This window comes from Odontesthes bonariensis, chromosome 3 (assembly GCF_027942865.1).
Source record: "Odontesthes bonariensis isolate fOdoBon6 chromosome 3, fOdoBon6.hap1, whole genome shotgun sequence".
Classification (NCBI taxonomy): domain Eukaryota; kingdom Metazoa; phylum Chordata; class Actinopteri; order Atheriniformes; family Atherinopsidae; genus Odontesthes; species Odontesthes bonariensis.
In genome coordinates, this window is record NC_134508.1 from 15862036 (window position 1) to 15983931 (window position 121896).

Genomic DNA, 121896 nt, shown 5'->3' on the forward strand with positions numbered 1-121896 from the left:
CATGTTAGCCTCCGGAGTTCCAAACATCACAGCGCTGTCAGTCAGTTTGAACGGGTTTTAGCGGGACGGAGCACAAAAACGATAACTTTAATATTTACGACGCAATTTTCGGTAAATATTGACCCATAATGTGCATTGATCACTTCACCGACGATGTATTTTATCAACGTTTTTCTTTTTTGGAGCGCAGAGACACATTTATCACCATTTTAAATCGTAGAGGGTACCCCTGCATGCTAGCAGGGGGCAGCTAATCATGCCAGTGGTCCAGCTTACCTTCAGATCTACATCCTTCAACAGAGCCTGATGTTACTGTCTGTTGCAGGATCTACTCCTGTTGTCCCAAACACTCCATCTGTAGAAGATGTCATTCAGTCTGTCTGTTCTCTCTGGTGTCGGATGGACAATGAGCCCCCCCACCCCCGCGACCCGATCGACGGATTCAGCGGCTATAATGGATGGATTAAAATATGAATTTAACTTTTTTTCTGGTTAAAACCATATTAACGACAAAATAAATGTGTCAGTTGTGAAAAAAAATAAACAAAACAGATTTAAACCAAACATTTTATTATAAAATGTCATCATGGAAAATGTAAAACAAGCCTTCATAAAGAAGTTATTTTACTGCTATTTATACTGTTGGGTAGATTAATCTGCAACAATGAACTGTATTTGATCAAATTCAAGGGTTTGGACATTGTAGAAAAGTTCTGAAGTCCTAATGAGGGTTGATCCATGACAGCAGCGAGCACCACATCTGCTGACCTCCCTGACAACAACAACAAAGAAATTGATAAATTCATTATCACAGCTGCAAAGTCATGCTGAAATAAACTTACTTAATTAAAGACCAGTCAGCTAATGCCTCACTATGCCAAAAATGTTGTAATTTAATCAATTTACCGGAGAAAATACGTCAGAAATACCAAAAATGTATTAAATGTATTATTACTATAGGCCTATATAGTATTTTGGTAATGTTTTAAAACCTAACAATCAAAACAACTTTACACAATGTCACCTGACAATAAAAAGTTAACGGACTTTAGTGAAATGATCACGTTAATTACCTCAGTTAGCCTCCGTTACCAAGCTTTAAGCTAAATCCATTCCATTTTTAACATCAACATCGACATTTCATGCTAACCAAATGTAAAAATAACGATGTCTAAGAGTATACTTCTGATAGATAATGCTTAAAAATGTAAAAAACGTTTAAAATGCTGTTATTTTATTAACTTACCAGTAATTGTTCTTGACGAGCAATTGAGGTTAACGGAGCTGCGTCTCTTGTTTGGAACTGTGGCGTCTCCGTGACCCACGTGACTTCCGCATTCCTTTCTTTCTATAGAAGTCTATGGGAGTGTCGCCACTCTCTTTTTACACCACTCTGCCTACGCCCCCCTCTGTCGGCTCCCTGCTCCGTGTGCGCATGCGGTTCTACCGGCTTTGGATGACGCACTGACGGAATGGGGAGGGGGGGGTGGAGCTTAGAGGAGGGGACACTTTCGAATCTTGCTAGCTCTCTTGCTAGCTCTCTAGGATTACCTACCATAGCTTTAACCCAAGTGCTGTTCTTCAGGCTCTGTGTACGCTTCCATGAAATAAAGATTTTGATGCATTCTTTGTTGCTTTTTGCACACTAAACACAGTGTTAGTTCGCCATTTTGCACATTAAGCCCTGTTTGGGGGTATTCTGGGATGAGTTAGAGATGTTCTGATCACAATTTGGACATTTGGTGCTGAACGGAGCATTTAGGTATCCACTGCTGCAGCCCCCCCACCTTTGCATTGAGTCAATGACCACTCAAGCAAACAATCATAAAACGGCATTAAACTTTCGTTTGCAGAGACATGAAACTCACCGTGTGGTCTGTGGTGGACAGCGATACGTTGGCTCGAAAATCACCGCGAAATACGCTTCCAGAGAAGTTATACTGTATTACCATTATTGTCCGTCTTCATTGATTTGTATTGGTTTGACTAGTATTTCTCCGCGCGCTGTATGTCGCTGGATGTCTTGCTGCTGCTATTCAACGGTGTCCGGAAAAATAGGTCCACCAAATGCTAAAACAACTGTTAGAAGGCACATTTCGCTGCGATTTTCGGGTCAATTTATCGCTGTCCACCACTGACCACACGGTGAGTTCCATGTCTTTTCAAACGAAAGTTTAATGCTGTTTTATGATTGTTTGCTTGAGTGGTCATTGACTCAATGCAAAGGTGGGGGGGCTGCAGCAGTGGATACCTAAATGCTCCGTTCAGCACCAAATGTCCAAATTGTGATCAGAACATCTATAATTCACCCCAGACTACCTAAAAACAGGGCTTAATGTGCAAAATGGCGAACTAACACTTTAAGGTGCGAAGACTATGAAAGAATATGATGGCAACGAGCAACACTTCCGCTGCACATAATTTAATTGATTCAATATAAATCCATCATAAATACCCCTACACCTATCAGTTTTTTTAATCTGTTGTATAAACTGTAATATCAGCGGTATAAAAGTCAACTAAAGGCAGACACTAAAAAGACTTAAGCATTTTTGGCATCACTAACTGAATGCATGAAGGTTTCCATATAAATACAAAGTAGCCTGTACAGTTTTTCTTTTTTTTTCTATATAAGCACAGCTTTATTTCTAACAAACAGCTCACAGCTCAATAGATTAGCAAATATATCTTGCAGCTGACAATCTACATTAGTTTACACTGTTAATTCAACATAGATCAAACTGAATGACTACTGATTTGCTGTCAATAAGGTTCATAGATTATTCAACATAAGTTATTAAAAGTATTTTTTTTTTGCCTTCATATTCAGAAATTTGATCAAATAAATTACTTTTGCAGAAAGATTTTTTAAAAGTTTCTGATTTTGCCATCTGGATGATGGCTCCAAGGTAGTGTGGTGGTTAGCACTGTCGCCTCACAGCAAGAAGATTCTAGTTTGAAACTGTGCTAGAGCCTTTCTGTTTGCACGATCTTCCCATAATGTGTATGCATAGATTTTCTCTCGGTACTCCAGCTTCCTTTCCCAGACCAAAAACATGCCTACTGGGTTTATTGGTAATTCTAAATTGACCATAGATCTGAGTGTCTCTGTGATGGCCCTGTGATGGACTGCTGACCTGTATTTTGTAATACAACCCTTTCATAAACTAAACATGCTCTGGGTGATCATGCTTACATGTTGAGCTAAGTGGATGTAATGCAGAGTTCAACATTTGTTCCATTTGTTAATCAGTAGAAAAACAGAAAAGTATAAAAGGCTGATCGTCATTTGAACAATTCAGAACTTTTCCAAAGGGTGAACTGACTGACATATTACCATTGACATTCTAAGAGCTAGCTAAATGTTTTTTTTTATTATTCATTTCTTTGTTAATTTATTCACACATTGTGTAACTCAATAATAATTGCTTATTACTTACTTATTGTCCCAACAGACAGCTGGATATAAATGTCACATCATAAAATATGAAATATCGACACATCTCTTTTTCATACCAGAAGCTGTGACAGTTTTGAGCTGCAGAATAAGTTATGTGGACACATGTGTCCATATGGTATTGAGCCTGACAGCAGAGTGGGACAGGTCTTAACCCAAGGCCAGTGGATAGCTCTAATGAGTATTGACAACAACCTGAGCCTCTTTGACTTTCATCCTAATTCACTCTTGGAAGAAGGAATCACTCCCTTAAGCCAACAACAAATGAATAAGGAAAAACAAAGCTTTGATTCAACATCCATGCTTCCCGTTCCAAAATCAGATTGAAAATGGCATTTTAGGTTTGTAAAAAAAAATCCTTCCTCACATCAAGTATTTTGCCCTTTGGGATTTTTGAAAATGCATGCCATGTCTTTTTGGCTGTCTACACTTCAGTAACACCTCTCTGAAAGCCCCCTGCTCTTAGGTGAATATGGACTTTGTGTTTAGACCATATTGATTCAAGAAGTACTAAGGGCAACACTTCACCATATAACAACAACAACAAAAACTTCAGTACACTTAGAAGCTAAGCGGTGAAACCAGGCAACAGCACAATAACCTCTAATAAGACTAAAATCCATCTTTTTCCCATCACAGGGAACATCTCCAGTAAATTACTCTGTTGTTGTTGAACTGTTGTTAAAGTAAAGTTTCTGACATTTCATCTACATCAAGCCATGCCACTCCTAAGCCATATCATCAAAAAGTTGGTGATTTATAGTTGCACTACATACAGCAGCTTTAAGGATGACAGTGTCAATCAGTCAGTTGGTCTCCTGCTTTGGACCAGGCTGAAACGTTACAACAACTACAGACAATAATACTTTTGAAAGGATGACTCTAATGACTTGGGTGATCTCTTGGTTTTGCTTTTTTCTAGCACCACCATCACACTGTAATTTCTAGAGATTACCATTAATTTTATCTCTCACATTCTAGATCTTCAGTGGATGGTAACCACCCTAAGTTCGGATCTGAAGTCATCACCAGGTCAAAATGACAGAAATGTTAAGACTGGTCTAATAGCTGCTAAATGAATGGCATCCCCATTAGTCAAGGATGTATGTTATGATCATCGCTAATGAGCAAATGTTGGTATGCCTAAATGTTAAAGTAAATTGGTGAGCCTGTTTGCTTTATGGCCCAGATTTTCTAAACCTGTCAAATTAGTGTGTGGTCACAAATCATTAAATAGCACCCATGGGAATGCCCCGTACTACGAGTGAGGTCCTGAGAGGTTCTAAAACTGTGTTGACCTACAAAACATAAGCACAGTCAGATAATGTCAATAATGACCACAGTAGTATACGAGGAGCAGCAAATTACCATTGAGTTGCAAACAGATATGTTGATAATCAGACAACTACTTCTCATTATCAACTTCTACCCGCGTACGCATGGGTTGTCTCCAGATTCTCTGGCCACTTCCCATCATCCAAGGATATTCATGTTAGGTTAATTAGTGATTCTAAATTGACCCCACAAGTGAGTGTGAGCGTGCATGATTCTTTGTCTCTATGTGGCCTGTGATGGACTGGCAACCTGTCCACGGTGTATCCTGCCTCTCGCCCAGTAGCAGCGAGGACTAAAGCCTCCCACATTTGAATACCTGAAAGATAATAAAGTATCTCCGTTCCCCCAACTTCCTTTGTGTTTCACTCTATCTGGAGTCTTTGGGCCAGAACATCATATGCAATAGGCAGCTGTAGCTCAGGTGGAGGAGCACCAGTCAAAGAGTAGGTGGTTCAATCCCCAACTTTCTCAGTCCATTTTCCAAAGCATCTTCTGGCAAGACAGTGATCCCCCTTTTTAACCAATGAATTCATCAGTGTGTATGGTAGAGAACAAGCATATCATGTTGGACTATATAGACTAAGAAGGGCTGTATGAATGTCTGTGTGAATGGGTGGATGTGACTTGTAGTGTAAAGGCACTTTGAATGATCAACTGGACCAGTAAAGGGCTTTATAAATGCATTCCATTTAACTGTTGTAAAAACGATGCAAAAGCTGAAAAAGATGGTTCATGTGGTGTGAGGAGCAGTGTCGGCTGGCATTAGAGGGGTGACTCTGGGATGCCAGTGGTCATTGTCTAGCCTCCTGGAGGTGTCGTGGGCCCAACTAGACGAAACACTGATGAAAGGAGGTCCCCACCTGATGACCCCAATGACATGTTGGTCAGCATTGCTCACTGATCCATATTATAGGAATTATAGGGAATTATTCACTGAGTCTGGTCCAATTTTTTTTCTTGTGTTTACCTTGAATCAACTTCCCACCATAGAACCTCAATCTTCTTTTTTAACTTTGCAGAGGAAGCAGGGTTTGTATAAGTAAATATAAAAAGGAAAAACAGAAGGGCATGCACAGCAGAGGATCTTGGTATCTTGGATAATTAGGCAGAGAAGGGAGAGTGACAGACAGACTGGGACACAGGCAGAAACCAGCTGATACACATCCTGGAGGAAAGCAGCAGCCAGCAGCTATCTCACGACAAAACATCTCAGCAGCCCTTTTCCACACAGATGAGATCAGAGTTTGGTCTCCTCTATAGCAAAGGGAGGTGGGAGCTATGTGACAGGTATAAAATTAAAGTTGCCTCACACCCAGGGTTTCTCTTATTTCCATAGTCTTTGACTGTGGTCAATTCTCTGCAGTCTTTTCTTTTTGGGCCAGCCTTTCTATGCATTGAACCTGCATTGAAAACTTTTTATTTTATCCTAATGGTCTTTACCCATAACTGATGGAGAAACAAATGCTAGTTAAAATTACTCCAAATCTGACTTGAATATTTCAATGACAATGACAGTTTCTTATTGCATAGCAGAGGTAACGCAGATTTTTCTAGATTAACTTGTGGTGTTTTCATCAGGATCATACATTTTTGTGAGTTTTAAGAGATGGGAAAAAAGACATAACAAGGATCAAAGGCACATTCAGAACGTGCATAGTGTAATGGTAAAAAAATACTCTATACACACACACACACACACACACACACATTTATATATATATATGTATTTGGGCATCATCCAATGCTGAAGAGAGAGGGGAAAAAACACCAAAAATTGAATCCTTTCACTTGGGTCTTTAATATTTTGCCCTCTGTTGTGAGTTCATATCATCATAAGCATATGGCAGCATCGGTGACATCCCCGCTTTCAGATCAGGCTCAGCAAGATCGACCATAGCTTCCTGCCAAGGAAATTCAAGGTCTGGTGCTACCAGCATTTCCTCAACCAGCAGGTGATGAGGCATCTGAAGCTGTGCGACATCACCCCATCAAAAGCATTAAGGATAGAGGCAACAGCAAACAATTAAATCCGCAAATGGCTGGGCCTCCCTCGGAAATGCGCTAATGCTTCAACTGAAATCCATCAGCCTGGGCAACAAACAGGAGAAGGTGAGACTCGTGTTCCACTGAGAGGCTCACCAGACTCACTGTCTGAAACAGCGAGGCCGAGGTCTGAAACCGGAGATAAGTGGGATGCAGTCCAAACTGTGAAGCAAGCTATCAGGAGACTGAAACACCAGGAAATCTTGTGTTGTTAGTGTTCCAACAACGCTGGTCTTGGCTGGGGGCCTGCCCCCAAGATGTGGTCTAAGGCAAACAGAACGAAGAGGAAAGAGCTGGTAATCTCAGAGGTCGAACATGGAAAAGGAATCGTATAGGATCAAATTGGTTGGCCAGCGATTCCAAGGGAGAAGGATAACCTGAGAGGCTGTGATCAACTAGACCATCACCTTGGCTGATATGTGGGGAAATACCCAAAGCTGGATGGAGGGCACTTACAATTCCGGTGGAAGTATGCTGCAGAGGCCGCACCAGAACATCCACCCAGTGTCTCCTAAAGTCCCTAAGCATCAGAGACACCCAACTGATTCAGGTAGTTAGAGACCTTGTAGAAAAGGCGGAACAGGGGAGTGTCTGGTTCTGGATCAGTGGAGGGGGGTTTATGGAGAATCCCTGGGCCAGCTGCAGGGGTTGGTAGAGAGACCTCGGTACTGCTGCCCCACCTCTCCAATGTGTTTCGGGATTAAAGGAGCAAAACACCAGTGAAAGGTGGCTCCCGGCTGATGACCCTGCAGTTGGCTCAGGGGCACCAACGGAGGTGCAGCACGCAGAGATCCCATGAATAGAATGCCTTTTATTGTCATTATACACAGTACAATGAGATTGAAAGAAACTCCTCATTCAGTGCAAACATTTAGGCAAAAAAAAAAAAAAAAAATATATATATATATATATATATATATATATATATATATATATATATATATATATATATATCAACATAAGTAGTGCAAAGATATCTGCAACATACAAACTGCTAGTGCAGAGAAATGTGCAAATATTGCGATATACAGATATTGCACAGTAAATGGGTTCACAGTATGAAGGTAGTCTTACCTGTGCTTATATACATCTCAAATGCATTGGCCTATAAAGTCTTTTGGGATAACTGCTGTTGAGGCTGCTCCACAATGACCGCTTTTAAGACAAAATTGCATATTTTGAAACAATTCATTGCATTTACAGTATTGACATTATGAAAATATCTATTAAAAAAACAGAAAGCAAAAATAATAATCATCACAAAATTTAAATGAGGTCTTGTCTTTACATCTATATATATATATATATATATATATATATATATATATATACACTTGAAACTATGTAGACATATGGATTTAGGAGAGGCCTTTGACTGCAGGATGTGGAAGGCTTTGTCATGCCAAAGAAAACAATTGTTGCGTGGAGAAACAGGGACAGGGAGGAAATAAATGCTCACTTCTGTAATTTCTCTATTACTTCAGAACAACACTCGGATGATGAAACTGCAACGGGTATGACCATTATAATTACTCAGAAATCTAGACGTTAGTAAGTCATGTAGCAATTTCTTATATTATTGCAATGCCATCTTTTTGTGTTCACATGTTTTTTGCTCAGATGTGAAAGTAATGTTCAAAATAGTGAGAAAAGAAGTTAATGGTAACTGTCAGAGAGTATATGTTTAATCTAATAGCTGTTTGATCAACAAGTTTGTTTCTGTCCTAACAATGTGTACATTACTAAGCAGAGAATGTATGTGTGTATTATTTTGTTTATTTTTTTCATCGTAGGGGGTGATGGAGGATGACACTTTCCCGTTTTTAATTGCCATGGTTCTTGTTGCCTGGTTGCCTGTGGGGCACAGGAAGGGTGCAGACACAAATATTCTCTAATGAGTATTAATCTAATCACTGTCTGATATAAACAAGGCCTCTGTAATGATGTCAGACCCCCACTGTCATCTAACTCTGGCATTTAGGTTGAGGGCATTTGCATTTTCTGAAAAAAAAAGAAAAAAGGAGAAAAAAGGAAAAAGTCTTGACAAATCGTGGGATATTGTTCAGGCAAGGAGGGCGGCAGGGGGGATAATGATGGCTAGAAAAATTACCTTTCCTACTTCCACAGTATTTGACTCGTAACAGTATTTAATCCAGCATCTTGTCCTTTATTATTAGTTATGTGTTTGTTTTCCTTTGTGAACTGAATTATCATAGCACATGGCTTTGTCAAACAATGTAGAAAAAAAAGCATATTCTTTTCAGATGGTCTGTATAAGTCATAATAAACTTACTGCACATACAGCTCAAGGCAAATGTGTAAGGGTGTGTGTTTGAAACGATATTGGCATTGAGAAGGAAGATCACTTATCTGTTGTTCTCATACACACTTGCAAGGTCTCTGTAACACCAGTGGGAAATAAAGCTTCTTGTGTACTCACCTTAACAAAGAAAACAGTGAAAACTGCACCCTTGTCTGTCTTGTTTACCTCACTTGATTGAGAGGGTTACCTCCAAGGGCAGTGGGACATGAATAATGCCTACCACCTGCACCTGTTTCCTCTGGATGCTGTGGCTTTAATTACCTCAATTAGCATTTGGGAGATTGTTTGTAAGGATCTGTATCTACAGTGATGGAGCATACGCTCAGAGGGGATGCTAAGTCGTTGGAAAACACAGACAAATTGTCTTCCACTATAACCTTCTGCAGTAGTTGTGTCTCTGAGCGTACTCAGAATGAGTTCTGTGCTTTGCTCAGATGGAGAGTTAGCAATAATGTGTTGACACATGATCAAATAAGATTCCATGCTGCAATACCTTAGCGTGACGTGTAAAAGATGACACTAAAGGAGGGAGCTGTAATCTTTGATCGTCAAAACAACAAAATGGCATCATTTGTAGATGCACAATGGCACAATTGTTAGTTAATAGAATTCTCAGGTTGTTGTCTTCCTCACTGTACGAGTTTATTAGAAGTCCTCAGAAGGAACTGTCTTCAGTCTTCTTTTGTTGAACCATCCCCTCCAAAGTGCACTGCGCCATGATTTTGTTCCCTCTTTACCCAGTGATCTGTAACATGTGATTTGTCCCCTTTCATTTCCATAATGGCTTCTTGAGCTCCTTCATGGAAACGTATGGAGAACCCTTCTCACTGTATAGGATTTGTCCTGCACTAATGGAGCTGAGATTGGATTCTGGCACTTATGTGTGCTGAGATGATTCCTTCTTTTTAGTGCCGTTCTCCTTTACCTCATACATAATACATAGGTTTAAAGCAGTATTGCTTTGCAGGAGATCTCATTTATTAACATGGAAGTCTCAGGGGGATCAAAGAACTCAGCATCAAGGTTTAGTTGAGCACTGCTCTCATCATCACCAGAGGGCACATGGGATTTCCATCAACAGGTGGATCTAGAATAATTATCAGTATTCAATCGCTATGTTTATTTAAAACTGTGTCTAAACATTTTAAATGTAAAATCTTTAAATTATAATAAATTATGTCTTTCTTTTCCGTATAAATCGCCTCCTATTTAAAATTTGACTGCTTTCCTCACATTTACGGTAGCTGTGCACTCGTACAAACTGTGGTTCCTTCAGCCAAAATTGAAATGACATGAAGCGCATCAAGTGTGAGATTTCTCAATAGATTTCAGACGGTGTAATCTAATCTATTTTTGTGGTTGTTTGACTGATCGTTTGTCAGTCTGAATCCACTGTGTGCATTCTTGTAACAATGACTGATACCCAAGTCTAATGAATTACACTAATCAATAACTTCAGGACTTATTGTAGGTGCCTGTTAGCACCACATTTATTTATTTTAAATTCAAAATCAGTCTCCCATCAGAAAAGGACTTCTGCTGCTTCATCAATTCAATCAAGTTCGTCTCATTATTTCAACTCTTTGTCAGTGCTGAAAGGGATAGATCGATGATTTACCTTTGAACACTGTAAGAATACTTTTTTACGTGTGCAGGTTCTGCAATGTGCACTGCAAACAACCACATTTTTTGTCTCAAAGGCAACTGAAAAAGTGCAACGAGTTAAATTACAAACTAATGTGTAGAATGTTCCAGTTTCAATAGGGGACTAAGCCGGGTCTTAGGGATGACAGCTGTGTCTGTTTCTCCACCATCACACCCCTCCAGGCTTGACATCACCTGTGGTCTCTGTTAAAATCAGTAATGACAGCTTTCATGAGAGCATTGAGACTGTTGTCTAATATGCATTAGTTTTTGTGTCCATTTATGAAAAAAACTTCTGTGAGAAAATCTGGTTAAGACGCACGTGTAGGCCGTATTATTTCATTTGACTCCATCACTGCATATTTTGGTACAACTTTTTTGCTATTATATCTACATTATGTTCTTTATGGTGCCATCATACACTTAGTAAATTGTCTTTTGACTGAGAACATTATACCTGGGTCAAACAGTATTGTGAGACAAAATAATTTATTTTTGTTTGTTCAAGTCTTTTAAGAGAATTGCTGATGACACGACCTGGCTCAAAGACCGCATCAAAAAGGAGAAAGCACACGGTTTACAGGTTTACAAAATAAGTATTTAATTTGAACCAAAAAGGTAATGCCAACAGAACCCAAAATACACTGCTGTCCTCAAGGAGCAAGACGGGGTAAAGACTAGAGACAGAGCTCTAATCACCGCCTCTCAGAACACTGGCCAGGTGTACCGAGTTGCACTAATCAGAGCCCAATGTTCCAGTCAGCTCAGGATCTGAGGAGAGAGCAAGAGAGAGAGATACACACTCACACAAGGCCCTGAAAGACACCTAAAGGGCCGTCACACTGACAACAGGAAAAAAACATTACCTTAAACACTCATATGATTCATTTTTGTAAAGGTCAAAAGTGGTTAGAAGGCTTTGTTGGAGATTGTGTAATTGTGAAATATCTTCAAAAATGTTCACACTCTTGATCTCTTGTGCTTTATCCAGATGGGAGGCTCCCATTAAAGGGATAATTCGCCTCTTTTGACATGAAGCTGTACGACACAAAAATAAAGCGTTTTGCTTCTCAAAACAATATGCGTTCAAAAGAGTAATACGTTTGCATCACAAAATCATTCTCCAGGAAAAAGTCAGACCTCACAATCGCTTGGCGCTATTTTCTCTCCCTTCGTGTCACTGCGCGCTGCCGCCTGCCGACAGCCGCGCCTGTTTCAAGGTGTAGACCGCGCAGACACGTGCAGACTGAGCAGTCCCCTGCTTCCGAGCAGTAAACACCATGAAACAGGCGCGGTTGTCGGCAGGCGGCAGCGTGCAGTGATACAAAAGGAGAGAAAATAGCGCCTTGACCATGCTGTTGACCATCAGAGCTTTAGGTCAACATGCCTGTGTTTAAAACTACTAACGCCTCTTACTGCTGCACTAAAACAGGGGTCAATTTTACTTTTTAAAAGCGCAAACTGACACCTTTGAGTGGACTCATTTCATCTCTTGTAGAATATCTTACTTGTAATCAGGTCAGGGCCATGACACAAACTCAATAAATCACCTGAAGCAGAAAATTCATAACTCCATCCTGAAAGTGATAATGCCTCCATCTTGTCTATATTTTCCACTAACCTGTGTCCAACAGGAAAAGGTCTTATAAAACATCCCTCTCCCCGAGTCTGATGTGAACTCAAGGAAAAGTATGTGTCCAGAGCAATCACCACTCTGTTTATATACCTTCACTCACTCTACGAGAGGGAAACGCATCTCTATAACTTATTTCATTATCTCACCAGCTTCTCTCTCCCCGTGAGTATTGCTTCTTGTGGCAGGTTAAATAAAAGGATCATCTACTAAATGGAGGGCATTCCAAAAACAATTTTTCACTCAGAATATCAAATGTGAAAATCACAGTTGCCACAGTTGTCTGCAGCATTTACTGGCTATTTGCTAATTGACTTTCTTGTCGTTACGACTCCATAACCTTACCTTTAATTTGTCCAGAGTATGTCCAGAGTCAATCAGAGCACTACATTTGCATATATGAAGTTAATTCAAGGATGCAGAGCAGGCTAATGCCTGCTAATGGAATGAATGAACACCAACTATGAAACAGTCAACAACAGAAGTTAAAATGGTCAATGACACAACTGGAGTTTCATAAGAAACATCCATTAAATCCCACCAGGGCTCTATATATTTGGCTTCTGAGTTATTTCATAGCAAAATAATCCACAGGACTCTTTGGTGGGAGATGTGTAATGGCTTTTCAATGTCGTTAGGATGCAAACAGTAGAAATTACGAGGAGCTGTTGAATGTGAGGAGCTACACAAAATTATCTTTTGATTGTCTTATAATGTTGTGTAGGCAGTTGTGTTGTAATTAGAGGTACTTAGTAATCTGTGATAGACGAAACAGTTTTTGGAAGCATCTCTTGATACTGCCTCATTGGGCATTACTTTGGTAAACAACAGTTTAGGAGGTCTTTCGCTGAAATTATTTATGCAGTTGGAGCTTACCTCTTTATCCTTCAAACAGAGATTCGGCAGAAAGTAAATTTATCATTTATCACATGGTCTTTTATCAACTGACTAATTTTCCTATGTGTTTCCTTGTTTTGTCTACATGCTTTTGTAGCTTTGATCATAACAATTAAATTATCATTTTATAGTCTGACAACAAAGCAATGGATTGTCAGCCACTATGGATTTGTTTAGTGTTTTTGAGAGTATATGTGCATACTGAATGACTACAAGTGTGTGTTCCTGCATGTCTCTGTCCCCTCCTGGTCGGACTTTGTAGTGCTTTGATTTGAGCGCGGTGATCCAGCTAAGACTCGGACCAAATACACGGATTAGGCCGCAGCAGTGCAGATAACACTCTGATCAAAGTGGCCCCGCTGCTCCGACAGGCACAGAGAGGAAAATAAGTTAAAGGAAGAGGCTCTGCACTCAACCAGCCTGAGTCACACATTTTCTATCTCTCCAAGCAGACGGACAGACAGGAGGAGATTGTCCTGTTCTATTTTCCTATTCTTGATGGCGCTGCTGTCGAAGCAGGAGGAGAAAATTCACTCCAGTCAGTCCCGATAGTGTCCATAGGGGTTGCTGAGACCAAGAACTAAATTCTCTTCCCTAATGGGGCAAAACCCACTCACTTCCTGGCTTTTCTTTTGTATTTTCTTCATTTTACGGTCCTGTTACTCTATCACTGACCGACACGCACAATGCAGAAGTAAAAAAAAAAGATTTCCTAGCACAGTGCTTATAGTACCCATAATACAGTGTGTCACTTTGTTTATCATACCTGGACCACAGCATATGATATTCACCCACAACGGAAGTGTTTTAGCATGTGTTACCTGATGGAATCTCAAATCACGATTGTGAAAAATGAAAATTGACTTTACCATGTACAGTACATAGAAACAGACTGTGTTCACCATACTTTTTGACCTATTCATTTTTATTTTTTCAAACTACATTTTTCTAAAACATTCAAGTCCACAGGAAATCAAGAGAGTTGGTCATTTCCTCCTAATGATTAAAAGTGATGACTCATTTCAATGACTCATTCGGCACACAGGGACATATACCAATTTTGAGCTAAATAAAGCACTTTCTTGAGTTTGGAATTTCAGCTGAGTTGATGCAGAATGGTGGGTGGTGTTTGCTCAGGTCACCAGACCTGTCCATGTAGATTAGACTGTCTCTGTCTGGAGGGGGACAATCTCTCTTATTTCAGTCTCTTAGGAAGCCCAGCAGGACTGTGCACAATGCTGAGAACATACTTTCTTTCAATTGTGCATTCATGAATTTATTATTGCTACCTCAGATAATAACTGTCAGAATGTCAGTTTGTACTTAAAAGTGGTATTTACCAGCAAAACAAAACTATGGAAGACACTTATCGACATTCTTTGTTAAATACGGACAGGCTCGTATTAACATCTTTTATTTAATTCATTACATTTGAAAAGAAAACTTTAAATACGAATTAAATTACTAATAGAAACCACTTCACAGCTTATGTCATTTGTAAGCAAAGTCTTTAGACAATTCAAATGTTTTTTGGGGCACACTTTCTGCTGCTTTATTCTAGTTTTTAAGAAGCTTTTTAAAGTTCATTTGAAAATATTTGGACCAAACTTTAAATGTAACTGCTGTACTGTAACTCACTTTCTGTACAAACTTAATTTCCAGAATGAAAAGTTCTTCTTCAAATTTCATCTTCTACTTCTCAGAAGTCTATTAGAAGAAATCCCAAGCTTCTTTCTGAATTTGTTGATATAGTCGGTTGCTCAGCTGCTCGTCACCGTTTTTTTCACGTGTTTTCTGTGATTTCAAGAATACACAAAAAGTTGTGTGAAACTCAAGAGCACTGAAACTGAAGCAGCTCAACAGAATTCAGCCTCCATTTTTATTATCATCAGTGTAGATTCATTTGTTATGTGACATTTCGAAAAAATAGTCCTTCCTTAGCAGGTTTTGCAGTGTATCAATGTGCATTATCCGAATATGTCTGGCTGCTGCCGTTCGAGGGTGTGCTTGGTATCCAACAGTGTCAAGTTAGGAGTTATGTGTTAGAGAAACATTTCCATGAATACCATTATCCAGCTTTGCATTATAACTAGATTATCACTGTTATTCACAAACCTGGCAGGGGTTTAATTGTTCATCTGGCTGATTAGTATTTGTTTAAGACCTGGGAGTACATTTTCTACCCGTTTCAACAGCTGATACATCTGCTTCCTCAGATTGCTGTGAAACATCATGATTGCTGTCAAAAATCCAGATGTGGTGCCGAATATGATGTTGATGTCACTGCCTTCTTATTGGTGCGCTTGTTTTACTTCAAATCGTCCACTCCAGATACTTTCTGGTTAACTGGCCTCAACTGATCACCACAACTAGCAAAGCAAGCGCATTTATTTTCTCAACTGTCATAATTAGAGGCCATTTTGCAGTTAAGGTTGGTGTCAGGATAGCTGAGCACTTATTGGCTGCTTTTTTTTTCTGTAATCTTTCCAGCACCGAGTTAAAGTGAGTCTACAACATTATAGGCACTAAATATCAGTTAATTTATTGTTTAACTTCTTACGAAAAGTTAAGATAATATAAAATACACCCATGGTTTTCTAAATCAAGAGCATAGCCAAGGTCGAACCATTTTTAGCTCAGACTAATGCTGAAGTGCGAATGCAATCTTTTATTACAGCCACTAGAAAATGACCAATGGAAAATTACAGCTAATTGCAGCAGAATACTGCAACCAGGATTTTGACACGAAAGCGCATTGCTGATTTCAAAGTAATTACTTGTTCATAAGCTTCAAAATTATTGCTTTTATGATTTTCATTATCTCGGTTTTATCATTTATGTAGCTATTAACCATTCTTTATTTTGTGACTTCATCACTTTTTACTCAAGGCTACAATTTCATGCACTCAGTGCTCACACTGTTTGTGTATCCTCCCTCAGAAACTGAGAGATTCTTTTCTTCATCCTATAAAAAAGCTGGGCCACTAAATGGCTCTGCTGTACGCCCTTCTTCTTCATGTGATATGAGAAGCATTTTCGCCAGAGAGACAATCTATTCTTCCATCCTGTTTCAAAACCAATATTGCCTGGGTAAATTTAGAGGATGGTCTCTTTTATAAATGGAAAAATCTGCCTCTGTCTATGCTGTGTATGCAGTATACAGATGATAATTAAAGTAATGATTTGTCACATAAACCATTAATGTAAGCATCCCATAACCACTTTATAGGTATGCTCGTTCAACTTCTGTATACAGATGCAATCGCCATAGAAACCCCTGTAGGAGTCTTGCTGCAGTCCAGCAGCAGAACTGAAGAGTTTAAGGGTTGAGGTGCTCTCGCTCCGTCTGCAGCAGCTCATTACTTATCCATGAAGGACTGTTAACCACACTGAAATAGAATCAGATCTATTCACAACAATGGTTTTAATTAGATCTGTTTGTGGGTGTGTGTATACTACACTGTGTGTTTCTGTGAGTTTAGGACCGCATGCTTGTCAGTGGACAGCAGCAACCTTGAAACCTGGGAGTCCCATGTGAAACGTGACGGTGTGCGTTGTGTGTTTATCACCTAAGACTAATTGATTAATGTGTTTCTGATTTCGTCTAGAAAACAAATAGCTTCACCACACACTATTAGACACACACATACACACATACACATAGCTGAACTTTATGTAATTAATGCCTGAATGGACCATGTTTTACAGATGCACCAGTGCTGATGTGGAAAATAAGAGGGGATTAATGCAGCCCTCTGTTAATTCCACAGCCTGCTTCAACACAAGAGGCTGGCCTGATATAAGCAGTGAATCCTATGTAGTTAAAAGGGTAATTAATACTTAAGTCCTCTTAACATTGTACTATTTTCTACGGTATGACACAACACCTCAAGTCCAGGAAAAGCCATCAAAGGATTTTGGCACAAATCTCCTCTTCACCATCCAGTTTAAGAGCTCATCAACACTTTAATACGCTGTGTTTTCTCTGCTTAGTGTAGCAACATGTTGATCTGTTATTCAAAATATTCACCGTGCAGTAAATGCGTCTGGGAAAAAGAAACTTTATCAAATCAATCAGAGCTTGAAAAGTTTTTGCATTATTTCTGTCTCATCATATTTCATAGTGTGATGTCCAGTTGCTATGAATATAGCATATCTGACATGTCGAGAACTCGCATGAGGGAGAAAGAAGCTAAAAGTCTCCCTGATCAGAGGGATGGGTGACAAAAGAAAAGGGGAGTGGAGAAGAGAAGAGAAGAGAAGAGAGACGAAGAGTGTGAAGAAGACAAGGTGAGAGGCAAAGAGAGAGAGGGCAGGGTGTTATTTGCTGTGCGACAGAGCCCCACAGCAGACACAGAGGGAATAGCAGGTAACCAACAATGTGAAGACAAGTGCTGTTACTGTATTTTCACATCTCTTCACCTTATCAGGCTGCCTTTGTGGAAAATTCACTGTTTGTACAAAGAAAATTGGTCAAAAAATAACCGAGGTAAACTTCTCTCTGGTGTCTTTTTTTACATGGGAACATACAGATCACAGAAAAGAATGACTTTGGCATCAGTGGCATTCATCAGAGGGTATTTGGGCAGTAGCAGGTTAGCTAGGCCACGACACCTCCTAAAAATGTCTCAGTATGTTTAGAGCTGATACATCATGTCTTAGATAGAAATAAAGCCACTGGGAAGGGAAGTAAGAAAAATACATCACGGTTGTCTACCAAAGAAGAATGCTACTAAGTAATTCAACTTTTTGGGTTTTATTCTCTTTATAGTGGAAACTGAAAGTTTGTGCTCATAATATGTCTGCACACTTCCTGAATTGTCTATTAAAAATTATTGCTGAATATTCTGTGGGATGTTTTTTCTTTTGTTTATAATTTCGACAGGTAAATGGGTAAATGTTATATGCTGCATACTCTGCATTCCATAACCTCGTGGACATATCCTGAGCCAATAGATACGATGACTTTAACTGTATGTTTGTTTTTGGTGTAAGAAGGCATGTCGTGCAATTCGAAAATGCTTGGTACTAATTTAAGATTATGAAGGCATCTGTTCTGTAACTCCAATTATTAGATAAGAGTACAAATCTGTCTATATAAATTGATCTTTAGAACAGTCTTTCTTGAAGTCCTGCTTCTGTGAATAGAATAGTAAATGCAAATAGTTCTGGTAGTGACTGCATCATGAAGACAATTTCATTGCTGGCAGCAGGTGAAGGATGGACTGCAGGGTTAACAGACAGTTGAAGTTTCAAGGTGAGGATCATATGTCCAATTGGTACAAACAAAAGCATCAATAGACCAATTATTAAAATTCATTGTTTTTCATCAAGCTATGTCAAGCATAGTCTGTGACTTATATTCAGGATGAATGCTATTAGTGTTAGTTTTGTGTTGTGCTTGTTTTAGATAGAATAAGACACTTGTACTTTTGTTCAGTTTTGACAAATTTGGATTTTCTAGCTTTTCTAAGGTAGAAAACACAAACTAAACTTTGTATCAAGCAAAGATCTGCCCAAAATATGAACTTATTGCAACTATCTTGAAAAGCACAGCATATTTTGATTTTATGTGTGCCGGAAAAACAGCTCTGATCTGTTGGGTGAATGGACCCAGAACATCAGGCGGTGATTGGGGGTGGAGCATTGGTAGTGTGTCCTTTAACTTCTATGGATTGCAAGTGTCGGCTCCAGTGGATCTGGTTTGCTCTGGCACATTCCACAGATGCTCGATTGGTTTGGGATCTTGGGAGTTTTGAGGTAAGGTTAAAGCCTTGGGCTCTTGGACATTTTCCTTTCCTGAGTAGTTTGGTGGCCCATATTGTCCTACTGGGGAAGATTGCTGCCATTAGAGAGGGTCAATCCCATGAGGGTTTGTTGCTGATCTGCAACAATGTGCATGTAGGTGGTATATAACAAAACTATATTACTTTAAGGACCAGCAGTATGTCATATTGTACCATTATTATCAGTGAACTCTAATTTGAGCTTATAAAGTCGTAATGTCATGAAATGTATCCACATATTCTTTTGGTAAGTGGGTATGAGTCACCCAGAAAAACACATCCAACGACTCTTTTATGATTTTTTTCTCCCTAAGAAACATAGGACATCACAAAGCAATAGACAACAAGCTTCAATCTCAACAGTCATTACCAACTGAAAAATGTCATATAAACATGAAACATGTAACTGGGCTTCAGTTTTACAACCACATGGGTCGCCCACTGCTGGCCATTCCTGGTAAGACAGGTTTAAGCCTTCTCCACACTGATTTTACTCCCTAATACAGATCAATTACATCTATCTCTTAATAAGTACTTGTCAAAAGTTTGTAAACACTACCTCATTCAATTAAGATAAGGTGTGTCCAAATCTTTGGGCATATACTATTTATAAACTATTTTCTATACTTTCTTCATTTGTTTTCTGTGTAGTCAAAAATACTACATTATGCTGATTCATGAAGAAACCATGGAATATTTGAAAACATCTGAATAGTTGTGCTTTAATTTAAGCTTTTTGAAATAGAAAATCCAGCATTTAAAAGACAGGTGCTATACAGATTTCCTATTTTAGACACCGGATGATTTTATGCTTTTTTTTTTTTTTGGCTTCAGGTGTTACAATTTACATGCCTCTTTAATTTGTCAGAAACCTGTCAGAAACTTACAGCCTGAATCAGAATGTACTGTTAATTGAAAGTCACACTCTTGTTTGGGGGAACTCAGGATAGAAATAATCTCAGAAATGTGCCTCCCAATCAGGGTCCTTGGGAATCAACTCCCTGCACATTTTAGATGTTTCCCTGCTTCAACACACCTAGCTAGAATTCATGGGTCATTAACGGGCTTTTTCAAAATTTGATGACAAGCTGTCGAGATGTATCTGGTGTGCCGAAGCAGGGAAACATTTAAAACATGCAGGGCAGTAAATCTTAAGAACTTGGAAACACTCTCTTAGATGACTACAGATGCCAGTGACACAATGAGTCATATGTTTAATCTGAGACAAAAAAGGAGCTGAAAGTCCAGAGTGGTCCACAAAATTGGCAAATTTGTCTATTCAACATTGGCTACAATGTGTCTAGGGAACAAGAACATTTTCAACCTTTAAATATGACACATCTGAGGATTAGCCTATGAGACAAGTGTGACCACTCTCAGTTGTGTGTTTCCTCTAAATGTGATGACTACACACAACAATTCGACACAATAGTAAGTGGCATAGCTGGGTCCAAATAATGAATGCATTTTTCAGACCCCATTATTCGGATTTGGCGATGCACACACAACAAACGTACCCCACAACAACTGAGGCATCTGGAGGAGGGGAAAAAAAGTTCTTTTCACTGAGCTGGCATGATAAGAGCGTCTGTATTTCCACTCCCTTTATCACTTCCCGTCCCAGACAATGAATTGAATTTCAAAAGCCAATAAACAAGGGAGATGTCCATTCTGCATGGCAGTTATCACAAGCCAGCGTCCCACTCTCATTTGCTCACCCTCCCCTCTTCTTTTCCTTCCTCTTTTTCTGAAATGAGCAGGAAAAGAGAGATGAAAATTAAAAGTGGGGAGGGAGAGCTGTGAAAGAAGAAAAGAAGCCGAGGAGATGAGACGCCTTCATGCTCCGGCTCTTCTTTCACTGGACTGATAAAGGAAAGCATCAAGGCCAGGGGTGGATGTGTTTTTTTTTTTTCTGTTAACCGAATGAGGCTTTTGAGGGTGATAGCGAGAAGCCGCTCCCCTGAGAGATGTTTGGAGGAACGGGGAGTGGTGAGCCAACATAATAAATATTCTTATCTGTTATTGTCATTGTAATGGGACGGGGCAGAGGAAGGGAGGGTGCGACAGCGGATAGCTCTGTCGGTGCCAAGGGACCTGACAGTGTTGACATGCAGAGCTGAGAAAATCAAAGGAGAGATGGAAAGTGAGAGGGGAAGGAGAGAGCAAAAAAGATTTTGAGCCAGAGGGAATTTGTGTGTAATTATCGATGGGTCGTCCTGGTAGTGAAAGAAGATATAAACAAGAAAAGGTGAAAGTGAGGCTATTCTCCTCCTGCCTATTGCTGTACTGTATCACTCACAGCCAGGTGTTCTCAGCGGGCATTAGGGAGTGTCATTAACTTCTAAGACATGTCAAAAATGGGCAATCATGTCAGCCCTCCCATAGCATCACTTTGAGGAAACTTCAGCTGTAAAACTGTGTGTGAATGCCTGAAAAATTAGCTCACCTATAATTACAGTATAATGGCAAAATTTTACACCATAAATACCATTTTGTCAGTTCCTTCGGTAAGATCATTAACACGCTCATTTTGATTTATCTTAACGGGAAAAAATAGTTCTGACACTACTGTGCTCAGAGGATAATAAGATCCAGAGAGGACGCTATAAACTGAGTCACGCCACCCATTTTTAGTCACTTAATTCCTGATCTCAGACAATGGTAAGAGTTTTAAGGTTTAATAGCAATTTCATGAGTAAAGGTTAGGTGACCTTTATCACGATGCTCAAAGTAGTGATAACTTAACAAAGGTGAATAAATAATTATGGCCATGGTTGACCCATTTAGACTGAAGGCAAAAAAACACTAAATGTTCTAGAAACCTGAACAATATTTGAAAACAGCCTCCTAAAACCTGAGGTTATTTCTGGAAAATTGTCCCTTGAAATGTTGTATGTCTTGAAATTTACAACAAATTTACATCATTAAGCAAACATCACCCCAGCGGAAAGACTACAAAGCAGGTTCAACATATCCAGGCTATCTATAGGTAACTTCATGCTGAATTAGATTTCTGACCTACCAATTGTTAGTGTTAGTTGTCTAGCTTGACTAAACAATACGATTTTTCAAAGTCATCCAGGCTCCATGATGCTAAATTAAGAGGTTTTAGTTGCTGAGTTTTGATTATAGTTGTCAAGTGACTTAAATCAATCTTAACATAACATTTTTAAGATGGAAGTAGGTATGAATATGAATGTAGAGATCATGTTAGAAAATTAATGAGTTTGATCAAATGCGAACACTCAAAAGGAAAGGAAATCTATTATAGTTTAGTGGGGATTTTAATGAAGAAAATGAATTCATGTTCGTTCCAATTTTTTAAAAACAGAAGTTTTAGAGTAATCAGGGTCTCTTTTAAGATCAAAATTTCACTTCACAAATATCACTCATTAAGATTCTTGTCAGTGAAAGCCAGGTTAGACTTTCTCTGACTCAGAGAGACAGAAGAGAGAAGAAACTCTCTTGCTATCCATGAACCATTGTGCATTCTTTATCTTATCATTTTCCAAGAGAATTGATTGGTCAGAAGGTGGTACTTTCACATGTATAGCTCCTTTATATTGACTTTAACCTGCTCCAGAGCATATTAAATCTTCAGCGTAAGCTACAGTGGTGATACACCCCAGTAAGTGAACCAGTTTCACGACACTGAAAACCCAAAGTTCAACCTGAGGTTACCACACCAAGCCACTCATCCTGCTTCATATAACACACCCCAGGTCTGAAAGGGAAAGTCAGTATTTTTTGCATCTGGCCTGATTGAAAAAACTGTCAACATGACTCAGGAAATAAAAACAATTTTTAAGGAAAGTCAAGTGAAAGTCAAGCTTTTTGTTTACCCATCTGTCCTGTTCTCACTCTCAAAGTGTGTCACATATTGCACGAAAAGAGGGATTTGTGTCACTGTGGACGGCAGTGAACTTCCGCGAATTTGCCTAATTTTCGGACGCACCTGGGCGCTTGCAGGCAGACAAACTTTAAGTTTGTTGAGCGAGAAAATCGTCGGAAACGAACCCGACTCGCGGCGGGCTCTCACAGCGGGGTGCTAATGGCCCAGCGATTAGCACCCCGCTGTGAGAGTGCCTGGACCTCTCACTGGCCTCGCTGGTATTGGACAAAAAAGGCACGTGATTACATAAAAAAGCTCCTGTAAAGCTGACCGCCCATTGGCCAATAAGGTTAATATATACATACTTTATATGGGCATATCACTCAGCAATTATGATTAATAATTGTGATTATGATTACTAATATTCCTGGGATGTTCGTGTACTTCATATATTCACGTCATTCTTATAAGCTGCACTATGACTAGGCTAATGCAGGCATGAATGACGTGAATCTATTGAGAATGAAAAAGGAAACTTTTTTTTTTTTAAAGCGCTTTTATTGCCACACCACACAATGTACATAGCTTACATTGTAATAAGAACCATGTTGATAATAAAGAATTGAAAACTATATACACACACTGCTGTAGCCTACAATATACACAATAAGCCTAAACGCCGCCGTTTGGAATCCGCATTCTTCGCATTACTCCGGTCCCTGCAGGGTCTGCGGGAGTTGTCAGACGTCCTCATCCTGGATCAGAAGCTGGCTTCTGGGAGCTGTTACCAATAAATAATCAAAACATAGTCTATCCATGCACAGCATATTGACAACTTGTCTATAAAGTAACAAAAGTCATATTGACAGCGTATATGTTCTTACTCTCTTTCACTCTTCTGTGGTGAGACTGAGTATTTCGGGTTGGCTTCAAAACGCGCCTGTAGCACAGCACACAGGTCCGTCACGCAGCTAAAAAAAACAAACAAGAGGAATGAATAAAATGACCAGTGCTTAAAAGTGTCAGTGCCAGCCGTGGTAAAAGTCAGCGCCGCTCACCCTCGATAGTGTCCCCGTCTGCCTCTCTGAAGTTCGGACTGTTTGCCACCGCCTCCTTCAAGCGACTCGTTACATCCATATTGTGAGGTGACAGTAGCCTGTAAAAACAATAGGCCTATGGTTAATAAAAAAAAAAAACTGCATTGACGTAACGTAACATCGGGTCCAACTCAACTAGATATTGGGAGAACATTCACTTATTCTTACCCTTGACCTGGATTATAATGCCACGGTGAGTTATGCAGGCGGCGAACTGCTTCCTATAAATTGAAAACACGAAATTCATTTTTTTAAATAAAGCAACTCACACTGGTTTTCACGTGATGGACACAATTAAGTTGAGTTTAGCCTAAAGCCACAGTCAATAACCTACTCTTACCGCGATTTTCGGATTCTGTATCCGCCTTCTCTTGCGCTCTTCAACTTCTCTGGAATGTAACTCCAGTCCGTTCTCGACGGCCATCTTACCTCCAACCTAGCGAATCTCTGGTCGATTCCCTCCAGAACCCTCTCCACGACCGTATCCACAGTGCTGGCCACCATACGAGACATTCCGGTCATAGCATTCAACAGGACTTTCATTTTATCTGCCTGTAAGCAAGTGAGTAAGTAAGTTTAATATACAGCACATTTAAAATCAGCGAGAACTGTCCCAAGTGCTGTACAGTGTCAACAAGACTAAAATTAAACAATCAAATGGTCATGTGCAAGTAGAAAAAAACAGACAAACCTGTAGACCCGCAGAGAGTTGCTGGTGAGTTGAAAGCAAGTCGTCTTCCAGCCATTGTATTCCGCAAACCAGGTCAGTTTTCACAGCACGGGACTCTGTCTGCCTTTCTGTCTGCCTTTCTGTCTGCCTTTCTGTCTGCCTTTCTGTCTGCCTTTCTGTCTGCCTTTCTGTCTGCCTTTCTGTCTGCCTTTCTGTCTGCCTTCCTGTCTGCCTTTCTGCCGCCAGATCTGCTCCTTAAACTTTTTGTTTACACTGCACGACACAATGTTTCTCATACGTGATTGAACGAGAGCTTATGCGAGCCGTTAAGCTCCACCAATCATATGCGTATACGTCATTACACGGAATACTCGCGAGACAACCTCCCGTCCTTTTGCTATTTAATGTTATCTGACCACAGCTGGCAATTTGCACTGTTTTGACACAAAAATGGACTCTGCAAGGACAAAGAAAAGACCTCGGCGATATTGTGACCATTGTGACACCGAATTAAGCCATACACAATAAAACACTGAGCGCACTACTGCACATTATGTATACAGGCCAGATTTCTATATTTTTATTTCTATTTTATTTAAGAAACCTTTTAGAATATTGCTGTTGCATGCTTATTTTATCTTTATCTTATCTTTATTATTATAAAGTGCGGGCAACAAAGAAAATAATTTCATTGTTCAGGGAAACACGTTTCTAACTGCACACATGACAATAAACCTTTGAATCCTTGAATCCTTGAATTTTGCCCACAAAAAGCAGTTACAAAAGAGGTGTTTGGGAGAAAAAAAACCAAATATGCATCACCTGTCACCAGCAGACAGCGTGCACCTCTTCTTTTTCAAGACAACACAGCAACAAACTTGGCTGGAGTTGGAGGTGATAGTGAACGTGTAGAAACAGGCCTGCCCACCCCCCACCTCACCTCACCCCACCCCACTTGAAAATGACTGTGGCAGCTCCTGACCTGATCACTGGCATTTACATATTAAAGGCTCTCCTAAGTAGGGGAGGGGAGGGGGGCATGGGGGAGCAGTTGCCAGGTCAATTTGCGACAATTTGGGCCAAGTTTTCACTTTTACCACCGCAAATGCAGGGGCTCAACGTATGCGGACATGTAAGGGGCCACATACATCCACAAATCCCTCTTTTCATGCAGTATACTGCCATTTTGTCACGGTACCTTGGCTTCACACTGTAATGCCATTCATACCCTTTAACATTACCCAAGTAGTTTTGGTGCCTGAAGCGAACCAATTTTGTTGCGCAAACTGACAGTTTTGGTGCCTAAGTATGTGAGAGCAGAAACAGAGTAGTTTGTGTTTTGCTAAATTCCCAAGAGATGCAAATCAAGAATTTTCTTCCTCCAGCACCTGTGCTGAATTTTTAAATTAAGTATGTTAAGTGTGAGTACACATCCAAGTACTTTTATATTTCACGACATTTTAAAAGAACAGTCCACTTGTGATTTAATACCACATAAGTTCAAATTAACTTTGTCAAATACCAATTACACTATGAAAAAACATCCAAGCAGGTTCAGGAACAAGAGACAAGCATTAGTTTTGTCAGAGGGGCTATATATGGAGCACCAATCCATCTAAAGAACTTGATGAATGCTTCCCAATTTCTCCTCCCTGGGAAAGACCCTGCTGATGGCCCTCTAATGGAACGTCATTCTGCACACGTCTCCTCCCCTTCATATATTATCATCCAATTTATTGATTTGTCATCTGTACACACCACTCTCCAAGACAGTGCACTCACTCCCCTGGTTAAATGGTCAGTTGTGGACAGTTAATGTGAGTTATCTGGGTAGGCTTCCACCCATAGACTCAACAGACTGGGGTCTCCAAAGCCCAGTGGACAATTACAGTGTTCCGTGTGCAACAATGTATTTTCAGCTAAATGGACTTGGAGTAACATAACACTTTAGCCCTGGGACTTGTATGTACATTCTCTTAACAAGTTCTTGATATATGTGATGTATATTCCATTTAAAGCACACTCTAACTCTTTTCTTTATAGACAAAATGTCACATGGAGCTTTTAAAACACGAGACAGTCTGTGTTCTGCAGGTCTCACGGACTAATACACTGACACCTCGAAGCTCCGCTCAGGGACTGCTTTCACTCGTTTTTCATAAAGATCACTGTACATACAAATCTTGTGTGTAAGCATGTCTGTGTCTGTTGTCAAAGGGCCAAAAAGCAAAAAGTGGGATAATCTCATTTTTTTTACTTTGACTGTATTTTTTTGCGTACAGGTTGCTTTAAAACTGGTATTGCAAAAGTTTACCTCTTTCATGAATTTTGTGGCAAAGCCTCGATAAGAACAAACAAATTCATGCCTTCGCTGTCTCTCAAGAACACAAACAGACATGAACATGCAGTGTTCTCTATCTTATTGTGATTTCCTTGTAGTTTAGCCAAGCTGGCTGCCAGGCTCCATTCTCAATCTGATCAATTATTTAGGCTACCTTGAGCTTTCTGGGTTTTCCCAAGATTTATTAGGTCCAGCTGCTAGAAATGTGGCACACTGAGAAATTTGATACATGGAGAGAGAGACAAACACCACAGAGAATAGTCAGCAACATGCCACTAAATGCCAAACGGAGAACATGAGAAGAGAAGATCAGATTTTCAAAGCTATGTATGGGATGATGTCTTTGCTTGTCGACAAAGAGCTTCCCGTGGGAAAGTTTGGCAAGTTTAGTCCTCGGTTCTGCTTTGTATGATGGTGCATATGACATGACAGCAGACTGCACCTAAGATATGTTGCTTTAAGTGGAAAGAATGAGATATGGGGAAATATAGGCTTTGTGTATGTGTGTATTTGTTTGCCTGAGCACAGTGTCGAAGAATACTTGAGAGCAGAAGCTGCTTAGCGTTTGTATGCATCCGTATGTGTGTGCATGTTTTCTCCCACGCAGTGGCAGCCTGTAGCAGTAATGAATGGGGCCTGGGGATAGCTGAGAGGATGGGAGGTGGCAGATCATAAATAATCATTTATCCCACCGTTTCCCCTGCTTCGCTGCCTGACAGACCACTGGGTACAGGCAGGGAACAGCCAGCAATACGAGCTTAGATGCAGCTGCACCACCCAGGACACACATGCGGCCTCAGTGCTTTGGGGCAAATTTTCTTCACAGCAGGTCCATTTCGACAATACTTCAGCAAAAAAAGCAAAAGCGAAGGAAACTATTAAAGAGTGAAGACAAGTCGTAGCCTGTGGAAAACACATATTGTTTGCACGAAGGAGAGGTGCAGACAATGAGAACAAGAGAGACTTCCACAAACTTTGAGACAATATGAAGCAATGAAAAGATAGATGAAAATTAAACACTGGCCTATATTGTTATGTGTGTTATTTATCTTAAAATCAATAGCCGTCTCACCCGTTAACTTTTAATGTGTACTTCCAATTGGAGCCTGAAATTAAACAGTGCTGGAGGAAATCAGTAGCACATGATGGTAGAGCCCTGGGGGGAAATTCTCTCATAAACAAAGGTTTGCCATTCCTGAAGGGAAGGAATATTGGCTTGTGAATGGCAAAAATTCATTCAGAGCACAGAGGTGACAAATCAAAGATCTGAGATACACTTAAGACCAACATTAAAGCATAGTGCTATTTGTCAAGCAGCAAGAAGCTTTCACAGTCGTTCACACAAGTGTAACTTATTAAGTGCAGTGGCATCTGTATCAGATCAGCAAGATAAAAAGAAATAAAAAGATATTGTAGACTTGTGCTCCAAACTGTTCCTTATATTTAAATTTGATGAGAATTTTCTTTGCACATGTTCAAATAGATGAGAAAAGAAAATCAATTTTGCGCATTAATTCAGATTAATATGTTAATGTGATACAAAGATTGTTTTGTTTTTTTTCAGTTGTGTATCAAGATCTTTTATTCTTTGTTTTCCTTTTATCTTCTGTGACTGACTACACACAGGTGAAAGCTCTAACTAATACATAAAACCATGACTGGGCTCAACATTTAAAGCGCAACATTAATCAGCACTCCAACACCTTGGTGTTCTCCAGCCAAGCAGAGTAAATAAGGACGTTGGACAGAAGTTGGACAGAGAGGAGAGGGGAATTGGTTTTGATTTAATTTATGGTTTCTGCTTTCATGTTGCCACATGCCTGACTAAGTGTCAAAATGGCATTTATGATGTATGAAATTAAATTACAGAGGAACACCACCACCACACACAAAGTGCACAAGGCCTGCAATGTGTTATCACTTCAGCTGCTTCACCAAAAAGCGCCTTCCCTCCTCTCTTTTTGCCAGTGTCTTTGCTGGCTGCATGTCAGAGCAAATAAGTAAGTCAAATCTGAATTGGGCTTATAATCAAATTAAAATTTAGACCAAAACCATGTACAAATTCAATGAAATGATGAACATTTTGATGAAAATGCACCTATATTCTATACAGCTTTAAAGAAAAAGAACTATGAATTATAGCCATTTTAAAAGCTCCCACAGCTAGAGCTCACATTTATGGATTTATGTTCTGATAGTCTGGAATTGAAAAAAAAAATCTAATTGCTTACTCAATTGAGTATGAGCACTTGATATTAACAAACTCAATACATCAACATCTTCTCTTTCCAGTGACCAGAGTGGTCTGGTGGGGAGCTTGCTGTACCAAACCTAGACAAAAATAATGTTACACTTTATGAATCCCAGCTGAGAAATTCCTTTTATGCTCTTTCCTTCCATGTGGTTCAAAGCAGAAGGTCACACATAGTTCAAAGATACTACAGTTGAAATAAAAACAGTTTTTAAAGACTCAAAGTAAATAAAAATGAGAGAATACAACCTGCAAATATTAGAGCTGTGGGGGACATTAGTTACTTTGATGGCCATCTTCAAAATCAACATTTTTGTTAACTTATTAACTTGTTTAAAGTTCTTGCTATTGCTCAGGACTTAGAGCAGACTTTTCACTAATTGGAGCGTTAGTGACTCACGTTTACATGCTTTAAGTGTCCGAGAACAAGTCACACAGAACCCCGAGCTGCTGATGGCAGGACAGCAAGCATGGCGCCACCAGTCTGTGAACGGGTGAAGAGAAAACATTTGCAGTTCTTGGAGATCAACAAAGCTTTAAAGTGGATTTTAAAAAGTATTGCAGATGAATAATAAATGTGTCAACTCATTTGAAAATGTTAGCATGCTGACCCAAGATGACGAGCTTAGGAAACAGTAAACACGTTAATGTGACACAGCGTGGTGTGAAAACTAAAAGTTATGTGGTAACGAGAGACATTCGTCTTAATTTGGAAAATGACTTGGTTTGCCATTAAATTCAACATGAAATGAAACAATGTATTATTCTAGTTGAGGATGAGGCTTTGGTGGTTTACAGCCAGATATATTAAAAGTTTTTTCTTTGCATACAAAAGTTTATACATAGTACCCATGTTACCTTGACCCTATTCAGCGGGCTTGCTCATGTGCTTTTCAGAACTGACAGTGACTCCAGTCGGGTGAGCAGGTGCTGAAATATTGTGCAGTGTTGCCGTATCACAAGGTGGAGGCTTAGCAGAGGAGGCAGGGTGAACTTGACGTGTAAAATAAGTTCACACAGAAAATCTGAACAGCTCGTTGAGTGAGATATTTTCAAAATTAGGGGACCAAAGACAAAATATCAAGGTTGTCACCCAAATATATGCTATAAAAAACAGAAAACAATATATATTTCCATAATATATCCTCTTTAAAGGAAAAAAACAACATACAAGGTTTTGGTTTTTGCTTATAGATGTGCACACGGACAACTTAGATCCCTGTGAGGGACCCCATCCCAGTAGACCAGCATCTACAGGAAGATGTACCGCACCGCAAATCAAGAGTGCAGACAAGACTGTACATTTACAACAAATTGCTCAGATACACAGTCGTCCACAGAGAGCTGAGTGTACAACCCTTGACATTTTGGATTCAAGCACACCCCACCAGAGCTCGGCACACTCACAGACACACTTAACAGTCATGTTAGTAGGATGTTGGACCACAGAGGGAGCTCAGTGCAAACTGAATGACTCCGAAAGCCTCTTAAACTCTGAAGGTATGAGGACGATTCTTCCAATTCCCGCATTCTGTGTTTTGATAATGATAATTGTTGAGGGTGCAACTTTATATTAATATTAAAACTTCCCTCTAAGGCTGGCTTTACCCGAGCTGCACTGTATATGTTTTGTGTATGTCTTTCTCCCTCCCTCCAGATTAGAGAAAACATTACTGCTGAACACGCCACACTTCAAACTGGACTACAGCCATGTGCCATCTTGAGTTTCAGCCTGGTCCTCATATTCCAAGGAGAAGCAGACCATCATATAGCCGTGTACATGACTATAATTCTTAAACTAAAGTTTAACAAAAGCTGTTCAGATGACTGCCAAACAGTTGTGGCACAATGCTTGTTTCTGTTTCATCGAATTAGATTTAAGTTTGCCTACATCTTCCATCCAATTTCTTCAAAAATACATTTAAAAAGAATGTGAAATCTACTAGGCTTTGGTTTTTTGATGGTAAAACTTCTGTATTTTACATACCTAACAATAATGCTGGTATGAACAACAAACTGCCAAACACAAAAGACTAGCCTTTACGATTTTCTCCTGCAGTAGGATTCATTTCAGTTTTGTTCTCATTGTGGCTGAAATATCTCAAAGCTGAAAAAAGCCTTTCCAGCATTCATTGATCTGGTTTAACTCAAGTATTACATCAACCAAAGAATTGTCGTACATTTTAATTTCATATGGCTGTGAAACATGAGTCATGTGCAGTACTTTGTATTGCTGAATTGCTTTGCTTTTCCAACAGGTGACAGTAACTGGACCTTTAATCAAAGCAGTTTAACCTAGCACTTCAGATGTCCTCGCTGTGACTAGAAGCTGTAATCTTGGGCTAAAATTCATCCCGGTCCCTCCAATCCGAATCCCTTCCCTTCATTTCCCGTATGCTTTGGCTCTTCTCACTCCAACATACCATCCTAGTACTTTTCACTGGCAGTGGTCTCCTTTTTATAGGGGTGAAATCTGCTGAGTAACTCCCTCCACCACCTCATCACCCCCTCCTACTCCTTCTTCCTCTACCCAACCCCTTTCGAGCGCATACACGCACACACAGAAAGTGATGGCAGAAAGACGGGAGGAGAGGGTGAAGGTGGCGGAGGGAGTGGGGGGCTGCTGCTGCTGACGTTACGCGGCTCACAGGACCTGCCCGTAAATGAACTCATTTTTCATCCTGCCTCCTTCCCTCTTCCTTCTCCTGTTAATGACTGGCACTTTCCTCATACAGAGCACTGGCCCTCTGAAGAGTCTGGCGAGTGACAGAGTACCATTCATCTCCTGGTGACGGAGAACGGGTAAGGGGGGTAGGGTTAGAGCAGGAGCTAGGGCTGGCAGACGGACATGCAGACAGATGCAGGGAGAAAGAGACTGAGACGGGTTGCAAACAAGGCCATAGTGGGAACAGGTAAGAGATAAAAGAGTGTGAAAAAGAGGATCTGGCGACCACAGATGGGAGCAACAAATTTCCTCTTTTTCTCATGTGCCAAACAGTTCAAATACAAGATTAACTATTAATTAATCCTAAAATAAGCATGCTTTGGTATAGATTTTTCCATCTTTGTGTCACGCCCATGGGGTTTTTCCTCATGTTTTTAGTTTTATGTTAGGTTGTCATGTCATATCATGTCTCATTAGTTTCACTCACGTCACCTGTTTGTCATTGTCCCCAGCTGCACTCAGTCACCAATCACTCCCAGTTCACTATTTAGTTCCCTGGCTCTTTGTGAGATCTTCTCCCCGATATCACCACTCCCTTGCCACGGCAAGCTACGGCTTTAAAGTTAAGTGTCTTTCATGTCAAGTATTTTGTTTTGTCTCAATAATATTCATGTATTTATTCCACAGTTTAGTCTTGTCATCCGGCTCAGCCGCGCCTTTTGTTCAACTTTGTTTTTGTGAATAAAACCCAGTCTTTTTGCCTTACACCTCTGAGTCCGCATCCATGTCCTGCCAACCCACCCCGTTGTGACACTTTGATCAATACAATAGACATCCACACTTCACCTAACTTTCTTCTTCAGACAGATTTTACCCCGAATGATTTGAGGGCAAAAGAAAGAAAGCTAGAGTCTATGAAATAGTCCTGTCAGGTTTAAACTTATCTCCATAATGTCAAGAAAAAAATCGACTTGATTTTAGTTAATTGTTTAATTTCATATGACAACCCAGAGGAAAGCAAGTACTGTATAGCCAAAGCACATTTCTAACACCTTGAAGCAAAACATTGCTGGAAACGTCTCTGAGCCCTAGCACTGCAAAAAGAAATGTTGCAAAAGTTAAACACAATGTACAATGCTGCATACCTCCAAAACAATGTGGAGATTAAACAGTGTCTTCAGTCAGAGGCTTCCTTGGCTCTGTTTCTGTAAGGACCATTACAGGAGGTCATTCCTGTCCCCAATAGTAGACTTACATAAAAACTTCTATTCATTTCTATTTGTCCTTATCCCTGTTTATTTATTTATTCATTTAACTGTGTGATTTTGTTTTTCAGATGAAGAATGCTTTCCATGCTGTTGTAAAACATGTGAAAACCCAAACATGATATTACAATCAGACAACCAGGACAAATTAATACTTTTTGGATATCCAAGCTGTATCCAGATTAAACATCTGATCTTCAGAAAAAATTTTAACAAAAACATGTCAAAAACCTGATACATCCCACGCTGAGCCATTACTTTGCATTCAATGTGATTCTGCATTTCTGCAAATCCAGATGCTCTGGCTGCTTCAATTGGACTGTTTCGACTCACTTGCAACGTGAAAGACTTTGATAATGTTAAATCCATACGGCACAACAGTCCTGAGCAGTATCTTGCTGCCACTATCAGCACTATAGGAAACAACAGTCCTTGGACAGATGCTGAAATAAATAGATGCTGACATTTTGGGAGAGTTCTCTGTACAGGCAAAGCTGCAAAGAACGGCCTCTTTAGACTGCAGCACTGGTGTAGATATATTGTTATTGATGCCTATATAGTTAATCACCGCAACCCAAGAAGATAGGCAGGTATTGTCTGACCACACAAATATGATCATTTGGCGTTGTGGACTGTCAGCCCTACAGTTTTGATTTGAGAAATAATATCAATGTGCTCATTGCTGCAGATTCAGTCACAAATCTTAGATGCAAAGTACAGTTTAGATGGAAAAGTCAACTTCTGTTGAAAGATTGCTGGTAAAATCAGAAAATATGGCCTTCAAAACCTCAGTAGCTGGTCAGCAAGAGTTGGTGAGACAGGATCCTTTTTCACCAGTACTTTTCTTTCATCTAGGAAGAGGAGCGTTACAAATCAAGTTTATCGCCACGATACTCTATGAAGGAAGGAAGAGTATCGAAAGAGCTGATTATGGATACAAGGATGCTGCGAATGATCTACACAACACGGTGATGAAACAACAAGGTGTGTTCAGTCAGAGTTTTATTCAACAAATAACGGTACAGGAGGTGATGCCTGCCAGCACCAATAACCATGCAGAACTGCTTATGACAAATGAATCCGAGTTATTAACTAATGGGGGGAAAAAAATTTACATTCTACAAAATTATAATTGCCCTTCGGGATTAATAAAGTTTCTTTTAATTTAATTTAATTTCCTAAGTTTTTTTTCTTTACCCTAATGAACTATTTTGCCTCAAAAGCTACCACTGGTAATCAGTGTGTTGCTCAAGGACAACTTGAAACCAGTAGGCGAGGAATTCACTAACTTACAGTTCTAGAAATACACAAACCTGGTGGTCACCTTTGTGAAATTTATTGTTAAAAGACTTTGATATGGGGTAAGAAATCGGTCAAAAAGAAACGTTCATCCGTGCAAGTAATCCGTGCACATTTGGGTAATGTGTGCGTCTTTGGTTGTAGTTGAGCATAAAATGAATATGTGCAATCTCTAAAAATGAGTCCATCTGTGTTTATAATGGGTTGTGTTTTGATATTTGTCAAAATACGAATTGAAAAGTTAGGACATCAAAAAATACATACACGAATCAAAAAGTTACGAATTCAAAAGTTACGAATACGAATTTCTCAAGTGCAGGAAAGCGGACAAAAATATGCGCTGTGCAGTGTTGCCAATTTAGCGACTTTGTCGCTAGATTTAGCAACTTTTGGCCATCTCTGGCGACAAAAAAAATAATCTAGCGACTTAGTGACTTTCGGGCTCAATCTGGCTGAATCTAGCGACAATTTAACTTGTTTTGTGAGTGACAAATCAGTTGCCCCGCGACACCATACAAGCCGAGACAGAAGCACTGCAGGACGGCGGCAACCCGGCATACCGTCATTTCCTGTCCAAACGGCAGTTTCAAGCTAGCTACAACGAGGGTAGGTTCACTTCCTGTTTTCAAAACAAAAGCACCTTTTTATCGTAATGGCTTTCCCTATGATAAAAGGCAACGGGTATTTTATTTTGTCAAAATAACCGGAAGTGCGTTGCTCACTGCGGCTAGCTTTAGTAGCGCCAAATTCGTCAGAACAAAATTGTAAATAGCCGGTATTTTGGCAGGTTTTTAACACGTTGGGGATCTAAACGACTACTTTGTGGCCTGGAAAGTTTCAAATGTTGCTAAAGTTTACAGAGTTTAGAGCTGAAATCAGCTTCAGGCCGGCTGATTTCGGCTCGGGTAGGAGCGAAAATATATAATATGGGCGTGGTTACGTCACTTATGACATCATGACGCAATCTAGCGACTTCTAGCGACTTTTCAGAGAGCCAATAGCGACTTCTTGTGATTTTTTATTTGGCAACACTGGCGCTGTGAATAAACTTGGCTTGTGAATAAACTCGGCACGTTTATCTAGGTAGGTGAGGTAGTTCATGGTGGTAACCACTTAAATCCTACATAAGAGGGGAAATTGCGACAAGTAATGGTTGGATTAAGTTGACAAGTGCATGCGAAATCAAATGTATAGGCTATCCTAATAAACTACGATTGCTGAACAGGAGGACGACGTACAGCTTTAAGTTTATTCACAGCGCATTTCATACAGAAAAAATAATGGGAAAATATCTTTAACTTACAGGTTCATCCGCTGCTGAAGCCCCTTGTTGTGTCATGCTTTAAATCACAAACGCAATCCAGTAAATATTTACTAGTATAGTATAGTATAGTAAATATAGAGTAATATAGAGTCCGCACTGTGGTCAAAGTCAAAATATGTTCTAGTATCACCGGCCGTGCTGATGGGGTGATCGAATTTTCTTCTGCTGGTGATGACGTCAGCGATGACATATTTTTGTCCCCTTTCCTGAACTTGAGAAATTCGTATTCGTAACTTTTGAATTCGTAACTTTTTGATTCGTAACTTTTCGATTCGTGTATGTATTTTTTGATGTCCTAACTTTTAAACACAACCCATTATAAACACAGATGGACTCATTTTTAGAGATTGCACATATTTATTTTATGCTCAACTACAACCAAAGACGCACACATTACCCAAATATGCGCGGATTACTTGCACGGATGCACGTTTCTTTTTGACCGATTTCTTACCCCATACTTTGAATGCACTGTTAATTATCCTGCAAGTTACCCATTAGTTTAAAATCAGTAGTTGTGATTTATGCCTTTGAACTTCTAACTTAAAAATGTATAAGGCAGTAAGGTATACATAAGTTAGTGATTAGTTTGACAATTAAGTTTGATCGCCTTGTAAGCTCATTTTTCCTAAACTCCAACTTCAACCACTATTTTGGTGGTCCAGTTTCTATTTGGGGAGTAGGCTATGTCTCTGACTTGTATGAAAACAGCATTTTCTTCCATGAACACAGCAGGTTTTTCTCTCTAAAAAGAAGATTTCACTTCAGGTAAAAACATGGATAATTTGCAGGTGGTGAAATATACTTATGGTGCCCTGTGGAGATTTCTTGTAAACAATCACAGTTGTGTTTCTCTTCACTGATTCTGACCACAACACTGTGTGTATAATCTCAAGGCCTAACAAGCAAGGAATGCAGTTCCTTCCTCATAAAAGCTTTGTAAAGGATATTTGTGAACATTTGCAACCTCAGTTGTTTAAATCCTCTGTTCCTAGATAGTTCTGTTCTTTTTTTCATTTTTTCTGGCGCGTGTAAAGTTTCTTTGCAAAACTAACAACTGAGATACGATTGTATTTCTCAGAGCATTACCACAGAAAAGATGGAATACACAATAACAACAACACAATTCATGATATATGACATCAAATATTAGGAGCTTCATTGTATCAGGAATGTGAGCAATTATTCTGGCATAGGCCCAGAGTCTACATCTCAAATACCAAATTACCATAAGTGCTTGGAAGATTTCTGTCCCTGATAGACTGAGAAAAAAAAAATTACCCAGAGCTCTTGATTAAGAGCACTGAGCGTATCAAATATACCCCCTCATTAGATATAATTAAAAAAAAATATGAATATGCATGAAGCATTGATGAGCATCTTCATCTCTTGATCACTTTTAGGGGTCGACCTTTTGCTCTTTCACCAAAACCTCTAAACTGTGTCGGAGGCAGGTGTGTTGCAAAATAAAACAACTGTGATTAAAAATTCCGGCATGCAGTGGAGAAAAACACGCCCCACTGTTCAACACAGATCTAATTGTTCTGTCTGTTTCTTCTACTATCATATTACCTGTTGGTGGGATGACAGATCACTGAGCCTAAACAATGCTATTAGGATTCAATGCCAGTGACTCAGATCCCAGGTTTGTTTTTGCAAGTAAACAACATTATTGTGATACTAGAGAGTGATTAATTTTGATTAAAAAATTATGACTATAAAAAAAAAGGCTATATCAATGCATCAGACAACTTGGTGGTATCTTGAATCCATAATGATAAATAATTAAAGGCAGGGTAGGGGATCTTTTTCTGGAACATTTTTTTACATATTGCTTGAAATACTCTTCACACCCCCATTGCAACCAATTAATTAAAAGTTTTGACACAAATATGAAAAGTTTTAGTGGCCTCTAGAACGTACAATCTAGGAAAAACAGTATCCAATCATTGTGAACGGACCGTTCACAATGATTGGATACTGATGCCGTCTATCAAACTGCAATCTGCTCCTCCCTCCCCCTCCTCCCCCCGTGCGCGTACCCTGCTCCGTGAACGAATTACACGTCCAGAAGCTTGGCAGGAAGCTAAACTAGAGCCAGCTTGGCTAGCACCTAGCATTATTAAACGTATAGTTAGCATAAACTAAATACTAAATACTAAATACGGCAACGATCGATGCTTGCTGTCAGAACAGCGCTCGTGCACCTTCGTGCTCGTGCGCGTTCATGTACTCTAGAGGCGTGCCTTCGGGGGGAAAGTGAAGAAAAGGGTTGGGACTTTTTACCTGTGTATTTTCAAAATGCAGCTTCGCTGGACTCAAAATCCAGGATCTCCTACCCTACCTTTAAGGAAAAAGTGGAATTACCACCATTCACTTGTGTCCACCAACCAAACAAGTTGCAGCTTCCATTCATTTCTTTCATTTCTTACTCTGAATAATAATGCTGCGTGTACACCAAGAGCGACCTACGCTACCTGAGCGCCGGAAATCATTATTTCTCTATGGAGGGTGAGCTAACTGGGCGACCAGAGCGGATTCGCCAGTGGCGAAGAGAACTGAGCTACCAGAGCGGATTCCAGCGATTAAACTCAAGCTAACATTATGGTAATGAGCTATGACGCGGTTCGGCGAAAACCAATGACAATCCACAGATTGTAGGGGTCCGACAATCCGCGGGGTTCGCGGAAACAGACGTGTAAACTTTGTTTCCTATCCAAACAATAGTCGTTTAATCCTGAGACTGTTGCAATTGCCGTGTCGAGTGCTTCAATACAATAGTGTAGTAACCCCACGCATACTTTTCTCACTGCAATTAATTTTTATTTCGGATTTCATTTCGAATTTAGTTTATTTCCGCAGCTGCCTCTGCTATTCCTGCTCTTCTCAGGTGTACCTAATGTAGTTTTACATAATTTGTAACGTGATGTATATCTTGTATAACAAATTGTAAATAACAACACGTTTATTCGTGTCCCTGCCCTCTCTTTCCTCATTTGTTCTTTTTCGCGGGGGTGCTGCAAAGCCGCGGGGCCTTTAAAGATTGAACATTCTAAATGTGACGTCACGAGCTACCAAAGCAAATTCTCAAGCGAAGCTTCTCCAGCTACCTCCGCTACCAGGTAGCGTAGGTCGCTCTTGGTGTACACGCATCATAAAGGCGCTAGCATGGTTGACGCGTCTGTCACGGCGGTGGCGGACTGTGACGTCAAAATGACGTATCAGGCCTGGCGCTTCCCTTGAAAAGATGGCGCAGCGCGTTGTCGTGCACCACTCGATTTTTGTAACTTGGCGGCGCCACCAACGAAAAACCGGATGGAACGTTGTGAGACCAGGCTCAGTCAGGAGGTGCGTTTATACAGGCACCTGTATGAAACTGCAGTGAAACAGCACAGGGAGCACGTAAACTCCCAAAACTGGTGCACAGAGATTGGCAGAACTTTGGGGAAAGAGGGAGAGTTCTGTAAGAATGTGTGGAAGAAGCTACGGTACAGATACGTGAAGGCAAAGAAGAGGGCAGAGACTCAAAAAGTGGTGATGCCGGGGGCTTCAGACCTTCACCTCTTTTAACTGAATTAAAAAAATAAAATTATCCGAATACTGCAGCAGTATCACTAATGACAATGTTCCTGCTCTTCATTGTTTTCTTCTCCACTTTCATGGTTGTAGAGTAGTGGTAACCTTCACGAAGCAGCGCCACCTCTGTGACGGAGAAAATTGCAACAACTGGCGCAACGACTTGCGTCACTATATATGTCGGGCACGAACTCGTGACGTCATCAACACCGCTCGCGCGAGCAAACGCAGCAACCATGCTAGAGCCTTAAGGCATTTTCACCGAACATTGCAACGACACGTGAAGTTTGACCTTTGGATTAAAAAGAATCCTTATTTATTACATTTATTCTTTTAGCATGATTCTTGTTTAAACTCCTCAGTTATGATTTGTAAAGTCATGGCTGTTTTTCAGCATCAATAAGTCAAAGTGAAAGTTTGTGCCAGATGTAATGATTTCCATCCAAGTTTTCCAGACACGGCACATTCATAAGAAGGGGATGGTCTTGAGGTTACCATGACCCAGACATTTGACTGACAAAATCTAAGCAGTTAATCCTTAGGATTCCAATGGATGATGTAATATTTTTACACCGCACTTAGCAGTTACAACTAACTGCTATGTGCGGTGTTCTTACCGCCTCACATCTCCTGTTCTCAAACTCTTTGTTTTTATTGTCCAGGATAGTTGTGTTTATGCAGACGTGGCAAAAAACCCACAGACATGACACATTGTTAAGGTGTTAACACTGTTATTAACATTATTATTATTGATATTATGATTATTACTATTAAAGCTGATTTAGAACCTATTCATGAGTTCCATGTTGCGTTTCACTTGTGATTTTGACTCTGTTTGTTTGCACATTACACCCTTAAGACGAAGTTAAAGAAACTCCCTGGAGGGTCTCCACATCATATTTAGTTGAGGGTCAAACAATACAAAGAAATTTAAGGACCTTATTTCCATCAGAGCATGCACAATAATTACACGCATGAAGAAAATTACACCAAACCCCAGAATGCACACGGTGTACTGAGAGTATATTGGTGCTTGTATGTTTTCGTGTATGTTTGCATGCAGTAAAAAAAGCAGTTAGTTTTGGGATTTCTTTTTTTCCCGTTGCTGACTGTGGCAGATGGAGTCAGGCTCAAAGTGACACGAGTATAAAGCAACACCTGGTGGAGACGGGCTGGTCACAGCTACATCTGTGGCCATCAGGACAGAGTGTGTGGACAGGTGTGCGCGAACATGTGTGTGTGTGTGTCCTGCGGCCAGCAGAAGTGCTGGCACACCGTGACCAGCGTGGGTGATTGTGCCAGCTTGAATTCTCTGTGAGATGCGCCAGAAAAGCAGGAAAACATATCAGCTTGAGGAGGCAGGAAAAAAAAATAATAAAATTGTAGCTGTGAAGATGTTGATCACCAATTTATACTCTACATTAGAGTTTTGATTATGAATAGATTTTGTTTTTGTATGCTGAAAATGTAAAGCATGTCCATAAAGGATGCATGGATCACTAAATTGGAATGCATAGATATGACTTTTCCTGAAAACCTGAAGTGTTCCGGTAGAATATGAGGGAATCTGGGTCGCGCTCATGATTCACTTCATCCTGCCTACTCATGAGACATGACAAAGCTAAAACTACTTAATTTTTTCATGCCTTACACATCAAATTAAAAATGACGAAAAGTCTAGTTTCCCTTCATTTAGTTTGCATTCATTTTTCATCATAACTCAGGTGGAAGCAGGGTTAAATAGATTTCATAGTAATCTAAAGTGCAAAGTGCATATATAACTTAATGCATATATAATCAAATAAAATACATCTACAGCTATAATTAAATAAAAGTTTGAAAAATATGCATAATTTATGACAGGGAATTCAAATGAAAGTACTGCATAATTTAAGATGCAGCACACTGGTTATGCTGTAAATTCCAAATTTCTTTCCGCAAGCAAAAAAATAAATAGTGTGGTGCAACTGTGTTACTGATATGACAATGTTAGTTTTAAACAACATTACAATACGGCTTGTCTTTGTCTTAAATTTTACACATTTCAATCAAAGGAATGCATAATACAAATAAGAAACGTACAGTGTTTATCAGTTGTATTAAAAGGAGTATCACACTAGCTCTCAGTCACCATGTCTTAATCAAAGATGGAAGTCTACGTTGATTAAATCCATTTTCATGCCCCTTCTGACTCATTGCTTTTCATCATGAAAGACACCTGAGCCTGTCTTGGCTGCCATATTGTGTCTAATTTTGTGTTTGCTTCTTTTGTTATTAACCACACTGTGAAACACATTGTGACATCTGCTCATAATAGGCATCTGCTCTAGAACCCAGCCACAACCGCTACTTAGTCTACTTTCTTTCCTAAGTTACTCTAATCGTTCCAGCTCTTATACACTCACGACAAAACTGTGCATCAACGCAGATGAAGTGCTGAGTAAAGTTCCAGTGGTTTACATGCGCAGCGAGTCTGACTTGTTCTGCTCCTTCTCCCACCAAGTGCTTCCCTGCCTGCCTCTGCCCACTGTACTGCAGAGCTAGCCTTTCTGAGCCCTTTCTTGTCCCAGCAGCCCACAGCCCAGTCAGTCAGAAGTCATTACACCCGCTATTAACTCCTGCTCAGCTTCATTAGGCATGCAAATTGAGGAGGGACAAAGACTTGAAAAACTTTACTCTGCCTCATACCCTCCATCTCCTCTCTCTTTTTTTCTATTCCTCCCTGCTGCCAAACTCCCACCTGTGTTCAATTAAGTCTGGATCTGTATTGAACAGTCTGATGTGAGAATTTGTGTTGTGTCCTGAAGTGTGGAGAATCTAATAGCTTGAATATCTGACAACGGCAGGTTCAGAACCATGACTTTAAAGTCTTAAAACAAGAGCTTCTGGGATATCGTATCCTGCTGTATAATGTTGTCACAACAAGCCGTATCAGCGGCTGACCACGCTGCATTTTAAAAGCCTTTCACATGGCTTAGCTTTACAGTGCTGACACATCCTTTCAAAGATTCCTCAACATATTAGATTTTATATTCAGAATAATTTGAAATGCTCTTTTATTTTTTTCTAAACAGCAGTTAAATAACCTTTTCAAATATTCATGAAGAGCATTGTGTTAATCCAAAATATGGTGATGGAATTCCACTTCTTTATTACACATGTATGATCACATGGGCCTGAATACAAACATGGAGATCAATGATTTATAAATGTTCTAGCTTATCATAATTTCAAGCAGTTCTTCTTTTCACTCCATGACGTTTGTTCCTCTTTAGTAACCCTCTTTTCCTCCCTGCTGTCTAAAGCCACCAACATCAGAGGTGAGGCCAACATGGGTCAGGGCCAATCCCTTGCTCTGACGGAGCATAAATGTATTACCAGCGGGCTGAATTACCGAGGGATAACACGGTGTGTGGCGCCATGCCACTGTGCATCACACAACAGGTTCAAACAGGTAGAAAATGTATTCAGAGAAAAGGGATAAAATCAGCCTCTGTCAGATTTTGCAAAGAAGCACATAGTAGCCTATAATCATAATCTGGGTACAACTGTATGCTGCACTATGAGACCAGCTTTGAGTAGCAGTTGGAGGATTAGAGATCAGGTTAATGATTAATGTGGCATCTCAAATAATGAGACTCATTTATTCATTGAGAGATGATGAGGTCTAAATAATTTTGCAGACTAATATAGGGTTATTATGCAAAATCCTCCAACGCAATGCCTTAAGTCTGTAAGGGCACTGGGATTTTTCCAAAAGCCAATCAGATCATTCACCTTTGTCGTATGTGTAGACGGATTAAGAGTTATGACTGTTCAGCATTCAGCTGTGCTTTGGAGTTGTAGAGCTGGTATTCTGTAGTAAACAGTGCCTTCCACTGATTTTGATGAGAATTACACTCAAATAAATGTCATGTTCAGCAGAAGAAATTCTAGATAAGAAGTTGTAAATTTAATCATTCCAATGTGACTTCTGGCTTGTTGTGTTCATTCCTGCATAATCATCAACATTTCATTTGTCTATGAACGTTTCAAAGCATGAAAGAGAAGGGGGATGATACGTGAGTAAATTTAACATGGAAGAGAAATTGATTATCTGATTATAAAGTTGTGGAAAAACTGAAGCAAAAGTAGAATGACATATTTTCATGAATCATTTTTGAGACCTTACTTTCCATTAGTGCTGAAGCATGTCTCAGTGAAAATCAGTGCTAAAAGGTGCTCTGACGTGGAGGCCCAGAGGCCAAAAGCCAGCCTGAGGACAGGTGGCTAGCTAATCATGTGGAAAATGAGAGCCTGGAAGGCAAGTGCAGCAGTGGGGATGGAGGCTGATAAGAGGTGTCCACGTTGTGCTCACAGGTCCTGGCCTGACTGGGAACAAGACCAGCCCCACGGTCCTCTACTGTGTCTGCCAGCGAGCCCCCTTTCCACCCAACAGTACCACAACTACATCTATCTGAGGCCAACCTGTTGCTTCAATAGTATCATTTTAAATCTCATTTTCTCATCTGCGTTAAACAAGTTAACAAGACACTGTCTCATTAACATATCATACTGAAATAAAGAGGATGTATGGTATTTTAACCAACCTTTCTGGTCAGTCTACTTGTACAGTTTTCCTCATTTATTACACACAGCAAAATCAACAAGTCATTATACAAAGCCCACGCAGCAGACAGATCAGTAGTAAAAGCCCTTCATAATTCAACTAATTGTGTTTAGAGCTTTGTCACTGTCTAATAGAGATTTCTTGTGCAAGCTGTGATGTAAAGAGAGATAAAAATACTTTTAAATAGACAGCAGCTCCAACCACAAGTGATATTCATTGAATGATGCAACCTCTGCTGTTTTGTTGCCACTTTAGCTATAAATGATTGGGGCAGGTTAATAATAACTGACAGGTACGCTAATACTTACAGTAGCAGCAATATTTCAATGTTTGCGCACTAACCAATTTTGAAAATTCCTGCTTCATTCTTTCAAGGACAAACAAAAACATAACCAAGGCCATAAGTAATGCTGGTCTCCTTAGAATGTCACAGATAGCTCATATATGCCACCAGGCTGTTAATGAGTTTTTTGTTGCTGATGGTGTAATATTTGGATGTAAAATAGTTTAGCCTACTGCTGCTTGAAAGAAATTTCAAATGGACTGCCCAAAAAAAAAAAAAACTGACTTACTGACCTGCTGGATCAGCATGCACCATGCAAAACAGTAATATTCAGCAGAATTGGGCTTCAGTTGGGATTATATTGTTTTATTATAGATAATAAAATGCACTCAAATGACTACATGTCCTCTCTGGCAATAGATAGTCATTTAATTCTGTACAGGAAATGGGATAAAGAGTTTTTTGCAAAACAGAGTAGGGATACTGAATCTGTATGCACCTGTCTTTGTTGTGGTCTTCGCTGCTTCATGCTACTTCAATTAGCCACTGCTTACTTCCTTTTGGCCTCATAAGGGTATTGTAAGGGAATTGACTCATTCGATTTTATTTAAGTTTATGTGTCTCTACCTGATGAGTGTAAGTCAATTGTTCTTCTTTTTGCTTTTTTTTAAGCTCCATTTTCACAGCATGAGCAAAAAGTCAACCATATTGGTAGGTTGGTCTTTCTATGCAGCCATATTTAAATGTTATATGGACAGAAATTCCATCTACTGATTTGATTTTTATCCAAAATGAGGATGAGATGAAGATAATAACTTGTGGACATATCTGCTACTTCCCAGAAGTCCAGATTTATTTAAGAATGAATGCAGATGGGCAAATAATCTCTGATTTAACACTTCCAAATAGACTGCCCGTGCCTTCAGAGCTATGGTGATAGACCCAGAAGCAAATGGCTTCAACCTTGTGTTTCTTTTGAGCAAGCTCTTCTTTGACAAAATAAGCAGGGCTGCAGGGAAGGAAAAACAGGTCAATATCCCAGTGTTTGTTTAGGAAGGAATATTGCTGCATTTGTTTTTGAATAACACCCTGAGGGGGAACATTGATCAACTCTACAGCATAAAACCAAAAAGTCCCTAAATGATTTCAAATCGTTCCTAAATGGCTGTCAAATAATTGCCACTTTCATTAAATCAGCTTCCTTTTTTTATTTTTATGGGAGGAGATATACTTGGGTGAAATTTAAAGTACAATAGTAATTTTTAAGGAAACATTCTTTGGAATTTTAAAAATACAAAAAGAAACTTAACTGCGTGTAGATTTTTGAAGAAACTACTAACACAAAAACTCTAATATGACATAGCTCTGTCACTTTCTTTTGGGCAGCCTGGATCTTAAGACTTGTCATTTAGATTAATTGACAAGGTTTACAGGGTTCTTTCTTCACATTGACCTTCATTTTTGTACCTCACACATAGAAGGTCCGACCTTTTTTGTTTCTGACATTTTTCATTCTCATTTTCAATTCTCATCTACAATAATATAGTTTACTAAAGAAACACAATGAACTAATAATGCTCTACAAGTGCTTTCTAATGTTTTATTAGAACAAGAATAAAAGTTTTACACTTGCTGGGTAAGTAAACTTAAAGACATTTTATAAATTTCCAGATGAAAACTTTTCGTGATTTCCCAATTAGGAAACACAATTTCTAGCTTTTCCGAATCGGAAAAATCCAAGTTTGAAATTTATAAGTTCCCAATTTGAAATTGAAGCACTATCAGCAGAACATCACCTACAACCTCAATTACAAAACACAATTTGTGAACACAATTGAAATGTTACCAATATAAGGCACAGTTCTTTTGTTGCTGTTATTTGAAACACATTTTAGTTTGACTATTCTGGGACTTTATCTATCTTATTTAGTCTCATGCTGTGAATAGCTGTTATTGAGGGTATCATGTAAAAGCTGCTATTACAGTAGGCTTTAAAAAAATGGTCCCACAGCTTTAATAAAACACTGCATCAAAGTGACTTTTGGTATTGATTTGTAGGATAATCAATACCAAAAGTCACTTTAATGTGTTTGCAAATAAACACTTCTTTTAGCCTCTAAAAACTCAAATAAAAACACAGATGAAAGGAGCTACAGTGAAGCTCAGGGCTTATTGGGCCTATGCGTGAACTGGAGTATTATCATATCATCACAAAAAGAGCATGCCCAAAAAGAGGGATCAGTACCAACTGCAGATGGAGGAAACTTACATATATGCAAACATTTCCACTTTGTTGTGTGCTTGTGTGAGCTCTCACTCTGGGTACTATATGCCATCTCTTACCATAAAAACATGCTTCAAGAGTGTGATTTAGTGTCATGTCTAAATTTGTATTTGCTTGGTAGCACAATGCTGTACCATCAATCCTAAAAGAGAAAGGAGAGGATTTGAGTGGCTGACTTCCCCCGAAACTGTCTGCTATTAATAGAGGTGTAAATTCATAGTTAAAAAGGGTGCTGTTGTACTGTCATCATTTTTGATCATCAGGACTAATTCTGTCATCACCGCTGCAATGGGCTACACCAGCATCTATATCTTATCTGCTTCTTACAGAAAGAATGTGACATGAAATGCAATTCAGAAGAAGCTTTACAACCCCCACCCGCTGGCTTGGGAAGCAGAGAAAAATTAAATCTTGTAACTCAGGCGTTCTCTTTCAGTTGCGGAACCCCAAATTAGAAATTTTGTTTCTCATCCTAGCATACAGGCTCATTAATATTCATTGGGGATTTTACTTTGTAGGAACACACTAAAAGCAGAGCTGTGACCCACTTCAGGTCTCATCCACAATTTAAGAATACAGATTATGCTCCATTTTAGATATAAGAAAAATATCTTAGTTTTAAGAACATGAATATGTTAACTACAAAGAGTCTGAATAATATCAAATCCTTTTAGTGAATGCTGCAATTATAGTCTAAAAGCTAACAGGATGTCGGGAGAATGAGTCAAATAAATTGAAAGAGAAGATTTGCCAAACTCCCCAAAAGGAAAACCAACTCCTCTGTCCCTTTCCATATGTTGCTACGGTGATGCTCCATGACATCTATCCTGACTCAGACACCTGCCATCCAGAGTTTCTCACAGTGTTCCCCTCCATGTCCATCTGGACCATTACCACCAATGGCAGCTGGAAAACAGGGTAAGAAGAAGATGGAAAGAGTGAAGAATGCCAAATAAGAAAAGAACAGTCTGTACGAGCTTGTTATTTTTCAGCAACCGTGATATTGCTACCACAGTAGGAGTTGTGTGGTTGTAACAAAGTATGTTAAGTCTTTGTCTGAAATAAGGTTGAACAGCGTTTTCAGTCATCCCAGCTTGAATAGAGTGTTTGGCTGTACTCTAAGCAGCTCCTTGTCTGTTAAAGATAGATCAGCAGGAAAGACAACTGGGAAGAAAATAACACAGGAAATAGGGGAAGGAAGAGAAAAGCCTTTTGTCCCTGTCCCCCTATTAATTTGAAGAGAACTGGAAGGATTAAATGTGCGACTGCAACAGCTTTTTCCCCACCTCTTATTATTTTTCTGTAGATGTTCAAACTAAAGGATGGGGCAGATGGGGTGAGGAGGAGGGTGGAGAAAGAGAAGAAAGGTGTTAATTGCTTGCCAATCGATAATTCTATAATTACTTTGTGACAAATGGCTGGCTTGCGGTGCTGGGGTATGTTCACGGGAGGTTGGGGAGGAGGGTGGTCAGTGGGTAAGGATGTTAAAAGGGATTGGCCACGATCAGCAATGGAAATATTTGTTTTTGTGCCTTCAAGCCCACCTGCCCCCAGGGATTTGTGACAGGGAATTTATGTCAGGTTTTAGACTGAGACTGAATCTCCCTCGGATGGACTTTGTAGAGAGGGTTTGGGCATTCACATATGCATGTAATGACACTACACAAAGTAGTTTTTGTCAAAGCATACCTTACCTGATATTTCTCCTCAGGTTGAGCCGGCCACTGAATTTCCCTTTTCCACAGTGCACGACAGTTTGAAAGGAGTATGAAAGCATATTAAAGAAAGGCGTACAGATTATCATTTTTGCACCATTAAACTGTCAAAGCCATTCAAGAGAAGAGAGGGCTGTGAAAGAAAACCTAGAGCGAGAGGTTTGAATTTGGCTTCAAGACTTTGAGTGTACATCTGCCTGTCACAGTCTACTATCTTCCAATCACAGTTTCATTATACCAGCCAGGCATGAAGAGATGGGAGTCTCTTCTAGACGTAGGGAAAGGTTTAGGCAGACAGCAGGTGGGCTATATGGAGACCTGTACAGGCCAGAGCACCGTGAGACCTCGGGAACCCTTCCCTCTATGGATGGGCGGGGGAGGGTCAGAGGGGCCAAAGGGAGATTGATGGCCTACCTTCATTCATGTCAAATCACCTGTCAGCACACCCCTGGCATTGAATCCATTTGTTCCGAGCCACCATTAACCTTGGACCACTTGGATTCATTCCTCCTCTCTGTGGACCAAGCCCCTGCAACCTTTGTCCACGACAGCTGCCAAACTAGTTACTAGCCTCAACTTTTATCGCTGAACTTCCATCAACATGGCTGGCTTAAAGATTGTAAACAACAAAACGGGTATTGGTGAGCTAAGATGAGCTTGGGCTCTCAAAAACTGAAACTTCATTTTGGGAAAGCCTTGAGAAACATTGATCCACTTATAGATGCAATCGGTTGCAAGACCTTCTTTACCCCACTCCACCCATGATGGGATAGAAATGCATTGCATCTGTTACGTTCTGTTGTAGATTTTGACGTTATATGTGTAATCTATCTATATATAAAGCATGGTTGTAAGCAGATGTTTGGTCATTTCAGAGGTCCATAAAAGGGTGATTGGGCTGCCAGTGGCTGCTGTAATATTGATTGATGGCGGGCCAGTTGGGGCCATAATGTCGCCCTCATACAGCCTGTTTACTTATGCAGTCTACCGTTTGCCCACCTTGCCCACCACGGGTCTATATTCACTAAATTTACAGTTGTAAGGGGAGAAAAAATATGGAAATGATGCTGCATGGCCCTGAGGAACAAAAACATTTTCAGTCCATACTTTCCACACATATCACTTTTTTCCGTCTGGATCCCACGCATGTTCAGCACCTGTGTGGAGTGCACAAAAACTCAGCTCCCCACAGTACCAATCCATTATTTGTTACTCCGTTCCCTGGGGCATACATAAATTGGATCCAATATTGGGAAGCAGTACTGATTGTCTTTGCATATTTGGGCTAGATTTTCAATTATATTGTTGTTCTGCATGCTGTGGTATTAAACTGAAGCATTCTGTAGTAACTGACTCATTGTCTTATTGAACACGCAAAGGATGCATTGTTTTCCTAGAAAACTTTTATCAAGGCCAATATTGCAGGGTTTTTTAAATCAGGAATCTGGGTGACCACTGTGTGGACATTTGCGTCGTCCATATGTTGCCACTGAAACTTCTGCAGCTGAAATCGAGTGAAAAAAACAATATGAAAAGAAATTAAAGACTAATGCTGCAAAAATGTAGTGTATATGTTATTTCAGTGACGCAGACAGAAACACAAACAAATAAAGAGAGAGGGGGGGAGATCTTCTCTGTGCCATTAAAGATTCTAAATACTGAAGTCCTCTTTCCATTCTAATATTAAAAGCTTTGAAAGAGTCAGTGGTTGGATGTGGACTGCCTCTCAGAGCATGTCTTCTGTTCCACTGAGCACACTGTGGCTTAGGGATCAGCCTATGTCCCTGACAGGAATATGTGCCACTGAGTGTTGGCCTGTCCACTGAACAGAGCTGCAAGCCTCAGATCAGTGGCACTGCCTGGCCTACGGGTCGTACTTTATAGCTGTGATGCTGAATGGCTGGCTCTCCACTGTGTACACGGCAGCCCTCCAGATGGATGCTGGGACAGCGGAGGCCACAGGGCTGAAAATCCCATCAAGCAGCAGTTCCAGGCCCTTGCACTGAGAAGATGAAGCGCACCGGCGCGCCAGGGGACACAGGCCAAACCCTACTGCACCTCCATCACCCCCCAAACCTCAATCCCTGAGTGCCCCTCTTTCCGTCCTCTCTTCATCCCTCTCTTCCACATTTTTTCTTCTTTATACGGGGCAAGACTGCACGCCCAACCAGCCAGAATATGGAGTGTTGCCTGCGGGGTCTTTGGCCCTCGCTTGTTAAATAAAAGAGCTGACTGGCTGATTGATAGACCCTCAGCAGTCCCTGCACCACATATGTTTCCCAGTTCACTGCCTTATATACGAATCCTTTGTTGGCCCAGCCAGCGTTAGCATTTGTTAAATGTGGTGTTTGATGGATGACACCAATTTTCCTCCAAAACCCAGATGAGCCACCCAAGCACCTTTCCCACTTCCCTGGTTCCTCCCAGGTAAACCCCGTAAGCATGACAGGACAGAAGTGTTCTAAAACAGTATCAATCAAACAGCTTTGTGCATGGCTGGGGCAACAACGCATTGTTTCAATTATGCATCCATTCTTTGGCGCCTGACATTTCATTCAACCTCTGATGCCCTCTGAGTCACAGAGGAAGTGCACTGCCCACACCTAAGTCTGTGCTTTGTCACAATTTTCTTACATTTCATTACCTTATACTATATTACAATATAGTTCAATGCATTAGACTAAACTCAGTTTCAAGACAGCTTTATTGCCACGGTTTTCAACAACAATAAACTAGAATTACCACCTTGTGCCTGTGTGCTTCAGCAACCATTCAAGATGCAATTTACATCAATCTCTCCTTCTTTTTCTGAGTCATGGTATTAAATAATGCTCTGGAAAGTATTTATGAAGAACATTTTGATGTCAGTGAAGTTGACCCCATCACCTCATGATCACCTTCAATTACACATTTGTGTGGGATTTTGTAACAATCGCAGACTTGATTCTTGAGCTACAGCCATGAATACAAACTAAAAAAAACACCACAATCACTCCAGCATAGTTTCTTGATTCTTGCTAGTGTCTGATTGTTTGGTCTATAAATCATCAGAAAGTTGGTGTTTTGGTGCTGTATATAATCCCAATAACAAAGATGAAGCTCAAACTGAGGTCATCCAATTTCTTGTTTGTTCCATTCAACCGTTTGAAACTGCACCACATTAAAGAAGCAACATCAGCAATTCCCTACATTTATATTTAAGTCAGACGAATGATTTGTCATTAGAAAGCACAAAAGAAAAAAAAATATTATTATTATTTTTTTTTTAAACAAAGAAAAATGAACCACTGAGTCTATGGGTTTATTAAAGTTATTTGTACTAACACATAATGGAAAAACTCATTCGACTAAATCGTCACACTCAGTCCCTAAGTTAACAAAGGCTGCTACACTGAATGCCTGAGGCGTGCTCTGAAATCCACAAAGGCTGCTGAAAAGTGTCAGCCTGATGCAGTGCACCGAACAGACAGGTGAAAAAGATAAACAGATGCGAGACCAGTCTCTGGAGTGTTGGGTTCATTTGTTACTCAGCGAGGACAGACATATTCCTGTCAGACAAGCCGAGGCAACACCAGATGCGAGGTCATTCCAGTTACGCAGGGAAAAGCTTGGCTTAAGGACAAAGATTCTCCCTGCACACAAGAAATGGCCATGAGGTTTTATTTCCCCTGTGGTCGTGTACCATAAATGCTCACACTGAATTTAGCTCCAAGGAGCCAGAAACAACTGAGGCTTGTTAATCGTTTGTCACCTCAAAATGTTTTTTTGTGATAAGCCTAACAATTTGAGTGAATTGTGCTACTCTGAAATTCTCTTAATGGATGTCTGATCAGTCCTTAACCATTTTATATGTTGTTACTGTTAATTCAGTGCCTCTTTGTTTAAATTGTTCTTGTTTCAGTTATACAAAGTGTGAATTTCTCCAGATACTCCCAAAATGGAATATTAATTGGATTATGCTACAAAAAAAAAAGATTTCATTTGCCCTTAATAGCACCAGTTTCTGTCAAATATATGTGCCTTACACCTATATCACACTGTGTATAACTGACAGAAAACACACTAAAGTCTTTCATGGAGGATATGGAAAGGTACTTGAGACACAGTGGCTCCTAACCAGAACAACTGGCATCTCTCCTTCGCAGATGGACACACAGGTGGGCTCACAGGTGGAGAAGGAAGGGGGAAGAGCTCTGCCAGTTATGTGTCCTGCTTGGAGAATGGGTGTATGTGCGCAACATCTGGACCGTGGTCCACTGACATGTTAGTAAAGAAATGAATCAATGCAGCTACACTGCACCCTTCTGGGCAGCTGCAGCATCACATGGCCAAACCAACCAAGATTTTATGTGTCATTTGGTAGTAAAAATTAGTAAAAAAAAATAAATGTAAGTCGTTTTTCATTTCTATATTTTAAATTAAATAGCACTACAAACAAACTGTATAATTTGTCTTCCTTCTTTTTGTTTTTTAAAGAAACAAAATAACATTATGAAAGAAATTAAACATCTGCATCCACACATGGATTTTCAGTAAAAATGTGATCAATGAAGGCGTGTTTTTCGCATGTAACCGTCCTCTCTTCTCTTTTTTTTTCCCTCCAAAATTCTCCTAGAAATCTCCCATCTAACACTAAAGTTTCTGACCATCTTACATAAATGATTTGTTCAGTCTATGAAAAGATGGGCTGGACCAAACAATGCGATTGCAGTGCGCACACTGGCAAATAATATTGATCCCAGCAACACAGAGACAGCTAATCAATGAATGCATGTCCTCCCCGCACAGGCTGCAAGTCAAGATCAATTTTGTAGACAGATTAGACATCTGCAGATAAAGTGAAGTTTTGAACCATATCCCACTGTTGTGAAATAAAACAAATTCCCCAAACATGAAAGATTGACTACAGCTATGAGAAATGGAAATGCCCGACTGTTTGAAGTCAGAAAGAACAACCATGTTTAATGCCGTAACTGTGATAAATATTGCCGCTGCTGTCTCCTACTGTAGTAACTTTATCTTTCTCATTCTTTGTGTCTGGTCATACACTTTTATATCACTTGCTCTCTGGCCTCACATCATGAACCACCAGATGATTTATTGATTTCAACACAGACTCCAAATAACCGGCACAATTGTTTCATCACCTTGTCATTATTGCCCCATGATGAGCCAGGTATAAAAAAGTTGGAGAAGTCCCTCAAGGGTGTCTCTTTCAATATTGCACAGATTGGCACATTACGTTTCATGTATTGCAGACTCATAAGAGGTTATAGGGTTGTTAGTGGCTCACTGATTGCATGGGCAGCTGACTGACATAAATTTCACATCTATTGGTCTTTTTTTTTCCTGTGGTTTCATTTATTGGTGATTGTAAAAAGCAGAAATCAGAGATCATTCTTACAACACTCACAGGTTTTAAAAGAAATGTCAGTCATAATAGCAAATGTAACTATTTGATATTGTACTTAAAAAAGCTTGCTTTTATTTACATGCAAATGTTGCTCACTTACAATAAAAAGCAGAAAAAAAAAACAGAGTTAAAAAGAACCAAAAGGAAAGAAACCTTGACTCCAGGAAACAGCCGGTCTGTCTTGCCATAAAGCAAGAAACTGAAACCGTAAATAGACTCGGAGATTGGCCTGGCCCGGACGCTAAGTGAGAACTGTTATAAATAGGTGGAGATGTTCAGTTGACACGATAGTAAAAGCCACAAACAAAAGCCACTGGGGTCAGAACAGAAGCTGCAAGCGAAAGACACAAGTCTGCTTCAGGCTGCATAGTGGGTCAAAGGCAGAGAGCATAAATAGATTTTAAAAGGGGACATTGGAGACTGGACTGCGTCTCAGCTTTATTTCAAAAGGCATCTTTTTACCGCAGCTTCAAAAGCCCGGCAGAATCCAGCTCAACATTTTGTTTTTAAATCCACCACAAGAGCTACAGAAGGCCTAAAATGGACGCCATTTTAACAAATAAATCATCCCTTCTTGTTAAGAATTAAAAGTCCTTTTACTCATGTCAAAATTATTTTTGAAAGATCAGAGTCTGCTATGATATGTGAGGCATAAGTGAAGATGGCCCATGTTCTCTCTACTGCCACTGGAGTCTTCTTTGTGAAATGTCAACACGGTGGAATCTGAGTGTTGTCTTGACCATTAAAGAGATGATCAATATCCGTTTCATCTGGATATTAAAATACATGATTTTACAAGATGTGCTTTTATCTAGTGGGAAAGAAAACGGCATGCTACTACATATTGGAAGATTCAAGGACAACATCATGTCTGAAGAACATAGAACATGCTACACTAGGTCCGGCGGCACTTTTGATACTTCTGACAATAATCAATAACGTGTTCACTTCCTCCACAGATTTGGCTTGTTAAATAATAAACACAAACTATAAATGCTTAGAGAAAAGAAAAATAAAACAAAGCGTCCAATTTTTCACAAATGCAACAAAGAGATATCAATGAGGTTAAAATGTTAAGAAAAATGCATTGACAAAATGCAGTGATAAAAAAAAATGTAACCACTTAATGTGCTGATTTAATTCAGCTGTATCCATTACATATAGCATAAAGTTATTATCACTTATTTCATCATGAAGAAAAGTTAAAAATGTTACAAACTGCTACAGAGGAGCTTATTTTTGATGTGGCAGTCGACGTTTTAGACATAATAGTATTACTAGTTGCAATGCGGTCTTCAGAGTCTGCATTAAAGATAGTGGCCAAATGCGTCACACACACCACAGCCTGAGATAGAAGTTACCTGAGGAAGAGTAGCAAATACCGAAAAAGACAGCACAAGGCTAATTCTTCATGGCTAAAAGTTGTTACATGACACTATCCTACATAAATGAGAACGTTTGTCCTTTGTAATGATTAACCCTCAAGCTTTTGTACCGATATGTGAAGCGTAAAACCTGCCTCGCTGATAAGTATCAAGAACAGATGGACGGTCCTTAGTGTCACAGGAGAGTAGGATATCTCAAGCCGTCATGTAGACTAAAGTCTGCTTGATGGCAATAACAACACGCCATCAGTTGTTTGGTGTACCCGACATTCAAAGTGCTGTTTAACTAAGAAATATAATTGCTTCATGGCATGAAATTCAGTTTGTATATTCCCTTTTCACTATGTAACTTTTGACAAATACTTTTTTTTTTTTAAAGCACTCGAAAACTCATTTTATAAGCTCTAAATCATACCATTTTGGTGCCACAGTCTTACTGGGTCTTGTATGGCCCAATGGCCAAAGCTTGCTGAAGCTGCAGAGATCATAAAGATACTGCTCTATAGGTTTTGTGACTTTTCTTTCCTCTACTCTTGCTGCTGTGCAACAGTTCACATTTCATATATCATTGAGCTTGGAAATGTTACAGAATACGGTGCATTAATTTCTTAAAGAAAAATAAAATGAAAAATTAAGACAAAATTAAGACCAAGATTTTGAGGGTTGATGAGATGTCACATTTGCGAAGTAATCTCATGTTAAAATGAAAGTCCTTTAAAAAAATCTTCATACCATGTTGTGGATAACCTTTTTCATAAATAAACTTTTCAATTAATGTCCCTCCTGTTGCCCCACAAGCAAATTGGAGCATAAGAGAATCAAGTTTGTAATTTCCTTTTTTGTTACACCCAAACAAAGTAAGCAATTTCATCCAGATCCACAGGATAGTCAGTAAGGTGCAGTGGCTCTTTGATGTCAAATCTCTCCCCTTTGTAGCTTCTCCAGTGGCCAGCGGGGAGGTAGATGTCACGCTCTTGCTTTCCAGGCTCCAAAACTGGAGCTACCATGAGGTCATCCCCAATCAGGAACTGGGAGTCGATTTTATAGGCTGTCTCATCGCCTGTGGCAATCCACCACAGGGGACGTATGATTGGGTCCCCGGTGTCGACTACCTCGCTTGCCAGCTCAAGGACCCGGGGTGCAACAATACTTTCATGGAGGGCTGTGTATTTTCGAGCAATTTCAACCACCTCGTCACCATATTCCCATGGCGGAACAGAAAACTGCATGGAGGGCATGAAGGCTGACAGCTCCAACCAGCGGATATAGAGCTCTCGATCAGGTAGTGCACGGTTTCCATCTGTGCGGTTCAGATAGGCATTCCCTCCGATCATGTCTGGTAGAATGAACTGGTAGCCCAGAATGCTGATGGTGAGCACTGTGGGAATAAGAGACTTGAGACCCAACTCATAGCCCCACACAGAATCTCTGTCAATTGGTCGGAAGAAACAAGATATGTTCTGTGACTGATACCCACTGCGTAGCTCAGCTCTATCATTGTAGAGAATAGCCATTTCTGTGTAATGTCTTGTGAAAAAACTTGGGTCCCGTATTGGAGCCCAAGTGCTAAATTTCCACGGTAAGTAGTTTGTCTCTCCCGCATCAAATTTAAAAGAGGCCACTCCAAACCTTGAACGCAGTGAACGTAGCTTGGAAGCAAACCATTCACGGGCCTCTGGATTTGTGAAGTCCAAAATGCCGCCAATACCATTCCACCAACGCACCAAAGCCGGCAGCCGGCCTGTAGGCTCGCGAACAAACAAGCCCCTCTCTACACAGAAATGGAAGTTTGCCGAGTCATAATTTACGAAAGGGTGAATCCAGAGAGAGACCAGAAATCCATCCGATTTCAGCTTCTGGAACATGGCCGTGGCATTAGGGAACTTAATTGGGTCAAACTCAAATTCTCCATAGCGGCTGGTGTAGCCATCATCTAGTTCCAGGTGGCTACAGTTAAAGTTGTATTTGCGGATGTTGGCAGCATATGCCAAGAGCTTCTCTTGGTCAATCTTTTTTTTATGCAATGCCCAAGTCGACCAAATAGGATGGCTGAACATGACCTTGGCAGGTACTTTGTACGGTTTGTTGAAGTATCTGCGGACCATGTACTTGTGTATGGATGTCACGTCAGAGCCTACGCAAACTCTGTAGCTAAGTTCAGCACATGGTGCCTCGCCAGGGTTTGGTTTGAATGGACTAGCGTCGTATCTGGCCTGGAAGTACATGGTCTTTTCAGTGTCATTCCAGCCGAGGTGGAAGGGCACAGAATTATTGATCTTGATGGCAGTGGCGTTGGATGAAAGCCAGTAACTCTCCAAAATACCACCAAATTCATCCCGATTTGAGTAGATGTCACTTGTAACAAAGGGCTTGGGAGCCTGTTGGCCAGAGAGAGAAATAGGCCAGTGCTGAATTGCTGTCACCGCACCTCCATACCAGTGTGCAAATTTGTAGGTCATGGCATGCTCAACAGGAATGTCAGGAACCAGCTCTTCCCAACGCACACGGTAGCACTGCACGGTGTCCTTAGGTCGTACGGTCTCAATAAAAAAGTTAAGTTTTCTGTCAGTGGTGCGTCCACAACTCAGAAGCTCTCCTTCTTTAGAGCAGGAGTCCAAATCAAGGGTCCCAGATCTGTCAAGGTTTGAAAATTATTACATTAAAATGCATTTTTTTCCTGACAAAAACCCTGAATTTACAAACTGCTACTGGCATATCTAAATTCAACATTTACAGTCAGATTTTTCATTATTTTTCATGCGTATGAAATAGTCAACCAAGCAAAAAAAAAAAAATCAGATTGAATTAACTCTGTAAAATGACCTACCTGAAATCCATTCTGAAAACAATAGACCCTCCTTGGTTGCGAATAATATAGCCATCTTTATTCAGATCCAGCAGCACAGTCTTCAGCAGCTCAGCTTTGCGCAGAGAGGCTATGTAATAACACCAGGCAGTCACAGCGGCGATCACCAGCACCAGACCAATGACTCCCGCTCCAACTAAGGGTCGGGTGTCCTTGGTGTGTTTCTGCTTCGGGATAACATCTGTAATTGTGCCCCCAGCTCCTCCTGGCACTACTTGGTACATGACTTGTGCTGTTCAGTGGCCAAATCCTTGAGGTGATGTTGCACAGATCAACAAAATGTTTGGCATGGAGCTTCTTCTGTTGGACTCTGGCCCCGACGTCACGTCTGTTTGCCTGCCTGTCATCAGAATAAGTAATAATAATTTTTTTTTTAAGAACCGAGCTTTCAAAAAAGTATTTGCATTCATCATATTCAAACTGGATTTTAGAATAAACAATAGATATCTAATTATCTTGAACAGTACACTCATCTGATGTTAATCATAAGAATATATTGAGGATATTAACTAAGAAATCCAGGAAAATGTGAATGAAATGAGAGATACTGTACATCTTTGTTTTCCTTCCAGTAGAAAGCCTCTGTTGAATCTAAATCACTGTCCTACAGGCTCTGCATTGCTGGACTAACTTATTTCACAGTGCTTAAAATGTATCCGCCTCTCAGGGTGTAAACTTATAAAGATGTGTTTGAGATTTAACTAAACAAATCTAGTGCCAATTACCCATAAAAAAAGAATGAAAGTGGACATTCCCAGCAGTAACTCTAACGTTGGAGTTACGTTGAAAGAAGACTCATTTGTATGTACGGAAGTTAAGAGAACCAGCAATGGGGATTTTGGCCCTTAAACCACTGCCAATGCCAGGAGGGAAAGGAAAGAATACTAAGCGTTGTGCTCCATCAAGCTCGATTGACCAAACTGAACAAAACCTGGATCCTCCTGTTCAAGTATGACAAGACTGGGAACAAATGCAAGAAAATAAATCCAGGAACATCTGAGAAGACACAGACCTATATCTACTGCATTCTACACCAACTTCACTGTAATTTCCAAACAAGCACATGAGGTAAAACTCCTTTGAGTAATTAACTGGCTGACATTAGTTACGGTGGCTTTAGCTAATCGTAATTTGATTAGAATGCGCAGGGATACAAGTCCGCAGTTCAGTCCGCTCCAGCTTACCTCTTTGCTGACTAGTCCTAACTGCAATTGACCCTCGTGCTTTGCTCTGGCAGCAGGGGTCGATAGTAAAAAAAATGCTGGCTATTATTTAGCAATCTAATTGACTAATTCTGTGTTCCACCACACTTACTATGGATTTCCCCCAACAACTGGAGTGATAGCGTCAGCCTGCCATTAATTAACAGAGAAGTAAGTGTTGGTTCCTTGGAGATCCACACTAGCTGCTGGACTCAGGAATTGACCAGGAATGTAATCAAATCATAAACCTGTTCCAATTATCATTGTAATGGAAAAGCGTAATCGCAGATCCAAGAACTCAAACCAAGACAATCTCAGCCATCAGATATTTAATTTGAAGAATATTTTCTCCAATAATCAATTAGTCGTGTAGTTAATAAAACGTCTGAAAATCCTGTAAGATGGTCCTGTTTCCACGAGGCCAACGTCTCGAATCTAACAGCTGAAAACCTGTTTTCAATTTACACTTTTTTAAAGATCCTCAAGCACTGACCAAAAAAAAAAAAAGAAAAACTATCCAAACAGTTTTCTGTTGCTCAGATCATAATATACTCACTTTAAAATCAAACCATGTTTTTTGGGTTGTTTTTTTTTTTTTTTTTTTAAACGCCCACTCGTCGAAGGACGTGGAGGAATAACAGAAAACTGTCAGACTATAGCATTTCTTTGTTTACACTGATATCAGGAGGGTTTGTGTTTGCAATTTCAGCTGATCCGTTATCGGACGTGGGAAAAAAATAAACGCTGAAGTGCTGAGGCGGACAAGGCAGCTGTTTCAGTCACACTCCTTTAAGAATCTCTGAGCGTGTGTGTGTGTGCGTGCGAAGAGTGTAGCTGCATGCTAATTTTGGTCATGTCCTCGCTGTTAATAAATTTGAACACGCACGCGCATAGCGGAATATAACCTCAACGGCACAATTAATTAAAGAGACGAGCTTTTCTTGTGGTGTGGCTGTTTTTGAGTGTTTAACTTTCCAAGTGTGTTAAGTGCATTACGAACGCAACCTAATCACAAATACAAACTTGTAAGGTATTAAACAAAATGATGTATCAAAAAACGTCAAGCCGTTGTTGTTCTGCGCCCCGGAGAGGGGTACAAGAGTCAACGGAACGCAGACAGCTTGGTATCCGTGCGCGCGTAACATTATCACTTTTGCAAATTCAGTTTTCTTTTCAGTTCGTTGGTGGAAAAAATAGTTTTGCCTACCGATCAGAAGCGGTCTTCTTAGTGGTATAACTTTGTTTGGCACAGTCTGAGTCCACCGCAAAAAAACTCAAAGGAGGAATCGAAGCGTGGGGCTGCGTCTCCGCCTTATCTACGCCCACAACAACACGGGAAATGTAGTCCAGCAGGAAAAGTAGTGCTCTTTATTTACTCACTCCGTACAGGTTCCAGACAAAGTTAAAGTGAAAAGTTAAAGCAGTACACAGCGGTTTAATTACTTCACGTAACATGCTGTTGATATAGAGAGGGCAAACAGAAATAGTAAAGTCAGACAAAGGCTTATATAAAGCTGTATTTTAAATACTTTATTAACACTGCTTGTATGTTTTAGTCCAGGTTCAAGTTCTTTATTACCCTTCGCATAAATGTAATTTTTCATAATACTATCAACGTTTTAACCCTTCCAATATTCTAACTTGAAAAAAAAAAGAAAAAAAGCACACACGATTTTATCATCACAAGCCTGCTGCATGTATGGAGATAACATTAGTGAGGATATCACCTTCATTATTCACTCTCACAACATATTTGAGTCGGTTAAGTAGCATAGAATTAAACAATAGTTTCAATCCCTCATTCTGTATGGGAATACCCGCAGGTTCCCTCAAGGATCTCTGCAGGCAGGTACCAAATCCCCACTTAGGAAGCCAGATCTTCACCATTCCTAATAAAGGCTTTCAGACACAAACTCAGGATGTATGATGTAGTGTCCGGCTTTGTAGGGCCTCACCACATGGAAGCAGCTGTAGCAACCACTGTCGAGAAACCACATAAGCCGCAAATCAGACCTCGGTGGTGTTATTTATGAGACAAAAAGACAAAGAGATTGCTCGCGAGTGTATGTGCACCTATAATCCAGGGTGCTGTTGGAGCAACATTTGCGGTATTTTGCCCGTTGAAAGCAGCTGGGAGCTGCAGAAAAGTTGCTAGTTTTGGGTCTTGTTCGAAGCTGAGCTCCTGCTTGCTGGCTGTAAAAACCAATGTCATTCTCTCTATGTTATCATAATGGCATGACATGTTGAATAGCTCAGTTGTGCTTACCAGCTCATTCTGTGTTTTAAGATTTCTGAGGCCTCAAGATGAGTTCAAAGGTTGTTTACTTACACAAGTTCCATTGCTGAGGGTGGATTGACATTTCTCTGATTATCCATTGTCCTGCAAAGAGAGAATCCATCAAAATCAGTGTGTGTTTGTTGATATCTTTGAGCTATAGGTTGAGCTGATTAATAATTACTTTGGGGGGTTCTTCCAATTGGTTTGAAGCTGAATGCCAGTGCGGGCAAGAGACTTTGCCTGCTTTAGTTTCTGCATTCTGTCAGCAGATGGGAGAGATTGTGTCTTGACTGCAGGGACAGGGGGCATGTGCCATGGTTTGCCAGCATTATCTGTGTTAAGAGAGTTTTCCAGACAAGCTGCCGCAGGATTGTGAAATGAAAAATGTCTCACAGGAGGGAAGAGAAGACGACCAGTGTCTACAGGGTTCAAGGGGTGCGACAGTGCACGTGTTGGCTTGTAGCTGTTCTGAAGACTGTGAGGAAACAGGAAGTCCTGAGGGGGGCCAACAAAAAGAGGGACATAATTTTCAAAAAAGAAAAAATAGGGTTAAGGCCAAGAATATCTCAGATTTCAAGCACTTCTCGTGCACCATTTTAACTAGTTTCTTTTACATGTTCATGTTTTTTCTTTTTGATCACACAATGGATATTACAAACTACATGCAAACTTTATTTTTTCTTTATTATAAACATTTTCAACCTTGTCTGATATCGTTCGTACTTCCTCATATTATCGGCATAATAAACTGAAATATTTGAAGAGAGGAGCCAGCGTTGCGCAAACTGAAAATATTGTTCACCTTAGGTCATATTTCTCCTGCATTCGTCTTTTTAGTTGTTCCTTTCGCACAGTTTTTTCTGCACTGTAGGCTGATTATACACTTTCTTAGTTCTGTTTGCAAAAGGACTAAATAGACATGAAGGAAGAAGTGAATACAGTGTAGGATACAGGTTTAACTATGCACGAGGACATGTAAACAACCAACTACCAACTAGACCAAAGATGCTTTCATATGGTTAAAAGAGGCACACTATGGCCCAGAGAGTGAACCATTTTGTCCTCTCAGATCGTATATGAATTACATTTTTTTATTTTTCAATATTATATTGAGGTAAAGGACTACCATTTCTCCTGGAGACTTATTATCCAACAAACTCAACACACCATTGCGGGATCATGAGTAAGTAGTCTGTGCTGTTAGCCTCACAGTTCCTTCATGTGATACAGAGGGCTGTGCATCTTACCGGTCGTGGCTGAGGGTTGTTCCTGCGGTGGGCTGATGTTGGTCGAAGTTCTGTTCTTTTCACTTTGCCTGGCAAGCCAAAGTGCTCTTTGTACATTGTGATGTAGAACTGGGGAGCCATCATGGTCTTACTGCTTTTTTCTTCAGCTTGCCTCCAGTCTGTCTAAAACTCATGCAGTATCCTTCTCCCTGCAGCCTGTTAGCTCCACCCCTTTTTTCTTATTTGCATACCTCCTGCTTTTAACTTCTCTTATTATTTTTCAGAATATTGGCTTATATGTCTGGGTTTTATTGCTGTTGTGAAAGCTTTTTTATTATTATTATAGGTTTTAATGTGGGTGTTTTGTAGGATTTCTCTTGCAAAAGTAGCAATAAATCCTGCATGGGGATTCTTGACAGCTACCAAAGAGATCAAACTTTTTGTTTAACCCGTTGCTATTGTGAGGATGATTATGAATCTAGTCTGTTGGGACAGGTTAAGAGCATCCTTGCTGAAGCAGAACACCTCTTTGTGCCACCTGAGCACTCAGTCACTAATCCCCCAGAGCTCTGAGCCCCCCGCAGAGACACACATACCTGGGGTCACTGTCCTTGACCTGGTTCCCTCCCAGCAGCCTGCACCAACACACAGCACAGACCTCAAACACCTTGTCATTTTATCTTATCGGATCTACAGAACTGGAACAAGCCAGCAGAGGAACTAGACTTTAAAGAATCTACCACCATCACCCACTGTCACCTCCATTCACTGTCAGCATGCTACTTAAGCATGAATAATTCACCAAGCCCCGCAGGGAGCCATTGTTACTGTGGCGCTCTCCCTGAGTTATCTGTGGCAGCAACTGACCGTTCATCCACTGCAGTGCTTGGGTCATGTGAAGCTCAGTTAAATCTATGTCAACAGATGCAGAGCAGAGGGCATGTGGAATCATTGTAACAGAGACATCCTTCATGGGAGCGCAGACCAGATCCAAGTTGTGCTTTGTGTTCTCAGCTTTGATAACAAGCTCCTTTATTTATTTTTATCAGAAATTATTATCACATTTCTTATTACAACAACAAATCCAGGCTAAGTCTGTCCGTACAAAGTTCAGAGACTTTTTGTAAAAGATAAAACATACAAAGGTACAAACATCTATGGAAACCTTGTGCATTTCAAAGCAAATGCAAACTTCACAGGTTATGCATATGATCATTCTGAGAAGATTCATGTTGAACAGCTTTCATGTTCTGCACATTCACAGAAGCAAACGACCAACGTGTGCAGAGCGGACTTCAAAGCCCTTGTCATGGCCTCAGTATTCGCAGACTTACAGTTTTTACTGCTGCTTGGATTTAACTGCTGCTTTCATTTTTGTGTAAACCCACCCGAAATTCTGTAAAAGACACAAAAGAGATAACAGACTTTATGTGTGTTGGGGTTTTTTTTCTATGTGTTTGTGCTTTGAAACTTTGTGAAACATTACACTCTGTTAAATTAACGACTCAGGTAACGTACAAGTGCAATTTTTTACTAAATTAAGTACTTGACTTCTAAATTAAATGTAGGCCTACTTGGTCATATTCCACTACTGTATATTGAGGGCAGGTTTGTTTGTCTGCAGAAATAAATGATGAGTATGCAGAGTGCATCAACAGACCTGGATTGTGTAGTAAACGATCCCCAAATAGGCAGCAATGCAGCCACCCAGGAAGAGATCGAAAGCTGCCGGTTTCACCCTGGAGAGAAGTGTGCATCAGTTTCCTGAATGTCTTATTGAATTTCTCTTGTGCACAAAAACCATTGGAGCCCAGGGATTTACCTGTACATCACTACTGGTGGGTTCATTTGATCAAAAAAGATGATATCTGGGTCCCTGCATGAAGAAATATCATTAATATCATTATATAGTTTTATTTCCTCACTTAGTGCAGCTGAGAACAACAAGAAGTGTGCTGCATGTATCACCTCTTGTCCTGTCGGAAGGTGTGTCTGTGGACTTGCTGCAGGTAACGTTTGAACTCGTGCTCTAGAGAGTTGACCAGCAGGATTTGACTGGGCTCCTTATCCAGCAGCTGGGTGGCCCGAGGGACTGACGTCAAGAAGGACATCAAACTGGACATTCGACTGTCCTGAAAATCCTGTGTTGAGAATATAGATGAGGGTTCACAGAGAGAAGCAGGTGGGAAACATCGAATGTGCCATCCCATAAAGACAAAGGTTTGTGCAGGTTGAAAAGTCTGTATGTAATTTCACATTTTTCATAAATGTGACATCAGGCTCTGAAAATAACATCATTACATTGACACTTGATTAAATCAAATGTCCCAATCTGAAAATAAAGCTACCTTTAGCTGAACCTTTTGCAAAGCCAGTCCTCTGAAGACACAAGTCCTGTGTAATGTTGACATATTAACACCAGAGGGCAGCACACTAACCAAAATAACCAGGAACTTACCAGCTGGCCCTTAAAAACCTGTACATCCTTTGGTGAACCCTGAACACAAAGTAATCACAGATTAAAATGATTTAGAAACTAATTAAATGATGAATATGTGTTATTTTGTCATCAAGTATAGAGAGTGTTTTATGATTTCTTGAATTCAATCACCTTGTCTGAGAGATTGTACATGTACCGTGCCAGTGTTTCAGCTATGATGATGCCATTGCGTTTAAGTTTCCTAAAATCCACTTGGGACCTATGAGGTAGGGTTCACATTAATTAAATGATGAAATAATAAGCATTCCTTTTTTAGTATAGCACTGTGCAAAAGTCTTGAGTCATCCCCCATTTCTTCATATTGCCAGCAAAACAGGAAATAGATGCATCTATTGACGACACAGCCTAAACAGTCTCAGACAAACTTTCTTGTAATTTCTTTAAGTTGTCTTCAGAAATAGTTCTCCAGGCTTCTTGAAGGACGTTACAAGGCTCTTTTTTGGATGTTTGCCTTTTATTCTGTCCTGCTCTGTCAACACTATCCCAAACTGCTTAAACAATGAAGGTTCACAGGATTCATGACTCCATAAGACCTGCTGTCACTGAGTTTCAGCCCAGTTCTTGGGTCATTTGGCATACCTCAACTTGTTCTCCTTGTTTCTCTTACTTAAGTACGGGTTTTTAACACCAATTTTTCCATTTTTTTTTTTCAGAAGGCTTCAGCAAACAGTAGATGGATCAACTGATAGGCCAGATATATCTCTCATTTCCTATGTCAGGCCATTGCTGGATTTTTTTTCCCCTTGTTTCTTAAGGACATCACTCTCAGGTACTGTTAATCTGCTGTAGATGTTATTTTCAGGCCTGCCACTTCTTTCTTTTGTCCTCTACTTGTTTTGTTTTCATCCAATAGTTCTTTGAGAATCACCTTATTGGTGCAAAACTACTGTCAAACTGTGTTGTCTTTGGCAACTAAAGAAATGGGAACAAATAATTTTTCTTAAAGACAAGCTGGGGCTGCACGGTGGTGTGGTAGTTAGCACCGTTTCCTCAAAGAAAGAGGATGCCAGATTGAAATTCTGGCTTGGGCCTTTCTGTGTTGCATGTTCTCCCTGTGCATGTGTGGGTTCTCTCCAGGGACAACTTTCTCCCACCGTCCAAAAACATGCACATTGTGTTTACTGGTCAGCGCAATGTGCTGACCAGTAAACACAATGGTCAGGTAATGGTCAGTTACAAGGACTGGACTGAAAATACTTGAAAAATCCACCAATGTCAAAAGAAAAACTTTGAAAGGCCTTCAGAAAGTCTGGAGAATTATTGATCAAGATCACCTTTAAATATTTCAAGAAAGTCCAGAAGCAAAACAAAAAAGTACTGAGGGATGGCTGAATAATTTTGCACACCACTTTATGTCAAGTATTCAATTATCATAGTCATAAACAGTATTTTGAGCTTACATTGTGTCTAGTACAGAACCACGGAGCTCGGATTTGGGGTCTTCCAAATGAGACAGAGTGAATCCCAGGATCCTCCGCAGGCTGTAGCGTTCATGCTCCCAGGATACCGTGGACTCTACAAGATTGATCTTCTTGTGAACCACTCCCACCTTCACCCAGGGAAATCTGGAGGAAACCACCTGCAGGGCAAATAGACAACAGAAGTGCACAAGACCATTATTTCTGACAAGACATGCTCCCGCTTGTTCTTACAGTGAGAGTAAAACGAGTCACCTCCTCCAGCTGTTGAATGAAAGAGTGCATAGGAGTGTCAGGCTTGGGAGGGCGGGACACATGTGCGTAGAGTTCGTCACCCTTGGCCAGCATATCCAAACACAGAACAAATGCCACATTGTCATGGAGCAGGCTGGACTCTGGAGGGGAAATGTTTAGTTGAAATGTGTTTGGATTCATGTTAGCACATACAGAACACATTCCATATGTTTAATGGTTTGTAGAGCTGGAGACCCACCAGCATGGTCCAGATTCTCCTCAATCCATCTCTTTGTGCCAAGGAAGTTGTATTTTCCTCCTCCAGTCAAGGAGAACATTAGATTATATCTAAAACAAAACAAAACAAAACAAAACAAAACAAAAAAAGACCCTTTTTATGTAATCATGACCTGTTTATTGGAGATCCATCAAGATGATGACAAGAAGAATCTGATATTTGTGTTTTGCCAGCATATGTCAGTATGTGCATAAACTAAGAGTTTTCCTTCAGGTTTATGATCTAATTTTCTGATAGTAAAACTTATTAATGAGTGTTCTCATACCATAATGAGTTTGTAGTGTTGTATTTGTCTTTGCTTTGTGATAAACTTGGAACTCACTGTGGTCGAGTGCTGGAGTTACTATAAAGTTTCTGGAAAAGACGGGCCAGCTCCAGCAGGATGGTGACTCCACTGCCGTTAGAGTCTGCTCCGTATGACAACCACTGCGTCACACACAAACACACCCATGCATAAGACCAGCGCTATAATGATTCAGCTGACATTTCTGGAAAATCAAATCATTTAACAGATTAAAGCTTTGCAAATTGAAATGAAGTGTTCCCGGATCTGACTCACCGGAGCCAGCCCATAGGAGTCATAGTGGGCAGTGATGACGATGGTGGGTACATCCTCTCCTGCTCCGGAAAGCACTCCCTGAAATACACATCACCATGATGAAGAACGATGGGCCAATCAAAGAAAGGTATGAAATGACTAAACTTGAGGAGCTTTTGTGTAGGTTTGAATTCCTCTGTGCAGAAAAAGAAAGCGTCTCGTTTCACACTTACTTCCAGTGTAACTATAGTATTGTCAGGGATGGCCTTAATAGGGGCGTTGTTGCTCACTAAGATCTGAAAAGCTGTAGCTGTGACCATACTCCGGAGAACTGCCAATAGTAAAAAAAAAAAAAGATATGTTCTGTAAAAGCTGTTTTCAGTTTTTCAGTTAATCACGATCACTGTCTGTTTTGTGACATGTTCACATATATGTCATTTACCCTACACGATTAGTGTTTGAATACACCATTCAACGGACTCTATTTCCATATATTCTGCTGCAAGTCTTACCTCTGACAAATATGGATGAGGTCCGTGTGGCTGCCGCCTGTTTGACCTCCTCATACATGTAAAGCAGCTGTACATCCTCAGGTGCTACATACACTGGAATGAGGCTCTCCCTCTGCACAGCCTCACTCTCACTCAACATAAAGGCCTGAGAGAAGAGGAATAAATGTGTTACCAATCAAGAGCTGCTTAAAATCCTCCTTTCTTTGCTGCTTTATCTTCATTTCCTTTCCAATTGTCATTTTTGAAACTTGTAACACAGTTCCAACATCTGAATAGTCAAAAATTGGATGCTGAATTGTGTCTGAGAGAGGATGTCTTTTCTGAGTCCCAGCGGCTTGTTTGAGAGCAGCTGATTCATTACCCGTATGGAGTCATGAGGGATACTGGAGATATTTTTTGGCAGCAGGATCAGTACGGCAGCTGCACTTTGCTTCTGGGCCTCGAGGTATTTCTCTGTTGTGAAGTCCTGCACCTTCATGATGACACAGCGGCGGGTCAGTGATGGCTCGTCTGCTGAGCGTGCCTCCGCCACAACAATAGCTCCACGGCAACCTGAGAAGAAGAGACAAGGAAAGTGAAATTAGGCAGAAATATTAAGCTAGTTTTAGTTTTATTTTTATTCTAGTTTTAATGTCAGTGTTTTTCATTTCTAAGCACTAAAGCATTTTGGTAAACTGATCAGTTCTCACTGAAGTAAATACAAATACGGTTAAGAAGGTTCATCAGATGTTACTTTCTTTCTGTTTTAGTATATATGGACTTAGAAGCATCTTGTCAATTAATGCCTGCTCCGATGAAAAACATTAAGACCATAATGTGAATGTTGTTCATATCAATACACTCATACTTAACTGTTTTCAGAAAGAAACATGTGGTCGCACTCCATAGTTCAAATAAACTTCAAAGTTTATTTTACTGTAATAAAGTACAGTAAGGGGAATATTAAATGGAATTGGATATTTTCAGGTTAAGGACTTCGTAATGGGGTAAAAAAAAAAAACGTTCAGCACTAGAAATGTGCAGATTAACATTTAAACAAGCCTAATGCATTTTTTAAAACAAATCCGATGGACTAATAAATGTTTTGGCCACAATGAGCAAATGTGTATTTGAAGAAAAAAGGTTGCAGAACTCGCAAAAAAAGAATTGTTGGGTTTCTCTTGCAGCATTTGCAATACTTCATGCTTCAGGAGAGATGAATGGTATCAAAACCTGTTTAGATATAAAATACTAGAAGTAGCAAATGCCACACATACGAAACAAAAAAATTTAGTCACCAATTAATCTGACATATGCATGTTTTTGGACGGTGAGGGGAAGCCGGAGTATCCAGAGGGAACCCACCATGTACAGTATGTACATGAGGCGACGGTACTAACCACTACACCACCGCCTGTATTTTTCCAGTTTTAATATAAATTATATCTACTCCTCCTGCTTCAATTAGAACTCTTGAATGTATATATTCCTTTTTCATACTTTAAAAGTTTAACTCATCTTCTGCTTCCCTCAAAAGCCTCTTCCCAATGTTTGTTTCACTCTTGTATAAGCACAGCATGCTAGGTGTGATCTTACCATGCTTTTGCTGCCCCAAGTTGTACTGCTGCATCCTATAGGCAGTGAACTCGTAGGAGGACATGGCAGGTAGAGCAGAGCCATGCAGGTGCGTCACACAGAGCAGCAGCACAACAGCAGCAATGCTCAGCAACATCGTGTCTTGTCTGGCTGTGATCTCAGTCTGTGAGAGAAGGATGATGTTAGCTGTCATACAGCTTGAAGCCACACAAACATGTATAGGTAGCAACCAAATGTGTTTTCATTACAGTTTTTAGGTAGGGGGGATTCAGCAGGACAGACCAGATGAAACGGCATAGTGTTATGAGGCACTTTTAACAAAGTTTCATAGCAACTGGTGGCTGAAGATGAGGCGTTCGTCTTGTAATAGTCACTCTCACGGTACCGACCAACATAGATGTCCATGAGTAGACTTTCACACTCGTACTGTCAAACTATTACCATGAAATACATTATACTAGTAGCCCAATTTTGCTCACCTGTCTCCTTGCGGTTCTGTCTCATCAGCCTTGCTTCACAGTCTTCTTCAAATTCAGCTTTACTTGTTGCAACATGGACACACACTTCTGTTAACTCCTTGGATTCAAGGCATCTAGGTAAGCCACCATTCACCATCTGCTCCCAAGGGATCAACCCAAGGCTAATCACAAGTGCCCCACCCCCCCAATCCCCCACACTCTCTACTTCTCTACCGTGCATCCATCGGGCTATCTCTCTCTATCATACCTGCCCTGGCCGTAATGTTACTGATTTCAGTATGTAATCACCCATCACAAGCACGGATTGTGTGGGAGGCACTCGCTGTTTGTCTCATCTCATGCTGGGAGGACTGCCTGAATCTGAAGACGTGTTGGCCTGGGAAAAAAAAAAAAAAAAACAACTCGTGTTTCACAAGACTAGGCAAAGAATTTCAAAGGGACACGGCACTATCAAACTTGAGATATCTAATATTTATTTTTTGATTTGTTGCACTATACACAGAACTGTAACACTGTTAAAATCTAAATGGAACCAGTTCACAATCATCATGACAGGCATTTGACAAGTGAAAATAAAAAGAAAAAAAATGAACACACAACTGCATATAAATAGCTTTTGTTTTTGTTACAACAGATTATTCTAAACTCAAGAAGTTGGTCAAGCTATTTCTTAATTTATACAACATCGGCTATGAGTATTGCACACAGTAGAGGGAACCTGTGACGTGTGTGTAAATCCACTTGAATGATGTTGATGGTAGAATAGATGCTGCAACATGGTCAATCACACAGTCAGTCCCTCTGTGTTTCTGTACACAGTTAAAATCCCCTCCGCTGGCAAATGGATTAGTGACATTTTAGGGCGCCACCTGTGCAGTTAATGACATTTTTCTACTTTAAACAGTTCACTTCATAGACTTCACACGTGGTACCTTTTTTGCAAAGGAGATGTAGATAATTGCTTAACGTGTATGCCATTTTGTAAACTAAATCCTTTGATACACTGCATTTGCAGCTTCGGGTTTGTCCGTCTCAAACTAATACATTTCATCAGAGGAACATTCTAAATAACATTTAATTCAATATTTACTTTCTCAAATCTTTACTGTTATACACACAGTACTGCACCTTCCTGTGTTTGTGCCCATTCATTGCACATTGCATCTCCATTCAGTGAGTCACTGATCTTGCTTTTGTTGTTGCTTCCGGTGCACTCGACAATTTTGTAATAAATCACAAGCTATCCCTCCTGTAAACTTGATAAGAGCTCAACAGTAATTAGTGAAGTTATTCTAAAGGGAATATTTATCAAAGTGTTATGACTAAGATGTGGTTCACTTCTACAACTAATAGTGCTTTTGAGAGACTCAGCCTAACCTTCCATGATATTTTTGCCTCAGAGCAGCATTGAACAGCCACCGTCTGCCTGGAAAAAGCAGCCCACATCTACGGAGCTTTCCAAAGGTCTATAGAGTAACTCAAACATAAAAATAAGAATACGAACAGTGTGGGGCAACTTCCTATTAAACTCCACTAATAGCGGTGAATGGCATACTGTAAAGCGTTGACGATACACAGACAGTTGTGTCTGGTGCTACATTTAGAGTTCTTGTTCACGCATTAGACAAACGTGTCATATTGTAACTCAGGAGGAATATACACACACTTATAATCCTAGAAAAAGAAAAACTTCAAGTAGATTTAAAAAAAAGAAAAACCCCAAAACATTTGAACTTCCCAAGGTGAAAAGCCGTGTCCTATTTCAAAACAAAAGGAAATAACAATTAAAACGTTCCCATCCAAGCAATTTGGCATCACCTCATACACATTCCTCATAAGCAGGTATTACAACAAAAACTGTACAACTAAGTTTTTATCCTCCCTATCTGTCCATTCCCCTCACTGATATGAACTATATTGTAGCCATCAGTGGTGAACGCTAACATTGGCAAACACACGTAAACTACACACTAATTTATGAGCTCCCCTCTTTCATAATTAGAATGTTTTTTCTAGGCTTACTGATACAACAGTAGGTGTACCCAAATACGACTTCTCTGTTTTGCAAAGCACACAATGTCTCCTCAACCCAAGGACCGTTGACTGTGGCTCAACAGAAACTGATAAATCGTCTGCACATCTGTCATCAGGACACAGCGTTAACAGGCAACATGCATTTTTTTTCACCTGTTTATTTGGACTGAATATAAAACAGGTTTAATCAGTGCAATCTCAGTGTAACGGATGGATTACTACCTCAGCGTTGAGAGTGTGAGCGCTAGTGTTTTATAAGCGGCTGGATGGTTTCGCACCATTTCCCTGGGCAAGTCGGAAACAGACTCACTGACAGAAATGAGAAAAAGGGAGAAAAAAAAAATGGCCACTAGCAAACTTCCAATCTCCTTTCGTCCATCGTAAATGACCACCAATTACATGACAGTGGAAGAAGTCGACTGCTCGGGTGGTCCGCAGACACAGTAATGACACCTTGTCCTTTGGCTGATTTCCTCTCATCCCATTTTGTCGTTTTTTCTTCTTGCACAGCATTACACAATCCTTCAAGGTCCTTGTAAACCAGAAAATCCACAAGCAAGTCATGGAATCAAACAAAGGAGAAGCAATAGTAGCATGTTTTCCTCAGAGGTAACGTTTCTGCCATCAGTCAATCAAACACGCGCAGATCCTGCCATAGGAGGAACATGCACAGGTACTGTACATATTCAGTCAGTTTCTCATTTTCATAATCTATAGACCCTTGTTTTACCCTTTGTGCCTCAGCCGACCAGCAGTTTTTGCTTCAGCAGTTGGCCTGAGGGCAGGAAGGACATTGAAGGGGGAGGGGGGCTACTGGATTTGACAGGCTGTCGAGGGGGTAGCCTGACAGCACATGCAGGTGGGGTTGACTGCTTTAGGGGGGATCAGATCCAGGTCTTCGTCATCTGGAATCTCATCGAGTCGGTACCCGTCCTTCAGGAGCTGGATGTTCAGGTCCTGGTTGATTTGCTGCAGAAAACAAAGGAAAGAGTACACGAGCAGAATTTCAGGACAGCTCAGTCAAATCCAATGACCGGGAATAAGCTTCTTTTTTTATTTCTTATAAAAGTAGGTGCCGTGCTGATTCTAAAAATATATTTGATATGAATAAATATATAAATCAATAAATACTGGTTCCAATGATTAAAACCTCGCAGAAAGCAGAAACATAATGTCAAATCGCCACATTGTTGACGGCAGTCGAAGGAGGCAAGAGGCTAAAAACAAAAGAAATGCCACTTCAAGAAGAAATGAAGAGTAATCTATTTAGATGATTATCATGGAGAACTCATTACAAGTGAATATGAATGCTTGAAGGAGACAGAATACATTACTTGAATGAGTGCACATACAGGAGGCCTGGTGTGACACAGGAAGAAGGTGATTACATGGTGATGTTTGTGGTTTCGCCAGATGACGCTTTGAAACAATATAATATGTGTATAGATACCTGGTCCCTCAGACATCTCACCTCGGCTGAGGAGTATCCTGATGAAGAGTATCTGGACATGTCGAAGTCATCATCACTGAAAGACAGACGACATCTTCAGTTAGACACCGAGGATTATAATTTTGATAAAAGACGCGTAGAGCAACGATGTTTTCTGTGAAGTGAAAATCTAACGAGACGAGACGGTGGCAAGGTCAGCTGTGATATAAGAGGAACAATTAGAAACTATTAACAGTGCAGCTCCAAATGAGCGCAGCTGCTCGAAATGAAAGAAACTTTTTAAACCACAGAACGTGGTTTAAAAAAATCTGTCATATGGTCACAGGAAGTTACTTTATTAATAAGCATATCTTAAAAACAACAGACGCTGACCACAGTGCCATAAAGGCTGAAACATAGTGGATACACAATTCACTGATTGATTCGAAGGAACACAACTAAAAGAAACGGTACAAGTGGAAGCATACAGAGGGTGCAGACTTTGTCATGTGATAGCATTCGGAGACGTGAGAGAAGAAAATATTACAGCCTACAGGAAATTATATGATAAAACAGAGTTGTGACTTATATACGCCACTGAAGAAAATATGTTTGTGCAAGTTGTTGTCATATGAGGCCGATTGATTCCACATTTTAACAAGCACAGATAATACTGCGACCCAGGGAAAATCATTAGCTTTATTGACATGGAGGAGTGAACGGATAACAATTTAGTCCGACTAACAGTCTCATTTTCTATTATTTTTGAGGAGTGGTAACATCACAATGATGCAGCTAAGGGTCTCTTCCCCGAAACAGAGGAACGTGAGGGTCTTCAACAAGAGGAACAATGACACCATTGCTCAAAGGGCATGCACATGAATCTAAACTGTGGACAATAAACAAGTGAGTGTCCAGTGTTGTTGAGAGTCAAGCAGCTTTTCAGAGAGAGTATATGATGCAATGTATCACGTAAGCTTTGTGTACTGCCAGAGATCTCACATTACATGAGAGGGTTTGCCTCATGTGGCGACATACGGGGGGGATATGAAGAGTGGGACTCATCTGTGTCAAATACAGACCTGCTGATACAGGGGGGGGGGGGGGGGGGGGGGGGGGGGGGGGGGGGCGCTCTCTCTGAGCTGCTTTTGAATGTCCAAATCCTCACCCAACTGTCCTCTAATCCTGAGCCCTGAGGAGAGGCTTTGCCCCTTTTTAGGATCCCTTCTGTTAAGAACTCTGTCAAGTTGCTCTATGGATTAATGTAACACGAAGACAGAGAAAGAGCTTAGCAAAAACTAGCAAATTTCTCCCTTTAGGTCACCTCCTCTGTTCCTAAAATCTACATTTCTCTATCTGGGTGTTATTCTATTTGTTACAGAGGTTAATGCAATGAATTGTACTTTACTTACCTGTCAGTGTCCAGTGCTACCAGAGGCTTCTCGTCGGGGCTCTGGTCTAAAGAAGAGTAGCCTTTGTTTGGCACCACCAACCTATGAACAGCACAGGACACTTCTGTATTAGAGGTAAACAAATTGAAAAGCTATCCAACATTCACGTTTTGTGACAAAGTTCCACAATGAAACACCCAGAAAAACACTTGAGAATGTACAAGTCATAAAATAGTTTTTTTTAAAAAAGACATATTGTACATATGTGTACATTGTATTCCTCCTAAGTATGACATTTATTCCCCAAAAATGAATCTGCGGCCTTCAGACTGCTAGCAGCGCTAACAGTTCTCTGGGGTCAGACCAGTAGCTTTTCTTATATTTCCACTAATCCACCACAGAGTGGGGATTAAACAGATGAGCCAGTTGTCAGTGCTGTGGGCTGAACTGGGCTTATGCTTCGTGGTTTAGATTTTTTTTTCCCCAGCATTCATGCTCACAAATCATCTAATTTCTTTTCTCTAAGATGTCTTGTTGTGCACTGGCTGTGTTTGGCTGTGACATTAGAAGGTTTTTAATAGCTGCCAAGCAGGCTGGCAGCAATTAAAGCCTTAAGAAGCGGGACGCACAGTGGTCACGTTTTGCATTTGAGTCGGTTGCAGTATTTTGCACCGAACACTTTGCTTGTAATGCTAATGAATTGTAAAGTGTAGCATTTGTGGCTGAATCGGTCCACATAACACTGAGATAAAAAGGCAATGGAGGTGTTTACCTTGTCCTGGCATTCTTCTTGGGTTGCTGATTGACAGGACTTCCCACAGTGCCATTCTTCACTGAAGCCTTCCTGGCGAGATCTCTCTGTTTCTCTGGGCAACACAGGAAGTGAGGTCATCAGTAAACACACAAGCTCAGCAAAACCCATTTCCCATAACTGGAAGTGTAATTTGATTTCATTTCTTTTTGGCATGAACAAAATTTGAAGGAAATTGTTTTGCCATTTGTCTTTTTCTTTTTTTTTTTTTTTTAAGAAAAGCACATCCATAAAAGGAACTCTTCGTACAGTATGGACATGGTTAAATGTGGCTTCTACCCAACATGCTGCCGCCTGTTCATGTTCAATCTGATGACACAATTATTCACAGAGTCTCCATTATTACATGAACGTATTGATAAACATCAGCAAAATATGTAGCTGTCTGACAATAATATTTTCAATCTCATTGCGACATTATGCATGAAAATCAAGCACGTCTGGGATTGGTAATGGAATCAAGTAAAAAGTTATTGAGTAATAAATGTGGTTCGGAAGATGGGGAGGAATTTGGCTTAACTGAACAGTTTTGAGATGTTGACCTGTGAGATTTGGGGAAAACAATACTTTTCTGTAAGCTTTCTGAACTTTTATGACTAGATAAAAATGTTGCTCAAACCTTTTGTAAGACCAGTAAGAAATCTGGGGAATATCTGGGGAATAAATATTTACCAATTTCCTATTCACTTGCAGAATATCCTAAGGCATCGATTGTGTTCTATACTTTTAGAGACCTCGTACGATGCAGTAAAGCCAATGTGCGTATTGCAGTATCCCACTACGACTTTATCACACATATTTCACCGGCGTATACGATGCTTCACACCCTTTACAACAGCTTGTTAATGAACCTTTGATATAAAATTAGATGCGATGTCCTCTATTGATTAGAGTTTGCAGTGTGCTGCTTATGATACCTATCTGGACCTGCAGTGGTGAAGGCTTGTAGTTCATGGCCACAGTCTCTCCCTTAGTGTCAGGCTGTGCATCTGAAGCGGAGGACGCTGCTGGGTCCTAGAAGAAGAAACACACGGTTGTGGAGAATGTTAACACCTCACCTCATGTTACCTAGAATCTAAAAAAAACAGTGTCCAAAAAGAGGGCGCTATGTAAGTACATTTATGCGCATAAAAAAAACAGGATTTAAAAACAATTTGAATACTAAATTCAACCCTCTGTGAGCATTTGGAAATTATGAAATGAATTAAGAAATTCTAAAAACTGGTATTGGAATTCAGCTGCTAAACAGTTCTGGTCTTCTTTTGTTGCATTTTTCTTTCTAGAACATGCAAACTGTAGATATTTATCTCCTAATCTTTTAAAGATGTTACAAACAATAAATGATTTGTTGCCCCCTGTCCTAACTTTTCTGATATTTGCAGCACATCTAAAATCTTTTTTTTTTTGTCTCAAATATTTATCTTTGTATTTATTTTTTGGGACTTTATCCCATGCTGTGTTCTACTAATAATACAATTCCAAGCACTCTGAGTAGTACATCCTTGAGGTAAGTGAAACTGAACCCACTCCCGGGGACACAGTCAACTCACCATCCGATTTATTACCAGCCAACACAGTCAGGAAAAACATCGGGTTTTAGAACCTGCTTGTGTACAACGCCCTGGCAAGATCACACTAACCTACTATAGCTGCTTAGGTTGCTGCATCAATGGGCTTGAGTGTTGGTGGCTCAGTCTCTTTCATGTGTGAGCAAGTAGTGATGGCATGGAGAGGCGGCTGCGTGAGAACAGAGGGGGTTGCTGTTGCTGTACTTGGCCTGCTGCACTGACAGAGCTCCACATTATGTTGATCCTACAGGCCTCCCCTTGTTGCACTTTGAGCAACTTCACACGTCACATGGATGAAGCCTGCCAGGCATTTGGTTTTCAACATCTCTGCTTCTATATTTAAAGGATTCTCGGAGCAATCAAAAAAAACTGAAGATGAGACCCTCAGTTCAAACAGCCTCAGACCTGTAAGACCTATGATGTAAAATAAATTCTGGATTCATGAGTGGCCCAGGCATGTTTGTGCTTCATGACAAAATTGTAAAAAAGTTACCCACAAAAAATAAGAAAAGAAAAAAAGATCCAACGATAAATATACCTGGACTCAGTTTATCTTATGGCAGTAATGAGAACTATTGCACCAATTCAGGCCATATAACAATGGACAATAACAATGGAGCCTTTCCCGTCTCAAAAGGACTGATGAAAGATTCATGAGTATTCAGCAGAGGCAGAGAAAATGCTTATTTCGCTTACAAATTTTTTATGTAACATAATTAGGAATAAACTGTCAACAACAAAACCAGATAAACCTGCATAACTAAGTGCATTTTTGTCATGCAGAGCAAAAGTCTTACTGCGTTTGCAATTATGTTCAGCAGCCAAGCATTGAAATGAAACACTTTCAGTGACAGAAAAGTCACCTGCTCACATCTTCCTACTTCTTACTTAGAACACAGGTTCCATGATCAACATCACTTTCACCAATAGTTTCATCTTCATCTGGGGACAACGCATTGTTCATTTAGCCGGAATAATGTATGAGGCTGCAACAGTGAACACAACACACACACTTGTACTGTAGATGTTGTGAAATCCCAGCCAAGAGATGATGTATTCTCACTGTAACAAGCACAAGCATTTTCCGCTCCATGACAGGCCCTTCCCTTAGATCATTAGGCTTTTTTTATCCTTTCTTTACACTTCACTTCAGAGATATACTGTGATGATGCAGAATGGCACTGTCTGCCAAATTAATTCTTTTTATTTCTTTTTTATTTGGTACAGGACAGCTTCCCCTTGGCTAACAAAAGGGATTCTGTATCAGGCTGTGACAGGATTTCCTGCCACTTCTAAGAAATCAAACTTAGCAGCACCAAAAAAAATTGTCTCTGTCTGGAAAATAACTCGTTTGCATGCAGCATGTTTGTGAGCAACTTACTCAAGCAAAAAAAAAAGCCACAGTTCAAATTAAATGACAATGTAGTCCTTTTGAGCAGGGTACGCTGCATTTAGAGCAGGTCGCAAGCAAGTTCTAGAAGACAAATTCAAAAATACAGAATAGTTTATAGTTTAGTAGTATAGAGCATGTGCTGTGTGATCATAGCCTTTAACAAATGATAAAGGGGGCACACCTATGACTATGTTGCTTGACACATTTTATGTACTCCAGTAAAACATGGCCCATTGACCTGACCTTCAGCATGCATTCACATACCCTTACACTCACTTATGATCACATAAGAACACACGGGTTAGAGAAATGACCACTCAGGGTATCGGCTTCACCTGTGTATCCTCCTGCTGGCGACTCCTTCCCCTTCTCTGATGATGAGGAGCTACAAGGTTGCTGAGACAGCATAAACACCAAGCGGTTGCTAGGATTATACATCGCGGCCACCCACTGGCCAATAGCAGCGAAGACTGACGGATCAGGTGACTATTAAAACAGTTGAACACTATCCTTGTATATGACCATGGCAACAAGGCTACTCACAGTGCAATCCCGGTGTGAAGAGGGCATAAATAAATTCTGCCTTTAGTGGTCACTCACAGGTGAATCCAAGCTGAATGCGTGATTCTTTGCAAAAGAGAGTTTCTGTGATTTCATATTTCATTTAAAGAGAATAAATTATTATTCAAATACATCACACCATGTTCCACACAAAGCCCTTTTATTTGTGTGAAACTGGCAGGTGCAAAGTGTATTCATTCGGTTTGGGAATCACAATGAAGCTATTAGCATTAAAATGCACAGCCATTTGTGCCACGGGCCCTGGGATCCTGATGTGGTCAGATTCTGTGTAAATGTATCAGGAAGGACTGTTTGAGAAGCTTGAATTATAAAATACAACACCGCAGTGACCTAAAGCGTTACTGGACTGACACCGATTATTACTATTTTAAATGAAAATGATCAATCTCTATGGTTTTGGGAGTCTGGAGTATTACGGGAAGAAGTGACCACTGATGCAGTGCAGCCACAACCCAAGTATCTTTGATATTGGATTCAGCTCCACAAAAATCTCAGCGGATTAAACAGGAGCAGACAGTCCAAACCATCCATTGGTTTTAAGGAATCGCTGCTCTATAGGAGAAGAGACTTTCTGTACCGGTAAAACCCTTGCTGTGGCTTCTGCCAGAGTTTTGCCTCAGGGGTAGCAGGACAGGGGAAGCCTGAATTGTATGAGCAGGAGAATTTGGAGGTCTGCTTTTCCCAAAACCCACGAGGCAAACACTCAAAAAGTGGCAGCTGGATTTGTTTCAGGTGTGAGGAATACGGCCAGCCAATGAGGATTATCTAAGGTTTGTGATAAATGCTCAAAAGGAAATTGGGGGAATGAGATCAGCTGCTCTGGTGAATGACTTATTCAAATGTAATAGAGAAATTGTCATTTTCAAATTTTACTGACAGATCTTGAACTTTAAATGATAAGAAGGAAAGGCTCTGCCACAACACGTTTGCCAACGACTCAGCCCGCGGTAAGAATTTAGACAGAGATCCACTTCACGCGATCTTTTGGTCTCACACCAACCTCGAACCAAATAACACGTCACCAAATGACGAGATGTAAAAACACCGAGCTTTGACAGCTATTGATGTAAACAAGCGCATACTGATGTGGGCTGTACAGACACGGTTTTTGGCAAAGTGCGTAGTTTCATTACTCCGTAACAACAAATTGAAGGGTTGCTTATTTACAGAATACCGAATGCGTATCTGTTTTGGAACTCTATGGAGAAAAAGACAGTCATTTCATCTTTATTCAGTCGCTATACACCCATCCCAAAGATCCAGTTTATCCTGCGGATGCAAATAGCAATCCGTTAGCTCACGCGCAGATTATGTGACACAGCTGTCACGATTAACCACAGGCGAGACAAGAATGTTAACACTTGCATTCAAAAGAGACTGATTTGCATAACAAGACGTGTTTTGTCTTTTCTCTCTTACCAAAGGCTGTGTCTCTCCGTTGACAGGAGGCACTTGGAACCTGTCGATTTCTTCCATCATTTTGGCAAAGCGTAACAAAATACGATGCGGTGCTTCTGAGATAAACGTAGACTTTAGTCTAACTGTTCCTGTTAATGATGCTCGGCGGTCGGGATCCTTCGTTAATCAGCATGATAACAGCTCGTTTTCCTCCATCCTGCCTGACAGAGGTGACTCGACAGCAAAACAGCAGTACCGCCCTACTTCCGGGTCTATAGAATATTCATGCAAAATCTGTCCAATCACAGAGGAGACCATGCGGAAATGCGTTGTGAACCAATTTTACTTTTATTCATTGAAATATCAAATAAAGACATCTTCAAAGTTCGTACTTGCATTAATATCTAATTTTGGGGGGAAATAATACTGTATTTAACATGTGTTTCATACCACAAAATAGAAGGAACAGCATTAGTAATAATCAACTGTGATAAGATGTTTTACAATGTTAGGTCGGTCAGTGGCATTTAGACTTTTAACACTTTTAGAGTCATTTTTTTAAGTAAGACATGGAGCCTTACTTAAAAAAATTATGAGCTGATTAAGGGAGAATATCACGATTAAAGTTAAACAATCGTGACAAAAAAAATATAACGGGAGATCTGTTTCGTTTGGATCTTTGGCGTTCCCAACTGAGACTGGGCAAGTGGTTGCTAGGCAACCAATACACAGCAGCAAGCAGATGCGGCAGAGTGAATATTTTTTTTGTCTTTTTACAAGTTAAGAAGTTCATCTTTACGTCGATATAACATATTGGGCTAAACTGTTTAATGAAGTTTTGAAAAAATCTTGTCACAATGCCCGTGGCCAACAATAACACTGCGGCATATCCAAGAAGGGTAATTGATAACTAATTTTAGCTAGCGATACCTAGCTAACTAGCAAAGTTGCGACGCTCAAATGTAACTATTGATATTACCGTGAACTCTACAGCTAATCATTCCTATCGCTGTCATTTATTTTCACGCAGGGCCCAAATGTTCAAAGGGTACCAGGTGCAAAGTCAGTCAAAGCTCCGAGTAAGAAAAAGGTGGGTTTACTTACACACACGTCCATTTGGGAGAAAGACGAGGGCGTTTGTCATTGCAAACATGCATTCCTTCTGTGTCATTACAGGATGAGGACGAGGCCGTGGATAATGGCGAAGGTCTGGAGGAGTGGACTCATGGGAAAGTCCTCAAGCCTACAGATCAACTAGAGCTCTCTGAGACTGTAAGTCAAGGATTGGAATATGCTAGAAAAGGCCCTTTTGGCAACACATTAGTTCCACTCAGGACTGAGGCACAGAACACAGCTACAAAAAATGACTATGCCATTTTTGGTTTGTCATTCCACCTGTGAATGATGTAGGTGTTTTACATACTTTTGAATGACAATGATGTCATTTTGCCCCTATTTACGGTCATTTTATTTTTTGTTTTGGTCATTGTGTGCTATTTTGACATTCCTCTTCCTGTGTGATTGTTTTCCAACCCAGTTTTGACCGTTTTAGGTCTCTGGCCTTTATTTGTAACTTTGTATGCCTTATCATGTTCTTTTTGTTTGATTTTATATCTCTATTGTCATTTTGTATCTCTTTGGGACCATTTTGCATCAGCTGTATTCATTTACATTTCAGTTTGGTTGTTTTGCATCTCTTTGGTGTCTTATTTGTCCGATTGTGGTAATTTCCCATTTCATTTGCATATCATTTTGTGTCTCTTTCTGGATTATGTAATATGTCTGGGATAAAATCATGGGTCCCTTGAGACCTTGAGTCCCTGGGCTTTATAGGCCTGTTCTGTCCAGACAAACAGTTATTTCTCTTGTTTAAGACTAATACATGGTCTTGAGGAAATCATCCCTGACTTTATTGTGATTAAGTTTCATTATTTCATAAGTTATCGTTTCATTCATTGCCCTTACAGCCAATTTGTGTTCATATGACTAGGAGCTGAAAGAGGAAATCACAAGGATCCTGACTGCAAACAACCCACATGCTCCCCAAAATATTGTCCGCTACAACTTCAAGGTGAGAAAGTTACTGCTAGTTGTATAAAGTAACACCATTAAATTTACAAATACCATTCCCAGTAAATAAATAAAGTTTTCTAAAATGCAAAAAAATCTTAAATGTGTCATTTGTTGAAGAGTTTGAACCGTTAAGGACAAAGGAAACTAATTAATTAATTAATTACACTTTTGATACAAACTTTATTCTGCTCATCTGTCTGTGGACATCATTGTGTGATTCTCATCTTCATGGTGTATCATACATTACCATACAGATGTGGACAGGCCAGTCAAACACACGCACGTTTTTTGACTATAAAGTCACACTGTTGTAAGTGGTGCGGAATGAGCTCTGGCTTTGTTCTTCTGAACTAACCATGGACCTTTCAGGAAATATCTTCTCCTTGGTAATATCACTTGTTTCTCTGACGGTACCTTCACACATATACAAGTATTGAACCATTCAGCCATGAACACAATTGAAACCGCATACTATCTTGCTTGATTTTGCACCTTTCATGTATTACAGTATGGAAGGTCTTGGTCATTTTTGGAAAGTAAAACCTTTCCCAAAGACAAGCTGAAATGTCTTTCTGTTCATCTGAGTTAAGCCTGCACCCAGAGAACTTGACAGTGTTTCTTGTATAGAGTCAATGTATGGCTACCTCCTTGAAAAGACAGTTACACGTCTGAATGCAGCGCCCAGTTGTACTGAGTGACAATAGTTCTCCAGAGCCCGTGTGACTATACTGATGACGCTAGCACGATGGCTTCTCATGCCAGTCTCATGCGCTGTAGATGTTGAAAGACCCTTGTTCTTTAGAAATTTTAAAAAATACTTCTGTTGAACTGATGGATGATTCTCTGATGGAGTTTGGCATAAAGTGGTGAGCCACAACAAAACTAAGCCTGGAAAAACTAAGTCTTTATTGGCTGAGGTAGAGGGAGCATCTGAATGAAACCGGCTGTTAATTAAAGATTTGAAAGAGTTAAAAAGAGAACAGATGTAAGTTTTGCTTGTATCATATATATATATTATATTAAATTGAGGTGCAGCAGAATGTAATTTAAAGCAAGCCGACGTTCTTACTTTACTCTTATTATATTCATAAACACACGAGAAACCTGTCATGAGCCAGTGTTGTGTGTCTTATGTTTGAAGTGCTTTTCTTTTGGCTTACCTGCACATTACCTTGTGTGGGTAAGCTTACCTTCACATTTTTGTTTCACGCTTGTCTCAGGAACGATCCTACAAGGCAACCAGTGCTGTGGATCAGATGGCTGTTCACTTTGTGTTGGAGGGTAGCCTCCTGCATCAAGACTCAGATGAAGCTCGAAGACTGAGGGCCAAGGAGGCTCTCCCTAAAGGTAGTTATTGAGGCATGCTACACTTTAGTCTGTGTGAACAGAGCACTGTGTTACTTTGACAGATATACAAGACTGAGAATTTATTCTCTTTCACACTAACTTGTTTTTTTGTGTGTGTGTGTAGCAGGTGATCTTATGTTTTCCTCTCTGTTGTAATGCGTACTTGGAGCCACAAGATGTCACTTTCAAGTTGTACTGTGAAATTAAAGAAAAAGACAGTCTGCATTGGAAAAAGTTTTGCTTTCTGAACCATCAGGTTATGATTAGATATTTCTAATGTGCACAGTAAAAGCAGCAATTGAAACTGGAGCAGTGCCTGCAGAGGATCACACAGAAACCCCGGTAAAACATTTTACTTTCACTGAAATGAGACCCTTCTCTTGTGTTGAGCCATATATTGTGTTCCATTTAAGCAATATGTGAAAGAGGCCGAGCTATTTCTTTCTACGAAAGGCAAAAAAGTTGAACATGAACAACATTCCTTTGCTGACATTCCACAGGCTACACCTGTAGAGGATGGAGGGGAGGTAGAGGACGCTGGGGGAGAGGAAAGACCAGAAAGCGCTGCCTCCAAAACTGACAAGAAAGTCACAAATCAGTTCAACTTCAGTGAGAGGGCCTCCCAGACTCTTAATAATCCGCTGAGGGTAGGAAGGAGCAGTTTGCTCAGTGTTCTGCACAATGGTTGAGATATTTAGAATTGAAGTGCATGAGAAACACACTCTTGATGTGTAGTCAAAATAGAAATGAGGTAATTTTCCTTTTCCTTAAGGAAAGAAGCTGCCAGACTGAACCTCCACCGCGCAGCAACTTCTCTGCCACGGCTAATCAGGTACGGGAGTCCCTGGATATGTTTGACAGATATGTTCTTGGCCGTGCTTGTTTTCTCATTGCTGTGCATCAGCGAATGTTTGTGCTTGCGTGGGATGACTTCAATAACCTTTCTCCTTGCAGTGGAAGATCTACGACACTTATCTGGAAGAGCTGCAGAGGCAAGAAAAGAACAAAGAGAAGCAGAAAGCCGCACAGCTGAAGAAAGACAATGACATAAGCAAGAAGAAGCTGATGCTGATGGAAACCCAGGTACACTGTTGTTTACAGTTTACCAACTCTCCTGCATAAACGCAACATGCATTTAATATTTAAATATCATCACATTGACATATAGTGGTCAAAAATACTATTTTAACCACTGCCTAGTCCAAATGTGTTTTCTAATCTAACAAAACTACCTACTCCTGGACTGGTGACAATGTCATACCATTGTAATAAATTGCAGTAAATATCAAATTCAAAAGATGCTAGATGTTTTTGTAGAGTTTCTTCCCAATTTTCATTGTTTAACTTCGGTTACAGAGTGATGACGTCAATAAAGTTAGCAAGACGTCCAAGATCTTTGAAAGAATGGTCAATCAAAATACATTGGACGACATCGCACAAGGTAAGGTGTTCTTTTAAGTCCCAGTCTATTTTGACTATGAAACATGTTAAATGCTGTCCTCTTATGTCCCTTCAGATTTTAAATACTTTGAAGATGCCTCTGATGAGTTCAGGGACCAGGAGGGCACCCTTCTGCCTTTGTGGAAGTTTCAATATGACAAAGCCAAAAGACTTTCTGTCACTGCCCTCTGCTGGTAGGTTGATTTATCCAAACTGCAAAAAAAATCCTCTGAATGGGTTTAGTGTTTTCGTGATTGTATATCATCTCTGCTGTCACAAAAAGTGGAGAATGACTGAATGAGTAATCTGTTCTTAACAGGAATAGCAAATATCAGGACATGTTTGCTGTGGGAATGGGTTCATGTAAGTACAAAGGATATTAAGCATGGTCAATTTTATGTATTTTCTATTTTTGCATCCCCTAATCCTGTCTCTTGTGTTCCTCCCCTGAATAGATGACTTCCGTAAGCAGGGACGCGGTATGCTTGTCTTCTACTCGTTGAAGAACTCTGCTTTCCCAGAGTACCTCTACCCCACAACTTCTGGCATCCTGTGCCTTGACATACATGAGCAGCACCCCTTCTTGGTGGCAGTAGGCTTCTATGATGGCTGTGTGGCTGTCTACAATCTGAGGGAGGAAGGACAAGAACCTGTTTACAAGAGTACTGCAAAGACTGGCAAGCACACAGATCCTGTCTGGCAGGTGGGTGTGGGGCGGGGGGGGGGCATGGGGCATGGCAGAGGCAGACAGGGAGTTCAATGTCTATGTGTGTGTGCGTGCGTGTGTTGTTCTGTCGAATGTCAGCCACTTCACCTTTGATTACCTTGTGTCCATTTATGCATTTGCATTAGTTTTTTCTCTGTTTAAACGGTTTACCAAACAACTTGGTCAGAAGCGAGAAAGCATAACTCATCTTTATTAATGTGATGCCAATTTATTGAGTACTCTTATCCTAATACAGCATTTTAGATGCTACAGAATAAAGGAAATTGCACACATATATATTTTGACAAATATTAATTTGGATATTTAACTAAAAGTGTTGATTTCAGTGGGTTTTCTTATTCATTTCAGGTGCGCTGGCAGAGTGACGATATGGACAACAACCACAATTTTTATTCCGTGTCATCTGATGGCCGAGTTGTATCCTGGACACTTGTCAAGGTAAGCAAAGGGAATTTTTTTTTAATTACATATACCATTTCTGTAACGTGCACATCTATGTGTTGCTAATTACATTTGTTGATTTATTATTTATATGTGGATTTATAGATAAATGAGTCTGTGTGTTTGATCAAATTTGTAGGGTTTTTGTTGTTGTTTTCACGAGCATTTGTACTTACCTGTAGCTACATCACTGTGTTATTTGCATGGTTACAGAATGAGCTGGTCTTTACAGACATTATCAGACTGTCAATGGACAGTTCTGTCTCTGAGGGACCTGAGAGTGCACAGCTGCCAAGCATTGGTAAGGCTTACTAACTAGCTTGTCCAAGTACTACACTATTTGACAGTAATCTGATATTGATGTCAGATATGTATGTCAGACCGGTGCCTATAACAGTGTGTGTCCCGACTCCTCCTCTGTACAGCTTGTGGTACATCGTTCGACTTCCATAAACAGATTGACTATCTCTTCTTAGTTGGCACTGAGGAGGGGAAAATACACATGGTATGTATCAAGGATTTCACTATGCTGGTTTTGGCTGAATGACACCTCTAAAATGGCATCAAGCATGCTGTTGACATGGCTCACTTAGGCACTCAGAGTAACACGAGTCACAATAACTCAATAACAGAACTATCTCGACTGATTTATGACACGCTTTGTTGTGTTAATCACCAGTCATTTTACAATACAGTATGTGTGTGACATAAACCCACAATATAAAATGGCACAAACATTTCACATGTGTGAATGTTATAAAATTCAGATTATTGTATTGATTAACTTTAAACATTTCTCCCCCTCCTGCATTTTTCTCAGTGTGTTCCTTTCTTTCCTTATACACACACACACACACACACACACACAAAAACATAAAAAATGTGCAGGGTCAGCTGTAGCATATGCTTCTAATATAATGTAACATAACAAATAAAGGTTCGGACATAGAATAGAGCCAAACCTGCTCTCACAGTGTGCCCTGATTTTATACTATATATGTTTTATAGGTGCAGAATATGCCATTAATATTAATATTGATAGTTTTGTGGGCACATCATTATTATCAGACTAGTAATCCTCATTTTAGACAAAACTCGCCGGGCATGCCTGTCCTGATAACGGGAGTAAAATCTTCTCATCTACTATGTGTTCCTTAAGCCATTTGTTTAGACAAAGAAAGAAAGAAAGAAAGATACTAGAAGTTCTGTAATTTCACGATATTATAATGGGCATTTCTAAAGTGACATTAGAAACCATTTGTAACTTAGCTCTCGCACATCTGTTCTGTAAAATGGAAGCTCCTTTTTTTTTTTTTACTTCTCCGACAGATTTTTGTTGCCACAGTTGCACTATAGAGGACACATAAGCCAGAAATATTCCATTAATAGTGCTGTTATATGTGTGCGATCGTCCACATACTGTATGCAGCTGCGTGTGTCCACATGGCCCCCTTTGGCTTGACATTAAGAGTTTAATTCACGCCCTTAAGCAGACATACTCACTGTCCTTTTCAGACAGCCAACAGTTTTGAGCTGGCCCCTTCCTTCCATATTCTTTTTCTCATCATGCTTTTGATATCAAAAGGCACCGATAAGTTTGTCGTTTGAGGTTACCATACATTTATTGTTTTCATTTTGATTGATGAACTCTCTCTTACTTGGTCATAAGGAGAGTGAGGCCACGGTCCTCACATTAATTCCTGGCTTCTTTAAATGTCAGGTATCCATGAGTCCTCACACATGCCCAGGTTGTTTCGGAGACAGTTTTGGAACTCATTATAACTTATAATTAAGATCCAAACACAATCAGTAAAGCCAACTGCTGCGTGGTAATTTTGTCTGTAGTGCTGCATTCTGAGCTCTACCGTTATGACAAAAACAAGTTAAGCTGGAGCTCTATCATTGAAAGGAGTCACCTATTACTTAAATTTGTGAAAAAAATATTGAGAAAAGATCAAGTAACCCCGTTTAATATGATATACCTTTGCACATAAACAGTATTTAAGATTTATTTGCATGTGGCAACTATTGAAATACAGTATACAACTTTTTAAACCTTGATACAGCAATAGATGCATACACTGTATGCTATATTTAGATATAGTGGTCTGAAGATGCTGTAATTAGAGCGCGCTGTCTTTCCTTTTTCTGTCGCTTTACATTTATTTCTAATGAGCTCTGGGGTTTAGCGACTGGTCTGTGGTTTAGCGTCTGTCAGAGAACTTCAGTTTGACTTTGTTTGTGTTCCCTATATAATCACATGGTGTAATATGTCATTTGTTGTTGTTCATATGAGGTTGTATTGACCTGATTTTAGGGCCTGTTAAGGACTTGATCATTTTTATATTGATACCTAAAACCAAGGAATTCAAATGGAAAGTGTCGGATACTATGTCGTTCTAACTGTGAAGTACTGACCGACACATTGGCTTCAGTGGTGTAAAAGTGCCTTACACACCTGGCGGTCCAAGCCGACTTGCAGACAGACATGCACCCAGCATGTGCGATACAATATGCTCCATCTGTCACCTCAAGGTTCAGTGGCAGAGACACCTTTAGAAAGGACGAATAAACAATCTTACACCTAGCTTCAGGTGAAGAATCAAACTGTCAGTGTTTTGAAATGCAACAGCTGTCCCCAGAACCTGTGAAGCTTGTTTCACCCCAGAGTCTCTCATTGATTTATCCCTGCAATCTAAACTCTTTTCTGTAAGCAGTAAACAAACTGGATTAAAACTGTCACATGCATTGCTTTTTTCTGGCTTCATTCAAACAAGAAGTTTAACCATAAGAATTTTTCTTCAGCTATCAGTGGAAAGTTGTTCCCAGACAAATAAAGCAATTACAATAAAATGTCAACTCTTAGTTCCTCCACAAGCCAATTTAGCTCAAGTAATGTCTTTTTGTTTCTTGTTTTTCACACACACTCTCTTATCAGGAAGTCAAATTCTCTGCCTGTGAAAACATTTGTATAGTTTTTTTTCTTCTGTTGCACTGAGGGGACCTTTGTCAGTTCATTGTTGACTTTGCCGGGTTTATGTCAGCCTCGTCTTGCATGGTGTTTGTTTTTTATGTCACATTTTTGTCTTATCTTAAAAATATGAACTTCTTAGTTAAAATGTAGATTTTGCTTTTATTCCCGAGTGCTCCAAGACCTATTCAAGCCAGTTCCTGGAGACCTATGATGCCCACAGCATGGCAGTAGATGCAGTAAAGTGGAACCCCTTCCATCCAAAGGTTTTCATCTCTTGCAGCTCAGACTGGACTGTCAAGATCTGGGACCATACCATCAGGTAAGAGTCCAGTAAACTTGTTTAGGGAAAGAAATCGAGTGAATTGCATCTGCTATACACGGTACAGTTTTCACTCTAGGCACGCATGTTGTCTCACAATACGCCATAGATTTGTCATAATTTCAATATCATGTAGTATGATACTTCAGTATCGAGAAGTGTAAACGCGTCTGTGGCAAACATTTCTGATTATGTACTGCTGTGACCCTTCCCTGCTTAACCCTCTGGGGCTGACGTGATCATAGACCTCAGAGGGTTAAATGAGTTTGCTGTTGACAAAATCTGGCCGTGTCATAGTTGTTGAGGGACCATGTACTTGTTGCTGTGCTAAGGATCCCCATCTGATTTAAAAACTAAGAAAAAAAAACTCACTCAGTGCTATAGCCTTCCTTTTAAATTCAGAGTTGGGTGAAAAGAAGTTTCACATCTTTATGACCTGTATTATTGCTGTCATATACAACCCCAATTTTAAAAAGGCTGAGAGGCTGTGTAAAATGTAAAGAGGATGCAAAGATGTGCAGATCTTATAAATCCACATTTTATTCACAACAGAACACAGAAAACATATCAAATATTGAGAGTGAGACAGTTTATTGCTTCGTGGATAATTTAGTGTCATTGTGAATTTGATGGCAGCAATACGTCTCAGAAAAGTTAGAACAGGGGGATGCTTACCACCACATAGCACCCCCTCTTCTTTTAACAACTGCCTGTACGCGTCTGGGAACCGACGAGACCAGTTGCTGGAAGTTTGGGAGAGAAATGTTGTCCCATTCTTGTTTGATATATACGATTCTAGCAGCTCAACACTCATGTTGTAGTTTGTGTTTCACGATGTGCGAATGCATTTTACGTGGTGAAAGGTATGGACTGCAGGCAGGCCAGTCCAGCACCCAGACTCTGTGACGCAAAGCCTTTCCTGAAAAAGACATCACCTGACTGGGAGCATATGTTGCTCTAAAACATGTATATGTCTTCCAGCATTGATGGTGCATTTCCAGATGTGCCACTTCCATAGGTACTAATGCTCCCCCATACCATCAGAGATGCAAGCTTTTGAGTTACTTCCTGATTACAAACCGGATGGTTTCTCTCCTTTTGGTCCAGAGAATGTGGCTTCCATGATTTGACAAAAGAATTTAAAATATTGTTTGAGACTCTGCCTCTCTAAGGTTCTTTTGTAAGCCTATTAACCTAATTAGTTGCAGCATGTTCCTCCAGCTACTTTTTCAGACTTTTGTTGCACCCTCCCAACTTTTCAGAGACGTGTTGCTGCCGTGAAATGTCTTTCTTTCATCATTTGACACGTTTTCCTTGTTTTATTGTGAACAAGACATTGGTTTATGAGATTTAAGTATTTTGTTTACATTTTACACAGCATCCAGCAACTTTTTGGGGAATTAGGGTTGTAATATGTATATAAAAGAATGTTGTTTTTTTTTTTTTTTTAAATCTTATTTTGTATCGTCGAATATTTTACTTCTGTCTTATTAAAGCTGTTGTTGTTCCATCTTTTAGCTGAAGGAAACTTTAAGACACATTCACAAGTCACTTCATCTATCTGGAGAGAAAATGTTGCTGTTGGCTACAGAATAGCAACATTAGCCTCTTAATGCTGAGTCATTATGATATTAGCAACACTGGTAATGCTTTGTCTGCAAATATTTATGTACCCTCAGAGAATTAGGTACAGGGGCAATCAGCATTCCTGTAATCTGTCCATGATATTGTGCTGCATTAGTCTTTATTACCTTATACTCGTCATGGGTCCAGCATCATTTTCCTGGCTCATTTGACTCACCCACAGTGCCTCCCACATCTTGTCAGCACGGACAGCTTGACTGAATAATGATAGTAATCATTCGCTCATTATAAGAGACGCAGATTTCAAGTGTGATCTGTAACATCCTTAAGATGCTGAACTTTTTTCTTAGTTTTTTTTTCAGGAAAAATACAATTATGCTGGAGCGTCTAAAATCTTAATTTATTGCTACTGAATGATAAAGTACTGTGTGCCAGTTGTAAAGTGTAAATGATTAAACGGGGGGGGGGGGGGGGGTTGGACACTGTCTAAAGCTGAACACATTGAGCAGATGTGCAGCAGGAATGACTTCGACACTGCAATACAATGAAATACATTCAAAGTGAAGTGTTTGACTGCCAGGAGCAAAATAAAGCAGTACAGGTTGGTTTTTTTGTGAAGGCTGATACTGTGAATCCTGTTGAACAGTTTGAAAAACCTGAATCTCATAGACGAACTTCATCATTGATGAATCACAATAGCTGAGTGCTCTGTCACGCTGTTTAAAAGAATCTCTTTAAACAGTGAGTCAGACTCATTGACCTTTTATAAAGGATTTTAAACAGGTTTACACTTAACCGAAGCCAAGTTGTTTATGATGTGACATATGAACATTGAAACACACATTCAAATCTATATAATGGCAAGAGTGTTAAATGCCGCTGTTTATCATTCTGGTCTATTTCTGATGAGATTTCTGGTGAGCTTGAGAAGAGAATGCGAGAGAAGACAAAACTGTAGAGGTGGGCATATAAAGAAATGAAAGGGCTTAATTAAAAACAACTCAACAGAGAACCTAATACGGGTAGAACACAAAGCGTATACACTGGCTGGGGTGAATGAATGAGTGGATGCAGGTGAGTCATAAGAACAGGTGGTTACATTGTGGTCAAGACAAAGATAAAGGTAGCTGAGGACAATCACGGGAAACAACAGGGAAAACCAAACTCAGAAAAAGACTAGAGCCATGGTTAAAAAACTGAAAAAATAAACTGGAGCAGAACACAGGAAGCAAAACCTAAATACACAAGAAAGAACTTATAAACTAAAACCAAAATAGAACTGAAAACCCCAGAACACTCCAAAGACAGCCCAAAAACTACAGATCACGACATTCACTTCTTGTCCTTGTTATGAGAGTTGAGGAATGTACTCGGTTCAGGAAAGAAAAGGAAATTTGGGTGGTTTCTAAAGCTCTGTTCACAATAGGCATCGACATGTTGGCCGATCCACTCATCAGTGAAGAGTTCCAAGTGTGTCCGTTTGCATCTAAAATTAGATTTCATCTCAACACGTGTTTCTAGTGAACACTATCAGATCCCCGTTCCACTCTGCATTAGAAACACTTCTACACGGACAGAAAACAGGGAATCATTAGGTCCATAATTCTGTCTGCTGAATATCAATTTACATTCAGTAATCTGAACAATAGTTTTATTGATCTCTGCATTATCCAGTCATTAACACGCTTCAGACCTGCTTCAGTCACATTGATAGCAGCATTTTGGCTAACATTTCAGTATGCTTTATAACGTAATAGATGGGATTTGTGTACTGTGCCCACAGCCGTTGTGTTCAGTGTCCTCAGAGAAGTGAACACAAACACAGTATACAGGGATTTCTGTGAATGACACGTCCAGTGCGTTCGGACAGCTGTTACACAGAAGAAAAAGGATAATAATAAGAATTAAATCATTCCAAATCAATACATCACGTATAAATGACAAAGATATATCTGTTAGAGCCATGTATGTAACCCTATTACAGATTTTACATATTTCACAAGTGACTGTGTATATTGTAAAAAAAAAAAAAAAAAAAAAGGAAATATGGTTTTACAGCGAAACAGAAAAAAAGACCAAAAAAATAAGATTAAACAGTTTTTGTCCGCAGGATGCGAGGGTCTTTCTTTAAAAAGAAAGTATGATAAATCATTTATCAGATGTGTTGCAGTCAGGTAATTAGCATAAGGACAACTTCTGCATTTAATTTCCTAACAGGTCTGTGTCTTTTTGCAGGACTCCAATGTTCACCTTTGACCTGAATGCAGCTGTTGGAGATGTTGCCTGGTCTCCATACTCCTCCACTGTGTTTGCTGCTGTGACAACAGTTGGAACAGTAAGAGTCCTTCTCGGTTCTTTCGTACTTTTACAAATGATGGCATGACTTCAAGAACAGTTTTGCTGTTAAGTCATTTGGAATTTTTTGGCCCTTAGAAATCAACTTTTCAAGCAACAGTGCACGAAAGAAAGGGTTAGCTCTATCGAGTGTCCGCACCATTGCATTTTGCACCATCTGCATCCAACATGTTCTGTGCCGCATACTTATAGAAATGATTCATGATAGTTTGTTATTCTCAGAAAAACTTTATTCTATTATAAATGTGTTATTTTGTCTTTTCTATATGAATATTATTCATATGAATGTGGGAGGCAAAATAGCTTCATTTTTGCAAATTACAGCTCAGTGTTATGGTCGGTCACATAGCCAAACTTACCTGTCTGAAAAAGAAGGGCCAATTATTTCATTCATACATTTATATAATCTGCCCTGGATGTACAAGTGAAATGGGCTGAAATAAGATCACCAACATGAATATTTGGTCGTTTAAAATAGCTGGACCTGTCCACAATTTCATAACACTAAACATGACCAACCGTGCAAACGAGGGGCTGCTGTCATTCTTCAGTATAAACTCGCTTTGATTCGTAAATAACTAAAATCAGTCAGTTTTTTTAATCCATTTAAATGAAACAGATTTCTCCTGTACTTAATCATAATACGTCTCTCTGCACAACCCCCAACACATTACAGATGTTGTAAGGATGTTGTTTTTCACTTGATATAAACTTGAATGAAAAGCCAGTTTGCTATTCTGCAGGGCTGAAAGATTGCAATTATGCTATTCAACTTTAATTATAAAATTAAATGTAGAATCGTTATTCTACTAATTCCACCATGCTCATAACTGAATCCCTCAGCACTTTAACTCAACAGCAGCTTTAATATTACACAGCGGATGTGTCTATTCTTTCTTGTTACCGTGCTTTATTGAATTTGTTGTAAATCTTATTTGTCAGCGCCGACAGCGTCAGATGTGATGTTGGAGTCCTGGACCAGCACCCTTACCAATATATAGGGATTTTTGTGTCGATTATCATTATTCTCCTTTTCTTTTTTTTAAGCAGCCAGTTTTTATAAACTTACACACCTGTTCGCTGACAGTTTTCTTTGTGGTCGTGTTGTGTTGCTTTTTCATCATCAATTATTTTTGCTTTGTTTTGATAGTTGATCAAACATGAACATTTTGAACCCAAATCCAACCAGTTGCTCGTTATTCGAGCGGCCTGTGTGAGACTGTAAATATCACAGCGTGAGACGAACAGACCGGCTGGTTGTAAACATACAGCATGTTTACATGACTGCGCTCCATGGCAAAACAGTGAAGCGTGAGTGTATATTAATGTCGCCGGCTTCCTAATGAAGCTGCGCCCATTCACAATTTTTTTTTTTTCCTTCTTTTGCCAGACGAATAAATGCGTCAGATATTACGATAGAAAAAATCGTGGTCGCTTAAAGCATTTCCAGACTGCCGCCCTGCTCTAATAAAATCTTCATTATATAACCACAGCGTTATCTGACAAAATACGTGTTGACTCTACATTCAGTCTCAGACCTATAGGAAAGCTTAGCTGAAGGCTGTGACCACAGCCACCACACATCCACTGTGTGCCTAAGATAACACGACCTTCACACTTATTTACCCAAATGTGTGAAATAACAAGCATCTGCGCCATCTACCACCTGCCCCCCTCATTACTATAATCCTAATATAGTTATAGACTGAGCTGGCTCAATGCTGTGTAAGCCTCAGATTAATGGTGAGTATCCTCAGGCAATCAAGTTTGTTCAAATACTGTTTAGGCTTCCTCCTTTGGCAGTGATTTCAGCCAAAAAGTCATTTTATTGGAGGCTGTTTTGCATATCTCCACATGTTTTCTTGGTATGGCCGCAAGCTGCCCCCATCTGTTTGTCTTCACAGCCGGCGCCACACTATAAAAGTCCAGAGTTTTGTGTCTGACATGTTTCCTGTCCAGTGTGCCAAATGACGCTGGATGAGAGTGACAGTGAGGATATGAGAGCTGAGCAATTTGAGAGACAACTTATGTGATAGTGTGTGTGTGTGTGTGTGTGTGTGTGTGTGTGTGTGTGTGACGTCCTCTCCAGTGCCGGGGTTTTGTCAACACAAGTACAAGATGCACCACAGTATACCCGTAGCTCACATTTAACAGCAGAGGTTCAGTCTTAATAGGACATGCAAGTGAGGCCTTATTAGATTTCACAAAAAACTACCAAACTTTTTTATAGTGCAAAAATGGCAACTAGCATATATATGCTGTATATAATGATATCTTCTACCTTCAAACATTTTAATGGTGTCCAGTGTATAGAAAGCATGTGAAGTCTCGTGTGTATTGTGATTTATTCTCTGAAACCGAATCAAAAGCAGATTTCGGTAGCTATTAATGTTCAGAGGTCAGCCCGTTAGCATCTAACAAGCACAATATCCTTCCTGTAAAAGAAAAAAGGACAAGATTATAAAACTGTAGGGTTTTTTCATCCCAGCATGCTGACGCATCCAAAAAGATAATATAAAGGCTGAACTCTCCTTGACGTTCGATCTCAGTCATATTTTAAAGAACAACAGAATGCCAACAGCCTTCTCGCATTCATTGCATGATGTTAATTGGCATAATCTCCCCCACTATTGAAGTTTTGTTGCAGTACATTTGTCATTTTCTGTGACAATTGTCTGACAGAACTCAAGTGACTCACAACGAGTTGTGTGCTCTTTGACGTGTATTGTTGGTGACAACCTGGTTCTCTGCTACTTTTGCCACACTGCAAAATGTCAAAGGCACAATGGTGTTGGTGTTTGTGTTAGCGTGTGGGTTTCTGCGTGCTTGTGCACATGTGATCATAAGGATAATAAACTGCCTGGCAGGCTGAGGTGTGAGAATGACATACAGTTGTGTTGTGCAAAGTAATTCTCTGTGTCCCCTGTCGCGCCATCTGAGCTGACTGCGAAGGAATTAAAGTGTCTGGATGAAATAAAGAGAAGTCCGAAACTATTCACATCTTATTAGTCTTCAAATCTATGTTTACCTTCTCTGGTGCGTCTCATTTTAAGATTTTGCACGGGGACTTCCACGTATTAAATTAAATTTTTCTCATACTTAACATTCAACCCAAAGCAATAAAAACTGGCTTCACCTTCAATAATTTTGAAGTCATGGAAATAAATTGTCTTGTAATTGCACATGTACCTCAAAGGAAAAAGAAATAAAAAACCTGGGCCAAGTGTTCCCATCTGTTTGGCTCTAAATAATTTATACAGATCACAGTAGGCACAACTTTAATTTGCTGTGACCCTTAATTGGAAGAAGCCAGTTCAGAAAAGGGATGGATGGACAACTTTCATTTGAAGAGGAAATAGGAGAACGTTTTTTGGAATCTATGGAACTACCGTGATAAGGGTTACCATCAAAATAAGTTGTAAGATAAGACAGGCAGTGCATAGAATATTTCAATGCTTTATATTACCTTGCTGACAAAAAAACTGAAGTGCAGGATGGAGGTAGGACCTTATCTATTTTAACCTGAGGCTCTGTGTATTTTATGACTCTTCACAAGAAGGCGTTATTCTGTCAATTCTAGGCATTGGCCGGTTACCGGTTTCAAGGTATACCACGATATTAAACAGTCAAGGTTTCAAAACCAAAAAAAATTCTGTGATACCGTCCCTGCGGTATGAGCGTTTTTTTTTTAATGTGATTTTGTTTTTATGTGACATCTCGTCAGACAGAAAGTGGAGGTCCCTCACGCCGCATGCAGCTGCAGCGTAGTGCCCATGGATGTATTATAAATGGATACGGCGCCGCCTCTCAAGGCTCTAGCATGGTTGCCGCGTCTGCTAGCGCGAGCGGTGTTGATGATGTCACGATTTCGTGCCCGCAAAATATAGTGGCGCAAATCGATGCGCCAGTCGTTGCAATTTTCTCCGTCACAGAGGTGGCGCTGCTACGTTAAGGTTACCACTACTGTACAACCACGAAAGTGGAGAAGAAAACAATGAAGAGGAGGAATACTGTCATTAATTATACTGCTGCAGTATTCGGATAATTTAAATTTTTTAATTCAGTTAAAAGAGGTGAAGGTCTGAAGCCCCCGGCATCACCACTTTTTGAGTCTCTGCCCTCTTCTTTGCCTTCACGTATCTGTCCCTTAGCTTCTTCCACACATTCTTACAGAACTCTCCCTCTTTCCCCAAAGTTCTGCCAATCTCTGTGCACCAGTTTTGGGAGTTTACGTGCTCCCTGTGCTGTTTCACTGCAGTTTCGTACAGCTGCCTGTACAAACGCACCTCCTGACTGAGCCTGGTCCATCCGGTTTGTCGTTCTCGGCGCAGCCAAGTTACAAAAATCGGCTGGTGCACGACAACGCGATGCGCCGTCTTTTCAAGGCAAGCACCAGGCCTGAAACGTCATTTTGACGTCACGGTCCGCCACCGCCGTGACAGACGCATCAACTGTAAGGCTAGGCGTCCACTATTCCGGCACGTCAACGTAACTCGCCAGATTGGATGCCTAGTTGTCGCCGTGTTGCTACTACAGTGGGTGTGTGGGGCGTGTATGGCTCCGGGGGAAAGTAAATAACTTGTGATTTTAACCAACCGAAGTTTCTCCCTCTAAAAATTTGAGTTTTGGAGGGAAATTAATGTGTAGGCTATAAATCGTCAGCAATGGAACATTATTTCATATTGTACCATGGATCCGGATCTGCGAGCGAGGAGAGCTGCTGTGCTGCTGCGACACAGGAGAACACATGATCTACTGTCATTGGATAACGCACTCCGTCTGCCGTGGCAAATTTGCATAAAGTCCGGCCGAGCCCAACTTTTTGACGTGCCGCAGGTCCGCCGCTCGCCGTGCCGGAATCCCAGCATGCTTTGCGAGCACGGCGACAACGATCGGCCGGATTTCATTGAAAATGAATTGAATGCGTTGGATACGGCTTGACGTGCCGGAATAGTGGACGCCTACCGTAACTCCAGCTTCAGCCGGCACGTCGTTTTTTTTTTTTTTTTTTTTTTTTTTTTTTCCCCAGTTAGCCACTCGTGGTATTGCAACAAAAAATCCCTGTGGCCCAAAAAGCATTTTTCCCATAGACCGCAATAGTAAAAGAGATGCCTGTAAAACTGTTCACAGGACGCCTCCAGCTGAAACCGCCGTTATTTACTAATCTTTGTATTCTATATTTGTAAGTCATGGACTTTTTATCCATCAAAAAGTTTTCTAACAGCCAGAAAAGCCCCAGAAAAGTCTCTTTTCCCAGCGTGACGTCATAGCTGTGTACGCGCAACTGTGATGTGTACGTACGTGCACGTCCTCATCGCCCCGGGGCATGATGGGAGGCCCCAAAGCATCATGGGGGGGGGGACTCTACTGCGCATGCTCTATGGGCCGCATAACGCGGAAGTAAACCCGGAAGTCAGAAACGTTTTCGGCGTATGCGCCAGGTGAGCAACTCCATTGAAATCAACGGCGGCCATTTTGCAGTCCATTATCCAGTTAATATAATACATCCATGGTAGTGCCCCTCCCCCCGACCACCTCCGCTTGCTGTGAGTGACAAGCAGGCAGCTCTTCAGGCTGTATGATGGCTGAAATCAAATCAAAATCAAATCAAATTTATTTGTATAGCACATTTCATGTACAAACAATTCAAAGTGCTTTACATAAAATAAAATCATTGCAGCAGGGAGTGTACGAAGCATTAAAAATACATAAAAGAATATAAAGAGAAACAAATAAAATAATTTAAATGAATTTAAAAACAAGCAAAAGTCTAGATAAGTTAAAAGATATTTCATGCATAGACACATGAGAACAGAAATGTCTTTAACCTTGATTTAAAAATGTCTACATTTGGTGAAAGTTTAATCTCCACTGGCAGTTTGTTCCACTTGTTTGCAGCATAACAGCTAAATGCTGCTTCTCCATGTTTATTCTGGACTGGACCAGCTGACCTGAGTCCTTGGATCTAAGAGCTCTGCTGGGTTTATATTCACTGAACATATGACAGATGTATTTTGGGCCTAAACCGTTCTGGGATTTGTAAACCATCAGCAGGCTTTTAAAATCTATTCTGTGACTGACTGGAAGCCAGTGTAAAGATTTTAAAACTGGTGTGATGTGTTCAGTTCTCTTAGTCCGGGTTAAAACTCCAGCAGCAGCGTTCTGGATGAGCTGCAGATGTTTTATGCTCTTTTTGGGAAGTCCAGTTAAAAGAGCGTTACAGTAATCGAGTCTACTGGAGATGAATGCATGGAAGGTGAATGCTGAAGGGGGCGAGCCTTTTTCCCCCGTCTATTTTTTTGGTTGCCGCGTAGTCGTGCACCAGTCAAAATTTGTATCTTGGCACGCGCGGAAAACGACAAACAGGATGGACCAATTCGAATCCAGACTCAGCGAAGAAGTGCGGTACAGGCACCTGTACGATACTGCACTGCAAGGGCGTAATTTTGGGTAGGGACGCTAGGGTCACGTCCCTACCCAAAATTCAGCCCGCTACTGTGTAATCACGACCAATACAACCGTTGTCCTCCATTATTATGGCACATAAAGGGTTAAATGTATGTGACAGCTCGAAACCCCCCCCTCTTTCATGTCGATATCCTTGTCTGATTAGCTACCCGTTTCTCGCTACACTTGGTTGGCTATCCCAGTTGTCACTCCACCCCCCACCCCCCACCCCCCGTCGTCTCTCTCTCTCTTGACATTGGTAATGGATGACAGACCCCTTCCCAAGAAACGAGACATTCGTTCATTCTTCACAGTCAGGAATGTAAGTGCAGGGTCTCTGTCAAGTTTTAACTAAGGAAAATCCCTTTCATGAATGGAAACCCTTCGTAAAAGCATTTAGGCTTCTTCTGCTCTTTAGGCACTAGGCAGGTTTTAGCAACGTGACAGGGCGCATCGTTAGAGCTAGGCTGCTGCACAGTTGCAGGGACTTTTAGGACGGAGCGGGCGGACACAACAGACAGACAAAGGGGAATCGATTCATTCACGAACGTCATCACAACATTAGCAGATACGGTCATTGCAATAGCCTAAATATCCATCCTCCATTAATTCAATTAAAACGAGTAGACAAATCATGAAAATTACAGAATGTACTGTATTATGCACTGTTTCACCGCTACAGCCCCAAACATCCTTTATAATAGAATAAAGTTGAGAACTAGTGGTGGGCATAGATTAATTTTTTTAATCTAGATTAATCTCACTGAAATCTTGAAATTAATCTAGATTAAAATGGCTCATTCAGAATATGCGTGCTACCCAAGTAATGACTAAAAAAATCAGTCTTTGAGATAGGGTTTCTTAATACAGGGGGTGCATTAAACCAGGGGCTCATTTCCTGTTTCCAAAACCCATCACTGATTGCTTGAGAAAACTGTTCTACTTTGATATTTGGTGAAGAAAAAAAAACATGCTCAATAAAATTTACTTGTGTTAAACGGTTTATTCAGTTAAACATGAAAATTAGTACGGTACAAGGTTTACATCAGTAGCTTTTTGTTAATCAGTTCAAGCGCTACTTTTCCTTCTTCCACCAGTCACTTAGGCAGACCTACGGAAGAGTATTAGGGCCAGGCATAAGAAAAAATAATAATATTTTGCCTGTCGAGATTAAAGTCGACATGTCGAGAATAAAGTCGAATTTTCGAGAAAAAAGTCAACTCCTCTGGTCCATCATCTAATTACTTTATTTTCGACATTTCGACTTTATTCTCGACATTTCGACTTTATTCTCGACATTTGGACTTTATTCTCGACAGGCAAAATATAAAATATTTTTTCTTGTACCTGGTCCTAATACTCTTCCGTACAGACCAGCTTATTCACATGCATGGCTCCAGCAGTTTCTCTAGCTTCGCCAACTTCTCATATTCAGCACTTGTTGGGAGGGCCAGATGGTGCTGCTGTTGAGATAGCGTTGTGTGCAGTGCGTCTCTGTTGCGCCTCACGCGCTTGATCATCTCGAGGGTGGAATTCCACCGTGTTGGAACATCTTGCACGAGCGGCTCCTGAACTTGCCCAAGGGAGGTTTGCTGGACTTTCAGCTCGTCTGCGTTGGCCGGACTGTGTTTGAAATGTCCCACCATTTGATGACACTTGGCAAGTGCAGCATCAAACCCCCTTCTCGCAGTGACATTACAATCGTTCTCTGTACAACATGTGCAACACACGGCAGATGCTCGAAGGGCAGTATCCTCCCTGCGGCCACCATATTAGGAGCGCTGTCTGTTCCAACAGAGCAGATTTTGTCAACTATCCCCCACAGATTAGCGACCTCCATAAACTGCCAGTTCCCAACCCAACTTTGAGAATAGATTAACAGCGATATTTTTTATATCGCCCGATAAGACTCTCAAATTATCACAGCACGTTAACGCCGATAACGGCCCACCACTATTGAGAACTCTCTGAAGTTGCCTCCTTGACTTTCATTATATGAGTTACATTACATAACACTTAGCTGACTTTTTTTATCCAAAGCGACTTATAAGAACACATTATTGGTTACAGTCTCTGGAGCAATGTTGGGTTAGTTGTTTTGCTCAAGGTCACTCCAGTCATGGATGGTTGTGTAAACAGAGGTAGCCTAATCGTGGGATTTGAGCCTGCAATCCTGTGATTTAAAGACCAACTCCCTAAACATTAGGATGGCTCGTTAACATATAGCATCTGCATGCCATTAACTTATGATTGGTAATGCAAAAAAAAAAAACTGTCGTGGAGCACTTTTGTGTCCCCACCAATGTCAAAATCAAAGTTACTCCCTTGCTGCACTGAAACAACATAGTGACCATGTCAACTCCCAGAACTCTTTGACGGAGATTGGCAGAACTTTGGGCAATTTGCTGTTGTTTCATTCACTGGAAGTGGCTTTGAGTATTATGAAAGCGCTATATAAAACCGATCTATTATTATTATTATTACTATTATTATTTTATCCTGAAAGTATTCAGATAATTCCCAAGTATGTCCACTGAAGCACACTATTTCATAAATAATGGAAAGGTTGTTTTTATTTTACTTGTTTTTAAATACAGACATTCAAAATACACATTTTAGAGCTGTAATCATAATACCGTGATATTTTAGGTTATCATACCGTCAGAATCTCATACCGGCCCATGCTTAGTTAAAGGTTGGATACATTTCCCCAAAGTCGTTAAACTTTTTAGAAGCATTTTGGCGGAGGTCAAGTACTTGAATCCACAAAGTTTGAAAAATGGATTGAAATCCTGGTTCATGGGTAGAACCAACGTTGAAATTTGATTAAGACACATTTTCGTCAAACTGACGGTATTTTAACGAGAACATTTCTGTCTCTAAAAGCAAAGGATCAGAAGAGAAATAAAAGCACAAGTGAAATAATATTGCTTCATGGTTTACAGACGATACCAGACATTAGTCTCATGAGACTATTAAAGCAGCCATATTCTTAATTGAAAAGAACAGTGATGGATTTGTCACAGACACTCTGGTGACTTTGAGTTGGTGGTGCTTTCATGTGATCTTCTACAGACTGGTCTGTTTAGAGTCAGCTTCATTCATCATTTCAGGCTTGTCATAACTCCATCCGTCTTCAGCTTCCCTGCTACACGAGACAACAATGATCAGACAGGTTAGTTAGTTTGTGTGTTTTGGGACCTTGGACAGTTTTATCTACAGTTGTCATGGAGTTAAAGTAGGTTATGAAGCACGACCGGGTGACACCATCTCAATCTTAAATGGCAAATTTGTCCATGAATAAATACTGGGCTTTCTTTAATCAGTCAGATATTTTTTCATGATATTTCACTTCTATGTATTTATTTAATGGTGTTATCGTCTCATGTTGTAGTCACTGACGGCAACAGTTACAATAGTTTTTCATTACTGCTTAGATCAATAAATAGCAAGCTCTTAAATGATGGTTTGATTAAGACAAATATCATCTCTGAGATCCAAACATTTCATTTTAACAGATATTTAACAATTGATTTATTAGTCCAAGAAAATATCAATGTTATCTGATGACTGTGATTGTGTTTAAATTCAGCTGAGCAAACAAAGTCAGCTTGTTCAGCTCTATGGAAATCAATAGTTTGTATCAAAGTTTAATAGAATGTGCAGTGTATAAGACATTTACTGCCAGTGTTATAGCCAATCAGTCAGTTTAAGTATACCCAGATTGTGTGTGAGAAGGAAGTTAAATTCATTTTAAATTAAATTTTGAGTTTCTAACTCATGGAAGTGTAGAATTGGAAGTACAACAAACTGTGTGTTTAAGGGGAAAGCAGAATTTTGCTGCGTCATGGGTCGATAATCAACTTGTGAAAAGAGGGGGCAGTTATGCACAACACAGATTAAAGTGCAGGGCAATAAAAACTTTCTGCAAAATGAAGGGATGCCTGCACGCTCCATTAGATTATTTATCAATTCAAAGATTCTAAATACACGTCAACTTTGTATGTTTTTGTTTACATATTTGGCAAAGGAGAATGTTTCATGATTTAAAGACCCTGAGCATGTCAGCCCAGTGGGAGGTGCAAATGCTGGTGTGTTCTTTATTGTTCAGACCTTTGACCTGATAATGAGCCAAGTTGGACAAAAGCATTGTCAATCGATGGATAATCTTTGCGGCAGGCAATAAGCGTTTCGGGCATTGCTTTGTTTTGCTCAATGTTTAACTTGACCAAAGTCAGGTAGGTTATCGTTAGGCTGAGTATTAGCTGCTATGTGTAACAGAAAGCACAGAAGAAACCATATTGCTAGTAGTGGAGCATAGGCAAGCAAAGAGCCTATTGTTATTTTAATACACTTCAAAATCACTTTTGTTTAAACAGCAAAGTTTTAACAAAAACTTTGGCTTTGACGAAAAATGCGCTCTCTGAGCACTCTCCTCTCCTTCAGACTTTTAGAGAAAAACTGGCACAAGTCTGAGTGAAATATCTTTCTGAACAGTTTTGCAGAATTGTCTGTTGTCCTTAAGGAACAAACTGTCACCTTAGACTGCCATTTGTTAGGGCAGGCATGTGCGTGTGTGAGACCACGTGCGAATAACAAACCTTTTTTTCTTAAGCAGTCTTTTAACGATCGCGGCAACGAAGACAATCAGGAGGAAGCCAACTACAGCTATAAGTCCCACCAACCAGGGTTGAAGAGTCACTGACTGAGCTCGTGCTGCTGCTGCTGGCATGAACGATGTTGAAAAGTGTTGATTAGGAAAGCTGATGACTAAACAGTGAAATCATTTATATTGTACTGAATAAATCTAAATCTTGATATACAGTTGTTCACCATGAAAGTGTAGCTACTGGGTGGCACAAAGAGAATGTTGTGATTTTAAGATAGTTTCGCCCAAAATGAAGGGAACACACATTTTAAATATTAAGAAAACGATTCTAACAAAAAAAAAAAAAAAAGATTTTACCTTCTCCGGCTGAGCAGGCGGTGGCAGACAGGAGCACACACAACACGAGTAGATTCATCCCCATCATAGCTGACCCAGTCAGTCCAACGCAAAACAAAAGCACTGAACGTTCAGCTCAACTCGACTGTAAAGCAAACCACACACACTCTGTATCTGGTGTGTCTGTTCCATACTTATTTCTGTCATCTAAGTTCATAGTCCACAGGCATAGTATCTCAGCAGCTTGGGCGTGTCGTCTGTTTTATTAGCTCCTATGAATACTAAATGCTACGAAAAAAAGCAACAACAGAGGAGTTCCCAACTTTGACCGTCTCTTCTCTGTTCAAATCTGTCGTGACCTTCCACAGATAGTAATCTATTAGTTTCTAATATATTCTTTGTGCTAAAGACACATTATTGCCAGATTGTTAGAAGTGTGGCAAACATTTTGCATGATAAATAAAGATTGCATACTACCAGACTGACATTCAATATTATATAAAAATATCCGCCTGCATGAATCATCTCAGCATATATTGTGTTTTCCACAGCATACACCCTGAGAGTCCATAGTCTTCTTTGCCTTGTTGGTAAGCAGCTCCACAGTATAGGTGTAAGCACACATAACGCAGTGTAGGCACGGTGCGAACAATTATCAGGCAAGTCGTATATTTGAGGAGCATATAGCTTCACGTTTGACTCTTCTTTGGCAGTTCATTTGTGTCTTTTTTTTCTTTCACACCCCAATGACTGAGCAATTTCAAATGTTCTACATTCCTCTCAAAGACTTTTTTTTACCATTTTTTACTTGTCAGAGTCAGTTAAATCTCTTTTTTTGCCTGAGAAGTTGCCTCACAATTATGCACACCTTGATATGAGGTGTTGATTTCGTTAGGCCCCACCCACCCTCACTACTCAAATACACATCGCCTGATCTGATACACTTAAATCCAATAAGCAGTCAAGTTTGTACACCTTAGAGTTGAGCAAATATGCATAAAAATGATGATTAATTGGTCAAATTAATTATGCACATAATGTATATACATAGGGTAAAAACCTAAATTTATGCCTACCAAATGCATAAACATAAATCTAACATCTAAATGTTTTGTTGCATTGAAGTAATGCTGCTGGCTTTCTTTCAAGGTTATTTGTAGCCAGGGATTCATGTGTTGTTATAAAATCAGTTGGAGGCCTGCCAAAACAATGTGTCAGTTACTCCAGCGGGAGGTCCTGCAGCAGGAGGGCAGAGGGAATAGAGAACTCTGGCAGAAAGGCCCAGGGGGAAGGCAAACAACCACGGCTGCTTTGGAATTCAACTCATAAGCAGATCCGTCAAGCAAGACCACTTGACTCGGAGGATGGGCAGGGCAGGTAGATGGGGTAGCTCTTGAGGATGGCTTGTCAGCCCGAAACACTACCAAAACATTCCCTGTGGCAAGTCCTCCCTCAAAAAAAAAAAGGCCCTTAGTTGAAAAGCCCTAGATCTGACTTTGGAAAGAATGACCCATGGCTAAAAGGATATTTTGTTACAACTGCACAGAATCCCAATAATGACAAGTAGACACGCAGTAGCTGTGCACAAATAAGACCCAGATGTCCTCTTTGGAGAGACAAACTCGTAAGAGAGGTGCCTTCTTTTTTGAGGCCATGTCCAGACTTGCCCTATGTTAGGGGCACAAAAGGCAGCCTTAAAGCTGCCGTCGGCAGGTTTTCAAAATTCCGAGTCTAAAGTCGGAAAATTCGAACTGATACAACTTTCAGGTCCCTCCCCCTCTGTGGACCAGGTTGTGCACGTGAGTTCACACCAGTGTGCGCGCACACAAGCTGGGGGCAGACTCACGCTCAGCATGGTTGGTGACTGTTCTGCTCAGATAATAGATAAATAATAAACCTAACGTGATTGGTTAAAAACAGCCGGGAGCGCTCGATTTTTGCGAGCACGATTACAGGCTTTAGAGGGAGCTACAGAATTCGGGATTTTTCCTAAACAGCCAATTTAATATTCTACTTCCAGAATCCCATGACAGTTCAAGCTAATATGACTAAAAAAAAGTTGCCGACGGCAGCTTTAAGTAACCACCCACAACTATTGCACAGTGGAAAAAGAAGGTGGTATACACCCCTCAGGAAGGAAACATTATGCAGATGGATGTGTTAGAAAACAGGTGTTTTATGAACATGTGAAATGGCCACTGCACCATGTGACCAGATGGTCCATTACCTGCTTCCTTACTTCTCACACAGCCCCAAGGTAGGGGTTAAAGTAACCTGTGTGCACCTGACGAGGAACCCCAGCTATTGTTTTTGTGGGACACTCGGCTTAATCTGCCTTTCAGGAAACTCAGTAATAGTTTTATATCCTCAACTGTAATTGGAAAGTGTTTTATGGCCCACATTTAGCAAAGTAGTGTTATTTCACAGTCCAAGTATTTGTGTTCTTGTGCCAAGAGTGCGATGAATAGGAAACCACGATTTTCTGGTTCATTAATTATTGAATGGCTTCATGTTGATTTTTTTTTTTTTTTTTTTTTTTTTTGTACTCGTATCTTCTGAGATTGTTGAACGACAAAACTGGGTGCATCCTTGTGGTATTTTCACATCTATTACCAGATGCTGGTTGTCAATGAGTTTGACTCTGCATGGGCTGTGAACAGAGTTTTTGTTTGGACTTGGTAAAAGTGTAAGAGGAATTTGACCTACCACTGGAAGTGTGAGGTCCCATCCCAGACGTGTTGAATCTGGGATATTGTGAAAATGTTGCACACAGACAGAGAGGTGACTTCTAGGGCACTGCGGCATAGAGTGCCAAGATCTCAGTGCCCTCAGTGGATGCCCCAAAAAAATGCTAGTCAGCAATTTAAAGTTTAGCCACATTTCACCTTTGGCTCATGGGAATACTTTTTGTAAATGCTGGGAATGTGATATCTTGTTCATTCATCCTGGCATAAGCCTTTAAAATGGCCTGATCCCAGATTCTTGAGGTCCATTTCTGGCGGGGTCCCTTTCCTTGGGAGGCTTTCCAGAGGTTATTGTTGTGTCCCTTCACCTCCTGACCAACAAGTCTGCACCATTATATACTGTTTTGAATATTTGAGATTACTACATTTTTAGGTCTAACTAAGGCCAGTGGCACTGATGGCAGTGGTAGATGTCATCTGTCCACCCAAGCTCAAGTAAACAGAGCCAACAGTCAGGTGGAAATGATCTCCCATCATCGGCATATTTACAGAGACATAAACACACCTTTGAATGTAGATTATGAGTTTCTATAAAATTATCCTCAGACTGTAAACAAACCAGCAAGAGTGGCAGAATATATCTTGAATTTATCAGATGAAGTTGATAAAGTAAGAAAAATGGCCATTTTGTGTAATTCATCTATGCGTTTACCTTCAGTTACACACCAACCTGACCCTGAGAGAGGCAAAAATAAGCACTTTAACTTTGTCTCCAAGAACTGAATACATTGCAGCTGTTTTGCAATTTGCTGTCAATATCGGACCAATCCCAAAGAGCTTCATCCATTTTAATGATCTAGATCCAAAAACCTAGACCCAGGTTTGAAAGTACAAAAATGGAATCCCTCTAGTATAGAACATCCTCGAAAGTGATGAATTGAATGTTGGTCAAATTATTCATTTTAAGATGAAAAGGGCACAATGCTGCAATGTGCTGCTGTATGTTCATGCTAACATGAAAGGTGTATATTTAACTAAGTAAACTGTCTGTGCTCCAAGTTCTCGCATGATTTACAGAGGTAGTCATTGTTTGTTGCAATTACAGTAGTCATGACTTAAGTTAGTCCTTGTGTACAAGAGGCAAAAACACTGTTGTTGAAGGCTGTAGTGAGAGGAGGTCACAGAAAGTCGGATCCTGGTGGAGTTTAATAATTTGCTACAAATGATGCCTGTAATGCTTTGTGAGGCGGTAATAGTCTTAGACGGAGTGAACCTTTGCACTCCAGGCACAGTCATTTTTCTGACAAAAGAAGTGGGCTGTGCTTTGAATTTGAGCTAATTTGTTGTCAACAGACTGTAAATGCACTCAGGCTCGAAGAAGAAAGTCTGTCATCTGTGCCACCGTCCTCTTTTTCACATAAAAGAGGACACATACAAGATAAGAGGGCCAGTTTGACACCTTACTTGCTACCTCAGTGATAAAATCTTAAGACTATATCCTCAGAGGTCTGTTTTTTTTTAAATCTTTTTTTATTTACACCCTCACTTACTGATGTGATAGTGGTGTCGCCCTAAATGTCGATTAATTTAGAGGGTCCAACATGACTAAAAGATTGTTAAACAAAGACATTGGGATAATGACATCTCTCTTTCACAGGTTCACGTCTTTGACCTCAACATTAACAAATATGAGGCTATCTGCCAGCAGCCAGTGGTAGCCAAAAAGAAGACCAAGCTGACTCACATCATGTTCAATCCCATCTACCCTATCATCATAGTGGGTGATGATCGAGGGTACGTCACCAGCCTCAAACTCTCTCCTAATCTTCGCAAGAAGCCCAAGGTAAGAATTCTTTCCACCAGTTCAGCTAAGTTGATATACTAGTTTTAAAGCAATACTATGTAACTTCTCAAAAAGCCCATTATGGAGCTCCCCCTACAGGCTTGGAGGTAATGTACGGTTAAGACACTGTCGTAAATCTCTTTCTCTTCCTTGCTTCATCAGTCAACGTCTTCTTCTGTTTCTTCGGTGCCTCTGCCATGATGATCGTACTGACAATGTTGCGCTAGCTTAGCCTTATACCTGGGAGCGTGAGAGGGGTCTATTTGTTTTTGCGATAGGTGTGCCAGAAAGCAAGTCGAAGTACTTCCGCTCAGCTCCCGGGCCGGTCCAGCAAAGTTACATAGCGCAGTTATTCCAACTCAGACCCCCAAAGGGCATAGGAGACAGGCCAATCGTAATATGAAAACTCATTCTAGCCGCACAATTTTTTTCAAACTGTTATTTTAAGGTAGAAATGTTACATAGTATTGTTTTAAGATAACTTGCCATTTCATTGGAGCTGCCTTACAACTCCCAAGTGTGTTCACTTGCTGCTTTGTTTTTATGATAAGGCTTTACTGGCACTCTTTAATGGTATAAGTTTGAGTGCATTCTGCAAGTCTTGTCATTACACTTTTAAAACGTACCTTACATCGAACTTTATCGTACAGTTTAAATCATCTGGATTGGTGACAGCACATCAGCATCATCCATGACTGCCAACTGATCCGCATCAGTGAATACAGATGAATTTATCTCAGTTATTGCAGAGGCCTGAACTCATGTTCATTTCACCAAATAACAAGCCCCTGACCCCCAACCGCACCGTTAGTATCTCTATTAGTATCACCTCTATTTCTAAACAAAAAAAATCCCAAGAAGCAATTAGGGAAAGAATATGAGGAAAAAAAACTTGAATTAATGGTGTATCAAAGAAAGATGTGACTTTCAAGCGAAACAAAATGGCACTTTAATCCGCCTGCAGCTGTCTGCAGCCTGAAGACTTCGTTGAGCTGAGGCGTAATCACAGCAGTCCTTCTGAACACAGGAGGAAACCGAATGGCACACTGAGTCACAACACTTTAATCAGGGCCCATTAAGAGTTCGCTCTGCAGCCCTTCCATTTTTCCTTTGTGTCATTCACATCGGTGCATGTAAAGTAGGAGAAATTCTAATGAGTGGTGTGAAATGCATTCATGGTCACAACACGCTTCATTGCGCAGCGTATTGCCACAAATGCGTTCCACTGTTTCCTTTCAGCTACACGCATAACCAAGCATGGGTACAATGCAGGAACACATTAAGGGACACGCAGCTCTACTTCAGTAGCCATGTAGGATGAATCCACCTCAGATTGTAGCCTTTATGAGTATAACTGTGAAACAACTGCACAGTTCAGCACCACTGACAGTGCTTAGTGCACTTAGAGGAACAGGTATATTCAAAAAGATTAAAACTAGAACGAATAAGAAAAGGTTTTGTATTTCTATTCAAGGTGTTAGTGTGTGGAATAAGCTAAATGAGAACTTAAAAAGTTCTAAAACAGTAGAAATTTAAAAAAAAAAAGGTATAAATCATTATTAATTGAAAATGATAAAACTATAGTATGATTGATGGACATTGTTTAGCTTTAAATCTTCTGTCATGTTCAGATGTTTTCTGTAAAGTTGTAAAATATCGGCTGCAGTTGTGTTTGCTAGTCTTGTTTTCTTGGAATCATATAAAGTGTGTAATAGGGCTAGGCACAATAAGTTTCTTTTTACTTCAGCCTAGACCCTTTTTGCCATTACATAATCAAAGAAATCAATTGATGTTTATATTTTGTTATGTATTATAATGACCAAATACAATGACCTTATCTTACCTTAAACCCACTGTGGGAAATAAGCATCGGCGTCGAAACCCACTGAAAAATACTTTTAATTTTACAAAGTCAGCATGTTACGCTGCTAAAACAACAACAACAACAAGCGTTGTGGGTCATTATAAAAAGACATTCAACGAGTCACATGTTTTGTTTTTACATGTTTGAAGGGAATTTAAAGCTTTCAAGGTGGTTTTTCAGTCAGTTAAACTTTAAGCCGGCACGACTTTACCCGTCTTATCCTGCTGTGCTCCTAAAATGTCATTTTCCTTTATGTGACATTCTAAAATGAGCTCTAACTTTCAGTGCCGTACTATCACCTCAGTGACTGGTCACGTGCTGTTATGAGATGTCATGATTGTTTGAGCCTGAACATATCTGACAGTTTTATGGGGGGGTGTATGTGGTCAAATTCTAAATTACATCATCAAATGACACAGCACAACGGTTCTCCTCAACCATGTGTATTTGATGCAAGTGGCACGTTGACGTTTTGAGACTTTGTATTTTTATGACTGTGATTGATTGTTAACTTTCAGTTTGAGTGCTGGTAGAGTTTCTACCTAAAGTGGAGGAAGCTTTTGGGCCTGTTGTTCATACAAAACCATTATGTGGGATCATGATATGATGCCAATTGGTTTAGGGAACACTAAGGTCTACTTCTTCCGCTCTTCCAAATAGCTTCACTGACATAAAATCATGTTCTCCAAAGACATAGCGATTCACCTTTTGTGCTAAAGGTGAATCATTCCTTGAATATTTCTTAGTTTAACTTTCATCTGAATATAGAGTATACATATTAGTATGCTTTACCACTAATGTTGATAACCATATGACACTTTTATGTATCAATATGTATCAAGCTATTTTATGTATCAATACCTGAATCAGATCAACTTTTTTCAACATTTTCTGCAGACATTCTACGATGCAGGAGAAGCATGATTGTAATTAATAACAGTGAAATATTCACATTTCATTCAGAAGCTTATGTCACATATTCTGGGTTGTGCACGTATTGTCGCCAACATGATTGATTGGGACACTTGAATGTATTCAGATGCTGCTAATCTGTGAAGCTGTGGGATGTTTTTAAAAAAAAAAAAAAACATGAAACACTTTCCCTTCCGCTATTTCTCAAACAAATTATGTTGAGTCTACTACTGAAGACAGGACGATCCGGCATATTCTTTCAAAGCATAAACTCTCGAACTGTGCTCTACCTTTATCACCACCGCAACTTCCATGATAATCTCCAGTTTTTTGTTTGCAGGGGAAATGAACTAATGCTGTGCTAATGATCCTTATTACCTGCTTCTGCAAACGCACAAAACGGGTTTATGTGAATTACATCATTGTTCTGTGAAGATAAAGAATGTTTTTTTGCAGAATATCCAGAGGGTAATTACAGGATTATATACTTTTCAACAATTGTGTTAAATAGCTGTTACATGCTGCGGTGTTTCCTGATCAAAATGACTCTAATCATTCGAGGCTCTATTGATTTTTATTTTTTTTTGGTATTCTTAAATCAAACTCCAGCTCAATGTGAGAAACGCCTGTAATTGTGATAAAGGAGCTTTGATAATGATAGGCCTGTTAAGCCGTCTACCAAAGAAGTGGAATGAACACCTGGAGCAATAGAAAAGGAATATTGAGCCATAAATCTGAAGAGGTCTAAACAATTGATGCCTTGATGTGCTTACACCATCGTTTTTCCTTTTGCTGCGGTGCCCTTTAGACAGTGGCCTTTGGAGCACATTTCATAACATGGGCGAAACACACTAGTATACAATAGATTAATATAAACAATCTTCTATTAATGACTTAACATCCATTCCAATTTCTGTCTGACTGTGTTGTGTTGTCCTTTTATCTGCCGGCGGGGTTTGTGTTTCCTTTTATTAGCCTCACAGTTTTCTGTGTGTGTGTTTGTAGATCAAGAAGGGTAAAGAGATGCCGAAGGGTCCAGAGATGGAAGTAGCCAAGATGGAGAAGCTTCTCAGTTTTCTGAGGGAACCAGAGCAAAGCACAGCTTAACATGACCATTGTGGCTTCTTTGTTCAACATAGCAACATGGTACAGTCCTTTCTTCTCATTCATAAAAGTCCAACTTTTTTGTTCAGTGTTGACCATTAATAACAAGACAAGAAATCTCTTTCTATATGTTTATTAAATGCTTTCTCTGGGGGTAACTTTAATTTTGAATGAATTATTCATACTGAAACAATCATCCACTTATTGTTTCTGCAGTGCTTGCTACACATTACACATAATACCTTAGAATTCAAATGACTTGGCTGATGTTCCCTGCAGGTATCTTTTAAGCTCCCTCCATATGTACCGTACAAGTTGATTAGGTTAAAAAGTGAGGCGGAAAGTTGCTGCAAGTTACCATGGAGACAAATCAGCGCAATGGATTGATCACTTGTGGACCACATCCAGACAACTAATCTTGCCTGGCACACAATTTCATGGGCAATATTCCATAGACGAACTAGAAGCCTTTTAATATCTCATCCACATGACGCATCTTTATTTTTTCTTATTCTTCATTTTTCACATCCTTCAGTAAAGTGCCACCCAAACCTCGAATGTGAGCCAGACTCGTAATTTCTCCTCTGCCACAGGGACCTTCTCTGCCTTTCGTGCCCTGCTGTGATCACACACAGCAGCTTCTTCCTCATGTGTGATTCATTGCATGAGCATTTCCACAACTTCGGTGGGACGGGTCGGCTCAGTCTTCTCGTTTTTGCAGGCAATTTGGGACAAATGATTGTGATCACGTGGCAGCAACACATTCAGATCGTTATTGCAGTAGTAGGAAGCCTACTGCTGGCTAAAGATTTGTTTATCTTTTATTATTTTTATCGTCAATAGTTTAAGTTTTCTGGATTATTGTAGCCACATTGATCACAATCACAAAGAGCTATTTTAATACAGAGAGGATAATATTACTACATGGGATTATATATTCTTTTAAAAATCCTTTCTTTCTTACTCCTAATTGGCTGAATCTCTGATATCAGCTGAATGTCTTCATGGTTTCCAGATTTAAAGTGCATCTTTACATACAATCTTAAAATTCTATAACCAGCCTTCAGAAGTCAGAAGCAGCAGCACCAGCAATTCTTTAAATAAATGTTTGGGTTTTGATATTTTCCTGTGTCTTGAGTGTTAATCCTTAGGGTCCTATAGGATTAATCAATCTGTATGTGAACATCCTTTTTTCAGTGTCCAGAGTGAATGGCGCATCACAGACAGCCATAAGCAGCTTGTAAGCATGTCAGTGTGAGGGTTATACTGAAGAGGACAAAACTTCAAATAAGCCTCTCATCTCCTTATGTAACTCCTTCAGCAAGGCGTTACGCCTCACTGTTCACTCGTATGTTATGAGTGACAATGGCACACACATTCCACATAAGCTCAAGTCCCTGTAGTTACCATTGGAGTGGCTTTCTCTTTTAGTCAGGTCACCATATGAAATAAGGGGACTTATTTAGAAATCTTCAAGAACAGGCCTGTTTTTTCTCACCGTGTCTGTGTAACCTGCATCCATTTTTGTGTGCGTTCACATCAGCATTCCCCAGCACACGCTGTCAAACCAAGGTTCAGATTTGACAAGGGTTGGCTGCTTGAAAACGGTTTCCTCACTCCACCATGGTTCATCGCAGCTTTCATTGTGAGGCGACATTAGATCGAACGCTGTCTTTAAAAAAAAAAAAACAGAACTTGCCAAGCACAGGTGTTGTTATTCCTTGCAGTCTTTCCTTGTGCTCCTGTGGAGGTGCACGCCGAATCCGTCACTTGTCGCTACGTTTGACTCATCGTTCTGCAGTCAAGAGGTCAACAGGTACTTTTGCTCACTCATCTGCTGGGTTTGTGCTTCGCTCGGAGCCAACACTGGCAGCCTCTCTGGGCTAGAAGGGACCCTGCACGCTCGGTAGACAATTAGACAGAGCAAGACAAGGAGGATGAAGACAAATGTATTGCAAGCGATGGCCACCAAGGCGGCTGTGGACAGTCCTGTTCTGCGTACAGATTCCATAATGAAGACTATACTGCAGGTTCCAGTGTCAGTCAACAATGTTGTTAGTTCATTAGGGAAAGTTTGTCACTGAGCATCAATGGTATCTTCTCTTTAGACTTGTTTATAGAAGCTTCAGTTCAGGGGACCACAATTTTTCTTAGCCACAGAATAACTTAACTAACTTTTATCAAAAGTCTTGTACACCACTATATGTCTAAATATTTGTTTATACTGAGATATGGTGAGATAATAATAATAATAATAAAAAAAACAAAAGCAGCTACTCGGGGCACGTTGTGTTTTATAATCATCTGAGGCAACAGCAGGGAAGTCTTCCTGTATGTCTCCCTGCAGAGACAAATATCGGCTCTGTTTATCTCGATGCTTCTTTAAAGAGAGATACCACCACTCCACCATACAGATGGGCCTTGCAGCGCTCCCTGGTATGTGTGCCAGTGCCTGTAAAAGAGGAACAAAGGGAACGATTGAACACGTATGAACAACCTGTGTGTCATGCAGTTATGTATTATTGACAATTTTATAGTTTTATAATAATAATAATAATAATACATAGGTTTTATATAGCGCTTTTCCAAATGCTCAAGGACGCTTTACATAAGGAACAAACAGAAAGCATAGACAAAAAAAAAAAAAAAAGACATAAACAAGAGAAAAACACTGTTACAGACTTTAGGCACATGGGGGGGGGGGGACATTTTATCAGGTGTTGTAGGTGATTTTGAACAGGTGGGTTTTGAGCTGGCTTTTGAATGAGGGGAGTGTATCGGAGTTCCGGATGGCGGGGGGCAGGGAGTTCCAAAGGGTAGGGGCAGCGATGGAGAACGCTCTGTCCCCAAGGGTGCGGTACTTGGTCTTGGTGATGGGAGTGAGGAGGTTTGCATCAGAGGAGCGGAGATGTCGAGTGGGGGAGTAGGGGTGGAGGAGGTTTGTGAGGTATGGAGGTTATGATGTAATTATGTGTTCATTTTATCTTAAGGTCAAGGCTTATAAGTTCCCACGTGACGATTCCAAACTAAGTTGTGTTTGATCCAAGCTCCATAAACTAATTCAGATTAAGCATCAATCCACCACAGGTGCTCAGGTTGTGCTGTAATGAATTATACCAAACCGGTCACAATAGGAGGCCAACCCTAGTAGCATGCAATTCTTTCAGGCATACGTTCATCCGTCCATCATTTAGATTTGCTTTATCCAATCCATGATTGCAGGGGTGGCTGCATCTCCCAGCTGGCACCGGGCAACAGGCAGGGTACACCCTGGACATGTTGCCAGTCTCTCGCAGGGCCAACACAGAGACAAACAACCATGTAGGCTCACACTCACTCCAAGGGCCAATTACGAATAACCAATCAACCAAGCGTGCATATTTTTGGAGTGTGGGAGGAAGCCAGAGTACCCAGAGAGATCCCACACATAGAGAGGAGAACATGCGAACTACACACGGGAATGACTATTTTTCTTTCCATTTTTTGCTATACGAGTGACTTTTGAAAACATAGTCATCAACACAATCACCTGCAGCACGTCCACTGTTGGTCTACTGCTAAATAATCTGTCATTTTCACAGGGAGGAATATTTCTCAAGGTCAAGGATACTTCCTCAGTTGAACGGGTCTTTGAAGTCACATCTTCGGGTTACAACTTAGTTACATTGAAATGCATTTTGCACCTACATCAGTTCTTATTTCTGTTTGTGGCCTCTCAGACGTGTGCAAAGGATTGTGGGTGTTCTGAGGATCCAGAGGACACACTAAAGCAACTTTGAAACTTCACAGAACGAAGGACTAATGACAAATCAGTAACACACATCTTTCTTTTGGGGTGCAGAACATTCATAACGAATGTTGAGGTAACTATCGATGGTTGAGCTGTTTTCTAGTTTTGTGCTGTTCACTAACTGTCTAAGTATAACCAATTCACAAATACTGTAATGATTCCCTGCTATGAGATCTCCAGGTCTGTTCTTGGGGTTCCCATCCGTAACTGATCGTGATAAACTATAAACTGTATCCTCAGTTAGGAACTATTAGGGAGGTGCTTATTGACATGTAGTCAGTCAGTGTCATTCCTGATTCATTTCCCCTTTTTTTGTTGTTTTGATAGATGCCATTTAATAGAAAACAAAAAGATAACTCATTAATTGATTGTAAAATAACAGTTAGTTCCTGATCTGTTTCTTTTTTCTTTTTTTATGCCTTGGTAACAACTTAACATTTTGTGGCACCGTGCTAGATGTAATACATTATATTTAAGACTGTTGTTGATCTTGTTGTTCAGCGCAACAGTTACTCAGATCTTTGTTCTGCATTCTCTGAAAACATGGCATATAGCGTGAGAGCAGTCACTACTTCCACACACCCTGCAGGTAACAAAGATAATACCCCAACTGGGTTTAATCAAGCCCTTCTTCCTATTGATCTGTTTGTCTGTTTCCCTTGCTGTTATACACACTGTCTAAAACACAGTGTGCCACTGAACTGATGAGGGGCAGAAAGGAAACACACTCTGACATATGCATGTAAGTGACGGCGCCCTCGCACAAAAACTCTGAAACGCCACTGATCAGATTCCTGTACAATAACAGAAGACCAGGCTTCCCACAGAGTGTGATAAAGTGTGGATCTGATAGAGTCACTGTGCGTTTTATCTGGCCTTGGTGCAGACTTTAACCCTCAGGTAATGAGGAAAATCAATTTTTTTCTCATACTTAGGTGATTACGAAGGATGCTGAAATGAGCTTTGGAGATTTCTGCTGTTCATCATCTCTAAGCCGCCTGAGTATTGTCCCATTTTAAGAAGCCGACTGTGCGTCAATACAATTCTAACAAGAATGTTAACTTTGAGATGTCAGTGAGATGCTAAGACTTTTGAATTTGTTCAATCCTACTGTGCTGTTACCTGACACAGCAAAGTGATATCAACATACGAGTTTCACTTACCTGACAGACTCTGACATCAGTTTTGTCTTTTGAATAAATATCCCAGTGTATAATTCAGCCATCTCCCATTCTCCGTTTCGGTTCACATAACACTCATCTCTTTAGCTGCCTGCCACACTCTTCGTCCTCTCTCATGTCTGCATCTTCCTTCGCTTTTCCATCTGCTCTGATGCACTACACACGCGACAAGGCAGCACCGCACGCTGCCAGTCATCAGCAGAGAGAGGAGGGGCTCTGCAAGTGGATGTCAGAAATGATATCAAGCATAGGGGAGAGGAGAGCGCTTTGGATGTAATTGCACAGGTCTCCTGCTGCAGACATGTGCGCAGGTTGCTTTGGAAAACAAGCGAAGCCGCCTGTCAGACAAAACAATGACTTGCGCGTTGCATCTCACTGCAAAGAATGTCTTTAAAAAAGGATTTCAGCTGTTCGACATAGGAGTGGAAACAGATGGGAATCACAATGTGCTACTTTGGGGACAATGGTGTTAGTTACCAATGGCACTCTCAGCACAGCACACGTTTATCCAGGTTCCAAAATTGGAAAGTCTTCCTAAATCCTACAGATGTCTTTTATTTTCTTTTGCTGCACCGTGTCTTCTTTGATCTAACTAATGATGTACCTTGCTGTGTGAGATAGAGCTCTGTTAATACCAATAGTGTTTTTTTTTTCTTCTGACAGGTTTTTGTCATATTGTGTTGTGTCTTAGATGATGAATCGGGGACACGCAGGGCATAAGGCCTCATTACTGCAGTATGTTACACAGTCCTGAGCTCCTTTAACACAGTCAAGACAGAAACGTGTCTGATTATGTCAGATAGGTCAAGTATATTTAAAGAAAATAAAAGGGTGACAGGCGTTTCAGGTGCTTGCGAAATAGAAAAAACCCTAAGTGTTGTCTTTATTGTGGATGAAAGACTGACATTGTCATTATTCATTATGCTGGTTATATTTTCAGACAGATTATTTCATTCCTGCTCAGTAGAAGGGACAGCAGAACATTTAGTTTGAGGACCCTCTACAGGCCTAAAATAGGATTACAGGACTTCAGAATTGGCAGTGCAGACCAATTTAAATAACTTTGAACTGACTGTTAATAAAAGCTACACTGTGTGTAGACCTGTTTGGTCTTGCCATGAACAGTGAATCCAATGACATCGGTATGATTTCCTCCAGTTGCTGCTGGAAACAACTCTTCTCAGCAAACAACTCATGTGCTTGGAGGCATATTGTTGAGGGACTGAATAGACTCCACTACGACCAAGGAGAAGTCGCTTTGTAGAGAAGGATTAATACTTCAGCTGGATAATGAGCTCAAACACACATCAAAGCTTCGCAAGAACTCCTTGATGACCAAAGAATACCATGGAGAGTCTGTCATGGACTTTCCTCCGCAGCCACCTGGCTTCAACACCAATGAACATTCCTGACTTCAAAAGAGGCTTCTTGGATCGTTGTCATATCGAGCTAGAAAAAAAAACTTGCACTCTGCTTTGCATAAATTTGCGTGATCAAACAATGGTCTTCTGAGTTAAACGGACACTATTTCAGAGACTTTGAAAATTTTGATGGAATAAAATAATCCCTTAGCATCCTACACTTCATGCACTGTTCTGTTTAGTCGTTTGTTCAGAAAAATGGCTCCTCGTCATTTCTGCACACGCACAAGAATATGAATGAAGTTGATGAGAAAACCACACACACCTGCAAAAGATGACAACAATACACCAACAAAGCAAATCGAGAACAGTTTTCTCCTTTGTTCTTATCTTTATACACACCCATCTATAAGTGCCCTGAATCTTAAAATTGAACAAATGAAACAGAAAGTTTTTGCAACCATCCTTAGATGGTTTAGATCTAAACCATAGTTGGCCTTTTTTTTTTTTTTTTTTTTTTTAGCCCTTTCCAGGTGTTTCACCTCCTGAGAAATAGACAGGTTACCAGACAGCTGTTTTTTGACAGGACTTGTTTTTAATAAAAATGTACTCAACAAATTCCATATGATAACGTTACTTGTCTATGTCTTTGTGAACACAACTTGATGCGTCTTAAGATGATGCCATATGCCTTGTGATGTTTTTGGTGCAACCAATCCAATTTACCCCAAGATTTTTCGATCCAACTGCACTCCACTCTTAGAAACGTTCAGCGTAACCAGAGTTCATCCTATAAAAGACACTATACCAATAATAACCTTTAGCTATATGACACTTTCACTGAGTTGTGATGCCACGTTTCCTGCTATCACACCCCCACATAGAAAGCACATCCTGTCTATAACAGTTGAACGCCTGCTTGTTGATTTACTTGAGCAAGGTCTCGGGGGTCACACCCACCTGAGCGTCATCTGAATGCTGCTTCATTACGCTGACTGTCATGACTTGTGATTGTGTGGTGATATTAAATGTTCCTTTATCATTTTTTTTTTTTTAATTACAAGTTCTCTTTCAGACTTTCAGATCCCACCGCTCAAGATCATCCATATTTTTCTAACGTGCTCAGGCAAAAGGTATGACCCAGTTTCCTAGCACACGTGTGTTTTTAAAGGTCATCCCTGTCTGATACTGAAGACACATTTCTGCTGGTCAGGCACGAGGACTTTTAATATGATTCTATTTTTAACATGGTGGTTTTAGATACAATACCAGTCAAATGTTTGGATACACCTTCCCATGCTCTCAAGTTTTCTTGTATTTTGATTGTTTTCAGCATTGAAGAACAATAGAGAAGACATCCAGTCATACAGGATTGGAATAAACACCTGTCAAACATTCATTCATTTAACGTCTTGTCTGCTTAATGTGTTCAACACCATTTACACTGTGTCAACGTCCTGTTGGTGCGCGGAAAACGGCTTTTTCCCGCTGCAACAAGACTGAGTTGATTGGAGTTAGCAGCCTCAGAAATCACATATTAATCAAGAGGGACATTTAAGTGAGCTGCATCAGATGACTTTGTGTCTACAATCACCCAACCTGATGAGTTTGACCACGAAGTGAAAGTGGCAGCCAAAACGTGCTCA

General features: G+C 40.2%; 4 protein-coding genes and 1 long non-coding RNA gene across 6 annotated transcripts; 1 reads left to right on the forward strand and 4 right to left on the reverse strand.

Moving 5' to 3' along the window:
* Window positions 1-24015: 24015 nt before the first annotated feature.
* LOC142377738 (uncharacterized) lies at window positions 24016-24659 on the reverse strand. Its single transcript, XR_012769543.1, has 3 exons — window positions 24388-24659; window positions 24216-24268; window positions 24016-24106 (listed from the first exon to the last, which is right to left on the reverse strand). It is a non-coding gene; the product is annotated as an uncharacterized LOC142377738 (long non-coding RNA).
* A 29023-nt stretch (window positions 24660-53682) lies between these two features.
* Window positions 53683-60472, reverse strand: myorg (myogenesis regulating glycosidase). The gene is made up of 3 exons (XM_075460497.1): window positions 60403-60472; window positions 57955-58333; window positions 53683-57761 (listed from the first exon to the last, which is right to left on the reverse strand). The coding sequence occupies exons 2-3, from the start codon at window positions 58215-58217 to the stop codon at window positions 55970-55972; spliced, it is 2055 nt and encodes a 684-aa protein (XP_075316612.1). The 5' UTR covers window positions 58218-58333; window positions 60403-60472; the 3' UTR covers window positions 53683-55969.
* A 3228-nt stretch (window positions 60473-63700) lies between these two features.
* Window positions 63701-69910, reverse strand: LOC142376574 (BOS complex subunit ncln). Its single transcript, XM_075459978.1, has 15 exons — window positions 69775-69910; window positions 68561-68751; window positions 68200-68344; window positions 67921-68018; window positions 67709-67786; window positions 67472-67575; window positions 67111-67199; window positions 66873-67012; window positions 66600-66778; window positions 65311-65398; window positions 65158-65196; window positions 64668-64840; window positions 64522-64575; window positions 64360-64438; window positions 63701-64095 (listed from the first exon to the last, which is right to left on the reverse strand). Exons 1-15 carry the CDS (start codon window positions 69908-69910, stop codon window positions 64039-64041), a joined length of 1650 nt encoding a protein of 549 aa, XP_075316093.1. The 3' UTR covers window positions 63701-64038.
* A 793-nt stretch (window positions 69911-70703) lies between these two features.
* Window positions 70704-81116, reverse strand: fam219aa (family with sequence similarity 219 member Aa). Of its 2 annotated transcripts, none has more exons than XM_075460499.1 (6): window positions 80881-81116; window positions 76836-76932; window positions 75880-75973; window positions 75129-75209; window positions 73759-73813; window positions 70704-73256 (listed from the first exon to the last, which is right to left on the reverse strand). In XM_075460499.1, exons 1-6 carry the CDS (start codon window positions 80938-80940, stop codon window positions 73098-73100), a joined length of 546 nt encoding a protein of 181 aa, XP_075316614.1. In that variant the 5' UTR covers window positions 80941-81116; the 3' UTR covers window positions 70704-73097. The 2 variants fall into 2 exon arrangements, with proteins under 2 accessions (XP_075316614.1, XP_075316613.1); XM_075460498.1 differs by having other exon boundaries at window positions 73738-73813.
* A 600-nt stretch (window positions 81117-81716) lies between these two features.
* On the forward strand, window positions 81717-114476 carry dnai1.2 (dynein, axonemal, intermediate chain 1, paralog 2). The gene is made up of 20 exons (XM_075459979.1): window positions 81717-81758; window positions 81890-81949; window positions 82036-82131; window positions 82850-82930; window positions 84153-84279; window positions 84566-84621; window positions 84780-84926; window positions 85052-85111; window positions 85234-85362; window positions 85636-85720; window positions 85796-85913; window positions 86039-86082; window positions 86175-86422; window positions 86795-86884; window positions 87101-87188; window positions 87313-87392; window positions 90032-90180; window positions 94000-94099; window positions 109853-110038; window positions 113820-114476. The coding sequence occupies exons 1-20, from the start codon at window positions 81717-81719 to the stop codon at window positions 113919-113921; spliced, it is 2088 nt and encodes a 695-aa protein (XP_075316094.1). The 3' UTR covers window positions 113922-114476.
* Window positions 114477-121896: the final 7420 nt, after the last annotated feature.

Excerpts from the sequence above, each read along its gene's own strand:
- myorg (XM_075460497.1), bottom strand. The coding sequence starts at position 58,217 with ATGTACCAAGTAGTGCCAGGAGGAGCTGGGGGCACAATTACAGATGTT. Across the intron at positions 57,762-57,954 it reads GTTTTCAGAATGGATTTCAG|ATCTGGGACCCTTGATTTGG; the intron begins GTAGGTCATTTT and ends AAACCTTGACAG.
- LOC142376574 (XM_075459978.1), bottom strand. The coding sequence starts at position 69,910 with ATGTTGCTGAGCATTGCTGCTGTTGTGCTGCTGCTCTGTGTGACGCAC. Across the intron at positions 67,576-67,708 it reads ACTCCTATGGGCTGGCTCCG|TGGTTGTCATACGGAGCAGA; the intron begins GTGAGTCAGATC and ends TGTGTGACGCAG. Across the intron at positions 67,200-67,471 it reads AACTCCAGCACTCGACCACA|ATATAATCTAATGTTCTCCT; the intron begins GTGAGTTCCAAG and ends GTTTTGTTTTAG.
- fam219aa (XM_075460498.1), bottom strand. The coding sequence starts at position 80,940 with ATGATGGAAGAAATCGACAGGTTCCAAGTGCCTCCTGTCAACGGAGAG. Across the intron at positions 75,210-75,879 it reads AAGAAGAATGCCAGGACAAG|GTTGGTGGTGCCAAACAAAG; the intron begins GTAAACACCTCC and ends TGCTGTTCATAG. Across the intron at positions 73,257-73,737 it reads TGAGATGTCTGAGGGACCAG|CAAATCAACCAGGACCTGAA; the intron begins GTATCTATACAC and ends TGTTTTCTGCAG.
- dnai1.2 (XM_075459979.1), top strand. The coding sequence starts at position 81,717 with ATGCCCGTGGCCAACAATAACACTGCGGCATATCCAAGAAGG. Across the intron at positions 85,363-85,635 it reads TGATGCTGATGGAAACCCAG|AGTGATGACGTCAATAAAGT; the intron begins GTACACTGTTGT and ends CTTCGGTTACAG. Across the intron at positions 110,039-113,819 it reads ATCTTCGCAAGAAGCCCAAG|ATCAAGAAGGGTAAAGAGAT; the intron begins GTAAGAATTCTT and ends GTGTGTTTGTAG.